Source organism: Phoca vitulina, unplaced genomic scaffold, assembly GCF_004348235.1.
Source record: "Phoca vitulina isolate PV1807 unplaced genomic scaffold, GSC_HSeal_1.0 scaffold7, whole genome shotgun sequence".
Lineage (NCBI taxonomy): Eukaryota > Metazoa > Chordata > Mammalia > Carnivora > Phocidae > Phoca > Phoca vitulina.
The window spans coordinates 40614294-40748973 of record NW_022589710.1 but is presented as its reverse complement, the minus strand read 5'-3'; the positions used below and the strand labels follow the sequence as shown (position 1 = coordinate 40748973).

The following is a 134680-nucleotide window of genomic DNA, read 5'->3' as shown; positions in this document are numbered from 1 at the left end:
CCCCCGGCTCCGGACCCGCGGGCTGCCTGGGGAAGCACAGGCCCTTCCTCCTCGCCCACGGCAGTGATTCAGCCAAGCGGCGGCGCACGACCCGAGCCGCGGGGCCTGTCCCTTCCCTGCGGTGAGTATAGGCAGCCTCGAGGAAGGAGCTCTCTCTTTGCTCTGGCCAAGCTGCGGCTGCCAGTGCCGAGGTCTTCTCCCAGATGTTTGCAGTGGGACAGAGCAAGGTCAACGCACAAAAAGAAGGCAAGAGAAGCAGAGAGAGAACCAACATCCCGGTGGCAGGGTCTCCAGTTCTAAGCCCCGAGGCCCGGTCCCTGTGGCTCATACTTCGATTCAGAGACGTTTCCAGCCTCAGGAGCCAGTATGTTCGTCATGGCAACCAGAAGTGTCCTGATGGGCCCTCCCTCCTTCCAAGTGAATTCTTCTCCTTTGCCTCCCATCCCCCTCTCCGCCCCATCGGAAGAAATTCCTTCCCTTCTCTGTCTTGATTTGCATAGCTCTCAAGTGGAGAGAATGCATCTTGTTCCCAGCCTCTGTTCATCCAGGAAATGTTAGAGGAGCAGGAGGGGACAGTGCAGCTTAAAAGGCCCAGGAACTCAAGAATAGGTTCCAGAACTTAGAAAATGACAGAAATGGTTCACGCTGAAGAGAGGTAGAGAGTCGGAAAGGAGCCGGCCCACAGAGCTGGCCAGAGAGGGGACACGAAGTTGTGTGCTCTGCCAAACTGGCCATATGGGCACCTCCTGGCACCCGCAGCCAGCCCCAGGCTGCTGCCAACGACAAATGCATTCAGTCCCCACTCAGGTGAGAGGCAGCCACGGCCCCGGCTTCCCTCCCTTTCCTGAGCATTTCCCGCTAATATTAGGCCTCAGTCCCTCAGCCCTGACTTAGAGGCTTTACCTTGAATACCAAACCGAACAAGCTCCGTGTGTGTGTGTGTGTGTGTGTGTGTGTGTGTGTGTGTGCGTGCGTGTGTGTGTGTGTGTCTGGAAGGAGCAGAAAGGCTTTCAACCAAGTGGCTTAGAATGTCCCATCAGACAGAGTGAGCGTGAGCAAGACCACCATCGCTCACTCAAGGAGCATTCCCACAGTGCAGACCAGCACGATGTAGTGTTTGTGCGAAGCTTTTACAAATCACGGAGCTCTCCCTTGCAGCTCTCTGGATCCTCTCAACAACACATGAGGTAGTAAAGGCAGGCGCTGCTGCTACATTTACATTTGAGGACTGTACGTTCACAGCGGAGAGATCCGATGCCAGAAATGTTAAGTGATGTGCCCAAGTCACACAGCACGGAAGGGGTGAAACCCGAGCCCCTCCACAGGCCGTCCAATGGCCTCTGCAACAGTGTTCTGTTCTATCTTGGAGGCTGGAGCCCTGCAGGCCGATTCACTAGCACACATTCTACTGAGCAAACAAACCCGTCCCCACCGGCCCCCCTGAGCAGGCAGAGAGGCGGAACTGGCAGTGCTAAGTGATGGAGCTTTACAGGCATTCCTGAAAAATCTCTTCTGCCCCAAAATATCTCAGATAGAAAGTCATGGTTTAGGAGAAGCACCACACAATTCTTTAACCCCATTAGCCCCCATGGGTAACCAGGGCTATCCAAAACTGGTTACCAATGGGGCTAATATTCTGAGTCATGAACATCTTCCTATGCAGTGATGTGCCTGATATTCGGGTCGGCATCCCCAGAGACACAATGGCAGGACAGGCAAGCTGGTGTTTTTGTTTTCTGTGGGGAGGCTCTGGGCTGCTGGGACTCTCCCCCATTCCCACAGTGTTGCTTAGAGTGCACAGAGAGACCACGGGCTGCTCACTAGCGTCTAGTCACCTTTTACCTTGGGTGCTCAGCCTCTCCTGCAGGGGATGAGGCCATGTCACTGAGTTTCTACCAATTAAATGAGGACAGAGGTGCTCTGGGCTACTTCCAGGCACAATGGAAAAGGGAAATTCTTATGGATCGCTGGAGACTATCATCCCAAGGGCAACCTTGGAAGCTTTGAGTTGATGTGTGAAAGGTGGCTGTCAGGGGTGCCTGGGTGGCTCAGTGGGTTAAGCGTCTGCCTTCAGCTGGGGTCATGGTCCCAGGGTCCTGGGATCGAGCCCTGCGTCGGGCTCCCTGCTTAGTGGGAAGCCTGCTTCTCTCTCTCCTTCTGCCGCTGCCCGTGCTTGGGCTCTCTCACTCTCTTTCCCTCTCTCTCAAAGAAAAAAATAAAATCTTAAAAAAAAAAAAGTGGCTGTCCCATAGGTCCCTGACTGACATCTAAAGGACTCTCCAAAGCCAAGCTGAACAAACAACCAGGGTTTTGACTCTTGTTCAGTTGTCTCCCCGGTACCAGGACAGAATTCGGCGCATAGTACATAGTCTCCAATGTAAGACATCACTGAGTATAAGGCATACCATTATTTTATGTACCGCTAAGAAATTAAAAGTGTTGCCAATTAAACTATGACATCATGCTTTCATTCAGAATTTTTATTTTACATTTATTGAGAATTCTTTTGGATTTGATGAGTCACAGATTTTCATCGTAAGTCACTCTTGTGCATAATAAAACGGTGAATAAAAAGTGAAGTAATGGGCGAAGGTATTTCTAGAACTTCTCATTCCAAATTTGATTCCTCTCTCTTTGACTGAGAATCACAATGACCATCTTTTTTTCCCCTGCTGGCATCCTCCGAGGCCTCAAGAGTCTGGACGATGCGGCATTTCTCAAAAGAATCCATAAAAGAACGAAGTGTCCTATGTGCAGGGCTCTGCAGCCAGCTTTATGATTCTGTGGGCCCAGCTGCACCGCAAGCGCCCCCGGACATGTCTGATTCACCACCTCCCCGACGACCACGTGACCCTTATTTATGAAGAGCATGCCCTGTGAGTATTTCGGGATTTTTTTTTACTAAACTGTTGACACACAGTGTACACATTGTGATGCTGGGGTATCTGATGTCTGCAAAAGCAGTGACAACCCCACAGAGATGGCCATGTGAGCAGCAGCAATTTGAAATATATCCCAATTTCAGGGACATCTGGTGGCTCAGTCAGTTAAGCGGTTGACTCTTGTTTTCGGCTCAGGTCATGATCTCAGGGTCCTGGGATCAGCCCCTCGCCTGGCTCTGTGCTCAGCATGGAGCCTGCTAGAGATTCTCTCTCTCCCTCTCCCTCCCCCCCTTCCCCAGCTCATGCTCTCTCTCTCTCTCTCAAATAAATAATCTTTAAAAAATAAAAAAATTTAAAAAATTTAAACTATACCCCGATTTCAGAGAGTTTGAGTTGCAGGGGTGTGTGTCTAGAATTTTCAAAAAATATGCTTGTGGGTTCTCAATAAATATTTGTTGACCGAATGAGTAGATGAATTCTAGTTCCCAGTCTATGACTGAAAATGTTGTGATTTCCTTAGGAAAAAGGCCTCTCCGTCTTTGGGGATCACACAACAACTCTGAAAAAGCTAAGGTGGCTATCAGGCAGCTCTTGTTTGGAAATCACAGAAAAGCCAGTCAAAAAGGCTTAAACAATAAGGAAAGATAAATCAGATCACATAACAAGAAGTCCTGAAAGAGGGCAGACCCAGCACTGGTAAATTCAGTGACCACTCAGTAAGGACCAGTCTCCTTACCGTTTTTCCAGGCCCAGCTGCCGTCATGGTCACAAGCCAGCTGCCTTACTCCTAGGCGTCATATCCAGACATGAAATGTCCAGTGGACAAAAAGGGATCCTACCTTCTCTGTGACTTGAAAGGTGAAAAAACCTATATCAGGGTGCCTGGGTGGCTCAGTTGGTTAAGCGACTGCCTTCGGCTCAGGTCATGATCCTGGAGTCCCAGGATCGAGTCCCGCATCGGGCTCCCTGCTCGGCAGGTGGTCTGCTTCTCCCTCTGACCCTCCTCCCTCTCATGCTCTCTGTCTCTCATTCTCTCTCTCTCAAATAAATAAATAAAATCTTTAAAAAAAAAAAAGAAAAAACCTATATCAGAAGTCCTCCAGCAAACTTCTCATCGGCCATCCTGGTCCCATGCTTACCCCTAAGGCAATCCCCAGCAGAGAAGTGTGACCACCAGAATTACAGAAGGGTTTTGAGAATATCTAATTCCACACCTTCATTGTACCAAGGGGCGATCAAATTGGCTTGCCCCTCTCTCAGGATTAATCACTGGTTCTGTAGGACCACCCAGGCCCTCTAGATCTCCAGCCCAGGGGCTTCCCATTGGCTGTCTCCTCCCAGAGGAGACTGGACTGAGAAGCATGGGGCAGGGCAAAGGAGGGTGAAGGGCAAGAGACTGCCAGCCTAGAAGTGGTTGGAGGCAGCAAGAAAAAGCCTGGTTACTTTACAAAGTTCTTAGGAGGAGAAGCTCCAACCCTCAGAGACTGCTACGTTGGACTAGCAGATCTTCAGAATGAAAGAATTCTCGGGAAACTGTCAGTTACAAAGCAGCTGAGTCAACCCTTAAGAACCCATAATAGAAAAGATCTGAGTGCAGACTCTGGCGCCTAGAACATAGAGGAACTCCATATCTTTATATTTGCTGAAGGAAGAAGGAGATGGAGGAGTGGGGGGAAAGAAAAGAAACCCACTAAAAATAATTTACATGGAATTATTTACATATTTACATATGCTAGAAAGAACACTGGCCATGAACTCAAATACCTGAACCTCCACTTAGGAGCTGTGTGACCTTGGACAAAACTCCCTTAACCTTTGGCTTTCAAGGAGAGGGATGTTGTGAGGACAAAAAGGAGAAATCAATGTGAAAGCACGTGATGTATAACAGACTTAATAAATTATGGCTGAAGCAGAGACTTTTGTTTCGTATCTTAAAGGGGAGAACAACTGGGAGATTCATCAGCAATAATGCAGAACCTGAGCAATGTCCCCAAGCCCTCCCCCTTCTCTGGGAGCCTTAGCTCACTTTGCCCCCAGATTTTGCCGGCCCAGCACAGAGCATGCTGCCATCTGCTGGGAAGAAGGAGGAAGTGAACTCCAAAGCGTCTCTTCATACCAGGCCATTATGAGGAGCAACCTGGAAAAAAAGGGAAGCATAGGGACCAATCTTCCCTTCCCCTCAGCTGTGACTCTCTTATCCTTTAAGACAGGCAGGGCCCTCATCATTGGCCAACAATTTATAGAAAAATAAGATTTCAATCAGTTTTTCTTTTCAAAAGTGGTAGGATATTATTCAACCTTAAAAAGGAAGGACATTCTGACATGTTACAATGTGAACAAATCTTGAGGACGGTTATGCTAAGTGAGACAAGCCAGTTGGTAAAAAGACAAATACTGTGTGATTCCACTTTTATGAAGTATCTTAAGAAGTCAAATTCATAGGAAAAGAAAGTAGAATGGTAGTTGCCAGGGGCTGGGGAGGGGGGAAACTGGGACTTGTTTAATGCATAGAGTTCCAGCCTTGCAAGATGAAAAGTTCTGGAGATAGTTGCACAACTATGTGAATACACTTAGCACTACTGAACTGTACACTTGAAAATGGTCAAAATGGGGGGCGCCTGGGTGGCTCAGTCGGTTAAGCATCTGCTTTTGGCTCGGGTCATGATCTCAGGGTCCTGGGATCGAGCCCCACGCGTTGGACTCCCTGCTCAGTGGGAGTCTGCTTCTCTCCCTCTCAAATAAATAAATAAAATCTTTTTTAAAAATGGTCAAAATGGTAACTTTTATGTTATGTATATTTTACCACAATGAAAAAAATAATAGTAAGTGATAGAGATAATAAGCACATGGTAGGTGCTTGACTTCAGGTGATGGCATCCCGGTAAACATTTGTCGAATGAAGACGGAAAGAAGTGACGCTGAGAGATGGTCTCAGACATCAGGATGAACATGAGAATGGACATCTTTCCTTTCCCAGGATGGCCTTCCAAGTGACTAATTAGTCACCACTGCCTTTTCTTTGGGCTGATAAATTAGTTATCTTTCCTCTTCTCATCTCAACACTAAAATTTTCTGACAATTGCATGGCATCAAGCTTGACATGAGCCAGAACATCCTTCCTCCCTAAGAACTGTATTTCTGTGATCAGCGCTGGTAGGGACAGTCCTATTTCTGTTCATCCCAGAGCTGCAGGTTCCCAGTTTTCCCAGTTCATAGAACTTGAGAACTGCAAAGGCTCTGAGCAGCCTTGTGAGATTTAAGAGACTTATCTCCTACCTAATAAAAATATATACATATAAAAAGCATTTTTTTGTTTTTAAAGATTTTATTTTTATTTATTTTATTTATTTGACAGAGAGAGAGAGAGAGCACAAGCAGGGTGAGCGGCAGGCAGAGGGAGAGGGAGAAGCAGGCTCCTCACTGAGCAGGGAGCCTGACAAGGGGCTCCATCCCAGGACCTTGGGATCATGACCCGAAGGCAGACGCTTAACGGACTGAGCCACTCAGGTGCCCCTACAAAAAGCATTTTAATTAGTGACTTATTAAAACCTACAGAGCTGAGAGCTGACCTTTAACCACCAGAGACACCCCCACCCCACCCCCTCAGCAGCAAGCAGCATGCGGGACAAGTTCTTTCCCTTCTCTTCTTGTGACCGGGTTACTGCTCTGCTAGAGGAAAGGTTCTCCTGTGATCAGTGACACTTCAAGGCCCATCAGCCACAGTTTTTGCCCGGCTAACAGGACAGGCTGAGTCTGTTTATAGCAGGACCCTCAGCCTAGAGGCAGGGATCAGATCCTTCAGGGGAAGCAAGACGAGTGAGGAGAATGAGCCCCCAAATGCACTGGCAGCTGGCTCTGGCTCTGCAATCTACAGCCCCTGAGGTGGAGCCTCCTCCCTTCGAGCAACCCTGTCTCAACCCAGCTTCTCTGCCTGATCATTGAGTCTCGCCCAGAAGCAAAGCCAGAACACTCCTTGCCCCTTGCTCACCAGGAGTGTGTGAGGTAAAAGAAGCAGTAGCTTTCCCCCCAAGAGTCAAAGCCATAAGGTTTCTGACTTTGGGGAGCCTTGGGGTCCAAGCAGCCCCATCCTGGCTCCTCACAGAAGCACAAGATTCCCCAGGAGCTGCTGGGCTTTATCTGAGGGCTTCAGAGCGGCCCCTTTGTCTGGTGGTTTTAATGACTACCTTCCATGGAGACCAAATCTGACACAGGCTGGTTCCCTGAGACTTGAGCAAGTCTCTGGCCCGCCAACATCATTCACCGTGAGCTCCAAATTTTACTCGGATGGTGCCCGATCACCCACAGGCTTCCCAGGTCATGCTGAGCTGGGTGGGATAGGATTGGGGGGGGGGGGGCAACAGTGACATCTCTCCAGAGACAAATACAGGCAGTGGATCCTTCCCAGGAGCTTGGAGCTGGGCAGTGGGTCAGGACCTGAGTGTTTTACAGATCTCTTACCTCACCCATTAACATACTTTTGGGGAACAGCATTACAACCAGGATGACCACATAATTATCACCTAAGCTGGGAGCCATTAATAATTATGCTGGGAAACAATACAAACTGGGACAGTCCTGGGCATGATGATCGATCACCCATCCCCAGGGAGGAAACAAACCGAAAAGGAGGAGAATCCAGTCATTGCCATTTCTTGCTCTCTCTTATAGGATTACAAAACAAAAGCATAAACCTCTCCTCGGCAGAGAAGGCATGCCGTCAATTTCCAGTGGGATACTGAAGCCAGCAAGCCATGAAACTAGGTGTCTTTCACCTCCCCTGGAGCTATTCCCACTTACGTAGTCTGCACCCTTTGGTCAGTGCTCAAATCAGAATAAAAACCAGCTGACAGTCCTCGTTACATGGGGACGGCCGGGACCTCAGGGTGGGAACACAGATTTTTCAGATAATTATTAAGAAGCCACTCCCAGGAGGTGCAGCTTTGCGGAGTATTTCCTCATAGGTAGAGAAACGCGCAGGTTTATTAAGACTACATGCGGCGAATCGCACAATTCCACATCTGGCCTGCAGGGGGCAGCATCTCTCTAGCAATGATCACACCACAAGCACTACTGCGGGAAACCCATTTAATTGGCCAAGGAATACGGGTTTGTTTTTTGTTTTTTGTTTTTTTAATCAGATCAATACATTTCCAATAAATAGTTTCCACTGTGATACATTTTCATATAGAGATGTTGCTCTTTTTCTATTTACAGTGTTAGGTACATAGTGAGCTTTTAACAAATAAATACTTGTGGACTGATCAGTTGGTTGAAGATAACCCAGACTGGCCTGAGGCATAGAAAGTACAGGGTGAAATGGGAGGAAAGCAACTAGGGATTGGTGAATGTGCACAGAAAAACACTTTCTATTCTGGTAAATAGCTTGCGTGGGGGGAAAATGTATTTGGAAATTTCCAAAAGATATTTCTCCAAGAGCAAACCATTATTAATCTAATTCTTTAAAAAAACAAAAATAAAAAACAGCAATCTTGATTGTATACATCTTCCTCCTCATTTCAAAGTCCATCCTCTATTCATGTTAGATAAATGAGTTCCAAGTTTATGCAGGTTTCTACATGTTTAAAGTTTTTACATTTAGACTCATCCCTTTTCGGATGTATCGATTCTAAGTGCCTCTGCCCCTGTCCCCACCCAGAGTCTGCAGAGACTGGCTGAAGCCATCAGAGTCCACCCAGGACTTTAGCTGAGTCCCCTTAGCGTCACAGGGCAGCCGCGAGCACAGAGCAGGGCACCGCGGCCTGGCCTGGGCTGGCCGTCCAGCAGATATGCATGTATTTTGAGGGGGTGGGGGGACAGCACCTCTGCTGGGGCATGCCCTACGGCCATCTGGGGCATCTGTGCACCACTCAGACGGGGCTCCTTGCTCTGTTTGCCAAGCAGCAGAGGATCAGCACCTTTAATACCACCAGTGACCATGAGCACCCTGATCCCTGGTAGACCCCTTTTCTGGAGAGATAATAGACCCAGGCAGCTTTGGAGGGTGTGGCTAGGAAAAGAGGAGAGCAGACTGTCTGCGGCAGAGGGGTGCCCCCCACAGACCACCGGCAGGGTGTTTCAGCTTCACCCGATGACATGGGGCCAACCAACGGCTACTGGCCTTATTACAGGTCCGGGCCCGTCATCTTCCAGGGTCACATTGCTTCACTGGGTAAAGCCTCTGCAGGGAGAGGAGGCAAGGTGCCTAAAGCAGGCGCAGCTCAGAGGGGGACATCTGTGATCCCACAAACCAAGAGAGGCCCCACAGCCAGAGGCAGCTGCCTCCCTATCCAACCAGGAGTAAACAATGCCACCTTGTCCCCCCCCCCCCCAAGCTTACTTCTTGTCCTCTGGGAGAGCCCTCAGAATCGCTGCTGGCCCCAGATCCCAGCCAGGGCCCTGGGCCCTAGGTACCCAGCAGGAGGGATATGGGACGGAAGGGGCAGGGTCACATCACCCTCCAAACCAGCTGCAGCTGCAGGCGGGTGAACTCAGCTGGAGAGAGGAGCGAGCTGGTAGCCCCGCAGGGAGGGCCCAACCTCAGGAAAAGAGACACCATGGCAGGTGTGCTATGCCACAGACCCGAAAGTCACTGCGATAGGTCCCGCCCTGCCCCACGATCTGGTAGAAGTGAGCAGCCTCGGCTGAGACACATCTATGGGTCTCAGAAGCAAAGAAAGGGTTAGGAACCCCTGGGGGAAGCAGGTGTCAAGGTGGGGAGGGGAGGCCAGAGAGGCAGCATCACAGAGATGTAGCGGGCACAAGAACGGGCTGTGGGCCCTGCCTGCCCCACTCCCCAACCCAGAGGTCTCCAAGCGCAGCCAGGCCCCTCCTGGCCTCACCAGCTTGGGCCTGTTTGGGCCTGATGCAAACCCAAGGGTAGGGTCTGGGGCGGGGGTGAGGGAGGGGCCATCGCCGTCCTTTGAGGGGGAGGCTGGCCGCCAGGCGGAGCCCTGGCCCAGAGGGGAGCCGAGAGGTGCCAGGTAGAGTTAGACCTCCCCCTGGCACCCCTTCCCCCACTGAGGAAAGACCTGGGAGGCAGGGAAGGCCCGCTCCTCACTTTCCACCCCGGGGAATCACCGAGGGGGCTCCTGGCTGGTTTGCCATGATGTGGTAGATGGATTCTCGGAAGCGCTGGTCCCGGCTGAGCCTCTTGGCCACCTCCTTTAGCTCCTCCATGTTGTTGGCATCCAGCTGGGAGGTCATGAAAGACTGGGACGGCTTCACTGGGGAGAGGGAGGCCGTGAGCAGCCCTCTCTCCACCGAGGCTTGGCCCGGTCCCCAACCCCAGCCCGCCTCCCCCGCTCCCCATCCCACAGGCTGCCGAGCTCCTCCCAGCCTCTCCGCGCCCACCGGCTCCCGGAATCCCGGGAGAAGCCCGAGGCCGGTGGAGCCAGGTCCAGGCCGAACTGTCCAGCCTCCGAGCTGGATCAGCACTTCCCAGTCCCCACCCTCCCCTCTTCCGGCCGCGTCCCCACCCGCGGCCTCCGACCGTCCCCACGCCAGCAGGGGCACGCGGATAGCCACACTCACTGTCATTCCAGGAGGTGCTGGACCGGCGCCGGTGGAAGCGGCAGCTCTTGATGCGGCGAGTGGCCGCCTTGTGGATGTACACGGAGTTCTTCATGATGACCGGCATCTTGGCCTCCAGCTCCGCGTTCCGGATGCACTCCTCGAAGAACCCTGCGGCCGCAGTGCCGCTGCGACCTTCCCGCCCGGGTCCCGACTCCCGCCCCCCCCCCGCCCCCCGCCCCTCGGCTCCCGGCTCCCGCCCCCCGCCCCCCGCCCCGGCTCCCGCCCCCCGGCTCCGCCCCCCGCCCCCGCCCCGGCTCCCGCCCCTCGGCTCCCGGCTCCCGCCCCCGGCTCCCGGCTCCCGCGGGAAAGGCACGCTGCCGCCCACCCGCCCCCGCAGGGCACCGAACTCCCCGCCGCGCCCCCACCCAGTTGCGAGGGCCTGAGGAAGCCGAGCCCAGGACGCGCCTGCCGCGGGAGTCCGGAGAAGAAACTCCCTCCGTAGCTCGGGACCACCTGATGCACACCAGGCCCCTTGCGGCGCTCCCGGCTCCGCAGGGTCTGGACTCCCGCGGGGGCTGAGCCCGAGGGCTGGGGGCTGGCACCGGGGCGGGGCGGGGCTCACTTTTCAGATGGCTCACGTCAGCCCGCATCCTCTCCTCCTTCGCCTTGTTCCGCACCTTGGAGTTGAGCCCTTGTTCCAGGCTCCGCAAGGCCCCCTCTGCCTCCCGCAGACGCCTCTCCAGGTCCATGCGGACCTTCACCTCCGCCTGAGGGGAGAGGGAAGACAGACGAAAGTGGGGTCCCGGGGAGCAGTTGCCATCTCCCGTGGAAGCCTTCCCTGGTCATCCCCTGGCTCAAGCGGGCTTGCTCGCCTCTGGACTTGGATGGAAGTTACCACATCCTGCTTCGTGTCTCGAGCCCTTGACCAGATGTCCCCGACTCAGCCCCTGCACCGGGCAGGGGTCTACCAATGCTGCCCCACCCCAGCAGCGGGCTCACTGCTCCCCCAAATGGTGGCTCCATCGCCTGCCCCTGGCGGGTCAGACTGGCAGAGATAATTGAGGTAGCTGCCAGGTAGAGATGTGAGAGGGAAGGTCCAGGAACACAGGCCGCTCCCAGCGTCCAGGCCAGCACCTTGAGCTCCCGCTCGGCCTGCTGCTTTTCTGCGGTCAGCTCCTGCAGCGAGTTCTGCAGCGCCTGGGACTGGCTCGAGTAGAACTCCCGCTCCTCCTCCAGGGCCCGTGAGCGCTCCTCGTTCTCCTTCATCCTGCCGGGCGAAGAGGCGCTCAGTGCACGCTCACCCAAGGGGCTTTCCAGTGGGAGGGCAGCCCCTCCTAGAGACCTGGCTGGAGAAGCCCTGACACCCAGGCTTCCTGAGCCCCAGAACTTTCTGGGTTCTGTCACCCAGGGGATGAGAGGAGTGGTGTGGACAGTGAGGGGAGCCCCTGGCTTAGAGTCAGAAGGCTGGAGTCTTGGGTCCTGGTCTTGCTAGTTCTGTGACTTCAGGAAAGCCCTATCAACCCTCTGAGGCTCAGTTTCCTCATTTGTACAAAGGAGCTATGAGGAGAGGACCTGCCCAGCCTGCCACAAAGTACTGTTAGGCGGACCTAATGCCTGTCCGTGTGGTTCACACCAGTGCAAGAGAGAATGATCAAGTCAGCTCTGGGTAGTGACAATTTTCTTCCCCTTTGTCTCATGGGGAAACTGAGTCCTAGGCAAAAGGAAGTAAGTGATCTATCTGGTCAATGCCAGCTAGAACCCAAGAATCTGTGTGTGCAGTTCAAGGAAAGTTATCAAACTGGACTCCGGGCTTGAAGGGGCGCTCACCTCTTCTCAGCCAGGAGTTTCTCCTCCAAGAGCTGCTGCATCTTCTCTTCTATCTGCCTCAGGTTGCTATGGAGACCCCCACTGGGAGGGGGCTGCTCACTCTGATTGGCCAGTGTCTGCAGCTGGTTCTCATTCTCCTCCAGCATTGCCAGGGTTTTCTTCTTCTCTATGGAGAGTTCCTGGCATGGAGGGAGGGAGGGACGGAAGAGAAAGAGCCTAATTTAGGTTCTCCAACATGGCCACCCTCACCTGCCTTTCAATTTCAGGGAGTGATGCCCTCCTCACTCAGTCTTCTAGGAGAGACACCTGAAATATCTTCCTTCTTCCCTGGAGGTAAAAGGCCAACCAAGATCTCCTTCTTCACAAAGAGGCAAAGTTACTCTCCATCGAGGGACTCAGGGAGGAGCCCAATGCAGCTTCCAGGGAAGTTGGCATCTATAGAGCTGGGGCCCAAGGGCACCATGAACTTCAGGGGTCTTTATTCCTCCAGGGATGAGTGAGGGAGTATGTTGGGCTCATGAAAAACACCCAAGAGGGGCCAGGCCTAGAACAGATTTAGACGTCATCCCCATTTATCAGGATGGGGTCTTGTACTACCCCAAAATTTTGGAGTTGAAACATTCCACAAGAACCATCTCTCATGATGTGAAATGGAAAGATAAACAAATAAAAGCACCACAAACAAAGCCCCAGTCACTTGAGAGAGAATAGAAACCTTGCAGCCTTCAAGGCAATTCATGAATTCAGTAAACATTAGCAACGTGCCAGGCTCCTGCTAGGTGCTGGGCTTGTAGAGACCTTAAGGCACGGTCTAGTGAAGTTCACAGTTTGCAAAATACAACCTAGTGTCCCGTAACAGATGTGCAAAGTTCTGCAGGAGCCCAGAGCTCAGAGCAAACCCTTGCTTGGGAGAGTTAGGGAAGCTTGGCTGCGGTGATATTGGAGTTGAGTCTTAGAAGGATGGATGTGTTCTCCAGGCAAAGAAGAGTGAAAGGATGTTCTGTGTAGAAGGAACAGCTTGGGCAAAGGTGTAGAGTCTGAAAGAGCTTGGCTTCCTCAGGACACATGAGCTCTGGTTTGGAGTAGGGGTCAGACTATCTTTGTGCAAGATGTGGAGGGACAACCAAGGGAAAGTTGGGGAGGAGGGGCTGGGAACAGAGTTGGCATTTTGTCCTTGATACATGCCGCCTTCTTCCTCCCCCTCAGTTTCTGTGGTATCAAATGGAGGTAACATGACAGTTGATTTCCCTTCATGATCAGTTTCACCCAGGAGCAGCTAAGTGAATGAGCCACAAGAAGGAAGAAGTGGGTGGTTCTACCACACACTCTAATCAATCCTCCATCTGGCATAAAAATATAAGCACTGAAGAAGGTGGGTTTCCCAAGGCCATAGTCAGAGCAGGACAAATTTGAATTTGCTCCTCTGGGTCCTGCATTAGGCCTCCTGTGCTCACTGGTCCACAGAGAAGAAACCTTTTAGATCTGCACTCCATCATGCTCCGTTCCCCTGGTGGAGAACCTTCTGGGGAAATGCTGTTGGAAAAACTAGTATCATGTAGCCCAACCAACCAGGCTGCCTCCAGGCCAACCAGCTGACCAGTGGCCCCTCACCTCCAGCGTCTGCTGCAAGGACTCTGTAAGGTGCCTCAGCTCCTTCTTCTCTTGCTCCACACCCTTGAGGCATCTTGCAGTCAGTTCTAGCTCCCTGCAGGGACAGAGGGCTGGGTATGGCAGTGCCCACCCCTCCCAATCCCCTCTGCACACAGAAATGCTTCTGCTTCACCTCCCGATATGGCTCAGAGGGGTCCTTGGAAGGCCAGTCCCTCTCTGCATGGTGGGCTCCTGACAGCAGCTGTAGGGACCTGGGCCTGAAAGAAGGAGATCCCAGCCAAATGGGGTTGAAGTCACTTGCTCCAGGTACACAGGCATCTGTCAGGTGGGATAAACCCAGGACCACCCCACAGGCAGAGAGAAGCACTGGAGAAACCTGGCCCTACCTCCTGTCTTCCCGGGACAGACCCTGCTAGAACCCCTATTTACTCTGACTTGGGACATGGCTGAGGCCCTTCTCTGGGGTGATAACCCCTTTGCTGCTTTCTTAACAAGCCTGGGCCCCCTCAGGCATTTACCCCTGGTTTCCCTTCCTCCTGCTTGAAATGCCTTTCCCTTTTCTCCTGCCCAGTCTCCTAAATCCTACCCATCCTTCAAGGCCCAGCTCAATCGAACCTCTCTTCACGCCCAAAGGATCGCATGTATACCTTAATTCCTATGACACAGGGAGTCTGCACTGTGCCCCCTAGTGCCTGATTATATATTACTGTGTTGATCTTTCTTGGGTGTGAGCCTGGTTTTCCCAACCAGATCGTAAGATCCTGCATTGTAAGATAAGAGAACTTATCTTCTATTCTAGTATCTGGCACAATTCTGGAGATAAGCAGGTGCTCCACCATTTACTTGGTAAGATTCTCAGAGCTTCTCCCTTCCCAAAGCACTTGTTTAATTGACTTCCTTTTATAAGGTTGTTGCAAGAAAAGCCTTTCTGGGCTAACACTGATTATCAGTAGTGTTGAGGAGGAGGAGGGTGACAACCACCACCACCAACAGTACCCAGAGCATTAGTCTCCAAATTCCTAGATAGTCTGAATCAGAGTGACCTGGAGAGCTTTTATAAAATATAGATCTCTGGGCCCTACCTTCAAGAGACTCTCATTCTGTTATATGATCGTAATGTGCAACTGGGAACTGGGTTTGCAAACCATACACAGGACTAAAGATCCCAAGGGACGTCATTAGCCAGAATGAGAATGGACTGAGCAGGGGATGTTGAGGGTCTTGGCTAACAGCACCTCCAGGCTGACTTGTTCCCGTCTGCCTCTGGGTAAGCAAGACTTGACAGAGGCACGAGGGGCTCGTTGCTGGAGGGGGGCGGGGGGGGCACCGGTCTGCACCTGCCGGTGCCTCACTTCCAGGTTGTATGGGGTCTACAGCTCCTTCTGGGCTGCCCCGAGGCCTGGAGCAGCACTGGGAAGACAGGCCCAAACCAAGCCATCAAGTAGTGAGGCTCTCCTGGGTGAGACCTCCCTGAGCCTGATGGGAGACGTGGGTTCTAATGCCCTGCCCGAGGCGCACCTTCCTCCTACCCCCTCCTGGGCACCACCACCACCTTTTGATCTGCTCCTGCTCCATTTTCAGCTCCTGCACCACCTCCTCAAACTGCTGCTTCTCGGCTTCCAGCACCTGGTTAAGGCGCTCAAGCTCCTGAAGAGAACCAGAGGGGAAGAGAAGCGTCACAGGCAGCAAAGGGCCCCTGAGGTCAGGAACCGCCACTCTGGTCCAGGGCCCCCCCTGGGATGCAGTGCAGGCCAGGCCGGGTGCGAGCAGACTCGGGGCTAAGTCCCGAGGAGCCCTGGTCCCACTCAGCGACACCCAGTCTCAACAAGCCTTATCAAACATACTGAGCATGCTGCAGCCAGGGTTTAAAAAGGATCCCAATCGTTTCCCTGTGACTGGAGGTGATGATCATTCTAGATGTCTACTCTGCTGGGCAACTCCCGTCGCTAATAGCCTCAGGCGTGCTGGCCGGCTCTCAAGTGCTGGAGGGAACAGGGGGTGAATGTGTATTTCCCTTAAAGATCCCGAGAATGCCATTGGTTAAGGATGGCGAAGGAAAGCCATTCCCAACCCCAAAGTCAGAAAATCAGGACTCTTTCTTCCTCGGGGCATCTAGGAAGTTAACCAGCCCAGGTGGCCGCAGCTTTGCCTGGGCTCGGCCCGAAGGGCACAGGGGAGCCAGAAAGCGCCGGGCAGGCCCCCAGGCAGGGCCAGACTCGCCCGGTCAGGAATGCTGGCCCGCACCGTATTTCCCCAGCAAGTGTGTGCCCTCCACGGGTCCCGTTTTCCTGGGCCTCACTGGCAGGTGGGCCTGCAGGGTGCACTTCGAGGGAAGCTTAGCTGGAAGCAGTTTTGTGACAACTGCTTTGCTCCTCCATAGTTCACAGCGCGGGAGGGTATAATTTCTAGCCCCTCAGATGCCAGCAGGCCCTGGCGATGCCTCAAGGAGCCAGAGTGAAACTGAGGCTCCTGAAGATAACACGGCAAAACAGTCCTTTGGCTTTTCCTAACCCTCCTCCCCACGTTGGCCCCAGGTCTACGTGATATAGTGCGTTTCCCACCTAAGTCCATAACCATGTGCCCAGGCCGCACTGAGTGCTGGGCGACAGTCAGAGAAATGGGCACCCATGAATCAGAGCCTTCTACGGTCAAAGCCACTTGAAAGGCGCGTCGGTCTTCATCACACACTCGAGTCCCGGAATCAGTTTTCCGGCCAAGAGGTGGCCCGGGCTCTTGCTTGAATGGCTCTCATGACAGGGAATTTGCCCCCAATGAAGACAGCCTGTTTCACTCCAGAACAACCCGCTCAAAGCTCTTCCTTCCGGGTTCAACCTCAGCACGGGCCCTCTCTGAAAGTTACAACAAGAAGCACTGAGGAAGGGCCGCAGACTTTGCCGAAAGTTTTGTGGGGCTCAAAGGAGAGGGCTGAATCTCATTTATGGAGCAAAACTGCCCTCCAACGCCCCCATAGCCACGCCTGTCCTTCGACCGAACTCTCTCCCTTCAGCTGCCTCCCTTGCTGGGAACTTGCCGCCTCAGATACCATCTCGTCTTAAGCCCTTCTCCTCAGCCTTGAAGCCTGAAGACCCCAGCCAGCAAAGGAAGAGCCGGGGAACGGCGCTTAGCAAAACAGAAGACTGGCAAAGCCAAACACACAGCCAACTTGTGGACACCCTGAGTCCCTCAGGTACACCCAGGAGAGGGGGCAGCCCGTTTCATCCACCAGCGCCATCTGAGCCCAAATCTGCCTCCTCATAATTTCCATCAGTGGGTCCACCTTCTCCCCTTGGAGCCATAGAACAAGACTCATCTGTTTTCCCTTCAGGTGTTGGGGACAGCTCTTCTGTCCCCAAGTCTCCTCTCCTCCAAGCCAAATAATCCCGGCTTCACTGCATTATTTCTAAATCCCCAATAAAAGTAACTATGCTTTAGAAAAGAATGCAGGCCCCTGATTGGGAAGATTATAGTAAAGGTTCTTCCCAGTTAATTTATAGGCTCAATGCAATTCCAGTAAAAACCCCAATGAGATTTTTTTTTATAGCTTCATTCATTCATGCTACACATGTTTATTGAGTGCTTAATACGTGCCAAGCACCTGCCAGGCTCTGCATTGAGGATGTGAAGATGAGCAAACCCAGACACGTCTCAGTTCTCATGAGCATACAGCTCAGTGCAAGAATCAGAAACTAATAAAATAAATACACACATGAGAGTATGTTTACAAACCAAGGTATGTGATGTGCCCTGCAGGGACACAGTTCTATGGAAAGTTGCCTTGGACAAGAAGGAGGGAATGATTGGTAGGGGGAGCAGGAGATTCTTGAGCCAACAGGTGAAGGTGGATAAGTAATAGAGAAGAGCATTCCAGGAAGAAGGATCAGTATGTACAAAAGCCCTTCGGAAACCTGCTGCCCTGAAAGAAGCAAGACAGGCCCATAGAGCTGGGCCCAGAGTGAGGGTGGGAGGGAGGAGGCTGGACCACACAGGGCCTTGGGCTATGCTGGGGATTTGGGTCTTTTTTCCTGAGCAAGAACAAGCAATGAAGGTTTTGAGCAGGGAGTAGGGGAAGAAGGTGGGCAACAGAATCGACTTCCATTGTAAACCATGACTCTGGCTGCAGCTTGGAGAAAAGAGATGAAGAGGGGCCCGGAGGGATACAGGGAACCCAGGTGGGAGGCCACTGCCTTAGTCTAGCCAGACCTAGTGGTGTGAACCAGAGCAGGGCAGTGAGATGGAGAGAAGTGGCCAGGCAGGTTCTAGAGCTTGTGGGGGCAATGCTATCAGAACTTGGGGATGGAGTGGGGGAGATGGGAAGGACAGGGTGAGGCATGATTCCCGGGTCTCCAGTCTGCACAAACAATGGATGGTGGTGAATTCCCTGAGCTAGGGAACCCTAGAGGAGGACCACCAGCTCTGCGGGGGAAGATCATGAGTGGTCTTGGACATACTGAGTTTGCAGTACTTTTGAGACTTCTGGCTGGAGATGTAATATCAACATTTGGATATTAAGGGGCTGGAACTCAGCAGAGAAAAGGGACTGCATCTGTCAATGGGGAGTCATTTGCATGCACACAGTAAATGAAGCCGGAGGTGTGGTCTAGATTACCATTGGATCTAGTGCAGAGAGAAGAGAGGGTGTGGGGGGTACTCTTTGAGATGGGCAGTACTACCTTGTAGGGTTAATGGGAGGATCACATGAGCTAATCCATGCAAATTGTCTGCAACATAGTCAGTGCTTAATAAATGATAGATGGTATTATAAACTGAAACTGTGTGGTATCTGTTCACAGATAGACAGCAGTTCAAAGTAATGGAAAAGGGAATTCGGAAACAGATCTTGTATATGATAATAATGACAATGACGGATAACATTCTCTGTGAGCTTACTGTTCTAAGTACTTCACATGTATTAACTCATTTAATCCTCATAACAACTCTGAGAGTGGATAATATTTTTACCCTCATTTTACAGATGAGAAAAACAGAGGTACATAAAGGTCAAGTAAACTTGTTCAAAGTCATGAGTGTCTTCATCCCTTTTTCCCACACTGTAGCTAGTAAATGATGAAGGAAGAACTCAAACGTGGGCAGAGGGGTAGAGCAAGATGGAAATGTCCATGCACTGCTGGTGAGAGTGAAAACTGGTACAAATTTTCTGGAAAGCAATCTGTCAGTATGCATCAGGCATCTTAAAAGTTCTTGCCCAGGGGCGCCTGGGTGGCTCAGTCAGTTACACATCTGCCTTCAGCTCAGATCATGATCCCAGGGTCCTGGGATGGAGTCCTGCATCGGGCTCCTTGCTCAGTGGGGAGCCTGCTTCTCCTTCTGCCTGCCACTCCCCCTGCTATGCTCTCTGTCTCTGTCTCTCTCTCTCTCTCTCTGACAAATAAATAAAATCTTGAAAAAAAAAAAAGTTCTGGCCCAGACTCAGGGATTTCCCCCATTGGAATCTCTCCTAAACAATTAGACAGTAGACCAAGATTTATGTGTACAGAGATGTTCACTGTGGCATAATTTATAATAGTGGAAACAGTCTGGATGTCTAAAACTAGAAGAGTCGTTAAATGGAACATCACATAGGATGAATCAGTACCTGGTCATTAAGACTGAGGTTTTCAAGGAACGTTGAATGACATGAAAACTTGCTAAAGGTACAATGTTAATGAAGGTATAATGAAAAAGCAGGCTATAAAACAGAATATCTGCTATGATCCTATTATGTTGAAAATATATATAAGAATTATATATATATTAAAGATTTTATTTATTTATTTATTTATTTATTTATTTATTTATTTATTTATTCATCTATTTATTTATAGAGCGTACACAAGCAGGGGGAAGGGCAGAGGCAGAGGGAGAGAGAGAGAGAATCTCAACTAGACTCCATGCTGAGCGTAGAGCCTGACACGGGGCTCGATCTCACGATCCTGAGATCATGATCTGAGCCCAAACCAAGAGTTGGATGCTTCACCGACTAAGCCACCCAGGTTCCCCTACAATAATATATATTTTTAAAGACTGAAGAAAAATACCAAAATATTGGCAACAGTTGTCTGTCAATTGTGGGATTGAGGATAACGTTTGTTTTCCGGGTATTCTACAAAGAGCACGATTTTTACTGTTAATAAAAAGGTTTCATGTTAACAAGGACAAAGAAAGAGAATCTTCTTCCTGGTTGCTCACTTCTTTTCCACCTTTCATTTTACCTGTGTGACTTTTAACTAAAACTGATGCCTGAGAAGACTGATGACAGCAGAATCTATAAACTCGGAGCATCCAGAACCTTCTGTTCCTGCAGCCAAGATGGTCTGAGCACTTGTAGCAACCCTGCCATTGGTTGAGGTCAGCTAAGACCTGCAGACGCTAACGCCTCTCTCCACGGTCTAGTGCTTGTTTCTCCGACTCCTGGGCCTGACCTAAGTTGCAGGAGTACAGGGTTGGAAAGAAGTCACCCAAAGGCAAATTCCAGCTCAACGAAAGGAAGAGCTTTCAAACAATAGAGCAATAAGGCAAAGAACAACTCCAGAGGTTGTGAGTTACCCATGACAGACTCAGAATATCATCCATCAGGGAGGTGAACAAAGAGCCTCACCTTGAAGTGGGAGGTTCTTTCCAACACCCAGCGTCTGTGTTCTGACCAGGAGCAGCCTGGGTGACAAGATGCCTGCCTAACGGGCCTTGGACATTTCTAATTTCCCATGCGCCTGCTCACATGCAAGGCTGAGCTCTCAAGAGTTCAGCCAGCAAAGGAAAGGTAGGCAGGCTGCCCTCCTCCAGGGGATGAGAGAGATGAGGTCACAGGGGGCCAGGGACATTTGAGGGACCTGCACCCAAGGAAGGGCATGGCCTCCTGGCCCCAGGGCAGATGAGCCCAGGCAGGCTCCCCTGTACTCTCTGCTCATGCATCTAGAGTCCCAGGGCCTTCCTTCCCCATGGAGGATGTCGTGGCCCCACCACTGCTCGGAGCACATCTGCATGGGCCTTGCCCATCCACAAAGCACTCTGTTCCTTCTAGTCATCAAGCCTCACGGCGACCTAGGTGCTAAGTGGGCATAGCCGTTAACTCTTATCAGAGCATCACAGATAGAGAAACTGAGGCCCGGAAAGGTTAGCTTGCCCAAGGCCACACAGTCAGTGATGGAGCTGAGACTCCAATCTGAGTCTCCTGGTTCCAGAGTCCGAGTCTGCCGTTAGGCCAGGCTGCCTCTTAAAGACCAGTATCTTCATCTTCTCACTGGGCCCTACCAGATGCCTTCCTAAAGTGGCCCAAGGCACGCCCAGACCACCTCTGTGTCTCACAGTGGAGATAGGAAAGGCACAGGGGACAGGCAGCCCCATTGCATGGAGGAGCAAGTTAGGGCCCCTGTGAGTTTCGCTCCTCCGAACCTTTCCCTTTCGCCCGCCCACGGCACCCTTGGCCGTGGGAATCGGCTGGGCCCGAGTGAGTCGCATTCCCATCTTGGGCCACAAAACCAGGGCGTTCACAGCTGACAGGCCCCGCTCCTTCAACATGCTAAGGCTTTAAGTGAGGCCTGCGTGCAGTGGGTCTCCACTGTCCTCATTTCCTGCCTAAAGACCTAGATAGAGTGTCTAAATTTTCCTCCGGCTGACAGCTGCCCCAGATTTAGCCTCTCTGATGGATAAGTCTGTCTCTCTCGCTGCCGGCGGCTGTGTCCGTCACTCCATCCCTTCCTCTGGCTTCCTCAATTACCTGTCTTAAGTTGCTGACAACGCACCAGAAGTCTCGCTTCTCAAAATGACAGAACTGTGTGCAGAAAATGCCAGCACTCTCTTGCAGGACCTGGATGACACCAGAGAGACAGGGAGGCCCACACACCACCGGGTGGGAGAAGGCTCAGCGCTGTCATGGTGCCAATCCTCAAATCCACGCAATCCTAATACAAATCCTCAATGGCTTTGGGGTTTTGTTTTTTGTTTGTTTTTTCCTATTGTTGTGAATCGACAAAGTGAGCCTGAAGTCCAGCTGGAAGGGTAAGTGGGCAAGAATATCAGATATAATTTTGGAAGGAGAAAAATGAGGCTGGATTGTCCTACTGGATTAAAATCAAGATGTAATGTGAAATTATAAGAATCAAAAATGCTCACTCACTGAGTCATCCCTCATTTATCAAGCCCTCATCCGGGGCCAGCTGCTGTGCCGGGCCCTGGGAATGTTCGGGCTGCTGCAGGGACACGATGCTTCCTGACCGCAGGGTCCGTCTCAGAGCCCAGTGAAGGGCGGTCGGGAAAGGTGCTTAGCGAGAGAAAAGTCACAGAGGCAGGCACTGAGCCGAGGCTGACGGGCCCAGCCCTATAAGGACAAGGAACAGCAACGGGGCAAAGAGCAGTGGACTGAGTCAGGCTCTCCCGTGTGCGCGCCAGCCACTCTGCAGTTTGAGGCCTCAGGCAGCTCATGTGCAGGATGGGCCCATAATTCATAACAAGCTGATCATGATACTAACAAACACAGATATTCACTCAGCACGTCCTATGTGCCAAGCAATTTATATGTAATATCTCATGTAATCTTCACAGCATCCTAGTAAGATGGGTTCCATCATCTCCATTTTTCACATAAGAATATTGATGTTCAGAGAGGGTAGGTAACTTGTCCAAGGTTACACAGCTAGAAGTGGGGAAGCTCAAACACAGACATAGGCAGCCCGGCTCCAAGTCTGCACTGCTAAGCACTACCTGACTCTGCCCTTCAGGGGTGCTGATGCCCCTTCGGGACAGGCAAGGCCCAACGCTGCATAGAGATTCCAAATGAAGTGGACTTCAGGGGCTCCCTACCCTCAGACGAGGCCAGGGTCTCCTTTTCCCTACAAGCTGCCCCAGGCTAATGCTTGGCCTTTTTGGAACTTACATTGTGTCACTTAGAGAAGGAAGGAAACCCTGAAATCATCCAGCCCACTCACCCTGATGGTGCAGAAGCCCCTCTCTAGATAACAGAGGCCACCCCTGCCTCCCGTGAAGATCACCAGTGACAAGCAGCTCATTGCTTACTGATGTAGCTTATACAATTTGGGGATGGCTTTCTCTAGAACGTGGTCACCTACGTTTTTTACTTTTGTCCCTGGGGATTGGCAAGAAGAAATACAAGTTGGCAAGTCCCAAGCACTGTCACCTCATGGCCTCTCTGCTCTACCTGGCTGACTTTCCAGTGAGTTCTCTGGGTGCTTTGCTCCCTTACATGATTCCTGAATGCCAGAAATACAGGCCACACGCCGTGGCTGCTAAGGGGCGCCCGGAGCGGGAGGTGCTGGGGACGAGCAGCAGTGCTGAGCACCTTGGTGCGCCTACCTCTCTCTGCTCCCTCTGAAGGCAGAGTTCTTCCGTCTCCTCCATCAGTTTGTCTGCAAAGCAAGCACGCACCCTCTCACAGAAAGCTTGCTCCAGCTCCGGCCTGGAGGGGGCAAGTGCCTTCCAGGAACCTCCTTCACGCCCAGGATCTCCCAGGGAAACAGTCAGCCCTGCCATGCCCAGGCCGGCCAGAGGGCTGAGCCAGCTCCTGGGGCTGGAAGCTGCTGTGCCGGCCTCAGCTGCCGCCCTCCTTTCTGCTTGCTTTGTGCATTCACAAGACAAGGATGGCCTCATCTTCAGAAGCTCAGGTAGGTGTCTGCACCCTAGAAGTGCTGTTAATTGTGCTGCTCCCCAGACCACTGCCCCTCTGCACTAGTGTCTGGCGGGTGGGGGAGGGCAGGTCCTGGGGGGACAGGCAGAGCGGAACCAGTGCTGAGGCCCCAAGTGTCTAAGGAGGTGGCAGGGGAGAGGAGCCGAGGTAAAGGATCAAACTCCCAGTCTCACCTTCTTTCCCAACAGAGCATGCTTGCCCGCTAGTCAGGGGCATAGGGTCAGGTGTAAAGCGGGCTGGCAGGTGGGAGTTATTAGGGGCAAATCCAGGACCTGGGGACCCAGGGCAGGATAATATCAACTCCGTTTATGGGGCCCATACTGTGTGCCGACGCAAGGGCTTTCAGGCATGTTCTCATTTCCCCTGACCCCCCTGCCACCTCTAAACGCTAGGGACTATTCTCGTCTCCATTTTAAGGCTGAGGACATCGAGGCTTACCGGGGCTACACTTCCTGGAGACACACAGCTGACAGAGAAGTGGCAAAGCTGTGGCCAGAGCCCAGGCTCCCGGCCACCAGGTCCCCCTGCCTCTGTCATGCCGGCCAAAAGGACACAGCTTACACAGTCAAAGCCTCTAGGCTTCGGGCTGGTCTCTGGCTCCCTGTAGCCCGCCAAGCCCCATCCCAGATTCTCCCCTTCCTGGGCCGTCCGCCAAGCCCCGGCTCTAACCCTTGGCCCCGAAGGGCTTGCTACCTAGGGAACCTCAGCTTCCAGTCCATCCCTCTAGCCAACCTAAATACTCCTGCTTTTCCTTGGCCAACTGCAGCCCCTGGGCCTCCAGGCTTTTGATCATGGCTTCTCCCAGCTGGGCATTCTTCCAAGTCCTGGGGAGGGCGGGCAGATGGGACAGAGAAGAGAAGAAGAAAGAAACACAAAATTGTTACAACAGAAGAGTGGTGGAGAAGGAGACTGCGCATGGTTTGTGCTCGCCCATCCTGTCTCGTCCAGAATCCCAGCCCCATTCACTCCGGCACCCTTGGCTCTGGGCATGCCACCAGCATCGATCGGTTACAATCCCTGGAGGCTGGCCCGGGCTGCAAAGTGGGCCACGGCGGACGGGGCCAGCAGCACTTGTGGAGCAGGGAAGAGATTGCTTCCCAGGCTGCCTTCCACACCACTGTAGGCCACTCCTGGGCACAAGGCCTGGTGGCCGCGCGCTCACTATTATTTGTTGAACTGAAAGCATGACCCAACTTGAACAGGCAGGTGCCAGGACAGGGGTTTACGTATAAACGGACCGTGCTGGGCTGGCGGTTTCCATGAGCTGGACTCTGATTTACAAAGCACCAGCTCCCGTCTGCGCTAGGATTCACTGTGGGCCTGGGGAAGTGAGATGGGTGTCGGGAGGCAGCCGAATCCCCCTAGCAATGCTGGATTTGCTCCCAAGAGTTAGAGACAAGTGGTGTCCACGTCTGCCACCTGTGACTCCAGACAGGCCAAGCTCGCTGTGCTCAAAGCCCACTTAGCAGACCCCTCACAGATGCTCTAAATCTGGCCTGGCCTTTCTTCCCCACCCTAACCAACGTACACAGCGCTGTTTTCAAGGAGGCCCAGCCATTTTTCTCCCCACTCTGCCCTTTCTTGGTGTCCTCAGTGCCCACCAGGATCCAGCAGAGCGGCAAGGAGATCAGGGTGAACCCAGCCCATGACCATTCCCTCTCTGGACCTGCCCCCCCGCCTCTGAGCACTTACACCTTCCCGGATTCCTGCAGCATCTCCAGCCACTGGGTCTGCTCAAACTCGGACTCGGCAGCCAGCAAGATGTTGCCCTGCCAGGAAGAAGAGTCCCAGGTGTTCCTGAGAGGAGGCCACTCCCGGGATGTCAGAGGCCGTCCACAGGGCCCTCCAGGCCCAGCTCTGCTCCTCCATCACACATCCCTAGGACACTGAACCCTCCCAAGCCAGGCCGCTGGAGGGGCTGCCCCCAGGGAGCCTGGAGGTCCCGCAGAGAGGCTGGTCTGCCCTGCCGAGTCCAGGCTGAGGGGAGAGCTTTACTCACATGGAAGTCCTGGTGGGAGATTTTCATGGCATAGGGCATGCTGGGTTCTTCCTTGGCCTCCACCAGGCAGCCTCCCAGGGGGATGACGCCCTGGGAAAAAACCAGAACAGGCAGCCCCCACCCCACCCAGGTCACTCAAGGCCTCTGGGAGCCCTCAGCCAAAGCCAGGTCCTGCCAAGGGCCTCAAGTTGGGAGCCAGACCAGAACCAACTCCCAGAAGGAAGAGGAAGGGCTGGGGCAGGCTCTGGGGCACAGGAGGGTGGGGGCCCAGCCCAGGAGAGGCAGGGAGTCTTGTGTCCCAGGAAAGATTTGTTCTCCAGACTCTCTGCTAGACCAGAGCAAGAAAAGACACGGTCTTCTACCCTTACAGGATACCCTCCCCCATTGTCCCCATGAGGCCCTCCCCACTGTGGCCCTGAGGGGAGGCTGCCTCACCTTAGGATGTATATTGAAGTATTTATTGCTTTCAAAGTTCTTTTTTTCGCTCTCAGAGTAGTAAAGAAGAAAGCTCTCTTTGATGATGAAAAACCTAGAGTGGGTGGTGGGGAAGAAGGGGCAACCAGGAGGGAAGGGGTGAGGTTTCTTGGGACAATAAGAAGGCCTTGGAGGTCCTGCACTCACATGGAGAGCCCATGGGGACACCAGCTCATGACTCATCCTCACCAGCTCACATTCCCCATCTGGGCAAAGACCTCAGCTGGACAGCCACCTGCTGCCTTAGGCAGCCTGACCCTCGTGCTGGTGGGCAGCGGAAGTGGGAAGCCCACGACGGGCCTCCGGGTCTGGCCAACTCCATCCTGCCACACGGGCACCCTCAGCACAGGAGGGCACCTGTAGTCCTTCCCCTCTAGTATCTTCACCCCCTTGAGCCATAGCTCCAGTCCCGTAGGGTCTACCGCAGGAGCGGGGTGGGGCGGGTGGGGGAGGAGGGAAGGAAGAAAGTTTTCCTCATTTCTGCCTCTCAGCCTCTCTGCTCTAGGAGAACACAGAGCCTAGGGAGGACTCCCTCCTCACTAAGAGACTGTGCAAGATTCCAAGATGGATCTTCTGACAAGCAATCATGAAACTGGCAATTGGATGGAATGTGGCTACCAGGCTGGTGAGGCCAGGCCCGCCGCCTACATGTGACACCTGCATTCCCTTTTGTCTGAGAGCTCCATGGCCTCCTTCTGGGACCACATCGAACTCAGGATTCCTGGGAACTTGACGCTTCCTGGTTGTTGTGCAGCCAACCGCCTGGTGCCAACATGCGGAGCCCTTGGACCCACTCCGGGGACTCTCATAGGACTAATGATTGGAGCCGACCAGAATAGGACACCAAGTACCCTCCAGGACAAGATCCAACCAGGCCTCAAAGCCCTGAGGCTCAGGGACACCCAGAATGGCTGGCTTCTCGCTCCCAGGGCCCAGGATCGGGGGAGCTGGAAGCAGTGGGTGCTGGAGCCCGGCTCAGGTAGGCTGGCGACCGTGGGCCGTGTGACTCTCCCCTCTGCTCTGCGTTCGGTAGCATCGTGTTGGTAGCTTGATACAAGTCACAGTGGGAGCACTTACACCCTGAAAACCATCAAATGCTACAAACAGGGCTCCACCCAACACTCCCCCCCCCCCCCCCCCCCCCCCCCCCCCGAGAGAGCCGATTGTTAGCCATTTACCAGCGCACTACTGGTTGGAAGCCCACTCTTGTGAGGGTTTCAAAAAATTGCTGGGGGCACCATGAAGTCAGTGACTCTCTGAAGATCCACCAGCCACATGATCTTTCCTCAGGCCACAGCTGCGGGGGAGGGTCCCCGGGACTGCCCACAACTGCCACCTCACCTCCCCCAGGAAAGAGAAGCTCAGCTTTGTCCTGTGGTGTGAGCCCCAGGCCAACCCTTGTGCTTTATTTGCACCGACCCTCTTGGCCCAGCCGATACCGAATGGAGCTGTGGACATCCTGCTAATGCCCTCCTCCCCCAGGCCTCTCTGCCCCTGAGAGAGGAAAGGACACTTAAATACCACTCTCTGCAGAGATGCAGGGACATTCTGGGCCCTCCAGCACCTGACCCCTGCCCATCTTCTCGGCTTTCCCACCGCTCCTGCCCTGCAGCCTCTCTGTCCGAGCCAACACTGACCTCACCACCCCCCCCCCACTACATTTTGCACAGTCCTGCAAAGGAGGTTGTGCAGTCCTCCCTGAAAAGCCCTGCCTGTTGCATTTCATCTGGCTGCACCCTTCCTTGGTGACCAGCCCAGCCCACAGTGCCATCCGAGCTCCTCCTGCCCTTGCTGACTGGGCCGTGCGCTTGGCACTTAGCACCAATATGCCCATGTGTTCATCTTGTCCTGAGGGGATGCTGGGCTCCTGGGGGGCAGGCCCCTGCCCTCTCTGATCCACAGGCCAAGGGAGATGTCCCCTGCCCGTTTTAAAGAAACTTTGCAGAGTAGTTAAGAACACAGGCTTTGGCCACATGATCACACTGAGCTAGTACCCGGGCCTGGAATCGGGCCGCAACCTGAGCCACACCTGCCGCCTGCCACCGCCTCTGGACCATGGACCCCCGCAAAGTGAGCGAGCTTCGGGCCTTCGTGAAAATATGTAAGCAGGATCCGAGCGTTCTGCACACCGAGGAAATGCGCTTCCTATGGGAGTGGGTGGAGAGCACTGGGGGTAAAATACCACCTGCCACTCATAAAACTAAATCAGAAGACAATATCAAGGAAGAAAAAACAGATAGATAGTAAGAAGGCGGAGGAAAACATAAAGACAGACGAACAATCAAGTGAGGAACGTGATCTAGAAATTGACAATGAAGGTGTGATTGAACCAGATACTGATGCCCCTCAAGAAATGGGAGATGAAAATGTAGAGATAACCAAGGAAATGATGGATCAGGCAAATGATAAAAAAGTGGCTGTCATTGATGCCCTAAATGATGGTGAACTAAAAAGCCCCCTTGACGTGTTCACAGATGCCATCAAACTGAATCCTCGCTTGGCCAGTCTGTCTGCCGAGAGAGCCAGTGTCTTCATCAAATTACAGAAGCCAAATGCTGCCATTCGAGACTGTGACAGAACTATTGAAATAAATCCTGATTCAGCTCAGCCTTATAAGTGGCGAGGGAAAGCACACAGACTTCTGGGCCGTTGGGAAGAAGCAGCACATGATCTTGCCCTTGCTTGTAAACTGGATTACGATGAAGATGTTAGTGCAGTGCTGAAAGAAGTTCAACCGAGGGCCCAGAAACTGAACATCAGAGAAAGTATGAGCGAAAACGTGAAGAGCGAGAGATCAAAGAAAGAATAGAAAGGGTTGGGCGCCTGGGTGGCTCAGTCGGTTACGCGTCTGCCTTCGGCTCAGGTCATGATCCCAGGGTCCTGGGATCGAGCCCCACATCGGGCTCCCTGCTCGGCGGGAAGTCTGCTTCTCCCTTTCCCACTCCCCCTGCTTGTGTTCCCTCTTTCTCTGTTGAAAAATAAATAAAATCTTTAAAAAAAAAAAAAAAGGGTTAAGAAGGCTCGGGAAGAACATGAGAGAGCCCAAAGGGAGGAAGAAGCCAGATGACAATCAGGAGCTCAGTATGGCTCTTTCCCAGGTGGCTTTCCTGGGGGAATGCCTGGTAATTTTCCTGGAGGAATGCCTGGAATGGCAGGGGGGATGCCTGGAATGGCAGGAATGCCTGGGCTCAATGAAATTCTTAGTGATCCAGAGGTTCTCGCAGCCATGCAGGATCCAGAAGTTAGGGTGGCCTTCCAGGATGTGGCCCAGAACCCAGCGAATATGTCAAAATATCAGAGCAACCCAAAGGTTATGAATCTCATCAGTAAATTGTCAGCCAAATTTGGAGGTCAAGCATAATGCCCTTCTGACAAATAAAGCCCTTGCTGAAGGAAAAGCAACGATACCTAATGGATGTCACAATAATACAAACCAGTGTACCTCTGACCTTCTCATGAAGAAAGCTGGGGTGCTGTGAAGAGAATCCCTACCCCTCTGCCCCACATGCAACTGGAACATTCTATAGTGGTTTGCCATTAGGGTATTCATTCAGATAATGTTTTCCTACTAGGAATTACAAACTTTAAACACTTTTTAAACCTTAAAAATATTTAAAAACATATTAAAAGGGTGTGTTAGTCCCTACATTTTTCTTTACTAATCATTTCAGTTTTTTTCCTTTAGATTAATTGGGCAAGGAAGATACTTCAGTGTGGAAGATTTATTGCTCAGTTTGAGTGAAATAAAGGTTTATTAGTGGGAGGCAAATATAGGAAAAAAAAAAAAAACACAGGCTTTGACATCAGATAGACCTGCCATTTTCCAGCTGGGGGACTGTAGCTCACCTCTCTGAGCATCAGTTTATTTACCTGTAGAATGGGGATGATAACACCTACCTCAGAACAGTTGAACAGTTTAAGAGGCTATTTACCCCGTCTCTGGTATTTTGTTATGGGAGCCTAACAAAGACAAATAGCTTCTTGCATTTCTGACACTTCTGGAGTCCCCTCCACACTGAGGGTAAAGCATTGTGCCAGGGACTTAGTTGGGGAGGAGAGGTAACAGGCAGATGATCACTGGACACAATGAGCAGGGAGACAACAGGGGCCCTGGAGTCGAACAATCCCCACCCCTCAAGACATGGTCTCAGGCAAGCTCCCAGCCTTGCTGAGCCTCCCTTTCAAAGCTTCTCTATAAAATGACGGGTGCAAATATCTCTCTCTTGGGGCTGCTGTGAAGATTCATTGCTGAGCTCCTGTTGTGTACCAGGCACTGTTCTCGGTGCTAGGGAGAGAACGGTGGGCAAGAGAGACACATATTCCCGTCCCCATAGAGCTTATACTTGAGTGAGTGTGTGGCATGGCAAGGCGGACAGTAAATAAATAAGATTTATTTATTACCAGATGCTAATAAATGCTAGGGGGAAAATAAAGCAGGATAAGTAAGGGGGTGGGCGGGGGGGGTTGCTATTAAACACGGTGGTCAGGGAGAGCCTGATTATGAAGGTGACATTTGAGAAGATGCTCCCGGCACAGGAGCCCCAGGGGCAAAGGCCCTGAGAAGCGTGCCGGGCTCTGGAAGGAACTGCGAGGCTTGCAGCATCGCTGCAGCAGGACCCGATAATAGGGCACATGAAGGGCCGACACACCATGCATGCCAAGCCCAACCTCGTCCCATTGGTGCTCAGCTGGGTTTGGGGGGGGAGTGAAGGTCAAGGGAGAGGAGCCTGAACCTGGGAGCATGAACCTGGAGGAGGAGGGCGACTCCCCAGCTGGCACGGATGAGTACTGCCCAAAAAAGGGCACATTTGGCCAGCACACTTCCAGGTCCCAAGGAGCCACCTTTACTCATAAACGTGTCTCAGTGACAGCCCCCTGCTCCAGCTGATGATGCTCAGCCTCCTCTCAGCAGGTGGGGGCCCAGGACCTGAGTGCCCCTGCACAGAAGGACACTTCTTCCTGTCCCTTTCTTCAAAATCCCCTTGCTCCCTGACACTCTCATTCTGACTGCAAGCCAGGGGCATCTCCTTCTGTGCCCTGCGGAGTTGGCGGGCTATGCCAGGGCTGGAGACGATCCCCAGTATTTAGCTGTTCTCATGTGTTGGCTCCCCTGCTGAGTGTTGTAAGTGTACCCGAGTATTTGATCGATGTCACAATCCTGGAAGGCAGGACTTTTGTTCCCACTTTACGGATGAGGAAACTGAGGCCTAGAGGTGAAATAACGTGTGCAAAGTCACACAGCTAGGGCAGAGGTGGGGCTGGGATTGGAACCCGCAGACCACAGTCCCTGCTCTTACTTCCCACACCACCCCGCCTTCGGAGCCGCTTCCATTCATGCCAGCATCGGGCAGGGAACCACCAGGCCAGAGGCAGGAGGCACCGAGGCTGGGGAGCCACGGGTCAGAGCTCTGCCACTTACCAGCTGTGTGGCCAGGGCAAGTCACCTGATCTCTCCAGGCCTCAGGTCCAAGTGTGACTGAGGACAATAATAGTAGCTACATCTCTTAGGGTTGTTGGGATGAGTAAATGAGTTTGTTCACATAAAGACGTAGCATATTGTGACACATGGTAAATATTCAATAAACGCTTACTTTTATTACTGCTGTTATTATTTATTATGATCAGGTTCAGTGTCTGCGGCAGCCTGCCCTAGCCTCCGTTCCCATTGGCCCTCCCCTAGCTCCTACTGGCAGCAGGCCTGGGCTCCAGCCCAGCCGGCCAGCCCCTGTCCTCCAAGCACCAGGCACCTCCCTCCTGTCTGAAGCCCACCCTTCCATCCCGGGCCAACTTCAGGCCTGGGAGGAGCTTTGTAGCCCCAGGCCTCTCATCATCAGCCCCACTAGTCACCCCACTAGGCCGGGGAGGGGGCAGCCCAGAGCATGTGGGTGAGGGGAGGGGTCTGTTAAGGCCACGGCCTCCTCTCTCAGGCCTAAAGGATGGTATTCTGCACGTCCAGCTGAAGGAGCATTTGCAAGGTGCCAGGACGCTCACTTTGGTAAGTGTTTCATTGGCATTATCTTTATAAATCTCTCACAGTGACTCTAAGAGATGGAGGTATGTGTGGTTCTGGATCCTGGTGAGTTAACGGAGGCACACGGAGATTAAGAAGCGAGTGAGTGGCGGACTTGGAAGTCGGCTCGGTCCGCTGACACAGCTCACGTTCTCGACTGCTGTGCTCTGTGATGCCCAGTCCTCCTCATCACTACGCCTGACCATCGTGGTCCCTCCTGGTCCCTCCTGCCCTGCAATGACTGTTTGTCTTCCTAGTACTCATCCCGGCAGAGTGACGGCAAGCTCCCGGTCAGCTCAGGTCAGGGAGCATTAAGGAATCACCAGGTATGTCCAAGTCCTCAGTGCGGCTCTGGGGCTTGATGACTCCCTGCCCTCGAGGAGCTTAGAGGCAGATACAGGAGAGATGGGGTAGAAATCAATCCTTTAAAAAATAGTTAATGCTTATCGAGCTTCTCCTTTGTGCCAGGCAACATCATTACGTGCGTTAACTCGCTCCTCACGTGATCAAGGTGAGGTACCTGGAGTGCCGAGAAGTTAAGTAATATGCCCTAGCTCACACAGCTGGTAGGAGGGGAGCCGGGATGATTAGAAAGCACCAGGTGTCCCGTACGTTGCAAACACCGGCGTATCCTGGAACACTGTACAGCACGCGGCTGAAGGCTGACGCTGCAAGTTCTATGAGGTACGAGAAGAGTGAGGACCGGGAGGAGTGATGGTTTAGGTGTCCAGCCAAGGGGATTCTCTGAGAGGAGGTGACAACTGAGCAGGATTTTGAAGGATGAATAATAGTATCTCAGGAATCTGGGAGCAAGCCAAAGGGGAAGATGCGTTCCAGACAGAAGGAATAGCACATGTAAAGAATCATGTGTTCCAGGTTATCAAAACATGTCTGATATTACCGGCAGAGGAGTGGAGAAAAGGGATAGGCAGTGGTGTGGGGGAGGGGCGGTAGGGGGCGAGTGAAGGTCAAAGAGAGAAGCAGGGACCAGAGCAGGGTGAGGCTGCTTCTTGCTGATGAGCGCAGCTGCCGGCTTAGGTGACGGGGTGGACACTGCTGCCATCCAACACGAACAAGGGAACTCGGGAGGGGTTTCCTAAGCTTTGCCTCCACCTTTTACTCCCCTCCTTGGTGCTCTAAATGCAACGAGGGCTCGGCCAGAGCCTGATGGCCAGCACTGGCCTCATGATCAATCCCGCTGGAATCGAGAGAACAGGCAGCATGCTTAGACCCACAGGTACCTTCGAAGTTGGGCAGGTCCTGTTTAAGAAAGGGATCCACTCTGCTGAGCTCCTTACTCTCTGGAGAGGCAAAAGCCAAGTTTGGGAGTCGGGGTCAGAAAGGGCCTTGGAGCATGGAGCGAGAGAAAGTTGGAGTCAGGGGAAATTCGCCGTGGGGAGGAGGGTTGATGGGAGAGTGCAGAGGAGAGAGAAGATGTGCAAGTCTGCGTCCTACAGTGTCAAGAACCAGTGGTGAACAATCCCGCCTCCGGGGACGGCAAGACGGGGTATCTGGAAGGCTTGGGAAAACAGGAGCCAGCATTCAATGAGGCAGTGTTCACACTTCTGTGATTTAAATGCCTCTTCCGCCATTTTCATTGCCAAACCTTCTCTTCAGCATAGCCTACTAGACTCACAAATACCTTGTGTGAGAGGCGGGTGTGTCCCTGTGGCGGTGGGGAAGGGGGACCGGGGAGACGGAGGGATGAGCTGAGTTCTTGCAACGAGGACCACCTACAGCGGACAGCACAGTAATCCATAAACAAGGAAACAAGTTTTCAGAGCCTCTTGAGGATTACCAGAAGCCCTGGTGCAGGTTTGAATTTCCTCAGGACGTGGGATTACACCTTGGGTCAGTTATAACTTACTCTCGAGAGGGCAGCGAGAACCCAGTGGACAGATGAGCTCCCCACGGGTTACACTTCCCAGGAAGGCAGATAGCCAGCCTGGCCACCCCTTCTTCCCCAGGCACAAGCTTCCAGAATAGGACCAGCACCCCTTCTCCCTTCTCCCTGGGCCTCTCAGGCACTGAGAACAGGTGTGTGGGGTTTGGGGCCAGGTAAATCCTAGAGCCGGGGAAGGGCAGCTTGTCAGAAGTGTCCTTTTTTCAGAAGTGACAGAAGGAAGGTAGAAATGACACAGCCCCCAGTGTATGTCCCTTTCTGTTCATGCCGGGTGGCCTGGTAGGCTCAGGGGATGCTCATCCTGGCCTATGTGTGGTGTTAGGTCTGACGTGGGAGGTCAGCAGGAATCCTAGCTGTGAAGGGCACTCCCGATGACAAGCTGGAGTTTATGCAGACATCATCAAGTCCGAGGGACTTTTTACAAATGGTAGTGCAATTCTTCAAGCAACACAGTAAAGACAAGGTTAATATGTAAAACAGAGCAGAGTGCAGAGGCACTGGGTGAAGTGGGTAGAGCCTGAGAGCCCCACTCCGTTGTGGTACAGTCAAGAAACCTCTAGAGTCCTCCATGAGACCCAGCTGAAGAACCACAGTGCGATCCACCTCCATTTTGGCGGCCAGGGAGGTGCGATGCTGCCGGCCTCGGCCTGGCGCACGCAGCTGGTCCCGGCGCTCAGCGCCTGCCTCCGAGCCTAGCTTTGCTTTCCTGCATGGCCAGAGCCACTCTCAAAGGAAGCTGCTCTGTTATTTCCAAGGCCCGAACTGCCTGCTTGTGTCCTGCTTGAGGTCTGACCCCTATTCCTGTGAGACTCATTTTCAAACAGGACGTCAACAGCCATGAGGGCCAGCTCCTGGGCTTGGGGGGGTGAGGGAAGTATGGCTTGTTCGTGTTGTTAACTCACTGCACTTCAGAAGGCTTAGTTGCCCTGAATCATCATATTCCTGCAGTGAAGCCTGAATTAATGAGCGTTATTTCATTGTTTGGCTGTGAGATTATGCCCATCCCCTTAACCTAAGGACTCAGGGCAACCTTGATGCCACCACCTCAAAAGGGGCAGGGGGAACGAACAGAAGGATCTGGGGCGCTCCCTCAGCTGCCACCTGGCCCCTCCCAGCACACTGTCCCGCTGGAAGAAGTCTGAAGAACACAAGTTGATGGTAAGAAGAGTCTGCAGGCACCTTCCAGCTGGGATAAAACAGGCAGTTATGCTCCAGCTGTGCAGAGTTCTGTGTAAGCCAGAAAGTGACACAAATCCCAGGGTCACAAGAGGCTGAGCCTGGTGTGTGGAGGTGACATGCTAGGCTCTTCCCCTCAGCCCTGGGGGACAGCTCGGTGTTGCGATGTCATCTCTGTGAAACAGTACTCGGGGCCACAGATGAAACTCCCAGACCCAAATCCCTGTGGGAAGAAAGTCTCCGAAGATCTTTTTGGTCTGGTGACCACAGATTGATCTTTCCACACCTGGGCAGGATGCCCTGAGATCTGGGAAGTGGGGCTACCATCTCACGGTTCCCCTGGCACTTAGCGGACACTGAATCTTAGCTCCCTGAGGCATGGCCCCACTGGGCAGCTTACATGGGGGGAAGGAGGGCCCAGGAGGAGTGTAGAAGGCTTGGGAAGCAGCAGGAATTGGCTGGGCCCTCCTCATCAGGGGCTCCGGCCTCCGCCTTTGTTCAGAAGGGTCTGGGAGAGGGATTAGAGGCTGGGGAGAGGATTGAACCCTGGGAGAGCTGGCCTGCCTGTGGGACCAGCCCTGCGGCAACTGACCCTGGCTGAGGCTGAGGTGCTCTCGGCGCCTTTCCTCCTTGTCTCTAGGCTGCTGGGTCTTTGCCAACAGCCTCTGCATCTCCACTGCTCACGGACGAGGGAGGACTGAGTCATCAGCCCTACCCTCTAGACACCTCTCCCAGGTTCTCTTCTCTCTTCTAAGTAATGTTTTGATTCCTTTCCCTTTTGGTCGCCCATGGGGAGAAAGTGGATCGTTTCGCTCGAGGGCATCTTCCCACCCCAGGAAGGGCAGGGCTGCTTGGGTGGTATGGTTTGGAGGCACATGCCCTGAGATGGGTCCTGAGCAGAAGAGGTTTTATAGAACCCAGCCGGCCACCGCTGGTTCCATCCTGCCCATCCGTTATTGATGGGGCGTGCGAGCTTTTCCAGCGCCGCCCCCCCCCCCCCCCCCCGCTGCCCCAGCCAGGGCATGGATCGCTCTGCGGAGGCAGGCCTAGGCTGCCCCGTCCCCAAGCCTTCCTGTGGCCGCTAATTAGCTGAAGTCCAGACTCCATTTCACAAATGGGGAACTGGGGCCCAGGGGGCCCTGCCAGGAAGCAAGAGGGGGCTAAGCTTAGCATCATGCCTTCCCCACCCCCAAATGGCGGGTGGGCTGTTAGTTATTTCCTGAACCCCAGGGGAGGGGGACTCTTTGTAAGGTGGCAGCTCCAGAATTCCTATAAAAGAAGGGAACAGAGGTGACAATCTCCTCAGAAGGAGGCTGGAGGACTTGACCTGAAGCTGTATTTGCAGAGCGCACACTGTTCTGAATGAGATTGGATGGTTTTTGGAGTGGCTGTGGGGGCTGCTGATGGAGAGTATGGGGTGGGGGGGGAGCTAAAGCCTCCCAGCCTCTGTTGGCTCCCCCATTGTGCTTTGAGCCGGGAGCCTTTGCCCCTGACACTTCACAGCCCTGAAATCACCTGTGGGTACAGGGCCCGGGGCCCCACCACTGTAGGTAAGGGGCCCTAGGTGATAGACCCTGGGGTTCACAGGCCCCTAGTATTTACTAGGGATGTGGTCAGGTGCAAGTGGCTGGCAAGAAGAGTCCTGGACGACAAGACCCAGACTCAGGCCGAGGACGGCAGGCAGCCAGACCCAGTGGGGCGGGAGCAGTGGCTGCCTGGAGCAGCTGAGGCAGCAGAGAGGGGCGTGGGGGCACTGTGCTAATGGTACTTGAATTTACAAGCAGCCTTCCCCCTCCCCTCCGCCACCAGGGTGCCCTGCTAGAGACCAGGCTCCTCCTGCCCTCAGGAACTGCATCTTAGACAGCCAACCCTGGAAGCCCCTCGCAAGATGCCCTCCACGCTGCCCTAGGCCTCCATTTAGGGGATGAGAGAGAAGTTTAACTTTGGAGGAATGCAAGAAACCTATAGCCCATTCAATCCCAGAGAGAAACCTGGCAGAACCAACAAAGGTAGGTGGAACCAGCTCCGTAAACCGTGAAACACCCTCCATGGATCCTTTTGTTCTATGGTCTTGTAGAAATATTAAATTATTCATCAAAATAGAACATCAGAACCCACCACTGCCACATCTCTGTGATCTGTGGTCCTGGAAGTATCTGAGGCCCTGCTCCAGGACAGACGCAGAGTGGGATGCGAAAGAGCATTTAGACACACTCCTCGTTTCCTGGCAGGGTCACACCTTCAGGGAGAGGCTGGGTCAGGGTCTGAGCTCTATCGACCATTCTAATAGCAAATCTCAGAACTGAGATTGGCTTGAGGGTGGAAACTGTCCAGAAGATGATCCATTGCTCCTGCAGCCAGCACAGGGAGCTTCCTGCAAGCTCAGGGCTGTGAGCCATTCCTCCAATACCTTCCTCCAGTAAGAAGCCCCTTCCTCCAGTACCTTCTGGGCCCCTTTATAAGTGGAAAGTGGCTGCTGCCTGACATCTGGGGAGTCCCCTCTCAGTTGGGGACAGGGAAACTGGCACTGAAAGCCAGGGCTGGGGCTGCTCTGACCCTCTTCAGCACCCCTTCCTACAAATCAACCCCTGGGACAGGACCAATCCATTCCCTCCCCTGCCCCCTCAGCCTCCCCCCATCTCCGCCCCAGCTCAGTCTCTCCTCTCAGGCTTCTGTGCCAGAAGCACTGGAGACTCTTCCCTAAGGCTCAGATTCTTTAAAAATTAGTTCGAGGGACAGTTGGAGGGGTTGCCAACATTATTCCACCAGGGGCGGGCACAGACCCTTCCTGACCCTTCCTCCCTCTCCTGGCCTGAGTCAGAAGCGCCCCGGCGGAGCTAGCACAGGGTGAAGTGGGGGAGACGGGTAGGACACAGGAGACCCCCCCCCCACCTCTAAGCCCGACCCTTGATGCCTGGGAGAGGGGGGCTTGTGGAGATGTTGGAATTGTCCACGGGGCTCCCTCTGCCCGGCAGTCTGGCCCAACCTGACCCAGATGGCGCTTACCACGGCCATGACCTCTTCGGCCCACACCCTACCTCCCCACTCGGACTTAGATGCAATCCATAGAGACTTCCCCACCGCCCCCGGGCCAGTGGTACCACCCCAGCTGGACCAGCGCTCCGACAGAGATAGCCCGGGCCCCGGCTGACATCCACATCTTCCAGGGAGAGCCACGGTAGAGTGAAATAGGGCGAGCCCAAGGTCACAAAGGAAGTCAGAGGCAGGACGGTAAGATAGAGGATGGTACGGGGTTCTTAGGCCCTGGGCTCCCTCCCCAGGCGGTCGTCACCCGGCGCGGGAGGCGCACTCACCGCCGGGACCACTTGGCGGACGGCCTCCCGAAGGGCCGCTTCCACAGCACACCGTAGAGCTGCACTTTGGTGCTGATGTCCAGCGCGTCCGAGTCAGCCTGCTCCAGGGACGGCGAGGGCGACACCGAGTTGGACTTGGACATGAACATCCTGCCTCGGCGGGGCTGCCCCGGGCCGGGCCCACCCACTCCCCGGGGCCGGCACAGACGCGGGGCTCCGGGCGAGGGCGGGCGCGCGGCGGAAGGCTGCGGGGAGACGCCGTCGGGGCGCGTTCCAGCTCGCAGAGACGCGGAGCTGCCCGGGCCGGGACCCGCTGCCCGAAAGCGCGCGGGGCGGGGAGCGCGGCGCCGAGGGGACGCGGGGCGCGCAGCCCGCGGCTGGGACTCGCGGTTGGGGCGGGCCCGGCGGGAACTCCGCGGGGAGGGCGGCTCAGCCTCCAGCCGGCAGCATCTCCCCCAGCTCCCCGCGACAGCCCCAATTCTGGTGGCCCCGATTGGCTGGGAGGGGCAGGTGAGCTAGCTGGAGGCCGACCGCGAGCGCCAATCAGTGCGGGCGCCGGCTCGGAGGGCCGGGCTCCGTGCGCGCGGAAGGTCTCGGCGGGTCGCTCGGCCCGGGAAGCGGCCGCAGCATTTCCCCACCCCCACCCCTGGGGCCCCGCTCTACCCCGCACCCCCGCACCCCCACCCCCGCTTCCCTCTGGCGTGCGGGCAGGGCCTGCCCCGAGACTGGGAACTCGTGTGCTTTGTGAGGGGCTTGGAGTCCCTCCTGCAGACACCGACTCGAGCTGGGTAGAGGAGAGCAAGGAGCGAGGGTTTGGTGTCACACAGGGGCTTGGAACCCCAGCTGAGTCCTCAGGCAGCTCCGAGGAGCTGCGGAGAGCCCTGCTCCTCTCACCTGTAAAGCGGAATGCCAGTGCCTCCTCGGGCTGGGCGCCGGCCAGGAAACACTTCGGTAAGTGCCCGAGGCGCCCGCCCGGAGAGCAGGCTCCCTGCCCTCCCCGCCCCCCTCGGGTGGGCTTCACTCGGCCCCGCCGCCGCCTCGCCCGGATCAGAGTCCTCTTCCCAGAACTTGGCTGTCCGCGCCGGCGCTTGGCACTCAGTGCCCGTCCCCAACGTCAGCGCAGTTGGCGGCCGTGATTGATCTGCGCGCCTGGCGGGTGCCGCGGGGGGCCCGGCGCTCCATCCACTTGGGCTCCTCTCCGCCGCGGCTCCAGGTGACCGGCTCGCCTCCAAGCCCCTGGGGACCGCGGGCGCAAAGGCAGTGTTACCGCGCCGCCCGCCGGCTCCGCTCCGAAGCAGGGGAGTGAGTTTGCGCAGTGAGAGGCAGCCCGCCGGACCACACTGCAGTCACCCTGCCCCGGGCTGAGGAGCCACGTCTGTGCCCTTGAGAAAGCCCCTTTCCCCCCTCAGGGCCTCGGATTCCTCCTGTGTGCGAGAGAGGAGTCGGATTGGAACAAGTTTGCAAATGGGCCGCCTAAGAGCCAAATCGGTTTATAGATATACTGTATTAATTTGCCCAAGTAAAAAATTGAGGTGTAATTATTACAGGATAAAATGCACAGATCTTAAGTATTTATCTGACGAAGTTTGTTAATTGTATACGCAGAGTAACCACCAGCCAAAACAAGATGCAGAACATTTCCATCACCCCAGAAAGATCCCACCTGTCCAGTCAACTGCCACCCCTCTCCCCCTCCCAAGCAACTGCTTTCTCTTACCAACATTTACATACCTTGTAAAATTTTTTCAATTTTACTGCCTAAAATGGCATTCTTTACAGACCCACCACCCTCCATATTGTCCTTTGCTCAGCTTGCTATGCTCATTTATTAACTGCCTGGCTCCTGCCTGTAGGCATTTGAGTTTGTGATCCTCACTAGATGCTCCCCGAGGCCTTCCCAGGTCTAACATTCCAGGAGTCTGGTTAAGAAGGGGTCTCCCAAAGGGCTCCCACACCCTTCCCCTAATGAACTCTGGAGTTCCCAGGCCTAGGCTGCATCCCCTGGTGCTCACTGTCCAAAGGGGCCCATCTGAATTCCCTTGTGCCCCTCCTGGCTCACGCCCCTGCAGAAACACATCAGGTCCAGCCTGAACACAGGGCCCAGGGCCCGGGTCCCCCAGGTGGGAAGAGACAGGACTGGGAAGAGGACGGCAGCCCGTGGATAGAGTGCAAAGTGGACATCTCACGTGCTTCGGGGCTCTTTTGGACACGTGTTCTGAGGCATGGAAAATGTCCCACTTGGGGAGTTCTGCTTTACCCAGATGGAAGCTAGGAAACTTGTGTTAGGAGCCTGTGGTGTGGCGTTCATGGGTCAGGGGATCTAGGACACGTCCTGGACATGCAGGTGACAAACATGAAGAAAAAAGCTTGCATAGGCATCAGTGTGGCCGGCAAAGGTGGTTCCAGGAGCCTGTGACTGGGGGTGAGGTGCGGCTGCAAGATTGGGTCCCCCGGGCAGCAAGCAGTGGCCACAGGGGCTCCGGTGGCCGTCCCGGGCAGGGGACACGCAGACCGCAGCATCAAGTGCTCTGTGGTGACAGCATCTTTGTCGTCAGCGGGCTTCCGCAGCATGATGTTGGGCAGCATTCCTGGAAGCTTTACCTCTGTCAGGCCTAGTTCTCTAGCCCTGCCAATGTCCTTTTAATATATTAATTCCTTTTCTGCTTAATCAGGTCAGGACCAGCTTTGGCTGCTTGTGAAGGACTAGTGCTGAGCTCGTGAGCTGTAGGAGGGAGAAAGGCAGGATACCTGGAATCATTCTTAAGGAAATGCTTCCCAAGGGCAGAACAAGCCCGGATGGTTCCTAGGAAAGGTTTGGTGTCTTTAATGGAAGAAATAGAGCACACGTTTCTTCGGGGGTGAAGAGAAACTAATCTTTGCCCATCCCCTCTACACACAGGACACCTGACCAGCCCTTAGGTAATGGTGGTTGAGGCAGGGTGGAAAGACCAGAGGCAAACAGCATGAGTTTGGTGGACCACTAGATACACAAGTGGCTTCTGCTTCCCTCAACTAAGCAGCCCGGATAATACCAAGTGAGCTTTGGGAGAAGCCGTTTCTGCTTCCATTGTGTTCTCTACCCTCGCTGGTGGGAGTGCCGAATGCCAGGCAGATAGTTCTGAGGAAGACAAAACAAGCTGGGGTCAATCCAGTGCCCTGGACCGAGCGTGGGCTGGTGCTGCTCAATCTTATCAGGACCTGGGTGAGATGAGTCAAGGGCAGACACTCAGGGTCCTGCATGCCCTGCACGCTCAGACCTAGAGCTGATGTTCTAAGTAGCTTGTTTACATCCTATCCATTTCATTGAAGTTTGGAACAGTCTCAGTGAGATACATATTATTTTTCATTCTCCAGGTGAGTAAAATGAAGTTCAAGAAGGTTGCCTACTACTCCCCTAGTCATTTCTGGAGCATGATAGGCCCTCAAATATGTGTAGAATGAGGGAAATGACAGGAATATACATTTTCTTTTTCTTTTGGCTTTTATTTTTTTCCTCAGCTTTAGTGAGGCATGACTGACATAAATATTTAGATTGTACAACATTTATTAAGGTGCACAACATGATTTAATACATGTATATATTGGGAAATGCTTACCATAATCAAGTTAATAGTTACCATTTTGTGTGTGTGCCTGTGTGTGGTGAGAACACTTCAGATCTACTCTCTTAGCAAATTTCGAGGTTACAATACAGTATTATTAACTATAGACACCATGCTGTACACTGGATCTCCAGAACTTCCTCATTTTATAACTGAAAGGTTGTACCTTTTGACCAATATCTCCTCATTTCCCCCACCCCCAGTCCCTGATAACCATCATTCTACTCTCTGATTCTATGAATTTGACTTTTTAAGGTTCTACACATAAGTGAGATCAAAGGGCATTTGCCTTTTATTTCACTTACCATGAGGTCCTCCAAGTTCACCGTGTTGTTGCAAATGGCAGAAAGTCCTTCTTTATACAGTTGACTAATATCCCATTGTGTATATAGGTACCACATTTTCTTCATTTATTCATCCCTCTACAGACACTTACGTGGTTGCTGTACTTGGCTTTTGTGAATAATGCTGCTATGAACATGGGAGTGCAGACATCTCTTCAGGATACTTATTTCCTTTGGTTATTATACCCAGAAGTGATATTGTTGGATCATAGGGTAGTTCTTTTTTTTTTTTTTAAAGGAATTTCCATGCTGTTTTCCATAGTGGCTGCACCAATTTACATTCCCACCAACGGTTCATGAGAGTTCCCTTCCCGCCACGTCCTTGCCAACCCTTATTACCTGCTGTCTTTTTGATAGCAGCTATGCTAACAGGTGTGAAATGGTATCTTACTGTGGTTTTGATTTGCATTTTCCTGATTAGTGATACTTTTCATGTACCTGTTGGCCATTCTTCTTTGGAAAAATATCTGTTCAGTTCCTCTGCCCACTTTTTGATCGGATTATGTTTTTTTTTTTTATACTGAATTGTGTTCTTTGGATATTAGCCCCATATCAGATCAGTGATTTACAGATATCTTCTCCCATTCCATAGGTTGCCTTTTCATTTTGTTGCTGGTTTGCTGTGCAGATTTTTGGTTCAATGTAGTCCCACCTGTTTATTTTGCTTTTGCTTTTGGTGTCTTTTGGTAAATCTTCATTTAGTAACAACACGGTAGTGGTTTGGTCCTCATGAGCCAATACCATCCGTGGCTTAGGCATTTTCCCTGGGGGATTATACCATCTATTTTGCCCCTTAAAATCACCAGAGGGTGTGTTTATATTGTACATAAGCGTCTCAGTTCACACCCATACTAATAGCCCTATCTTGGTACTAATATATCTATTCCATCCTTTGTCCATTTTTTTGATCAGGTTATACTGAGTTATAGGAGTTCCTTATATATTTTGGATATTAACTCTTACCATATATATGGTTTGCAGATATTTTCCCCCATTCCTTAGGTTGCCTTTTCATTTTGATTTCCTTTGCTGTATGAAAGAACATACATTACCATGATGTTGCTTTTATCCAGAGTCTGCGGGCTCATGTGATAGTCACCACTGTTCCATGAAACAGGTATAAGCACGGCCATGACACGTGACTGGCCCATGGTAAGGAAATGTGTGAATACTGACTGGGATCCAGCTCACTGATCTTACACTTCAGCTAGAGTGAGCCAGAGTCTTCCTTAACCCACTCTAGTCAGGAACGGGCAGGAAGACATTCTCAGACAGGGAAGGGGTAACAAGGGTCTCCCTGGAGTCACATCCTGATCGGGCCTCAAAAGCTCCCAGCAACCAGGACAAGAACAGATCTTCCCATAGTGCCGCCTCTTCAGCTCCCAGCCCTCTTTGTCCTGACCCCACTCTCGGGCAGGCGGGCCAGGCTGGTGCCAAGTGAAGGACCCAGGAATGTGCCTCTTTTAGGTTCCCTGGGCTGCCCTGGCACTGGCGTCAGGCTGCTGGCTGGACCCAGCACAAGCATCCCGACGGGGCCAAGAAGCAGAAGCAGCAGAACAGATCTGGGCTGTAGGCCAGGCCCTCCTACAGCATCATCTCTCTCATGGAATCTCTTTCCCTCCTGCGACCCCAATTCCACCATTGGGGTTCCTGTCCTGGGTTCCACAGGGTATGGCACTGATTCGGCTAAAACCACACCACCATCACTCGGGTTATCTTTGCTTGGCTCCCATGGACCTTTGCCCCTCCTCCCGTTCTAGTACAGGTCTGTCTGCCTCGTTTGGAGTTTTCCTCTCTGTGTTTGCATCCCTTCCAGGCTGTGAGCTCCTTGAGGACAGAGTCCAGGGCCTGTAGTATGTGCTCAACAAACGCTTACTGAATCGATTTGTCTTCACTTGGCCCCGTTCAGGTGCTGCAATTTCTTGTTTGCACATCAAATGGACGCCAACCCCTCGGGGCCTCAGCTTTCCCTCATGAGAATAAACCAGGACCTGTGGTGTGGTGGAGAATGTAGGCGAAAGCAATCTGGAGATGGCAGACTTGTCGCCTGCTTTTAGTGTTAAGAGGGGTTTAAATCCAGGCTCTGCTATCAGTTGGGTGAACTGAGGACAATCACCGAGCATCTCTGGGCCTCAGTGTTCTCTCAGCCCCACTGGATCCCATTCCTTCGTCCCACCCTGTTGTCCGCGCTCCCCCTTCTCTCCCCCCACCCCCCAATTCTGCCCCAGCCACGCCGGGTCTGATATTCCGAGGAGCTACCAAACTTTCACAGCCCCTTTTTACTCGCTGTGCCCTCAGTCCAGAGTGCTTCTCCTCTCATCTCCCCAAAAATCCGATGGCAAGATTCAGCTCAGATGACATCACTTTTGTGATGCCATGCCCTCCTCCCCTTCTGAGGTTTAAACCACCTATCTCTTTTTATTGAATTGTGTTCCATTTTGACTGCATTTTCTAAGGCCAAACATGGGTCTTAGGCTCCTTTACCTGCAAGGGCTTGGCTGCCTCCCAGGGGAACCCAGGAGGGAGGGGAAGTGGGGTACAGGGCACCGCATGCACGTTCGAAGCCAGCAGGCCAAGTGAAGGGGCTGAGGGAGCCAAAGGAGAGTCAGTCCTGCATTTGAGATGCCCTGGGCTGGAAGATTCTTGCATTAGATGTGATAGTTCTGTTCTCATCAGCAGGGTCAACCTCTTGCTAGGCTTCTGCCCTCTCTCTGCCTGATGACTGCCCACACCCAAGGTTGCCGAGGTCGACCCAAGGACCTTACTGCCCTGCCAGTCAGCCCGCTGCTTCACGGCACTAAGACAGTCCCGTGGTATCCAAGGCCACGGCTGGGGGCGGCACACTGCTCAGAAACACTGAAGGTATCCAGTGCTCCCCCTCGTGGGTGATGTGTGGATTGAAATGTGTACCTTAATTTGGCTTCTAAGAGCAAGTACATTTCACTGGGGGTGAGGGATGTGTTCAGTCTGGCCCGGAGACCCAAAGCCATTTTTGTTACAATCCCACACACTCTCCCAGAACGTCTGAGGAAGAGCCAGGGGGCCGGTTTTTTATCCGGAACCGAATTAGCAATTCACTGGATCAGGTGCCAGGGGTTCCACCTTTACTTGATTAAAGACCTTGGGCAAGTTTCTTTGAAACCCTCGCAGCTTCATATATCAAAAAGGGGCCCTGCCAACTCGCAGCATCGCACTACCCTTAGAATGTTTTCTCCAGGTCCAAATAGTAGATGTTCTTTCCTGGCTTCCCCAAATACCGAGCAGGGCAAAGTCAGGGACAGAAGAGAACAGGAGGGAGGGTCTACTCTCATGCCTGCCCCTCCCGCTCTCACCGCCACCTTCACACAGAGCCTGGACAGCTCAGAGGTGGAGGGTGGCCATAGAGCTGCCGTGTTCCACGATATGTGCCCTTACGGAAACCGGAGCGCAGGGGGCAGAGGAGTTTTGGAGAGGGAGAACCAAAGGCTAGAAGGAAGACTGAGCTCCCACCTGGCCCTCTGTACATAACCATAACTAACACAGCTGTTTGCAAGTGGGATGAGGAGGGGGTCTTTGGGCCCCAGCCAGGAAGTGGGGGAGACAAGCAGGGATAAGGGAGGAAAAAAGTCCCCAAGCTCCACCTTGAGGGGCCATAGGAGCCCCTGGAGCACAAGGATCTCTGGACTACCACGTCCCCGAATCATCCGAGTGATGACAGGAACTCCAGAGGTCAGCCGGGACTGCACCTGGGAAGGCTGCCGATGAGGCAGGAAGCACGGAGACCCTGGCTAGGCCCAATTATCTGTGCAATTTTAAATCTGGAAGCACAGACGTCACCTAGGGAATGGACACATCTCACACACCATCTGTTGGTGCCTCCCCATCCTTCAGCCAGTCCGTGGCACCTTCTACGCAGAGTCTGCATTCTCTCTCCTGTGCCACCAGGCCTTTGCCATGGAGGTCCTCCTGCTCAGAGAACCATTCCCGACTGCTCCGCCGTTGATTCACGCAGGCCTCCTCTCCCTCTGGATGTTGTCCCTGAAGCCTCGCTCTGGGTTCCTTGCCCCCATGCGTTCCCCGAGCACCCCGTGCCTGCCTCCCGGTGCTACTGGCAACTCTGTCCTTGTTTGAATCCCTCTCGGAACCACAAGCTCTTTACGGCCTGGAAGTGACCCCTACTCCCTTTTGAACACTCATCACCTACAAGTATCTGGTCTGTAGGAAGGGCTCAGTGCTGAGTTAACGCTGCTGAATGAAGAGGTAAGTGGAGAAGAAGTAGGGCTCAGCTTACCTCCCATTCCACCTTCTGGATAAAATAAGTTCTGTGCTCTCATACATTTGACAGCCCTTGAAGAATCTGATGGTGGTCATCAAGTTCTGCCCCCCAAGAACATTCCAGATGAAGGCAAACATTCAGTTCCTTTCACACCTCCTCAAACGCTCTGGCTTCTCATCCTGTCTCCACTGGGCTCCCTCCTCTGATGGCTCTCGTATTTGCCAGGGTCCCTCCATAAAGAAGGCAGTCAGAATGGGACAGGTCTCCCCTCACATTCCTACCCAAGTTTAGAAAACTGGGCAATGGCTAACATTGCAACAGAAATCAGCATTGGAGCCAGAAAAGGGATCCAGATGTTCAGGTCCCTCAATCAGTCACACAGTCCCTTACTAAGGTTAGCTGGTCGTGGATTAGGAACCCAAACCCAGTTAATTTCCCACCTGTACACTCAGCCCTGTGTGCAGACTCCTCACCTCAGTTGGGCGCAGGCGGAGCTGGGCGCAGGCGGAGCTAGACGCACGGCCAGCAGCTCGTCCTGCCGCTGCTTAGGGCAGGGCTAGATTAGTGCCGCGGATCAGGAAGTGCCCCCTCAGGCCACAGCAATTCACTTAGCCACACATAGTAGATTGAGAACCTAGCTTCCCGGAGCTTATGTTTTACTAGGGAAGGACAAAGTAAGGATATATATATATATTATAAAGCAGATTAAAAGGTGACCAGTGCTACAGAAAAAGAAAGAGAACAAGGTAAGGAGCACTGGGGCAAGGTGGGGCAGATTAGTTTTAAATAGGGTGGTCACAGGAGGCCTAACTAAAGGAGACTTTAGATCAAGGCTGGAAGGAGGCAAGGGGGCTGCGGAAGGGCGTTTTAGACACAGCGATGGGACACAAGGTCGCTTATTTCTGACATTATAAAACTACACTGTAGGATGCTGCCCTAACTTACAGGAGTTAGAAACAAATTTACAAACTGCACTTCTATTAAAATCTCTATTTCTAGGGTCAGGTATTCACAGCCTCTATATACTCCTAGAGCAACTCTGCCCTTTGACTGAACCACTGTGATCGGGGTCTATTGCTTGCTTCTCTTTTCTGGAGTACACTACCTTCATAAATATTTCTTAACACCAATGGCAAAGCAAAATAAAAGTCAATGAATTAGTATCTTTTGGGACACGTGGTGTATTGTGTCCTTCATCTCCCTTCCTCCTTTGCTTCCCTCCTTCCCTAAAAGATTTGCATATAGTGAGCACATCTTTCCCCTGCCCTTGAAAGCTTTTCATTACCTTTGCTGATGTTCAAATGTGGGTCAAGTCTAGTCGTCAAACAGAAAAGCAAACTGCCAAGAGATTAAGTAATGAGCCATTCACATAAGGTATCCGCTAATAAAAATTTAATATCATAAAACAAATCAGAAAACAGCAAAAAAAATTGTTTAACCATTCACAATTAACGTGGAAAGAGACAAAATTATAAGGCAGCCATCCATGGAATGATTTCATGTTTACAAAGGATCCAGAAAAGGGGACATTTAAAATCACTGTTTGGACTACTGAACCAGGGGAACTGCAGTTTTATCCCATGAGACTTCCAACTTGCTAGAAGATGCTATCAGAAAAAAGATCAAAGCCAATTTCCTTGCGTTCGGATGAGCATATCTAGAGAATTCCCAATGGTTGTCTAGTCTTTTCCTACAAGTCACAAATTCCCCTCAAGTCTCCTGGGGTTAATCTAGATGTCTCAGGTACAAAGCGGGGGGGGGGTCTCCATCATTGGTTTTATTTTCACAGCATCCCCAACAGTGCTCTTGGGATCATTCTGTTTTGAGTAGAAATTTTCTAATGGAAGGATGGTTCTCCTGTAGATCACCTTCCACTGCAGCAGTTTGGGAAGAATCTGGTCAATATTCTCAGTCTCTCAAGGGGCCCAGAGGCCCTGTAGGCAAGAAATTTTCTGGAGGTCTGGGCTGTTGGTAGACAGCTCCCCTGTTTAGTATCTAGTTACCATGGGTCTGAGGGGCATAATACTCCAATGCTGGTGTGTCCTTCTAGTTCTAATCCTTGAAAAAGAGAAAAACCAGGCAGTGACACTTAGAAGTAGGCTGGTAAAAAACAATTTCATCGTCTCCTCTGTGCAAAGAACTGACCCCTCAAAACGACCACCTCTGTCCTTTCTCTAATGATTCAAAATACAAGAACAGGGCTGACTCAACTGTTTTGAATAGGTGATAGAAAGGTGACAGGGGGAAGAGAGAACACGTAGCCTCTGTTGATGGAACTGTTTCCAACTCTCTACACTCCAGTGCAGAGCCTCTGCCTAAAAAAATCTGGCAACAGCATGCACAGGAAAGCAGCCAGCCCTAGAACAGCGCTGCTTCGGGGAAATGGGGACTGATACGCAACTCGCTGGAAAACAAGGGAGGGGAATGGGCCAGTAGCGTTTTCCACCTTCATTTGCCATTTAAGAGTGCATTCGGAATCTGAAGAAATCTGTCCCTACCAAGGAAATGGAGTCAAATTGCAATGAAGACTAACTTTGGTTATGAGGAAGGAAGGGCTGTACTCTTCATCATCAGGTGCATCTCTTTGGTAGCCAATAATTCCATCTGTGATCACGGCAGCAACTTAAGTATTGCCAATGTTTCCAAATGCATGAGAGCATTAAGGCATCTACATCTAAGGAGGCAGTGAACACAAGAGGAAAACAGAACTGAAATGTGCCAGTAAGTGACCACCGCTGTGGCCCCTTCTGGGACACTGCCCAGCACGAGCAAGTTCCTCCCCAGTGAAGAAAGCGTCTGCCATGCTGCTCGGTCCCCTGCTGCCTAGAGGTGCGTTTGAGCCCTCTAAGGTTAGTATGGCTATTTCTGCCTGCTGACCAGGAGAGAAATGAGTAGCTCCTGAGGCAGCAGCTTTAAAATCTGGGAAAGCCCGCAGCTCCCAAAAGCTGGTAGGCCTTGCAAGGTCTGCTTGTTAACGCAAGGTCCAGAGGGGAACGCAAATTTGGAAGTTTGATGGTTCAGTCCTTGCCAGAGTTCAAGGCCCCCCCTACCAAGCAAGATATTCTAGCCAAACTTTTAATGATGGCAAAGCACTGCTGAAAGAGGCTTTGGCCAGCAGAACGAATTTCTCATCATTGCACGCAACAGTATGATAGAAAGTGCTGCTACCCAAACCAAACCAGACACTAAGATGTACTATTTATTAACAAAGTAAATTTCCAGGGAGAATCAAGGCAACCATGACATCTCGAAGGGCCAGACGAAGCCCCATGACTCCCATAAGTCAGAGTTGTTATCAGGAAAGTCACTCAGACTTTCCAGACTGTGCCTTCTGTTGGTTTTAACATCGTATGCAATGGTTGCCAGCCACTATACAAAACCCTATCCTATTTATGCTACTTTGGTCTACGGCCGGCAGAGGGCTCGCAAGTTCTGTTTCCATAGCTGCTGACCCAGTGACAAATCCAGGAAGGAAATAAAGAAATTACAGGCATGCTGGCATATACGTCATATAAGACATTTTACGAACTCCTAAACCCACTGCCCTGAAGAACATAATCTTGGTTCCCTCTTTATATAATGTGTTTTGAAATGGTACAGAAGATCAAAATAAATTAATAACATACTATTATACACTTAGTTGATAACACAAAGTTTACAGGGATTTGGCAAATACGGAAAAATCATCCCAGTTTGTTAAACACTTTTACTATCTCAACTGTTTAAATGACCAGAATATTAGTGATTGTGTCATCTCACATATGAGGAAGTGATATTTTAAGGGGTTAACAAAGTTGCATTTGACACAAAGGTAACTTCATTGAAGGGAATAAAGAACAGAGACAATGTTATCTTCATCATCACAGTTCAAGAAGTGGTTGTCCTGATGAGAATTCAATTCACACAGATACCAACATCGCCACCCGCAGTAAGCAGCAAATTATAGATAGGGAGGAGGGGCTGGGGGGGGAGGTCAGGAGGAAAGCATGGAAAAGATGAAGAGACAAGAGACATGATTTCAATAAGCTTTAAATCAAGAGGCAAACACTTCCCACTTGTCCTACATCTTGACTCTCTTCACTGCTACAGGTGCTTATGTGACGCTGACCTAGCACTCTCCAAAGGACACCAAGTATTTTGCCAGAGGGACTGCTAGTCTGCTAAGATAAATACGTAAAAAGAAAAAAAGGGACAACACAGGGTTTTGGTTATCTTACTTTTAAAAAGATTATGACAAAAACGTCAGTTACTATCCAAATTTACTTGAAATTAACATCCCTTCATTTCAAAAGACACTTTGGGATCTGACTGTTTTTGAAGGAAAGCCTGAGTGGGCCTGAACCTACCAGAACTTGGCTCCTTTGCATTGGAGGCAGGTATTCTACAAAGGAGAACTTGAGAAGAAATACTAGTGGCCTCCTTCGATGCTAGTCCATCTCTGTTGCTCCACTGATGGAACAGCGGGCTCTCTTTAAAGAGGCAGAGGCAGACGCGAAAGGAGGTGTTGAGTCTCTCTAGACATCCTCTTTTCAACGGACAGCTCTCGAGTAAAAAGTCAGCTTTTCATGTGCCTTGCTGTCATTTTCCTGACTCTTGCCCCAAATAAACTACAATTGTCTTTAGCATCTAAGACAGTGGGCATTATGACCTTTATCAAGGCATGTGGCACAGACGCTAAAGCACCAGTCTTACACGGTGAGAACCATGTTAAAAATCAATGGATAAAGTAAGTGGCAGAGCCTCTAAACTAAGACAGAGATCCAGCTTAATTACAGAACACTATACTTTCATAATTACTTTTTCATTGTGAGTATGAAGTTCTCCACTTTTCCTTAAAATGAAATTCCATCTTCCCTGAGCATAGGGTTAAGAGAAACATCAAAACTCAAAATGCCAAGGGCCTTTTAAAAAAACAACACAACGGAATGTCTCTATCCAGTCGCAGTGTGTTGTTTCTACTCTAAAAGCTTTCCATTACTCCAGCTTTTAATCTCACCTCCCTCCGGACTCTAGGAACACAGGTGGAGATGGGGCAAGGTGAGACAAGAGACTGAGGAAGTGAGCAGCTGTCACGTGCTGGCTGTTCTCACGGGATGGCGAACAGCTGTGGCCTGAGGCCCGAATCCGACCTTTAATGCTGGTGTCCTACTGACAGGATGAGCGGGATGAGGCAACCCAGAACCAGGGCGGCCACCTCCAGGCGGCTGAGGCCCCTCCCGCCAGTGGGGTCGGATCTGTGGCTGTGCCCCATTCCGCCCACCTCAGGGAGGACATGTACTGTGGCAACATAAAGAAATGTCCCGGCAGAGAAAAGCATGGCCACTCCAGTGGCATTGACCTCTGAAAGGGCTTCTTTACTGCTCTGTGAATGAAGAGAGAGAGAGAGAGAGAGAGGGAGAGAGAGAGAGAAAGAAGAAAAATTAAGACAAGTAAAATTCAGGGTCAGGAAGAAGTCCTGATTAAAAAAAAAAAAACAGTGTTCACAACTGGTCCGATATGGGACACTGGGGACATCTTGAGATCAGAGCAATTTTGTTATTGATGAGAAGCTTCCAAATTTAAGACTATTGATGACGTACACAATTGCTTTTTCAAACAAACTTCAAGTCTGGTTGAACAGGTCTGGCATGTATTATTCTTACAATGGAATCAACGGCATTATTAATGCAAGTATTAAATTTCATACATTCATTTATTCTACTAACATTTAACAAACATCCCTATACACCAGGCTCTAGGCTGGTGCTTGAGATACAGTGGGAATCGAGATGCAGTACCTGCCCTCACAGAGGCAGAAACATCTTATAAGCTAATCTTGACACAATTAATTTCAACTTTTTCTATTAAAAAAGTGGACCTATTGGGGCACCTGGGTGGCTCAGTCGGTTAAGCGGCTGCCTTCAGCTCAGGTCATGATCCCAGGGTCCTGGGATCGAGCCCCGCATCGGGCTCCATGCTCAGCGGGAAGCCTGCTTCTCCCTCTCCCACTCCCCCTGCTTGTGTTCCCTCTCTCCTGTCTCTCTGTCAAATAAATAAATAAAATCTTTAAATAAAAAAAAAAAAGTGGACCTATGGACTATGACAATCAATTAAATTTTTAAGAAGAGAACACGCCATAATGCAACATGTAACCCCATGCCTCCAGAATTATACCTTCCTGTCAGAAGTTCTAAAGACTTGCACTGATCAATGAAGTGATAAATAGGGTAATACTTAAAAAGGAACTATATATTGCTTGTTGACTGGAAGAAGAAAAGAGTCTTCGAATGATCAAAGAGGGTTTTTATAATACCTCATTTGTTAGCAATCCAGATCAACAAACCGGATTAACAGGAACTTAATCGTGTTTTAACCACCTCATTTCTCATATGTTCCTTTTAATACAAGTTTTACTGTATCAACTATGAATGGAATGACACTCAGAAGAATCAATGACCCTCAGGGAGAGTATGGGGGAAAGCAGTTCCCATGAACTAGCCCTGAGTCAGTTTGGTTCTAAGATTTTTCTCCGGTGGCCAGTCAGTTGACACTGAAGTACTACAGGGAGGGTTGTTAAGACCTACAGCCCCAGGGGACAGAACTAGACGGCAGGGAAAGGTCCACCTGGAACAACAGGGAAGAATGCCCAGGCTCGGAACTGACAAGGGACACATGTTACTTCAGGTCTGACGTTATGTTCAGTGCAATGATAAAGAACTGGATATTTAGTATTTGGTGATATGAGAATACAGACATCTCTGCTCATCCCCTATTCTCCTCAAAACTGCTGTTTGCTTGTCCCTCACTCTTCATGCGCCTGCTTAAACATTAAATATGTACTGTTGTGACTTATTATATATCTGTCAAACAAAATTAGTGTGTTTGGTTAGGCCTGAGTTATGCTATTTTAAAGATCATATATCTGTGCAAATGTTTTCAGAACTGATGGGGAAGAAATTTTGAAATTGAATGAATAGGAAAATGCTCTAAATTTATGAAGAGAATGCCTTGGAATTAAGATGTTTACCCTGTACTGGCTTTTACTTGTAATTTCATCTTTGTTTGAGGGAGTAACTTAATTGCAAAAATCAACATAAAAGACCACAGGTTCTGGTAAATCACAAAAGAATTAGATACTTGTCTAGATAAGCTAGGAATGATCAGACTTACCTTACTTAGTCCTAAGTATGTCACCATGGACATAACTGGGGCTGCCAGTGCAAAGACCAGTAAGTGTTTTCTGATTCGATTCCGTTCTAGGCCAGCATGCATTAGGAAGGAAACCAGCCCAAAAGCAGCTGGTGCCTGGAAAAGAAAAAGTATTCCTAATTAAAGTATGGATCGCTTCTATATTATGAAGCACATGTCATTTGATTGAATTCTCACACACAAAAAAAAACAGGCATGGTACCAAGACTGAGTTCTGCCTTTTAGGAATTAATGTTCTAAGCTAAGAAAATATCCTACTTGTGTGTGTGTGTGTGTTTCTTAGATAGTAGGAAAAGACAATCAAGAAAAGAGTATAAGAAAAACAAAAACATTTATGAACAAAAATTACTTTAAAATATAGAAATCTGTAGAGAATTTAAGAGTTTGTGTGTATGACCATTAAAAAAGTCCCTTCAAGTGAAAGTTTAAAAAAATAGTAGCAAAAAATCCTAGCTATGAACAGAGCTGGTCAGCTATCTCAAATGAATGTCAATTATAAAAACTAAAAAAATCTTCCCATTCCAAAAAAATACCAATGACCAAAGAGAAATTTTAATTATGAACATATTCAATATTAAATCTTCCACTAAAATTCTGCTTACCTTATGTAGCATTATTGCCACAAACACAATTAACTGGACGCTAGTCTGTGAAGTAGAGGCTGCTGCTCCTAAGGCCACACCATCCGCTAAATTTGGAAAAAATAAAATATAAAATACTATAACAACAACAACAACAACAACAATAGTGTAATAGTTTCGTGTGTGGGCTTTAGAGGCAGGGAGAGCTGCATCTGACTCTGGGAAGGTTCCTTAACTTTTCTGAACCTTAGCCTTCTCATCTCTAAAATGGGGTCAAGGAAATATGTATTCTTAGGATTTTCATGAGGGTTAAATGAGATAACATACGTAAACAGCTTAGCACCTGGCCCCAAATATTCAATATGTCAGCTGTTATAACAGAAATTGCAAAGATTGCAAAGTAAGCATCTCTGTGTCTTGTAGATGAAAAAACACAAAATAAAGACACTCCAACTCTACATAGATGACTTATACACAAGAAGTAAATATTGGCTGAATGGATGAACTTTTGTCAGATAAACATGTTCTACCGAAAGGTCCAGGTGACAGTGTGCCATCTCCCACATGCCTTTGTCAGTCACAGACTCGTACTGCTGGGACTGGTCTTCGGTTAGGACTCTAAGGCATGCCCAGTCAGCGATGCTGCGCCTTTGGCATTCTACAGCCCGCCTCTGCCTCAACGGGCACTTTGGGTTTATACTGAGCAACAGGGCTCTTCAGGACAATGTCAAGGCTCTTTTCCAGATGAGGCTTTAGGGCAGAGGTCAGCACATTTTTTCTTAAAGGGCCAGACACGAAATATTTCAGGCTTTGCAAAGGCAGCCACAGATGATATGTAAATAAGTGGGCATGGCTGTGTTCCAAAAAACTTTATTTACAGGCGCTGGAATTTGAATTGCATGTAACTTTCATGTGCCACAAAATATTTTCCTCCACTAAAAAAATAAAAAATTGTTCTTAGCTTGCAAATCCCTGACACTTGAGTACGCCCGGGCTTGTGCTTGTGTTGGAGGACTTCATGAAGCAACCCTCTCCGCAGTTCATGGGGACAGTCCCTGGGATGTACGCACTAAGCCTCCCACGCTGGGACAGAAGACAAAGGGGTCTCACTGCCATCCAACCCTACCTGCAGCATGGACGACCAGACCCAGTGTGGTGGTGATTTTGGAATTGCTGGGCCTTGCTGTTTCTGGATCTGAAGTAAAAATAAGCAAGTCAGCCACGAAGCAATGTGAAACAGAAACTGCTAGAACACTGACCTGGAGGTGGAAGAATTCTTTGAAAGCTCTTAAAGTAGATTATATTTTCCCCATGACTATCTTTTCTCTTTGGCTTTAAACACTTAGAAGTTTCCCCTGTCCTGAAAGAGGGGGCAGAAAGGAACTCTTCATTTGCTCCAGCCTTCCCTGAACAGACAATATGTAACCCCCAACTGCTTCAACTGCCTCACACCTCTTAACCCTGGAGCTCTCACTGGAAAGTGCTCTGTGGCCTCTCAGCACTTCTCTGCAGACCAATCTCGTCGTCACTGCCTACCTGCCCCTCTTCCCCAGCCTCCTGCAACTTTATCTTTATTTGAGCACCAAAATGTCTGTCATGTTTGCCCTTCTCTATTTTATTGCCACCATCCTAACCTAAATTTGCATCCACCTGAACCTGAATGAGCAATAGGCTCCCAGCTGGTTTCCCCCTGCTCTCACTTCTCCCTAATCTAACTCATCTTACACATCCTTGTCGGATTCATCTCTGAATCACCCCACTCTTCCGAAACGCCAGTTATCTGCTGCTCTTCAGATTCAGTCCAAACTGCTCTATTAAGTGGGTTCTTAAGCTCTTTATCAATTTATCAATCTTAAGCTCTTTATCATCTTATTTCTCACTATTCAATCCAGTTAAACCAGTTTCTTTAACATCTTCTAACAAAACCTTCTCATTGTCCTTTCCCCAAATCTCTCAGCCTTAATTCTCGGCATGAACTTTGTAACTTCTAAGCTCATCAATCTGAAACCTAGCCACTGTTCAAAGTCTAATTCTAGGACCACTTCCCTCAAGAAAGAATCAAAGATTAATTCCAGCTCAAAAGGTTCCCTTGCCTAGAAACCAAGAGCTCTATGTGCACAGACTCCACATGCTACTTCAAAGCTTGTCCTAGATCACACCTGAGATATATACAACTGTTTTCACTCAAATAGGTCTTATATCCCCAGACTGACTGTAAACTACACAAAAGTGAATTTTCCACTTCTTTCCATTTCTTTTTCACGTCTTACAGAATGTAGCACAGCACTAGAAACCCAATAGCTGTTTAAACAATCCTTATTGGAGAGGGGAAAAAAATACTTCTCTGTATTACATGAATGTTTCTGCTATAATAGAAAATATACAAGCAAGTAAATAATGTCCAAACAACATAAAAATTAAAAGATGGGGACATCAAAATGCCAGATGAAATGACAGATGGACATTAGCCAAATAGATTCCAAGGGATTTAATCTTCTGGGGGAAACCAGTGCACAGAAGGAATGATTTATAGTGGAAAAAACATATACAAGTAAAGTAACATGTTATCTTTTTAGTAAAAATAAATAAAATTATCTTCTAATTAAAACACTATAAGGAAGGGAAGCTAAAGTCCCTAACTAGTCAGAGACAACAAATGTTTCAATGTCGCCCCCAACTGTGAAGAATATCATATTATACTGTGTGACAACCTTGTTTTGACTTTTCTTTATAGAGTCTTGTGGTCTAGTTATAAATAGCAACTTAAATAAAAATTAGAGGCTTTAAAATTAAAACACAGTTTTTATAAATCTATAGGAAAAGACTGTACTTCAGCATAAATTTAATAAATCAATTTTTACTGATACTTAATAATATATAAAACCCTGTAGATAATAGGTAAAGCCAGATTAAAAGTGAGCAAAAACAATGACTTCAGAGATGAAACAGGAGGAAGAATAAAGGAACACATGCTATTTTTAATTCTTTGTATAGGATTATAGGGCACTAATGGGCCTTTAAATGCATTTAAAATTGAAACTGATAAGAATCACAAAAATGTCATAAAGGCCACTGTGAGCAACTATGTAATGCAGTTGGAATCAGACACCATCCCACCAGAGGGTGCTTCTCATTTGCTATTTGGTAAAAGCACACAAATAAAACTATTTACTCCTAAATCAATTTCCCAATACATGTAAGACCATTAAAAAAGAAAAAGTGTATGGAAAAATACTGAAAAGAAATAGTATATGCAAGGAGATTAACAAAGCAAAAAGTATCTTTGGACTAAAAAGGCTAATTAAGTTCAATGAATTTTGAAAAAAAAACCTTTTATTTGGAAATAATTTCAAATCTTTCAAATAATTTTTGAAATAATAATTTGAAATAATCTTTCAAATCTTCAGAAAAGTTTTAAGAATGTTCAAAAAACACTCCCTACTCGTTTCTCAGAATGACCTACTGCCTAACATTTTGCCCCATTTGCTTCATTATTTGTGCTCATGTTCTTTCTGTATCCACACCACACACACACACACACACACACACACACACACAATTTTTTTCCCTGTACCATTTCAAAGTAAGTTGCATACATCATAACTCTTTTTCCCCAGATATTTCAAAGGGTATTTCCTAAGAGAAAGGATATTTTCTTACACTGATCAACTTCAGTAAATTTAATATTGATACTTTTTTTCTAATTTCTCTTGCATGTTCTAATTTTGTTAACTGCAGGAAAGTCTTTCAGAGCATTTTTCCCTCCCAGGAAGGGTCCAGTCTGGGATCAAATATGCACTTAGTTGTATCTCTTTAGTCCCTTTTAATCTGGAGCATTTTCTCTGCCTTTGACTTTTAAGACACTGATTTGAAGAATACATGCCCCTTCCTGAGCCCTTCTTGTTTTTTAATAGAATGATCCCTTCCGGTGTGCCTGGGTGGCTCAGGTCATGATCCCAGGGTCCTGGGATGGAGCCCCACGTCGGGCTCCCTGCTCAATGAGGAGCCTGCTTCTCCCTCTCCTGCTCCCCCTGCTTGTGCTGTCAAATAAATAAAATCTTAAAAAAAAAAAAAAGATCCCTTCCTTTTGGGTTTGTCTGATGCGGCCTTAGATTATGCATCCTCAAATGGAATACTACACAGGTGCTGCTTCTCAGGATGTCACGTCGAGAGGCACAGAATGTACGTCTATCTGCTGCTTGCTAGTAGAGTGAATTTTGGATTATATCCTGGACATTGTGAATGTTATCTTGTGGATACTCTGGATTCTATTATATGCCTCCAAAGAGTGTCCATTTTGTGTTTTGCCTGAAGTCACTTGGTTTGGCTTAAACTGCCAAGTCTCTTTTTTGGGCAGCTGCTCAAATCCCAGTTCAGTTCTTTCATCTTTAGCTGAGTCTGCCCACAAAAGAATGGTTCAGGGCTCAGCCAGACTTGGGTCGAGTTTATACATAAAATCTGGGGCTGTGTTTCTCTGTCTCTCTCCTTTCTAAGACTCTCCCCTCACTTTCCAGTGTCTGTAGTTACCGTGACCTCTAGTTCCTTAGGCCAGACAGACCGTGTTTTCTAACAGTTTTAGCTACCCCAACTGGGCACTGACTGCTTTTTAAAAGCAGTAAACACAGAAACTTACCCTATTCCTCCAGAATTTTCCTGCTTTAGGTCCATCTCTTGTGTCTTTAGGTAGTGGTTTTTAAAAATTTGCCCGGAGTTCATAGTTATCTGTGAGGAGGCTGGTCTGATAGGCACTTATTTGCCCACACTGAAAACAGACGCCGATGACACTAAGCTTGATCATCTGGTCAAAGTACTATGGATTTCTTCATTTCATTACTCTTTTTTCCTTGCAACTAATAAACAAATAAAAATTTACCCCCTAGATTTAACATTCGTTGATTCTGGCCTGCGCCAATTTTTACCATGAAGCTTGCAAAAAGATTTTCTCCTGCCTGCACTCTTTCCACCCTTACAAGTCGACATTTAGCAACCCACCGGAAGCAAGTGTTCTCCCTCCTCTTCCTCTTCCTCTTCCTCCTCCTCCTCTCTCACGTGGATGTGCTCAGCGCTTCCCATTTTCTCAATGGTTTTTGCTTCATTACTGTTCATAATTATTTGGTGCTCAAACTGTCTTAGATCTGGCCAGCGGGAACCCCTTCAAGCTGGTTCTATACTCTGTGACAAGTTTCCATTTTCTTCCTTCCTTCCTTCCTACTTTTTTTTTTTTTTGAGCACTAGATGTTCCAAGCTGATTTTGTACTTACCCTGCCCCTGTCCTGGAATCAGCCATTTCTCTGAAGAGCCCTGGTATGCTCATTGCTAGTGGGTGTCTTTACTTCTAGGCCCTCTCTGCAGACAGAGCTAGGACATACATACATGTATACATAAACACACACGTATATATGTACACATATACACACATATACACATATACATTTTAGAAATCATGAGTCCAATAGCTCCAATTCCAGTCCATCCCTATAGAGGTTCTTTCTTGCCTTCCCCCATTCCATATTTGTACGTCCCCTCTTCCACAGTGAGAACTCTGCTTCCACCAACAGCAACACACTTACTCAAATGACAGTAACACCTGCACAATACACCTAAAACAGTTTCAGAATTGTTTTCACCTGTGCCATCACAAAAAGCAAAGCCTACTAAAAAGAGTTTGATAATTGTTTATGCTTCTCCCCCAGCTCCATCCAAAACTAAAAATATATAGTCAAATACTACATTCATATGTCACTTGAGTTTTTAAATCCCCTTCAGTGTGATTGTGTTATTCATTTGAATTACAGTTCATCTGCTGCAGTTAACTTCCCCTATCCTTGTTGATTTCATTTTTTGAATATGGGAAATAGCAGCATGCTTCCAAAAGTCAAAACTATATCAAAGAGGCATGCCCAGGGAAGTGCCATGCCCTCTGAAACTCTTCTACCCCATCCTACCCTGCCCCTACCTCTCATGGGTAATTCTGTTGCCTACGTGAGGTTTCATGTTTCCTTTCTGTAAAAATAAGTACACATATGTGTTTTATTCCCCCAGTTCCTTACACAAAATGTAGTCTATGATAGATATTAATTTACATTTCGGCTTTTCCGGCACCCCCCCCACCAAAAATAGCTCCTAGAAATCTCTCCCTATCAATTCACAGAGATCTGATTCCTCATTCTTTTTCACAGCTACCTAGAACTCCATTAATATGCACACATCACACTTCATTCAACCAATTTCCATGACTGGACATTTAAAAGTGGTTTTACAATGATAAATAATGCTGCACTGAATAATCTTGTGCATGTGTGTTTTCATATTGGAGCTGCATTATCGGAATAAACTCCCAGAAGTGTGACTTTGGGGTTGGAGGATAAATATAAATGTAGTCTTGTTTGATATGGCCAAATTCCCCTCTGCAGGGGCCATACAATTTTGTATTCCCACAGCAATAGATGAGGGTGTGTTTCACTGTAGCTTTGATAACAAAGTATATTGTCAAGCTTTTGAATTTTTGCCTGACAGGTGAGAAATGGCATCTCGGCAGACTTTTGATTTGCATTCCTAAGTGAAATTGAACATCTTTTCATATGTTTAAGGACCATTTTAATTATCTTTTTATGAACTATCTGTTCATGTCTTTTGCCTGCTTTTCCACAGATTTTTTTTGTAGGCCAGGCATTCTTAACCTGGGATCCATGTAGAAGAACACAGGTGGAATGCAGGGGGCGCCTGTGACCCTAACTTGGAAAAAAGCACATTTTAATTTTTACTAACCTCTAAATGAAATCCATCATTTCCTTTGATTATGAATACAGACCATAAACTACAAATATTGGCACTACCTATACTTTATTGCCAGAAGTAATCAGATAATTTCAGGTTATTTTACAGTTGTAGACATCTTCATATCACTGCTTTCACTCATCACTGCTTTAAATTAAGGGTGTATAAACTGCCACCACACTGCAGGATTACAGTCTTCTTGTCTGTAGATGCTCATGTGACGAAGTTGGGCAACTACCAGGCACCTCTGCACCTACCGTCATTCAGCCGCTAACAGCAAAAGTCACGGGATCTCTCACTGGGACCAAGACATCTATGCTGCTCTCCAGCAGCTCCTATCTGCAAAGGTCTCTGTCAGTGTACTTGAAAACAGGTATCTATAAACCCCTCTATCACCAAACCCTAGGAGTTTGATGTAACTCTTCCAAATTTATTCTATCATGGTGGCATTAAAGTTGTATCATGGATCAGAATCTTTTTTTAATATAAACCATATCAAGATGTTGACTCAGCCAAAGATGAATTCATTGATCTTTTTTAAAAAAATTTTTTATTTAAATTCAATTTAGTTAACATATAGTGTATTATTAGTTTCAGGGGTAGAATTTAGTGATTCATCAGTTGTATATAACACCCAGTGCTCATTACATCGCGTGCCTTCCTTAATGCCCATCACCCAATTACCCCAGCCCCCCACCACCTCCCCTCCGGCAAACCTCAGTTTGTTTCGTATAGTTACAGAGTTTCTTATGGTTTGCCTCCCTCTCTGTTTTTATCTTATTTTTTTCTTCCCATCCCCTATGTTCACCTGTCCTGTTTCCTAATGAATTCGTTGATCTTAAGACAAAAAAGTTACTATATCTACTATGGACTCTGAAAAACAAACTGAGAGTTCTAGAGGGGAGGTGGGTGGGAGGATGGGTTAGCCTGGTGCTGGGTATTAAAGAAGGCACGTTCTGCATGGAGCACTGGGTGTTATATGCAAACAATGAATCATGGAACACTACATCAAAAACTAATGATGTAATGTATGGCGATTAACATAACATAAAAAAAAAAAAGTTACTATATCTGGGGGTGCCTGGCTTGGCTTAGTAGACATCACAGATGTCTGTGATTCTTGATCTTGGGGTCATGGGTTCGAGCCCCATGCTGGGGGTAGAGTTTACTTTAAAAAAATAAATAACCAATTTTTAAAAAAATTTTTAAAAAGTTACTATGCCTAGAGTTAAATTTTAAGTCTTGGAGAATTGTAGTTGTAGTTGAAGAAGTGTATTTCTCCTTGGAAAGCAAGCTATGAATGTGTTTAAGTGTATCTGTAAGAAAATATCTTTGTGAAGCAGGAATTTCTATACTAGTAACCATCAAAACAAATAACCAAATCAACTGGATGTTCAACTTGACACTCTGCTGCCTTGTTGAAGCTTGTCTCACAATTTAATGTTTTTAGCCAAGCTAAGCAACAAAAGCTGTCATGCTGCTGTCCTAAAAAATAAAATTTAACTCCACCTTGCATATTATTTAAATATATTATCTGGTTAATTAATGCATCAATAAAGAAGACATATATTACTATATCATATATTTGTTTTTAATGTTTTGGAACTATATTTCAATATAATTGGGTATTCTCTGTAATCCTATGCGTTACGGTTTGCATATTTAAAAACATGATTCCAATAAAAGGTCCACAGGCTTCAGAATGCCTAAGGGCTCCACGGCACAAAAAAGGTTAAGAATTTCTGCCCCAGACTCTCAACCAAATGAGACAGCTTTAAGGTAAGCATGGTAATAACCCAATAAGCACTCTCTTGTGCCACATGTCACAACTCACCAGCTCCCCCAACTGAATAAAATGTTCACTAGAACCCAAGAAAGACAAGAGTTTTTGGCACTAAAGAAGGCTATTGATATATGCTGAATTATTCAATCATCTGTGACTTTCTAAACTGTAAATTTATTGCACTGCCCAGAAAGCCTTGGAGCCACTTACCATCAGTAGAATGCACATGGGAGCTGCCAATCTGGTCTACCAGCAACATGAAAACGAAGCCCAGCACGAGGGAAACACCAATATAGGCGTGCAGCTGTGTGTGGTCATGGTTGTGCTCATGTTCATGGGCAACTGGTATTTCTGCTGCTTTGTCTGATGCAATCACATTCTGTGTTTCACTCACTTGGTGGTGTTTACCTAGAGCAGAATGAACCGTAAAGAGAAAATGTTTTCCTCCTTGAAACATTTTCACATAGATGCTCCCATTCTTCTGTATTTCAAGCTCTGCAAAGACATCTACTTCCTATATTACAATCCAGCCAATCATAAACTCCTTTTGGCATGCAGATTTTTTTTTTTTTTTTTTAAGATTTTACTTATTTGACAGAGAGAGAGCACAAGCAGGGGGAGCAGCAGGCAGAGGGAGGAGAGGAGGGGGAAGCAGTCTCCCCGCTGGGCAGGGAGCCTGATGTGGGGCTCCATCCCAGGACCCTGGGATCATGACCTGAGCTGAAGGCAGACTCTTAATTGACAGTGCCACCCAGGCACCTGGCATGCGGATCTTTTAACTGCCTATTATTCTCAAAACCTGGAAGTGGAAGCAAATCACCAAGCAAGAAAGCGGTCATATTCCCAAGCAGTATCATCCTCAGATCCTCCTTTCTGGCTGAGAAATTCGTGCCAATATCATCAAGAAACTACAGTAAGTTTTACTCTGATGAAGATAGGCAAATGAAGAACAGTAAGTAATGAAAATAATTTTAACCAAATTCATCTAGTTTTAGACCTACGTTGATTTAGAAATTGCAAATAAAGAGCAAACTGAGTGTAAACCTTTTAGCTTAAAAAATATCAGGAGGGGGGCACCTGGGTGGCTCAGATAGTTAAGCGTCTGCCTTCAGCTTAGGTCATGATCTCAGGGTCCTGGGATCGATCCTGAGTCCAGCTCCCAGCTCAGTGGGGAATCTTGCTTCTCCCTCTCCCTCTGCCTCTTCCCCCTGCTCGTGCTCTCTCTCTCTCTCAAATGAATAAATAAAATCTTAAAAAAATATATCAGGAGGCAATCACTAACTAGAAACTAAAAGGGCAGAGCAGTTTAAGAGACACAGCTTTCCATCTAAATTCAGTTCTAAAAATACAATTGCTGGGATATTCTGAATTACAGGAAGTGACACTTGGCCAAGTAATACTTCTAGTTTATATGACACTCAAAGCATAAATGCTTCAAGGCCAGAATCCTGATCTTTGCTGTGTTTAATGAAGAGAGGCCAACATATTAGACATTTCTCATTTATAATTAGATTAAGCATTTTTACCTTTGATCAAAGAAATTACACAAGCTTGTAATATTTTACACCCTGCCTTAATCCTTTAAAAGATATTTTTGAGGGGCACAAATCACATGCCATGTGAAAATTAAAAAAACAAAAAACAAACAAAAAAAACCCTATACATTCTTCTAATTCCTGAAAGATTTTTTTGGTTTGTTTTCATAGCCATTTTCTTTTTCTTAACCTTTTTTTTTAAATGTGATAAAATATACATAAAATTTACTTACCATTTTAACCATTTTTAAGTGTAGAGTTCTATAGCATTAAGTGCATTCACACTGTTCTGCAACCATCACCTTCATCTATCTCCAGAATTTGTTCATCATCCCAAAGGAATTTTTTAATCTGTAGAGTTCTTTTTTTTCTAACAGTGATTTCGTCTACTTGTTTTTAAATTAAATGTCTAAATCTCTTTAAAAAAAAAATCTACTTTATTGAGGTATAATTTACATACAATAAGACACAATGAGTTTTCACAGTGCAAAAATTCTAGTAACTATCACCAAGGACAAGATACAGAACATTTTAAAATCCCAGAAAAGTTCTCTTATGCTCCTCTGAAGTCAATACATCACTCCTGGTCCCAAGCAGGGGCTGATGTGCTTCTTGTCCCCGGAAAGATTCTTTTTTTTTTTTCCTGTTCTAGGATTTTATATAAATGGAATCATATAATATGTAACACTTTTGTGTAAGGATTCTTTTGCTTATAGCAATGTTTTGAGATTTATCTATGCTTTGCATTTATCAGTTGTTTGTTCCTCTTTTTTGCTGACTAATGTTCTATTGCATAGACATATCACAATTTGTTTACCCATTCACCCACTGACGGACATTGGGGTTATTTCCAATTTTGGTCTATTATATATAAAGCTGCTACGAGCATTCAGGTACAAATCTTTCTGTGTAAGGTTTAGCTATAAAAAAAACCTGTTTTCCACAGTGATTGTACCATCTTACACACCCAACAGCAGTGTATGAGAGTACTAGTTGCTCTATACCATTATCAACATTTGATAATATGAGGCTTTAAAATTTTAACCATTTAACATACTCGATCACATTATCTGCAAACAGTTTTACTTCTTTCCGATCTTTATGCCTTTTGTTTCTTTTTCTGGCCTTCCTGCAGGCTAGAAGCTGGCTAGGACCCCAAATACAATGTTAAATACCAGTGGTTGAGAGGAGATGGCCTTGCTTTGTTCTGAATGTTATAGGTGTCTTAGCCATAGGGTTTTTGAATACGCCCTTTCTCAGTAAGGAAGTTCTTTCCTAGTTTGCTGTAATTTTTTTTTAATGAAGGAGAGTTTAATTTTCCCAAATGCTTTTCTGTACCTGTTAAGGATGATCAAAGTTTTTCTACTTTATTCGATTAATATAATGAATTAAACTGGTTTTTTAATATTACTCCAACCCCTACTTTGCATTCCTGGCATAAACTCCAATTGGTCAAGACATGTTATCCTTTGTCTATACTGCTGGATTCAGTTTGCTACATTTGGTAAAGGACTGTTGTGTGTACATTCATGAGAGATACCTGCCTGTAACTCTTTTCCTGTAACATCTCTGAGTCACACTGGCATCTTAAAATGAGATGGAGTGTTCCTCCAAGAGATAGAAAAGACTTCCTTCAGCCAATACATTTCCATTTTATTGATTTAAACAAGGTCTATGACTATCACAGTTAGTCTGACGTTAATGTTAAGTATTTTTAAATTACTGAAACGAGATTTATGATGTTTTTTAAACTTTTAAGACCATGACCTATAGTAAAAAATAAATTTTATATAAATGAAAAACTAAATGCAACGTTTCACAAAACAGTGAAGCTTATAATACTTACAACGCACTCTTCCATTTCTTTCTCTTTCCCTCTTTTTTTGTCCCTCCACCAGGCTCTTTTTAAATATTGGTCACAAGTCCAACTCACTAAATTTATTTGAAGACCCACTGAGTTGCTACCTTCAGTTTGAAAGCATTACTGGAGGTGGAGAGACTCAGAGGAGAAATGGATGATTTTGGAATAAGGGGCATTTTCTGGAAATTAGAAGCCTGGGCTGCAGTGGTCAACGAAAGAGAGCTAAACACTAAACAAGCCTAGGAGAAAAAAGTTGGCAGGTTGTAGGTGCCCACTCGGTTCCTTACACAAAATAAATTGTTAGCAGTAAGGACGTTAAGCCAAAGAACTGACTGAAAGCTCAGAGATGAAAAATAATTAAGTCTGGGGCACCTGGGTGGCTCAGTCGTTAAGCATCTGCCTTCGGCTCAGGTCATGATCCCAGGGTCCTGGGATCGAGCCTTGCATCAGGCTCCCTGCTCCACGGGAAGCCTGCTTCTCCCTCTCCCGCTCCCCCTGCTTGTGTTCCCTCTCTTGCTGTCTCTCTCTGTCAAATGAATAAAAATTAAAAAAAAAAAAAGAAAAATAATTAAGTTTGAAAAGCAGTCCAAGAATCTTGAATTAGTAATGTTGGACAATTAAAATGTAGCCTCGTGGTAACATGACTGTATTTAGTTTGTGAAAATCATTTGTACCCTGCCAATATGTGTATTTTCCTATATGTATACTACTGTATGCAATATTTTGATAAAAATTAATAAATTCAAAATGTAGTACTCTGGTATCCAATACTGAGATGGTTGCACCCATCATTTTTTCAAGTAGGTCTTCTTTGTGAGCTGGGGGACTAGTTTAGCATGGTCTCAAAAATGTGAAATAAATGAACTAAAACATCTTATTTTCTCTAAAGACAAGGCAATTTTGGGTCTGCTTCCATTTTAATATATATAACCATGATTTAATTCTTCATATTTATAGATGTTAAGAAGCTGCCCATGTGGGGCGTCTGGCTGGCTCAGTCAGTGGACTGTGCAACTCTTGATCTCAGGGTTGTAGGTTCAAGCCCCACGTTGGGTGTAGAGGTTACTTAAAAATAAAATCTTAAAAAAAAAAAAAAAGAAAAGAAAAGAAGCTACCCATGTGAAGTAAATCACAGAATTCTGGTAGCTACAATTTCCAATACTACTTAGAAAGATGCTATTGGCGAGGATCTGAATGCTTACATTTTCATAAGGTACCCACTTAACACTTACCTGGGCTCCCATCTCTCCCTCTGCCAATACTTTGCATGAGTTAATGAATCCATGGGCCCTCCATGCTGCTTCTCCTGGATAACACCTTGTCTCTCGAGACTCAGCTTGGAAGTCCCCTCTTCCTTGAGATTTCTGTGTCCTCTTCTCCTATCAAACACACCACACTGGGTGTCTTTCTACCATACGTCTTACACCTCACTATACCATAATTCAGACATCAGCAAATTACAGTACAGGGCTGGTGCCTATTTTTGTAAATAAAAATTGCATTGGAGCATAGCCACGCTCATTTGTTCACAGATTATCTATGGCTGCTTTCATGCTATGACACCAGGGTTGAATAATTGCAAAAGAAACCATATGGCCCACAAAGCCTAAAATATTTGCTATCTGGCCCTTTACAGAAAACGTAAACCAACCCCTGCCGTCACTGATTGTTATTCATTTTCCACTGGCTGTGAATTCTTGAAGGCTGGGGCTATATCTTAGATCTCTGAACTGCTAAAAATCAATAGAAGGCCAGAAATCTAGCTAATACTCAACAAATAAATGTTGAAGGCAAAAAATGTCCTTCACTTCTATAATTTTTTAATGCAGCATTTCATTTCAAAAGTTATGGCAATTAATTATTTTCTAGACAAAAAGTGGGTTTTTTTGAGAGAGTGTGTGTGCGAGTGGGGGGGGAGGGGCGGAGAGAGAGGGAGAGAGACTCTTAAGCAGGCTCCATACCAAGTGCAGAGCGCAACGTGGGGCTCGATCTCAGGACCCTGAGATCACGACCTGAGCCAAAATCAAGAGTCAGACACCTAACCAACTGAGCCACCCAGGCACCCTAACAAAAAGATTTTTTTTTAATGGGAATAAATTATAATCTTTTAGTCTTCTTTTAAGATAATTATATACATGCTTTTTTATAAATTCAATAGGTAACATATATATACTAAATTAGGTGACAGGTTAGGCTAAGAGTTTAGGTAAGAGCATGGGTTAACACACATGAGCTATTAAAGGGTGTTAGTCATGCTATTATTTATGAACAGTGCCATAATAATTTTTAAAGGCAATTACTTTTGGGATGTCCATAGCACTAAAACTAAACATTAAGCCTAATTACAACTTTCAAAGGATGGTCAACATCATTTTACTTTATGAGATATAACTATATCAGAATTTTTTTTTTTTAAAGATTTTATTTATTTGACAGATATAGAAAGAGAGAGAGAGAGCGCGCACACAAGCAGAAGGAGTAGCAGAGGGAGTGGGAGAAGCAGGCTCTCTCTCTCTGCTGAGCAGGGAGCCCAATGCAGGGTTTGATCCCAGGACCCTGGGATCATGACCTGAGCTGAAGGCAGACTCTTAATCGATTGAGCCACCCAGGTGGCTCAGATATCAGAATTTTAAAATGTAGATGAGTATAAGATCCTTCCATATCTTATCCCAACAAAGCTTTTTTAAAAAAGACTGAATATAATTAATATACAATGTTATATTAGTTTCAGATGTATAACATATTGATCCAACAATTTTTTATATTACTTAGTACTGACCGCAGTAAGTATAGTTACCATCTGTCATCATACATTATTAAAATATTATTCACTAAACTCCCTATGCCACACTTTTCATCTCTGTGACTTACTTATTTTATAACTGGAAGCTTGTACCTCTAAACCCCCTTCACCTATTTCACTCATCACCCCAGGCACCTTCCCTCTGGCAACCACCAGTTTGTTCTCTGCATTTAAGAGTCTGGTTTTTTGTTTTGTTTTTTCCCTTAAGATTTATTTCTTTATCTTAAAGAGAGAGAGAGAGAGCAGGGGAAGGGGCAGAGGGAAGGAGAGAATCTCAAGCAGACTCCACGCTGAGCTCGGAGCCGACGAGGGGCTCCGTCTCATGACCCTGAGATCACGACCTGAGCCAAAACCAAGAGTCCAACGCTTAACTGACTGAGCCACCCAGGCGCCTCAAGAGTCTGGTTTTTTTGTTTGTTTTTAGATTCTACATATAAGTGAAATCACATTGTATTTGTCTTTCTCTGTCTGATGTATTTCACTTAGTATAATATCCTTCAGATCCAGCCATGTTGTTGCAAATGGTAAGATCTCATTCTTTTCTATGGCTGAGCGTATATATATACACACACACGCACACACAACATCTTCTTTATCCATTCATCTATCGATAGACCCTTGGGTAGCTTCCATATCTTGGCTATTGTAAATAATGCTGCAATAAACACAGGGGTACATATATCTTTCTGAATTAGCCTTTTGTTTTCTTTAGGTCAATACTCAATAATGGAATTACCAGATCATACAGTATTTCTATTTTTAATTTTTTGAGGAACCTCCATACTGTTTTCCACAGTGGCTGCACCAATTTACATCCCTACCAACAGTGCATGAGGGCTTCCCTTTCTCTGCAACCTTGCCAACACTGTCTTTTGATTGTCTTTTTGATTCTAGCCATTCCGACAGGAGTAAGGTGCCAACAGTGCTTTCTTTAAATAATTTTGGAACTTTTCTTTTGGTACTGCTTAAGAGTCAAGTTTATGAATCATAATAAAATTGTCATTACTTTATAGTATCACCTGCTTTTGATATAAAATAGTATTGAATAAACTGATGAGCTATCTTATTATGCAGACTGGCATCAAACAAATTTTATATTTCCCAAAACCAAGACTACTTTCAAGGAAAATCCTGCTGCTACTGATGATATTCATCTAAATGTGCTGCACACTCTGGAGGTAAATTAAAGAACAATTTCCAACATTTTTTCAGCAATCACTTCTATAAGTACTTAATTTTATGAACTACAATTTTGAAGGGGTTAATACTTATTTTGATGTAAAATTTTGGCAAATAAGTAATATGTCAGCAACATTTAATAAATATTGCTTGAAGTAAGTGTGCTGTTGACTAAGGCTTCTCATAAAAGATCTGAATGCTTATCATTAAGTGGAATTTAACTTTATATAAAAACATGAAATACTTACTGGAATATACACAATGGTAAGCTTTGGTTTTATTTGCAATCATTAACCAAAAAACATAAACCCTTTTTAAAGTGAGCAATCATCACCTTAACAGTACATACACAAATTAGTAATGGAATCCAGATATTGAATATTAATATACACATCTTTCCTTCTACTCTGGACATGAAACTGAAACTAGCAAAAACTGGGATCTCAAAAACCAGCTATAAAATTCAAATATATTAAGCTGTATACATATGTTACTCATTCATGAACAAGCTTTCAGCTTATTATATCTGACTACTCAGGACACTGGTTGGTAATTCATTAGCCAAGACATATTCCACGTCACACTCCCTGCTGCAAAGTACAAAAACCAATGGTGTTATCACTGGATATTGTACATCAGACATATATTTCTCATGCCACTAAGAGAGTGTTCAGCAAATCATATGGGCTTGCTTCTTTGCCTAGATATTTACATAGAAATCTTTCTAGTAAGTTCCATCAGTATGGTAAGTAGCTGTCCTTTGTCACAGACATACATTACATTAAAGGTAAGAGAATCAATTTACCCTTTGAAGACATTTGTTGAAGCTCCTCCTTCAGATTAACATGTGCTTCTATAAAAGAAACAAATTTTCAGGTAATCTGGCTTTTTTTTTTAAGTGATCTCCAGTTTTAATTTTTATATTTTTGGCCTTTGTTGATTGTTTTTAATTTCTTAACTTCTACTCATACCTTACGACTTTTACAGCTCTCTATTAAGTATTTTTTTTTCTGACAAAGACAAATAGTTCATTACACATAACATGTACTTTCAGTAAGAAGGGCAGAATAGCTTCTACTTAATGATGATGCATTCTGTTTCTCATGTAAAAGAGAAAAACCTGATCACAGTCAAATGTATAAAGCTGGCATTTTATTTAAGATTTTTTTTATTTATTTGAGAGAGGGAGGGAGAGAGCACGAGCAGGGGGAGGGGCAGAGGGCCAAGCGGACTTCCCGCTGAGCAGGGAGCCCAACATGGAGCTCCATCCCAGGACCCTGTGATCATGACCTGGGCTGAAGGCAGATGCTTAACTGACTGGGCCACCCAGGCACCCATAAAGCTGACATTTTAAAGGGATGTTAATTAATGAATCTTTGATCAAAGTATACTTTTTAAAATTTTTTTAAAAATTTATTTTTTAAAGATTCATTTATTTATTTGAGAAAGAGAGAGAGAGAATGTGCACAGGCATGTGAGCAGGGGTAGGGGCAAAAGAAGAGAATCTTTAAGCAGACGCCCTACTGAGCCCAGTGGAGGCAGACTCCAGCTCAACTCTGGGCTTGATGCCCTCAACCCATGAGATCGTGACCTGAGCCAATACCAAGAGTCGGACACTTAATGGACGGTGCCCTGTTTTTCTTTTTTTTCAAAGATATATTTAATTATTTGAGAGAGAGAGAGAGTGCGCACGGGCATATGCAGGGGGCGCGGGTGGGGGGAGAAGGGACAGAGAGGGAGGGAGAGAGAGTCTCAAGTAGATTCCCCACTGGGCACAGAATCTGATGCAGGCTTGATCCCACAACCCTGAGATGATGACCTGAGCCGAAATCAAGAGTCCGACCATTAACTGATGGATCCACCCAGGCACCCCTAAGAAGAAAAAAATCTATTATAAGATTTCTTCAGGGGCACTTGGGTGGCTCAGTCAGTTAAGTGCCTGACTCTTGATCTCAGCTCAGGTCTTGCTCTCAGGGTCATGAGTTTAAGCCCTGTGTTGGGCTCCACTACTTAAAAAAAATATATATTTCTTCAGCAGATAAACACTACAATGGTGATTTTAAATTCCTTATGATGTACACCATGCAGCAGACTATGATTAAGAATGCAGGCTTCAGGGGCACCTGGGTGGCTCAGTTGTTGAGCGTCTGCCTTCGGCTCAGGTCATGATGCCAGGGTCCTGGGATCGAGCCCTGCATCGGGCTCCCTGCTCCGCGGGGGGCCTGCTTCTCCCTCTCCCACTCCCCCTGCTTGTGTTCCCTCTCTCGCTGTCTCTGTCAAAAAATAAAAACCTTTAAAAAAAAGAACGTAGGCTTCATTTTTTTTTCCCATGCTGACAGTACTCTCACAAACATGGTGAATGGTCCCAAAACCCACCAGACTTTCTGTAAGAAAGTTTCTGTAAGTACCAACCCCACAAAGTGACACAGTACAAGAAAGGCAAAGATGCTCTTTACACCCAGGGAAAGCAAAGTTATGACAGGAAGAGTGGCTATGGTGGGCAGACTAAGTGGATTTTCTGGAAAAAGGCTAAAACTCCAAAGAAGATTGTGCTGAGGGTTGAATGTGTTGAGCCCAACTGCAGATCTAAGAGAATACTGGCTATTAAGAGATGCAAGCAGTATGAACTGGGAGGAGATACGAAGAGAAAAGGACAAGTGATCCAGTTCTAAGCTTCATATTTTGTTATATTATGAAGACAATAAAATTTTGAGGTATGTTCACTTCATTTGGCTGCAACTGGGCTCTTAAGAGGAAAATAAACTAGTGCTGTCAATAAAATTCTCCTTGTGGGGAAACTTAAGCTTAAAAAAAAAGTATAGGTTTCAGAGTAAGATTGCCTGTGTTCAAATCCTGATTGTGACACTTACTAGCTGAGTATCTTGGACATGTCATTCCACCTCTTTGTGGCTTCATGTCCTCATCTGTAAAACAGTACCCACCTCAGATGGCTGTTGTGATGATTAGACAATAAATGCGAAGGGCTCCACACAATAGCTGGTATATGCTAAGTGCTCACTAAATGTTCAGGAACATAGTTATATATTAAATGGAATTTGGGAGATTCATTTTTAAACATCTTTTGTTATATAATTGATCTGAATATCAGTCAGAAACAATAGTGAGTAATAAACAATGTTGGGGGAAGGGAGGGGAAGGGGCAGGGGAAAAAAGCAGAGATCAGACATTTTAGCAGACAAAATAAGAAGTAGAAGAGATAGATATCATTCCATGATCATCCATATTTCAGAATCCTGAGGATAAAGTGTAAGAGTTTTAAAGAGCTCCATTTTTATTAATGAATGACAGGCCAAGAGTTAGTTAAATATAACAGATTTAACCCTCTCCTTTTATTTAAATGTAGAGCAAAATGACAAAACCATAAGATAACTGTACTTCTCTAAAAAATCTGATATGTGGCATTCATGGAGAAATTTAGTGAAATAATCTATATTGAACCACTCCAAATAACAGTTAGGACTATCCTAACAATTATGAATAATATAGGCTTCAGGTTTCTATTTAGGTCTTTGACCCCATAGCCTGCCTTTCTCAATATACCAATTCTCATGTTCCAAAGAATTATGGTGGTTTCAAATTTAGCCCCACAGTAAACAAGCACTGCAGTCCTCAATAGACTACATTCTTAAAACCTGTTTCTGTAGAGACAGTCTTCTCACACGAATGCTGATCTAATTCCAGTGATTTTAGAGCTATAATTAGAGAAAAGTATGAGAGGTTCCTCTTTACATTAATTAGTATTTAATAATGCTTATTAAAGTGCCAGAGCACTCAGTTAACATGATATATTGAGCTCTGAAAAAATATCTGTTAATTATAATTATAAGGTCCACAGAAGAGCTAAACTATAGGTTGTAGTAAACATGTACACAAACTCCTTTCTTGAAGTTGGGAGAAAAGCTGGTTGGATCTACAATAAAGAAAGAGGGGGTGGAGAAAAAGATAAAGTAGCAGAAATGAAAGCGATGTGACTAAGCTCACCAGTGTGCAGACAGATGTGGAAAATGTGGAGACAGCTTACGGTTACTATGATGGTTAAGCTACCTCAAAAAATTTTTCAGAGTGGGGTATTAATATTTTACTTTTTAAAAAGAATGATGGGGACTTTTGGAGCTGGCTCAGATGGAGTAAACCTAGTGTTGCCTCAATCATACAATGATTACTACAGAAACTCTGGACAAAACAACCAAAGAACTACCTAAGGACTACAAATGTAAACAGTAACAAGAGGAGAGAGGGCAGCAAAAACTGCAAAAGAAACCTTGTCCTTCTGGCCAGAGAACCAGGGAAAGGGGCTGCTGGGGGATGTCCTTATGGAGGGAAACCACCCCCTTTTTTCTTTTCCAGCCTGGCCTTGAAGGCAGTCCCAGTTGGGGAACTGCATGGCAGCAACACAGGCAGTGAAAACCCCCAGAAAAACCCCCAACTTTCTGGCCAGAGTGGTCGGAAGAACACAGGGGGCGGGGGCGGGGGGGAGATATGGTTATTTTGTTTTCTCTTTTCTCCTGCCACTTTGCCCTGAGGGCACCCCGAGTTACCCAGAACTGTGCAATGGCAGCACAGGCAGCTACAACTCCTAGAAAAACCCCATTTTTCTGGTCACAGGGCTAGGTAAAAGGTCCCCTGGGAGCCAGGGAGTGTGAGAAGAATACTGGAGAGGAAACGGCTAAGGAGGGTTCCCCTAACAGTGTGTATAAATGGCACCAGTCCCAGACTTACCCCTGAACTCTGCAGGGATAGGACATACCCAAAGCAGCATTACAAAGGCTTTGAAAACTGAACTAAAATTAAAACCATCACACAAAAAGGCACCACAGAACTGGAAGTCTGAAACCAACCAGGTTAGTGACTGCTAAAACAAAAGAAATAAATATTCTCTAGAGGATTTTGAAAGGACCCAAAGTTCCAAAATATATTATTAAAAATGTACAGGATACAACCCAAACTTGCTTGACATACAAAGAAACAGAAAAATTGGGGCACCTGGGTGGCTCAGTCAGTTAAGCATCTGCCTTGGGCTCAGGTCATGATTCCGGGGTCCTGGGATTGAGTCCCGCATCGGACTCCCTGCTCAATGGGGAATCTCCTTCTCCCTCTGTCCTGCCCCCCTGCTTGTGCTCTCTCTCTCATAAATAAAATCTTAAAAAAAAAAAAAAAAAAAAAGAAGAAAAATTTCACCAATCATGAAGGGAAAAAAGAATCAATCCAATCCCAAAGCAAATCAGATACTGGAATACTCAAGACTTTAAATCAGTTATCATAACTATGTGCTCTCGGGGCACCTGGGTGGCTCAGTTGTTAAGCGTCTGCCTTCGGCTCAGGTCATGATCCCAGGGTCCAGGGATCGAGTCCTGCATCGGGCTCCTTGCTCAGCGGAGAGCCTGCTTCTCGCTCTGCCTACTTGTGCTCTATCTCTCTGTCAAATAAATAAATAAAAATCTTAAAAAAAAAAAAGATTAAAAAAATAACTATGTGCTCTGGGGTAAAGGTAAAAACACTTCAAATGAATAAGTGTCACTTGAAGAAATAGAAACTATACAAAGAAACCAAGTAGAAATTTCAAAATTGAAAAAGATAGTATCTGAAACAGTAAGTTCACTGGATGGCTCACTAGAGGACTGATGATCACAAAGGAAAGAATCAGTACTGTTGGTTATAATGACAGAATTGAACAGTATCAACAGAGTCCACATGGCTCACAAAGTCTGAAATATTTATTGTCTGACCTGTTACAGAAAAACTTTGCTGACCTCCGGTCTAAATATACGAATTAGAAGACAGAGAGATTGTCAAATGGGATTTTAAAAATATGATTCACTATATGCTGTTTATAAGAAATCCAATTTAAATATAGTGAATGACATAGGTTAAAAGTAAAAGGATGAAAAAAGATCTATCAAGTAAACACTAATCAAAAGGAAACTGGAGTGGCTATGTTAATACCAAATAAAATAGACTTGAGAACAAGAAATATTACCAGGAATAAATAGGGACATTACATAATAATGAAAAAGGTCAATTCACCAAAAGACATAGCAACCCTAAATGTGTAGGCACCTGACCAAAAAGCTTTAATATGGATAAAGTCAAATAGAAATCAATAAAATACAAAGCAGAAAAAAAATGAAATCAAACATGGTTCTTTGGGAAAAAAATTTTAAAAGAAGACATTACTGTAGATATTAAAAGGATAATAAAAGATTACCATGAACAACTCTTACTATAAATTCTTCAACTTAGAAGAAACAGGTAACTTGAATAATTTTATATCTATTAAAGAAATTGAATTCATAGCTAAAAACTTTCCAACATAGAAAACTCCAGGCCCAGATGGTTTCACTGGTTCTATACAGTCTCTTCCAGAATGTAGAAGAGGGAACACTTTCCAACCCTAAGAGGTCAGCACTACTCTAACAAAGCCATAAAAAGACATTGTAAGAAAGGAAAACCACAGGCCAATACTCCTCATGAACAGAGATACAAATATCCTCAACAGGATGTTAGCAGACTGAATCCAGTGATGACAATCCCTAACAATCAATGGGGGTGGCATATGCAAATCTAGTTCAATATTTGAATATCACTTTAATTCACCACATTAACAGACTAGATAAAAACTCTCAGCAAACCAGGAATAAAAGGAAACTTCCTTAACCTGAAGAGGGAATCTTTAAAAAATCTACAGCTGGGGCACCTGGGTGGCTCAGATGGTTAAGCGTCTGCCTTCAGCTCAGGTCATAATCCCAGGGTCCTGGGATGGAACCCCGCATCGGGCTCCCTGCTCAGTGGGGAGTCTGCTTCTCCCCCTCCCTCTGCTTCTACCCCTGCTCATGCTCTCTCTCTATCTCGAATGAATAAATTAAAAAAAAAATCTACAGCTAACATTATACTTAATGGTGAAAGACTGAGTGACAATAAGGCAAGGCTGACTATTTTCATTCCTAATCAACCTCATACTAGATGGTCTAACCAGTGCAATAAGGAAAGGAAAAAAATGTTTATTTTATTTTATTTTTTTAAAAGATTTTATTTATTTATTTGAAAAGAGAGAGAGAGAGCACAAGCAGGGGGAGCTCACGCAGAGGCAAAGGGAGAAGCAGACTCCCCGCAGAGCAAGGGGAGCCTGATGTAGGACTCGATCCCAGGACCCCGGGATCATGACCTGAGCCGAAGGCAGACGCTTAATGACTGAGCCACCCAGGCGCCCGGAAAAAAATTTTTAAAGCATATTGGAAAAGAAAACATGAAAGTGTCTCTGGAAAAGAAAGCATTAAACTGTCTATATTCATAGATGATATGACTGTGTAGCAAATCACAAGGAATCTACAAAAAGCTCCTATAACAAGTGAGTTTAGCAAATTTCTATATACTAGAATACTGGAAATTGAAATATTTTTAAAGTATCATTTACAATCACACTAAAAACAGGAAATATTTAGGTATAAATATAACAGAATACCTATAGATCTGTATGCTAAAAACTACAACACTGGGGGTGCCTAGCTGGCTCAGTCAGTGGAGCATAGGACTCTTGATCTTGGAGCTGTGAGTTTGAGCCCCATTGTTGGGCATGGAAGTTACTTAAAAATAAATAAAAATTAAAATCAAAAAAATTTTTAAACTACACCACTGATAAAAGAAATCAAAGACCTAAAAAAATGGAAATATATTATATTCATGGATTGGAAAATACAGTATTTTCAAGATGTCAATTCTCCCCAAATTAATCTATAGATTCAACTCAATCAGAGTCTCAGCATGATTTTTTGTGTAGACATTGACAAGCTGATTCTAAAGTTTTTATAGAAAGGCAAAGGAACTAGTTTAACCAAAATAATTTTGAAAAACAAAAATGAAGTTAGAAGGACTTCACCATCTGATGTCAAGATTTGTTATAAAACTACAGTCATCAAGGCAAGGTTGTACTGGGGGCGCCTGGATGGCTTAGTCAGTTAAGCGTCTGCCTTCAGTTCAGGTCATGATCCCGGAGCCCTGGGATTGAGCCCTTCGTCAGGATCCCTGCTCAGTGGGGAGTCTGCTTCTCCTTCTCCCTCTGCTCCTCCCCGAGCTCGTGCTCTCACTCACTCAACTCTCTCCAATAAATAAATAAAATCTTAAAAAGAAAAAACAAAAAGACAAGGTTGTATTGGCAAAGGACAGACATGTAGATCAACTGAACAGAATAGAGAGTCTAGAAATAGGCCAACACAAATGTGGTCAATTGATTTTTGACAAAGGTGCAAAGGTAATTAATCTTTTCAACAAAGGGTGTTGGAACTATTGGACATCCATCCATATCCCAAAAAAATGAACCTTACATCAGATACAAAATTAACTCAATTTTGTTGAGTTAACACATACTAAGTGTAAAACCTAAAATTACAAAACTTCTAGAGGAAAACAAACAAGAAAACATTTGTGAACTTGGGTTCAGCAAAGGGATTTTAGGTATGACCCCAAAGCACAATTCATGAAAGAAAGAACTGATAAATTGGACTTTATCAAAATTAAAAACTACTCTGTCAATGATACTGTTAAGAGACTGAAAAGATAAGCCAAAGACTAGGAGAAAATATTTGTAGATCACCTATCTGATAAGACTTGTATCCAGGGGTGGCCGGAGTGGCTCAGTCAGATAAGCGGCTGACTCCTGGTTTCAGCTCAGGTCATGATCTCAGGGTCCTGGGATTGAGCCCCATGTCAGGCTCCATGCTCATTGGGGAGTCTGCTTCAGGAGTCTCTATCTCCCTCCCTCTCCCTCTGCCCCTCCCCCTGCTCATGCTCACTCTCTCTGTCTCTCTGTCTCAAATAAATAATCTTAAAAAAAAAAAAAGACTTGTATCCAGGGGGCCCCTGTCTGGCTCAGTTGGTACAGCATGCAACCCTTGATGCTGGGGTCATGAGTTCAAGCCCCATGTTGGGCCTAGAGCTTACTTAAAAACAAAAAGCAAAAAAATAATAACTTGTATCCAGAACATGTAAAGAACCCTCAAAACTCAATAATAAGAAAACTCAAAAAATAGGCGAAAATTTGAATCATCAAAGAACACATAATAATGGCAAACAAGCATATGAAAAGATGTTTAACATCATTAACCGTTAGGGAATTGCAAATTAAAACCACACTGGGATAGCATTACCTACCTATTAGAATGGCTAAAAATAAAAAAACCAAACAAGGGGCACCTGGGTGGCTCAGTCGTTAAGTGTCTGCCTTCAGCTCAGGTCATGATCCCAGGATCTTGGGATTGAGCCCCACATCGGGCTCCCTGCTCCGCGGGAAGCCTGCTTCTCCCTCTCCCACTCCCCCTACTTGTGTTCCCTCTCTCCCTGTGTCTCTCTCTGTCAAATAAATTAAAAAAAAAAAAACTTAAAAAAAAAAAAAAAAAAAATAGCATCAAGTGCTGACAAGAAAGGGAAGCAACTGAACTCTCATCCATTATTGCTGGGAATGCAAAATGGTACAGCTACTTAGAAAAAGAGTTTGGTAATTTCTTAAGTTAAACATACACTTACCATATGATCCAACCATTCTACTTATAAGTAATTACACAAGAAAAATAAAAACTCATGTTCACACAAAAACCTGTATACAAATGTTTATAGTGACTTTATTCATATTTCCACCCAAACTGAAAAAAACCAATGTCTTTTTTTTTATTTTTATTTTTTATTTGACAGAGAGAGACACAGCGAGAGAGGGAACACAAGCAGGGGGAGTGGGAGAGGGAGAAGCAGGCTTCCCGCCGAGCAGGGAGCCCGATGCGGGGCTCGATCCCAGGACCCTGGGATCATGACCTGAGCCGAAGGAAGACACTTAACGACTGAGCCACCCAGGCGCCCCAAAAACCAATATGTCTTTAAAGGAAGGAAAGAAAAAGGAAAGGAAAAGGTGAAGGGAAAAACAAACTACGGTTCATCCAAACAATGGAACACTACTCAGAAATAAAAAGGCACAACAGACCAGCGAGAGATATACAGCACAACATGATGGCTCTCAAATGCATTAGGCTAAGCAAAAGAAGCCAGACCAAAAGGCTGCACAATTTCATTTATATGACGTTCTGAAAAGGCAAAACTCTAGGGAGAGGGAAGAGATCTATGGTTGCCAGAGGTTGGGGGTGGAGGAAGGGTATGATTACAGAAGGGCAGCATGAGGGAATGGTTTTTGGGTGATGGCACTGTTCTGTATTTTGATTACACTGGTGATAACATGACTATGCATCTGTCAAAACTCAAGGACGTGTACACCAAGAAGAGTGAATGTAAAATATATAAATGAAAATACCTTTCTTAATTGAAATGACGGTTTAGGGCTGGAGACTAATCCATGATGAAAGGCTAAAGAGACTAGAATGCTTACTTTTTAGAAAAGCAGGTTTAAAAAGCACATTGTATCTGCTTTCAAATGAATCCACAAAATTATTTTGGGCCCCAAATCAAGAACACTGAAAATAAAGGAATGCAACCCGACAACATGATAGCTAAATTTAAGCTTAAAACTATACCTGAAATCTGTTATGTCAATTATATCTTAATAAAACTGCTATTTAAAAAAACCCAAAAAATATACCTGAAAAACTTTTTTTTTCCTTTACCCAAGTGTTTCCCAAACTTTTCTAGTAAGAATCAGATGAAAACCTGTTAAAAATAGATATTCCCAGGTCCCTTCTCTCGAGATTCTGATTTTGTAGTCTAGGTTAGGGACCAGAAAACTTTTAAACTGCACCCCTAAAAAAGGAACTTTTTAAGGAAAACAGCTGCTACTCATAATTCTTTCTTAGCTACAAGGTCAAGGAAAAAAATTTTTAATTGTCTATTTGGTCATGATCTGAAAGTTTTCTAGTATACCAGAATAGTGATCTCTGCACTGAAATAATCACACATCAGAAAAATTCAAGATGATCCACTGGGATACGAAAGAAAATACAGGTGATGCTTGAAAAACATGGGGGGTTAGGGTGCTGACCCCTTGCGCAGTTGAAAACCCGCATATAGCTTGTGACTCCTCAAAAACTTAACTATTAATAGCCTACCGTTGACCAGATGCCTTACTGATAACATAGTCTTTTAACGCATATTTTGTATGTTCTACATATTACATACTATATTCTTACAATAAAGTAAGCCAGAGAAAAGATTAAGGAAGAGGAAACACATTTATAGTACTGTATCAAAAAAAAAGCCACATATTAAGTGGACCCACATAGTTCAAACCTGTGTTGTTCAAAGGTCAACTGTATTGGTCTTCTATACAAATTTACTTTAAACCTCATACTTCAAAATTTTCTATTTTAGGTTTGTGTTTTATAATGCATACAGTAAATCAGTGCAATAGTGCATACTTATTTTTCCCCCCCAATAGGATGTGTGATCAAAAAGAGCAGAAACCACTGCTCTGGACTCCTGATTTATTATCTCCCCCCTAAATTTGACCAGTCTTCATCCTCTCTCCTATTTTGCAATAAGACCCCCACAATTCTCATATATAACTTCTGCCGCCACTCTTTGCCTACCCAACACCATTCATTATGCCTATATTGACAACATTCATTATGCCTATACTGACACCCCAGGGAGGAGAGCATCATCACTCTGGATAAAGGACACAGCTTTTTTCCTTGACTGAGATCTGAAAAGCTGCTTATTATATTGTATCTAGTATGAAATTTGGAAAGTGCCTACCTTTCTATACTACTCTTAAAGTCCAGTTGAGTACTGGCACTTGAAGATTCCACTCAACAACGTAATAGTTGTGATTTCGATCCTTCACAGGTGTCTTTTTTTTTTTAAAGATTTTATTTATTTATTTGAGAGAGAGAATGAGATAGAGAGAGCATGAGAGGGGGGAGGGTCAGAGGGAGAAGCAGACTCCCTGCTGAGCAGGGAGCCCGATGTGGGACTCGATCCCGGGACTCCAGGATCATGACCTGAGCCGAAGGCAGTCGCTTAACCAACTGAGCCACCCAGGCGCCCCCTTCACAGGTGTCTGAAGTTGCGTGACAAGCAATAATCTGATTTTGCTGAGTCACAAATCTAAATCAAGTATGTTTCCAGGTGTGAGGACCAAACTGTCTAGCAGGTGAGTGACCCAAGCCCCCTGCCCAGTATTTACTCTCACATACCTATACTCTTCGTTCTCTGCTCATTGTTCTTAGGGTCAGGAAAGACTTCTTTCACTTTTTTGGCTCTCCTTTACTGCAGAGATCCCCACCAAATATCTACAAGTTTACTGTAAAGACTCCTTGAATCCAAATGTGTATAATCTGTTTATTTTTTCAATTAAAGAACACTAAAAATACAATTACTATCATGTAGAATTTGGGAAGTTTTTAAGTGGGCTTTAAAAAAGGACTGTCATACTTAGACTGGAATTCATGCATTACTGCAAATAAATCTTAAGTGGTATTCATGAATTGGGGATTCAATTCACAAACTGCTAAGGATGTGTTCAATGTCAAAGATGTCAGAAGATATGTTTTAAGAACTCTTCCCAGGGTAGAATTCCATGGCAAATATGAAGTATGTTCAGGAAAAAAACCCACTAGGCTTCTCCTTTCAACCCTCTATGTCAACAACATATCTCAAAGCAGACCCTCTTCTTTCTCACCCTCAAGAATATCTTCATAAAGTGCGTGTACTCCTTCGGGCACGATGACCGCCAGTGCAGTTCCACAGAGAAGGCCAGCACCCAAAACAGTCACCAGCTTTAGCCGCTCCTGGAAAGGAAACACAAGAAACTGATGAAAAGATTGATGACTGAATGAGAAAAAGTTTCTGAAGTATCTGTAATCAAGACCATGAGCTGCTCATTTGTGAGACCAAAATCTACAATAGCCAATGAACATGAAACAGGGTCAGCTTCATGAAGAATTAATGCCAATTAAAAAAAAAACAGGGAGATGCCACTTACAAATTTGCTAGATTGGCAATGATGTGGGAAAACTTGTCTATTATCCATGATGGGAGAAAAGAGCACACTTGTCCAATGCTGGGAGAAATGTAAATTGCTACAACCTATCTGGACCGCTATTTGGTGATTTCAATTTGAAGCCTCAAAAATGTGAATTCTTTGATCCAGCAATTTCACTTCTAGAAATTCATCCTAAGAAAGAACTATGCAAAGATGATCACCGCACTAAGAGTGCAAACCTGAAAATATCCTAAATGTTCAAACAAGGAGTTTGACTGAGTAAACCATAATACTTCATCACAGTACAACACCCCGCCATTATATGATTCAGGTCTATTCATGGATACAGAAAGTCATGATGCACTGCTATGAGGAAAAAGCTGGTGGCAAACCATATGCACTGATAATTTTATTACAAATCTCATATTTGTAATAAAAAGTATACACATAAGTAGAACAAGTGTAAATCAAACATTAACAAATTTTTGACTTTATAATATATAAACATAATATGTAATATACAACTTATAAAAACATATTTGTAACTGAGCTACAATGAACATGTATTACTCATACAATAAAAAAATGTGCTTAATTAATTCAGTACTAAAATGTTCTATGGACGTCTTTAAAAACTGCTTTACTGAGGTATGACTGAAATACCAAAAACTGTAGATGTTTAATGTATACAACTTGACGTGTATGGAGATAAACATATATCTGTGAAACCATCATCACAATCTATGCCATAAATGATCTACGGTTTTAATCCAACCTAATCTCAATTTTTTTCTTACTACCCAAATTTCTTTGAGAGACTGCCTCCTGACATACAAGATATAAAAGATTACATTTCAAAATTTCTTTTTTTTTTTTTAAGATTTTATTTATTTATTTGACAGAGAGAGACACAGTGAGAGTGGGAACACAAGCAGGGGGAGTGGGAGAGGGAGAAGCAGGCTTCCCGCTGAGCAGGGAGCCCGATGTGGGGCTTGATCCCAGGACCCTGGGATCATGACCTGAGCCGAAGGCAGATGTTTAATGATTGAGCCACCCAGGCACCCCCATTTCAAAATTTCTTGAGGCAGTGGTGTACCCTATACGGCTTCCTGGAGTCTTAGCAGTATGAAAAATGACCTTAAAAACTAAAAGGAGGAAATTATGTATATTACTTAAGAAAAAGTTTCACTAATTAATGGAGTGTCATGTACTTCACTTTTCTGTTTTAGTTTCCTTTATGAGGTCAGCAAAAATAACAGTGGCTGTATTATCTCTGACATACTACTGCACTTGTGACTCTGAGGCTAGGGGAATAAATATATAATATACACATACATACATACATATACACTGTCTCTATAGGAAAATGGGTTCTTAGCTGACAGGCTGGTTGAAGCATTACCACCCCCTCGTTTGGGAGGAAGAAAGGAATCTATATCTCATCGTGTCTCTAGTGAAAATGGAGAAACTACAGTTGCAAAGTCAGCACCAACTAATACTTGCCATATAGCAAGAGGAGAAGCCCCCACTCCCTCGCACACAGGCCAGGTCGGGCCTTCATACATTCAGGATGGCCATTATTAGCTACTTATAAATAGAGCATTCTGAATGCATCCAGCAGTTGGGGGCACTGACTTGGGAGGTAGAACTGGCTCCATGTCCAAACTGGTTAATAATTCAGTACTTTAGCTTTTCTTCTGTAAAATAAATACTTCTACATGTCTTATATAGGAGGCAACGAGAAAGTGATAGAAGCATTTTGGAAAAATTACAACAAACAACTGGTGTTACTATTTTATTTTATTTTTTTGGTGTTACTATTTTAATATTTAATCCTGAGCTATTCTAAGAGCTTTTGTCGTTTACAAGTTACCAAACTCATCAAAGCACTGTTAATCACGGCATTCATTTGAGATGAACTGTCAGAGCATGGAGAACACGAGATGGAAAAACAGCTCTATTCTGTGTAGAAGGGGACATGGTATATGACTTAGTCTTCTCCTCATTTTCTCTAATGAATTCATAAAAGTCACCTTTGCTTTAAAAAAATTCATGAATGTAAAGTTTTACTCCCGAGGAAGGACAAAAATAATGGTAAACTGAACTGGACTGAGCATACCATTTCATTGTAGGGACTTGGTTTCAGAACTCCACAATTCAAACTAATGAATAAATTGCTAGGGAAGAAAATTGTCCTATCAGCATTTTGACTATGACTATGCTCTACTCTGGGAAATGGAAATGAAAGATGCCCCTGCATTGCAAATTAAGGGAAGATGAGAAGTGATGAAAGGGGTGTACTTAAAAGAGAAAAGAGCTGAGCACCCTCAAGAATTACTGGGGTGGCAGCTCACATCATACACATAAATTAATTCTTGATGGATTATACTTCAATATAAAATCTAGAACACAAAAACTTCTAGAAGGAAGAATATTTTTGCAATCTTGATGTTGGCAAAATTTCTTAGCAAGGACACGCACACAAAAAGAATTTAAAACAGGGGCGCCTGAGATGAACCATAAGAGACGATGGACTCAGAAAAACAAACTGAGGATTCTAGAGGGGAGGGGAGTGGGAGGATGGGTTAGCCTGGTGATGGGTATTAAAGAGGGCACGTTCTTGGAGCACCGGGTGTTATACGCAAACAATGAATCATGGAACACTACATCAAAAATTAATGATGTAATGTATGGTGATTAACATAATAAAAAAAAACTGTAAAACAGGGGCGCCTGGGTGGCTCAGATGGTTGGGCGTCTGCCTTCGGCTCGGGTCATGATCTCAGGGTCCTGGGATCGAGTCCCGCATCGGGCTCCTTGCTTAGCGGGGAGCCTGCTTCTCCCTCTGCCTGCCACCCCCCCTGCTTGTACTCTCCCTCTCTCTCTGGCAAATAAATAAATGGAATCTTCGGGAAAAAAAAAAAAGAATTTAAAACATTTGCTGATCCACTAAGAAAATGGACAAGCTACATACTGGAAGAAAATATCCACAACACATATATCTGTAGTGGATGCTGGTAACACTGCCCACGTCCATCTCCTCCAGGTTGGGGACACCTGTTCCCCTAGCTGCTGGGAGTGTTGCCTACTGATGGCTCACAGCTGAGTCTCTCTGAGGACCTGACTTGGGGCCAAAGGATACTGACTAACCTAAGGCTATATTTCCTCTCGCAGGGCAGTTCACATCCCATGACTAGTCCCCTGGGTTGTCTGGAAGGAGGTACAAAGCCAGGTCCTCTTGCCTCAATTCCGGATATCTCTGAAGAGCCATCCAGCTTCCGAGCCAGGTGAGCTGAGGCCTCTACTGTACGAATTACAATTCAACTTCTCCATCTGCTTAATTCTACTCATTCTTTCCCACGTGTTATTCCCAAGAGCACTCCCCAATAAACTTCCTGCATGCAAATCTCCTTCTCAGAGTCTGTTTTCTGGGGAACCCAACCTAAGATACTGATAAAGGGCTTGTGAAATATAAAGAACTTCCACAACTTTCACAACTCAGTAAGAGGCAAAAACAAACAAAAAACCCACACAACAAAAAATGGGTAAAATATTGAATAGGTACTTCACCAAAGATATATGAATGTCCAATACATGAAAAGATGCTCAGCATCTTTACTCACCAGGAAAACGCAAATCTAAACTACAAGATACTTCCTTACACCCACTAGAATGGCTCAGATTAAAGACTGACGACACTAAATGATGGCAAAGATACAGAGCAAGTGGAGCTCTCATGCACTGCTGCTGGGACCATAAAATGGTACAACCACTTTGGAAAACTATTAGTCTCTTATCAAGTTATTCTGCTATCAAGAATAACCTGATAAGTTATTCTCTTATCAGCAATTCCACTTTTGGTATTTTCCAAGAGAAATAAAAATGTATGTTCACAAAAACACTTGTACAAGAATGTTCATAGGAGCTTTATCAATAAGAGGCACAATTTGATCAGATGTCCATCAAGAGGAGAATGTATAAACAAACTGGTATACTCATACAATGGAATACTACTCAGTAACAAAAAGGAATAAACTACTGCTACAGACAGCAACCTGATGAAGTTCAAAAACATTTTTCTGATGTTTAAATGAAAGAAGCCTTACACAAAAGAGTTACTTACTGTCCGAGTCCATTTATATGAAGTTTAAAAGCAGTCCAAACTAACCCTTGGCAAAAGAAATCAGAACAGTGGCTGCCTCCAGCAGAAGGGGTTAGTGTGAGAACATAGTGGCAGGAGAGATTAACATTAACTAGAAAATGGCACCAGGTTATTTTTGTTAGGATGATTGGAATGTTCTAAATCTTGACTGGGACATGACGGACATTTGTATACATCTGTCAAAGTTCATCAAACTGCATTAAGATAGGTGCCTTTTACTCTACAAAATTACATATCTATAAAAAATTGCCTGGGTACTAATTTACTCTGCCAGGAGCCCTGAAAGGATTCATTTTAGAACTATTCAATTGTAACAAAGCTTCTTCATGGCAGCTCTTTGAAACCAAGCTCAGAGTCTATGTATAATACTAAAAGGCACTTCCAAAATTCTTTCTTAAACAATTCATCTGTCATTCAGACATTCCTTTAAAATCATTCCTCACAATTTTGTGTCAATGACTGCATGGAAAAACCAGTAGTATTCACAATTCTGGACCAATCCACAAATTCACTAGGCACTGACCAAGTGCTTTAGAATATTCTACACTGGTGTCACGTGAAGTACTATAGAGACAAGATTTAAAAACCAGGAGCAGAGGTGAGTTCTTGAGGCTTTCATTCTGCAAAATTAAGTTGCAGGTGAAGTAGTACCATGCAAAGTAACTGAGGGATACATGCCATCCAGAATAACTTAGACATCTACGGGCATTAAGAAAAAAACTTTCAAATCCATGAAGTAAAAAAATAATTCTCCTAAAATGCTGCCTGATCCAAATTTCTAGAAAGACACAGTAAAAATTATTTTTATTTTCTTTTGTTTTACTAATCTTCAGATTAATAAGAGGGATACTAGCTACCAAAGTTATCAACACAGAATCCAAGTTTAAGAACTGGAATAAAATGTAAAAAATGATCTTCTTTCAATATACAGATGAAGAATCAAAGGCCAAAGGTGAGAAATAATTTGCTCAAGATCCCATGGGTAGGCTAGTTAGTGGGAGGGACATGATTAGATTGGACAATGTACTCTGTTGCCCTGTACATTCCAAGACAATGTTCATCACATGGCACAATATATACAATTCCTTATACAAAATTTACCTCTGAAGAAAGGTAACATTCAATCACACTGCCTCTTTAAACAGTGTGAGCCAGCAGAATCCCTAAACAACATCAAAAGAAAAACCAAAATTATAATTAGTTATAATTGTTCTCTATTGACAGTTTCTAAAGCTCCATGGCAAAGTAGGAGAAAGATAATGTACCAAGCTTTTCCTACGGTTTTATTTCTTCAATGTAGAAGGCTATTCTTCATTCTGAGATTATGTCCTACCTGTTTTTTCATCTTAAAATGTCCTTTCTTTTAAAAAATGATGGTGACAATAGTTTTCATTTTTAGTTTCCTTACTTGGCAAAATTAAAAGCAATCTTGTGTCAATTTTCCCTAATTTCAAAAATATTACTGATCTGTGAAACGCAAAAGCCTGGAAAACCCTGACCTTCAGTGTAAACATGAGATCCGTATTATAATACCATAAACAAATTTTGAAACAAAGAATTTGAGAAAATATAAGAAAAGATCAAGGTAAACGTGAGTAAATCATCTGGTTTTATAAAACCTCCTTGGAGGAAAGACAATGAGAGCTAAAATTACTGCATTATGTTCTAGTTCCTTTTGAAATTAAGTAAAGCACATTTATTTACCAAATGAGGTTAAACATCCACTGAACACTATGTTTGTCCTTACCCCAAAATTCTGTTCTGTGAGGGAATGAGTTTTCGTTTTTAATTTACCGCTCAAGCTCAGCAGTTTATAGGACAGAAACTGGCATATAACAAATTCTCCCTAAATATTTATTGAAAGAATGAATTAAATGCCTGGTACCATGCAAGGGACTAGGGACTTGGTACCCCCGCCCATTTCACTGGCTCTAATATCAACAGATACACAAATGCAGTGGAACCTCTTTAGGCCTGGGAAATAGGCCTAACATATTCCTTACAAGTGTAACCATATCAAGAATTTTCAGTGGTTAGATGCTTTGAAATTTATGCTTTAGCTCAAGGGGTATTCAAGTACATATAATAAAGAACCATAATGGGATTCCATTATAGTAAATGTGAAGCAATGCTGTCATTTGTCTCATTAATGCAAATATCTTAAATGACATCTATTTTTTTTTTTCCCAAGGAGCTCAGAATCTTGTTCAGTCACTACTTCAATCTTCAACAAAGCAATACAAAGATTGTTCATCCTCCATAACTTTTATGAGCTAGGTAAATGTCTACTAACCTTCTCAGGATGACTAATACTACAGAGGTAACACTTGTAATGACAAAAAGAATCAGTTGTCAAAAAGATAAGCAGCACTGTCACAGCTTGTAGTTTCCATTTTTATTTTCTAAAAATTTCTTAATTACCTAAATTATTTTAGATGCAATCTGATTTATTTCAAGCACTAGAGATGTGGCTCCATGTTATTTGCATAGCTATATTTTTTCACAGTTTCACAACTTGGTATTCAATCTCAAAACTGTGTATATGTCAAAGTTAAAATGCTGACAGGTTCTCTCCTTTGCTTATGGTAAGTCACTATAAGGATGTATTTGAATGAAGAACTACAAATTCCAAGTGTGGTTCAAGATGAAAACGGAGTACCCAGAGCAATAGTTTCTGTTAGAGAAATGACATATTTGCTCAAGAGAGGCATGAACTATGCAATGCCACTGGTTTTACGTTCATTCTATGGTCTCACAGCTGCAACCTGACTGAGCCAAAGGACTGACCAGATGTATTAATTAAAACAGCTTGTATTCAATGCCATTCACTATCAGTGTAAAGCTTTGAAACCAGTTTAATTTTCTTGGCAGACACCAACATAGTTAAATAGTTTTTCTTTCCTTACTCACAGAAATAATCAATAAATTATTTCGTTTGATGAAATATAAGCCAATAATTTAAAAGCTTATAATATTTAAAACAGTTTATTTCAATCCCCCTTGTACCATGTTCATTTTGGTACTGAAAGCATCAACTACAGTTTTCTAAAAAATTAAAGATGGCTCTTTTATTATAAGACTGCTCCCTTCAAAGCTCTAGGCATTAAAGAGATGAAATATCCTAGGGTACAGAGTAACTCCTGTTCAAGCAACAGTGGTCATCTCCATCTTCTTACAAACAAACGTACTTCAAGGAAATACTTCCTACTGCAAATTTAACTGCTGTATTACCTGCTGTTAATTGTCAGGAACAGGTAATAAAGAAAACTCAAATGTGAACTTTGTTCTTCAAGTCCTGACAACTGAGACAAGCTGCCCAGAAGTTTCCTGCCTCTAAGTTGCAGCAGTGACCGTGAGTAAGTTCAGTGTCCTCCTCTGTAAGAAGGGCATACGGCAGACGCTACGATTATCATGCAGGAGCAGAATATCAGCACACTTAGCACAAGGCAAGTCATCATTACTCTCTAACATCATTAGCAGCACGCAGAAGGGGCTTCTAAGCCCCTCCTTCGCAAGAATAACAAATGAAACCCCAGATACTTGGATAAAAATTCAGCAAACAATCTCCAATAATTTGCCATTTTTCCAGTGGCATATAGGCTTCCCCTTTCCTAATTCATTTGACTTAGAGGTAATAACAAGCAATACTATTAATTCCACTTCCTCCAATTTTGGATAAACAAGACTAATTTTTTTTTTTTTTTTGAGTAAGAGTTTTTTCAAACATAAAAGAACTAAGCATAATGGAAATCCCATAGGACTGTTCAGTGTGACTACAAAAACAAACACAAACAAAAACCCACTGGGAGAGAACCTGGAAGAACACTGGCAACACATATTATATTATTAATATGTAAGAAGTTTAATTGACCTGAGAAAATTAAAATAATAAAAATACATTTTCCTCGAGGCTCCTGGGTGGCTCACTCAGTTAAGCGTCCAACTTTTGATTTTGGCTCAAGTCGTGATCTCAGGGGTCGTGAGATCAAGACCCACGTGGGACTCATGCAGCGCATGGAGCCTGCCTAAGATTCTCTTTCTCTCCCGGGGCACCTGGGTGGCTCAGATGGTTAGGCGTCTGCCTTCAGCTCAGGTCATGATCTCCAGGTCCTGGAATCAAGCCCCATGTCAGGCTCCCAGCTCAGCGAGGAGTCTGCTTCTGCCTCCCCCTGCTTTGTGCTCTCTCTCAAATGAATAAATAAAATCCTCAAAAAAGAAAAAAAAAAAATTCTCTCTCCCTCTGCCCCTCCCCCCCAAAATTTTTCCTTTATCAAATTAGCAAAGTTTAAAAACTTAACAATAATAGTATTCAATGTTTGTGAGAATACAGTGTCATGTGCATTTGTTGGAAAAAATGCATTAAAAAAAACCCTCGGGGCGCCTGGGTGGCTCAGTTGTTAAGCGTCTGCCTTCAGCTCAGGTCATGATCCCAGGGTCCTGGATAGAGCCCCATATCGGGCTTCCTGCTCTGCAGGAAGCCTGCTTCTCCCTCTCCCACTCCCTCTGCTTGTGTTCCCTCTCTCGCTGTGTCTCTGTCAAAAAATAAATTAAAAAAATCTTTAAAAAAAACCTTCGTAATACAGATTGAGAACCTTCTGAAGAACATTTATGCCCTTTAATCTTGTCATTCTACTCCTAAGGAAATAATCTGAAATATGTTCATAGCATTAGACACAAGAACATTCATTCAACACTATTACCATGGCAAAAATGTGAGAACAAATTTAAATACATAATAAGAATTTCTATGCATAAAACAACTAAGGGTAATGAAAACATTAAAAAATGCCTAGAACACATTTTTAGCAATAAAATAAAATGCTTATGTTATACTACCAGGTAAAAGAAGGGAGAATGTAAAATTATATATAAACCACATAATTAACCACGTTAAAAATGAAGACAAATAGAAAAAAAAGAATGGAAAGAAATAAAAAATGTTACTAGCAATTGTCACTGGACAGTGGGATAATAGATGATATTATTTTCCTTTTACAAATTATCATATTTTCTAAATTTTCACAAAGAGCCTCTATTATACAGCCAAGCTTTTTTTTTTTTTTTTTAAAGATTTTATTTATTTGACACAGAGAGACACAGCGAGAGAGGGAACACAAGCAGGGAGAGTGGGAGGGGGAGAAGCAGGCCTCCCGCGGAGCAGGGAGCCCCATGCAGGGCTCGATCCCAGGACCCTGGGATCATGACCCGAGCCGAAGGCAGGCGCCCAACGACTGAGCCACCCAAGCGCCCCACAGCCAAGCTTTAAAAAAAAAAAAAAAAATTTGTTCATTTATTTAGAGGCTATATAAATAACGGCTTTGAACTTAGTAAACTCAGTTTGAGCTTAGTTTCCTCATCTATAAACAGGACAAGAATTCTTCCCTCTCAAGGTTACTGTTAAAATCAACACAGAACTTGACACATAAATTACCACTGTAGCTATTATTACTATTAATTATTGTACTGTGGTCAGAGAGCACAATACCCTCAATAATGTATACTTGGAGATGTCTTCCCCTTTATTAAGTGGTTCTAAACAACTGCACTTTGACCTTCTGTAATAATCTGAAATGTTTTCCAGTCTCCCCCTCTTGTCATGTTGTGATGTATTTCCTCTACTTGCTTCCCCCACCCCTTCTAGTTTGCTGTTTCTAGTTTTCAAAGAGCTTAGAAATCAGTCCAGCCCAGAGGTTATAGACTGACAACTCATAAACACGGGTTGCTTGGCCCACAGAGTGATGTAACAATACTTGATTTAATAGCCAAAATGTAAAATTCAAAACATGTCATGTAAAAACCCTGATTTCCAGCTTTTTTTTTTAAAGATTTTATTTATTTATTTGACAGAGAGAGATACAGCGAGAGAGAGAGCACAAGCAGGGGGAGTGGGAGAGGGAGAAGCAGACTCCCCGCTGAGCAGGGAGCCCGATGCGGGGCTCAATCCCAGGACCCTGGGATCATGACCTGAGCCGAAGGCAGACGCTTAACGACTGAGCCACCCAGGCGCCCCTGATTTCCAGCTTCTGAAAAGTAGGATGATTTGGCCACACCAAGACTGAGGTTGTCCAATGACACACGTTCAGATGACCACAGTTCTCACCACTCCCTCATGACTCCCAGGCCCTGACACTCAAGGTCAGCTACCACATATTGTGGCACTTGAACTGTTTTATCTTACTCCAGGCCTGATTCACTGTTCAGCCTTAGCAGTTACTGACTTTTATGACCCATTACCTAGTTGTATTAGTCAGGGTCCAATCAAGAAAGAGAAATCATAATTTGAACAGAGAAAGTTTAAAACAGGGGACAGAATAATGAGAAAATAACTAATAGGACAGAACTCTAAAGAATGTAAGAATAGCAGCAGATGAAAGAAGTGCCTACTATAGGACTGAGGTAAGAGTGGTCAAAGAAGACGTCCCAAGTGGGCGGAGATCCAAACCCTGCTAGAAAGGGCATGGCTGGGGCTCAATGAAGAGCAGTAAAAGATTCTGGGACAAATTCTGATGTGTGTGTGTTGGGGGGGGGGTCCCCACACCAAGCAATGCTGGGACACCAGCTGGGTGTACCACAATCCAACTTAATTCTAACACTATCTGCGTGAAGACATCAGATCCCACAGGTTAAGGGTTCAGTCCTATAAGACTGCGCCCCACCTTCATGAAAGAGAACATCAACTGCCTCCATTTTGACCTCAACCTTTCTAACTGATCAAGTTCTTCTTTCCAGCTTATCTCTTAACTGTGGCAAAAGACCCTGCAGGCAAAGCATCCCCTGACAGAAACCAAAACTACCCCCTCGAACAATAAGGGCTGCCCTGAGACAGCAAGACCCTGTATAACTGACTCCAAGGCCATGACTGTCTACTGCCCACCTGCACACACCCACCGACCTTTGCCCCACATTTTCCTCATATAAACCTGGAAGTATTTGCAGCACTTTGGAGACTGTCTTTGAGACGCTAGTCCGCTGTCTTCCCAGTGTTGGCCTCACTAACATAAACTCCTTTCTCGTTTCACCATCATTCATCTCTCTGCCTTCGGATTTTGTCAGCAGCAAGTGGCCAAACCTGGTGTGTCTGGGACCCCCTGGAGCCGGGTGCTCTCGTGCCCCTGCGCCCCAGCTACATTCAACACCAGTCCAAGTCCAGGTTGTCACCTATGTTTCTGACTGACCTCCTCTCCTCGGGTTTGATTAATCTGCTACAGTGGATCACGGAACTCAAACATTTTACTTATTAGATTAATTGGTTTATTATAAAAAAGATATAATTCAGATACAGCCAGATGGAAGAGACGCACAGGGCCAGGTATGGGGAAAGGGCACAGAGCTTCCAAGCCCTCTCCCGGCGTAAAACTCTCCCAGCATCTCCATGTGTTCATCAACCTAGAAACTCTTTGATCCCTGTCTTTCTGGGTTTTATGAAGGCTTCATTACACAGGCAAGATTGAGTAAATCACTGGCACTGGCAATTGATTTAACCTCCGGCCCCTCTCCCTTCCAGGTTGGGAATGAAGGTTCCAACCTTCCAGTCACATGGTTGGTTCTCCTGGCAACCGGCCTCCAACCTTAGATTACCTAGGGGCATTCTAAAAATCATCTCATTCACATGGCAAAAGACACCTTTATGGCTCTCATCACTTTGGAAATTCCAAGGGTTTTAGGACCTCTGTGGCAGAAATAGGAAGACCAACTCTATACTGATTATAAAGCACAATATTAGAGGCAGAGAAGTTTCTGTGGCGCCACACTGGTGGAACTTGCTGGAAATCTGCACTCTTGGCTGTTGGAGAAAGCTGTTCATGGAGAAGTGTCTTTTTTTTTTTTAAGATTTTATTTATTTATTTGACAGAGACATAGAGAGCACAAGTAGGCAGAGAGGCAGGCAGAGGGGGAGGGAGAAGCAGACTCTCCACTGAGCAGGGAGCCCGATGCGGGGCTTGACCCCAGGACCCTGGGATCATGACCTGAGCCAAAGGCAGCCGCTTAACCGACTGAGCCACCCAGGCGCGCCATGGGAGAGACTCTCCTATCCTATAAAACTACCCAAGGCAGGGTGGTGCCAGTGAGAACTACTGACTGCTGGGTGCTGGAGAAGTATGTGTTCAGCAGGAGTCTACGGCTTGAAAACCTGCCTGCAGTGCCGGAGCTGGGCCCTGGAGAAGCCAAGCTGGAGGCCAGAGAAGCCAAACGTGTATGCTGCAGGAGCCTGCACTGGGGAAGCTGGGCACCGGGGAGGCTGGCTGCCTGTGCCATAAGAATGGCTGCCAGAGTAGTTGCCTAGAAGCAAGCACGGACCAAGAAGGAAAAACCCTTCCTCTTTCTCGCCAGTATCCTCTACTGGGCCAGCTGGCAAAGGAAAAAATTCTTAAAGGGCCCATATCCATTTCTGCAGAGTAGTCAATGAAGAGTAAATTTGGAGCTGAGAGGCAATACATTGATAACTGGCACACTAACCTACTAGAGTTACAAAAAAAGATACACAGAAGCCAAGTGACAGCCAAGAACAGAAGAGAGCAAGTAAAATGCTTGCTCTTTAGGCTACCTATTTAGCTACTCACAGACTTTTCTGGTGCTGTAGATTAATGAAGTTTCTGGATGGACAAGTTCTACACAAAAGAGGTGCTACCAATATTCTCCTTCATCTCTATTATAATAACTAATATTTATTAAGTACTTACTGTGCCAAGCATGTTCTATTATATCACCTCATATATATCAATTCATTTAATCCTCACAACAATCCTATGAGATAGATACTTCTATTATCTTCACTTTACAAAAGTTCAAGTAATTTGTCCAGGTTCACAACAGGCAGGCAAATGGCAGAGCCACAATCTGAATCTACATAATTTAGCTCCAGAATCTATACTCTTCTTTTCTTTGTATTTAAATTCAATTTCGTTAACACATAGTGTATTATTAGTTTCAGGGGTAGAATTTAGTGATTCATCAGCTGCATATAACACCCAGTGCTCATGACATCAAGTGCCCTCCTTAATGCCCATCACCCAATTACCCCTTCCCCCACCTACCTCCCCTCCAGCAACTCTCAGTTTGTTTCCTAGAGTTCAGTGCCTCTTACGGTTTGCCTCCCTATTTTCATCTTATTTTTCCTTCTCTTCCCCTATATTCATGTTTTGTTTCTCAAATTCCACATGAGTGAAATCATACGGTATTTGTCTTTCTCTGACTGACTTATTTTTCTTAGCATAATACCCTCTAGGTCCATCCCAGAATCTATACTCTTAAACACAATGCTAAACTGTTTCACTACAAAATCCATTTCATTGTTTCATTTTTTGCTTTTAGCACCCGTCTTGTTTCCCCAATTTGCCTTTGTCAAATGCAAGAAAAATTATTGAAGGAAACATACAGGTGCAGAAGCCAGGGTATAATTTTTTGGTTACTAAAAAACCGACCCCTAGAGAAATATAGAGCTTGCAATAGATAGTCTGATGTACTTATCTAGTAGTTAACCCCAAGACGTCATCACTTAAAACTCCATACAACGGGGCAGAAGAATTTCCAGAGCAACTGATACCTATTCCTATTTTATTTTATTCTATTTTATTTCAATAAAATTAGACATTCAATACTAGTATTTGAGGAGGATTGAGACTTCTAGAATTCTGTCATAGGTTTTAAGAAATACCTGTACTTACACTTAGCATTACTACTTGTTACCTGGAATTCTAAACTGAGCTATAGAGGATCTTAAACCTTGTTATCATTCAACAAAGTTGCACTTCTTCTACAATTAAAGGAAAGGTTAAGACTGTCACATACAGAAGCATTCCAGAACCCATTTCAGGTCTTCTTCCCTCAAAAAGGATGTGAATTTTTGAATATCACAATTTAGAACTGTCTTGACTAAAAAGACATCAAGTACGAAATTAATTTTGGATAGTTCAAAATAGGAATTGCTTCAGATTCTAACTTGGCAGGTGTCGATTTAAAGGGCATCTAAGACATTCCACTCTTTCTTATAGGTTTCAGTGCTATTTGAAGATGGTTTACCTCTGTAGTTTCAATTCTGCTACACTGACAAAACACAAGGTAGGAGATATACTGTGGAAGGGAGAACGTCAGTGATGTTAAAGATATTTCTAATTTGGAGAGCTAACGGAGATAATGTTAGTGGTGTTAAGACATTCCTAATTTGGGGAGCTAAGGTGCCAATTTAGATCCATGGTATTTTCATTCCTTCTTTACAGTGTTCATCAGAAAAACAAATACCATCTAATGGTCAAGTGCTTTGGATTGGTAATCAAACTGACTTAGTTTCAAATCCCATCTCTACCAGTGTCTACCATACTCTCTGAGCTGGAGTATACACATCTGGAAAGTGAGGTTTAACAGTATCTATCTCACAGTCTCCTCCTGAAGATTTAATAAGACAATGTGCCATCAGTGCCTGGCACTACACAGAAGGAGCTCAGTAAGTTACCTATTATTAATATTATTAAGCAGATAAATTTCAAGAACACTTATCCATAGAATATCCTAGGGAAAAGAAAGTTTTTCAGGAAAATATTCAATCAGATTTTATCTAGATTTTATTTGATCCAAATACTTTTATCAAGCAAAGATACTTATGAAACAATAACCTTACAAGACAATAATCTGAGGAAAGGCAAAATTACTGATTGCTTTCCAGACACAGGTAAATTAGAATGCAAAGTGTAAAATGTTTTATTTTAGAAATGAAATTCCAAACAGACATAACATTAATATCTATTGCATTATCTGAAGAGAATAAAACGTTAACATACCAGACAACGCAAAAGCCCTGAAAAATGCAACTCTGTCACATCTATTTCAAAAAGAACCAATTGTAGGAGAAGAGCATACTGGCTGAACAAATTTGTTCTTCAGACACAAATGTTTGATTTGTTGGTAACTCAAAGCCCCAAAGATATCTATTATTGAATGAGTCAGTTATTACAGTTAGACACAAAACTTTTTAACACATGAAAAACAAAACAAGACTTAAAATGAAAATTAATGAAAAGAAAGAATACTAAGAAATACTAAGAAAATACTAAGAAAAATACTACAAGGCAGGGAGACGAGAGGAGAAGGCTGTTCCAAATGGAACATTCATGGTGAATAGGAATGCCAACCACCAAACTAGACCTTTCAGATCCAAAACAAATTGCTGAGAAGCTTCCAGTAACTGGAGAGGCAGATGGAGGAGTCTACCCATTATTAGAAGTCTGTTCCAAATAAAGGCTTAAAAATTATAATTTTGAACAAAGTTCTAAAAATGAAAACCTTAAAGTTGTTTTCATAATCATTAAGAACAATCCTCAACATTTTCTAAAGTTCTTATTATGTTCTAGAATACAGTCTTGAGCTCATATTAATTCATTACATCCTCACAACAATCCTATGAGGTCATTTAATAGAAGAGATTTTGATGTTAAATAGCTTGCCTCAAATAGTCACGCTGATTTTGAACTACACTACCTGTCCCAGATAGTTCCTGGGAAATTAGTGCATTACTAATATCTTAAATTCTTTATTGAAGTAAGAGCAGCACTACTTTCATCTGCATACCTATGGGTCCATACGATTTTAACACATGAAGAATGTGGCATTATAATCCAAACTGGTCTGCCACAAGGAAAGTATGAAAATGAGACAAAGCCTTCAAAAAATTTTATACAATATGAATATTACAATTATAGGAGTAACAGACATAGAGGAGTATGTCTATTGAATATAATAACACTACATTTGGGCTTATATTTTGTATGTCTTTTTTTCCATTTCATTTTCTTAGTATTTAATTTTTATAAATATATTGGTCTGCAATGGAATGGAAATTAAACAAAAACAAGAAGTGGTCATTTACCAGATAGTTGGAGGAGCAGGCTCACAAAGTACTGGACAGGTGGCCCAAATAAGTGAGGTAGGCTTCACAGTCAAGGAGGACTGTGACAATCTACGGCTAGTCAGCTCTAGCCAACTGTTGCCTTGAGAAAATACAGACAAAAATCAATAACAATAATAAAAATACTCTGCTATCTAACAAAGTAAGTCTGTGGGCTAGTTTTGGTATGACTACCAGTTTGCTCTTTCATGAAGCTACTTCAGGACTGGCAGTGAAACTGGGCCTATTTTACTGCTGAACCCCAAGATACTCATGAAATCCTGTTCCCTCCAAATGTAGTAGTTTTTCTCCCTAAATCTTTTGAGCACTGTGCATGCTGTGAACTCTTTATGAAGAACTTACCTGCATTTTCAGTGAACAATGCTTTCATCTTTCTTCCACTAATGTTTGTTCAAGTAATAACAAATGAACAAATTAACCAAATGTCAAAACATATTAACAAAAAATTCATTTCTAAGCAAAGATTTGAAACAACTTCAAATATCCATTCCAATGCCCTCTTTCTTTAACAGAAAATGTGAGTTAAGAACAATTTAATTTAGTTTTTTTCTTATCTTCATTCTAATACAAAAAATTCAAATCACCAGAAAACTTTTTTGGATTCTAATCCAAAAAACTACCTTTCCCCCCCCAAAAAACTATGCTTCATTTTCTCAAAAAGAGGAGTTATCCTGATTTCTATGCATATTGACAAATAATATTCTCCATTTATGTTTCCTAATAGCAATCTGGAACCTCAATTCCTTGGAACCTCTGGGAATCAAAAGAATGTTATGGTGTTATGGGGATTAACATAACAATTAAAAAATTTAAAAAAAAGAATGTTATGGTGTCTCTTTCCAGGAAAAAGCACAGAGCCCTAAATTTTTGTGTGCCATTTCACAAGGTTCAGAGTACCCCAGGATCTTCGGTGGATCCACCCACCCCAAATTGAGGACTCTAGTGCTTAAAAAGAGGTTCGTTTCTATTATGAAATGCTATACATCTTTTTAAGATAGCCCTCCTTAGTAAGACCTTTAGCTCTGAGATTAATTGGGGAAGCAGCTTCCCTTTACAACTGTCACTACTTCCTAGCAGCCATCCTGACAGCTGACAGAAAATTGAGAATTTCTTACCTCAGAGAAATTAACAGCCAAGGGAACGATTCCAGCCACGTAACATCCCACCAACATAGCCAGAGACAACAGACTAATGGAGATGAAATCATCCATTCTGTCCTCCTTTATTTACCCACCGCCAGCAGACTACAAATTTTCAGTGGCTTCAAAGGGTCCTTAGGTTCTTAAACGCGTGTGGTGTTTCCAAGAGAACAAGTGGACTTTCCAGTTCTTTCGTCCTCCCCACCAGCAGACGTGTTCACGAAACCCTTCTCTGGAACGCACCTGGAAACAGCCCCTTTTTCCTGATATTAACACCAGACAGAACTTTCAGCAATCTCAGGTCCCGGCCCCTGCGTTTTCAGATGCCAGTCACTGGATTCCCTACGGTTAACAGTTAAAGGTATGCGGAAGAGCGATTTCTTCAATGGTCGGAATGGTGGCACAATGGGCCCACTCCCTCCACAGACAACGTCCCAGGGGGCAGCAGGAAAAGGAGGAAAACCCAAGCAAACTTGTTCTTTCTCCCGGCGCCCCTATGTCCCTGGGGCAGTCCCCCCCAGGCTGGGACCAGCCCACCAGTCCCAGCCAACTCTCCTCCGAGTCTAGAATGGGGAAAGAGTCCTGCAGGTCTCTAACGATGGGCTCAGGGGTTCAGCAGCGAAGCTGATACGAAGCTGTCCCTGCCCTATACCCGATGCTGCCCATATTACTCCACTCCGCTGGGCCTTGACCCGGAGCCACCGATACTACAGCTGCCATGGCCGCCAAGTGGCACCTCTTCATTACATCCACTTCCGGATTGCTTCACCGCCCCGTCCTTTAGAAGAATACTTCCGGGTTACAACCGACCTATGGCCCGGGAGTCTTATGCTACCGCCATTTTTGAGTAGGGCTAATGAAAGATGTCTGGTGTCAGAGTCTATATCTTTGTCCACTCTAGCCGTACGTCTAATAACGAGAGTAAGGAAGACAGTGTCTTGAGAAGAAATGATATTTTTCAAGTTCCGCAGCAATTCCCTTTGTATGTCATCGCCCTTATCCAAGATGGCTGAGACAGAGTCAGTATCCGCTCTAGCTGCCGGAAATGTGCGCGCCTCTATGGTCCAAAAGGCGCTTTCGCGGTGCGTTTCTGACGACTTCCGGCGGCTCCTCTCGCGGGGATTGGCTGTTGGCGGCGTTGCGGCTAAGCTCGTGTGCGGCGGCGGTGTCGGCAGCGGCTGCAGCGAGAGAGTTTGGCGCGATGGTGAGAAAGGCCTCAGCGGCTCCCCGGTCCCCCAGCCTCCGGGGCGGTCCCAGCCCTGTACATCTTTTCCCCACCCCATCCAGCGCGAGCGTGCAGCTCCCCGGCCCACCAGCTTGTGGCTGGACCCTTCCCCTTCCCGCCGCGGAGACGCTTGGCCTGGCACTAGGCCCCGGAGCCCGGGTCCGCCCTACGTTTGCGCGCCCGCCTGCGGGCTCCGGCGAGGCGTGCGGTGTGGAGGATGCGCTTTCTCCCAATTGCAGCTCGGTAGAGGCAGGCGTGGGGATGCTGTTTTTTCCCTCCAGACTCTCTGGCCCAATGTAGGAACAATGGCCGAGGGGTGTCTGACAAACCTGTTACCAAAGCTGACAGATTCAGTGTACTGCACCCAGCGTGTGGGCCGGGAGGGGTCGTCTTCGCTTTGTAGTGCGCTTTCTCAACTATTCTCTTTTGTTTTGCTGTGCTCTGTCTTTAAATATACATATAACGTTTTTTCTCTTTTCCAAGACTCCAGATGCCTGATTTGGCGTTTCTCCCAGCTCTCAATCCTGTTCGTACTCATTCTCTTGGGACTGAAAGCTGAAAAGATAGGCTCAGCTGAGGGTTCCTTAGAATCTGATCGGGGTGGTAGTGGAGTGACTGGGTATTTTGTTTGTATTTTTTATTTTATTCCACCAAAAAGGAGATGCTCCACAGGGATTATGAGGAATCATGGTTACTTCCACACTTCAGCTTTCGTTTTCTGATTGCCGCAGTTACTGTTAACAGGTTATGCAGCTGTTGTTGGCAAGGAACTTTTTGAGGTTGTACTTTTCTGAATTGAAATGTTTCAGTGTTTGACCCAACATGGTTTCCCAGAGAGGACTAGGAATTAGAAGGCTGGGTTTCCAGTTCTTGTTTTGTCATAACTAGCAATGTGACTTTGGACAAGTCTTTGATCTCTTAGTTTCCTTCTTTGCCTTTTATGTCACTATTTGGTATTGTGTTATAATGCTTAGATTAAAATCTGAGGAAGTGACAGCAATTAACCCATTCTTGTTGGGCAAATATCAGTGATAATTTCTTCTCAGGCCAAGTAGCATTAAAAATTAGAATTTGTATGTAAAACAATTATTGGTTCAATAGTCTTAAATACCTTTGCTTTATTAAAGATAAAAGCTTTAGGTGTGGGTTGTTTGGTGTTTTGTTTAGTTTTTTTTTTTTTGGTAGTTTGGGAGAAGCATTTGAAGCTAATGTGCAAATCGTATGTATTGTTCTTCTGTAGCAGTACAGTGATTCTTAGAATTCGTGTGTGAGACTTTTAAAAAGTAAGTCAGGATTAACTATTAAAGTGATTGACTTGTGCCTGGTAATCAGAGAGAATAAGAATTTTATTAAGGTAATTCTGCATATCTTTTCCTGATTTAGATTTTGCAATTTTTTTTTCTATTGTGAGAAATTTAAGTATATATGTATTTGCCTATATGTACTTATATTTTGCATATATATTTGTTTTTTAATAAAACCAAACAGGGCGCCTGGGTGGCTCAGTCGTTAAGCGTCTGCCTTCGGCTCAGGTCATGATCCCAGGATCCTGGGATCGAGCCCCGCATCGGACTCCCTGCTCCGCGGGAAGCCTGCTTCTCCGTCTCCCACTCCCCCTGCTTGTATTCCCTCTCTCACTGTGTCTCTCTCTGTCAAATAAATAAATCTTTAAAAAAAGAAAAAAAAAGAAAAAAAGAAAAAAAATAAATAAAACCAAACAGCTTCAAAAATAGCTCCAGTAAGAAGAAAGTGATCAAAACTGATTTGGGAAGTTTTATGATCTTAAAATGTTAATAGGAAAGCACTGCCACTTAAAAATAATACTCGTTTCAATTACAGATTTGTAAATTTAGTCATTTTTTGTTCTTAGTTTTTAATCCTAATCTTTGGGTAGTAAGTATTGAAAATAGTGAGCTTTGTCAGAAGTTCATTCTAAGACTAGATGTAAACAGTAGCATACTGAATAGCCATTTCCATATCTTTACTCTCTTAAGTAAATTAGTCCCTTAATTTGCATTAGAATGAGAACAAAATTAATATAGTAGCAACTGGTGTGGCTAATATACAGAGCGAGCCCTACTGCAGGAATGCTAGTGTGGTTTCTATAAAATTATTTTCTTCTCAACATATGACCCATCGAAACTTTTTTTTTTTGAGTAAGTGACTTAGAAAAAATTCTGTATAACAAATAATCTAATAAAATGCTTTCTCTGGTTTATAATGCCTATTTAACAAAGGCCAATTACCCTTCATCTCTTGTCACCAGCGTCTATTTTTATCTCAAATCCTCTCAAACTTTTCATCAGAATGAGTTAGTTCTTGATGGGGAGGGAGGAATATGAGCAGTTTCTTTGATTTTTATATAGTGTTCAGAGTACTGGGGTTTTTTTGGTGCTTATTCAGAAACTCTAGGCCTCAACTATTCAGTTCCAATATCTTGATGGTTGAAAATTCTGATCATTTCAAAACAGTTTGGGGGACCTGTCATAAAGTATTTTTTGGACCCCAAAATAATAGTACAGTAAAAGAGAAGAATGTGAATAGTTTGAAGACTGGGTGTACAGTGAGGTTGCATCATACTTGCATTTAATTAATTGACTTTACACACTTGGCAAAAGATTGAAGGGGCCATAATTTCGATAGGACCAATAGTTTGGAGACATTTTTGGTTGTCACAGTTTTGCCTAGGAGGAGGCAGGGGGTTCAAGTGCTACTGGTATTTAGTGGGAATAGGCCAGGGATGCTTCTAAACATCCTACAGTGCACAGGACTGCCTCTATAAGGAGGACCCTTCAAGCCCAAATTGTAAAAGTACAGAGATTGAGAAACTGTGAAATAGACCCACTAACAAAAACATGCCTCCTACTGAGCATGATGAGGTGGAAGATGTTAAGTCTATCTGCTGTTCTTCAGGCATATTCACAGTTGTCACAGTTGATCATCTATTTCGTGTGATTCTAGTGTTTAAAAATACGTGATTTTGAGATAGTATAGCCTCTTAAGGTGAGTCGTCTACTGGGTGAATAGCTTAATGGTTTTTCTAGGGTAATGTTAACTATATATTAATTTTATACTGCCTATTTATCTTCTGCCTTCACGTTGGAAAAAACATAAATCGGATCCAGTGCTTACAGTCATTAATAGTGTTTCTCTTTTTCTCCTTTTATCAGCCTACATCTGAGTTTTTATTAAGGGACTTAATAGGGCTAGAGATAGAAAGTGAACGTGGAGATAGAAAACCTAAGTGGGTTTATGATTTAGTTGGGGAGAAAGATAGGAAAGAAAAAAACAGTACAAGGTAGCTTATGCTGAATGCTTACAGGCAATAAGTACAACAGTTGGAGAAAACAGCCTTTAAGGACTGGGAGACCTGGGGCACCTGGGTGGCTCAGTTGGTTGGGTGGCTGTCTTCGGCTTAGGTCATGAGATCGAGCCCCATGTCGGACTCCCTGCTCAGTGGGGAGTCTGCTTCTCCCTCTCCCTCTGCTTGTGCTCTCATAAACCCACTTAGGTTTTCTGTCTCCACTGGTCACTTTCTATCTCCAGCCCTATTAAGTCCCTTAATAAAAACTCAGATGTAGACTGATAAAAGGAGAAAAAGGGAAACACTATTAATGACTGTAAGCACTGGATCCGATTTATGTTTTTTCCAACCTTAGCACAACTGTGGAGTCACATCTACATACATACTTATGTTTCTCACAAAATATAATATCTAGTTGGGGAGAAAGGAAAGAAAAAAAAAACAGTACAAGGTAGCTTATGCTGATTGCTTACAGGCAGTAAGTACAACAGTTGGAGAAAACAGCCCTTAAGGACTGGGAGACCTGGGGTGCCTGGGTGGCTCGGTTGGTTGGGTGGCTGTCTTCGGCTTAGGTCATGAGATCGAGCCCCATGTCGGGCTCCCTGCTCAGTAGGGGGTCTGCTTCTCCCTCTCCCTGTACTGCTCCCCCTGCTTGTGCTCTCGCTCGTGCCCTCTCTCTCAAGTAAATAAAATCTTAAAAAAAAAAAAAAAGGACTGGGAGTCCTTACAGAGAAGCTATCAGTCCACCTTCTGACACCACGCTTACACAAAGGCATAAATGTAGGACAAGCACCCTAATAGTGTTTTAATAACCAATGATCATTGTGTCGTGACTGGGGATTTTATATCATACTATGAATTTCTCAAATATGAGTTAGAAACTTACGTTGAAATCACTTTTCCCCCTGCAGTCTCACACCATTTTGCTGGTACAGCCTACCAAGAGGCCAGAAGGCAGAACTTACGCTGACTATGAATCTGTGAATGAATGCATGGAAGGTGAGTTTAAACACTAATCAAAAGTTTGTATTTTTGTTTTCCTAACCTTCACTATTAGAACATGTCTCATTTAGGAACTGGGCTTGTTTTTCCTCCAGATTTCTTGAATTATTAATTTGAACAGGGAAGGAGGATATTAAGGACCATATTTGTTGAATATTGAAACATTGATTATATATATTATCTTTCTGCTGCATATATTTTTTTTTCCAGCTCATGATTACAATGAATGACTTTCTGAAGCCTCCCTTTGTTATGTTGATACTCCAGTATTTGTTGTGATATGTAAATATCTTAACAGTTATTCCTTATGTATTCTGGTTAAACTCAAGCACTATAGAGTTGTTAAGACAGGCTCTAGGGATACCTTCAGAACCTATTAGTCTGCTCATTGAACAAATAAACATTAAAAGCTGTTGAGGTTTGGTTACATTCCATCAGTGTTAGAAAATAAAAGTTAGCTCAGAGAATAAAGGCAAATTGAACCAAATAAGTATAATTTATTACGCATTTGGTAAGCTGACACCACCCTGAAGGAAACTATTAGCCCTTAATGTTTCTTTACTCAGTAAACCATTAGATGAGAGCACATAGATTGGATCATCACAAATTGGATTCATCCTTACATTTAATCATTATATCAAGTAAACCAGTTGTGCACATTCTGTACCCTTTTTAGCAAATTGTCCATTCTTCACTTCTTCCTATAAAGATTTTATATTCACTGTTTCTGCTGCTGGGCATGTCTCTCAATTTGTTGATTATCCAAAGCTAACTGGGTTAGCCTTAAAATCTGTCCTTGTAAAGCCAACAGTGGGTAGATCTGTGGGAAAAAAACTACTAGTAATAACTAGAGACATCTAGGTTAAGTTGGCACCATGCCTTCCTGATTGCAGATTCTCTTTAATTTTAAAAGAAGAGCAGCTCTTGTTCTTCCCTCATTTCAGGACCCTTCCTCTGCTGACCATTATGGTAGACTTTGCACGTGCTGCCTTATCTGTATTATTATGTTTGGTCTTTGATTCTGCAGGTACTCTGCCAACCTCTGCTGATTTTAGTGAAGCCTAACTTTTTCTTTTTAATTAATACACTTTATTTCTAGAGCAGTTTAAGGTTCCCTTGTACTCCCTTTCCCCACCTCCACAGTTTCCCCCATTAATAACACCTTACATTGGTGTGGTATGTTTGTAGCTGATGAACCCAATATTTTTTTTAAGAATTATTTGAGAGAGAGAGTGCACATAAGCACAAGCCGGGGGGGGGGGGGGGGGGGGGGCAGAGGGAGAAGCGGACTACCTGCTGAGGAGGGAGCTGGACACAGGGCTTGATCCCAGGACCCTGAGATCATGACCTGAGCCGAAGACAGATGCTTAACCAACTGAGCCACCCAGGCACCCCAATGAACCCAGTATTGATACATTATTATTAACTAAAGTCTACTATTAACTGAAGTCTGTTATTATTAACTAAAGCTCATTCTTCGTGTTGTACAGTTCTGTGGGTTTTACCAAATGCATAACATCATATATCCATTGGTACAGTATCATACAGAACAATTTTCACTTACCTAAAAATTCCTGTGCTCCACCTGTCATTCCTCCTCCCCACTTCACCCTTTGCCTCCTGACAACTATTGGTCTTATTGTCCCCTCCATAGTTTGCCTTTTCCAAAATGTCATAGAGTTGGAATCATTACCATATGTCGCCCTTTCAGACTGGCTGGTTTCACTCAGCAGTATGCATTTGAGGTTCTTCCATATCTTTTTAAATTAATAGATTTAGTTTTTTTAGAGTAGTTGCAGGTTTACAGGAAAATTGATTAAAAAGTACAGAGAATTCTATCACACCCCTTCTTCTCTACCCTCTCCTTCTAGTTTCCCCTTCTACTTAACATCCTGTATTAGTGTGATACATTAGTTACCATTGTAGAACCAGTACTGATACATTATTGACTAAAGGCCATAGTTTACATTAGTGTTCAGTCTTTGCTTTGGACATTTTATGGGTTTTGGCTTATATAGCGACAGGTATCTACCATTTACTGCCCTAAAAATCTAGTGCTTCACCTGTTCCTCCCTCCAAACCTCTGGCAACCACTTACCGTTTTAATGTCTCCACAGCATCACCTTTTCCAAAATGTCAGGTAGTTGAAATTACACAGTATATAGCTTTTTCAGGTTGGCTCTTTCACAAAACAGTGGGGTTTTTTGTTTGTTTTTAAAGATTTTACTTATTTATTTGTTAGCATACAAGCAGGGGGAGGGGCAGAGGGAGAGACTCCCCGCTGAGCAGACTCCCCGCTGAGCAGGGATCCCAGGACCCTGAGATCCTTATCTGAGCCGAAGTCAGACGTTTAATGAATTGAGCCACCCAGGCGCCCCCAAAGAGTGTGCTTTTAAGATTCTTCAGTACCTTTTCATGGCCTAATAGCTCATTTCTTTTTATTGCTGAATAATCTGTCATTTGGATATACCACAGTTTGGTTTTCCATTCACCTACTGAAGGACATCATAATTGCTTCCGGGTATTGGCAGTTATGATCCACCTGCTACAAACATTCGAGTGCAGGTTTCTGTGTGTACCTAAGTTTTCAACCCCTTTGGGTAAACTAAGGAATGTGATTGTTGCATCATATGGTAAGATTGTGTTCAGCTTTGTAAAAAGCTGACAAACTATCTTGAGATGTCGCTGCACCATTTTGCATTCTCACCAGCAATGAATGAGAATTCCTACTGCTCCACATCCTTCGCAGCATTTGGTGCTGTCAGTGTTCTGGATTTCTGTCATTCTAATAGGTATATGGCGATATCTTGTTTTAATTTGTAGTTTTCTTTGCATCATGCTTATTTGCCATCTGTATATCTTCCTTGGTGAGGTATCTTTTCAGATCCCTTGCCTACTTTTTAATTGAGGTGTTTACTTTTTTTTTTTTTTTAATATTTTTTTTATTTATTTGAGAGAGAAAGAATGAGACAGAAAGAGCATGAGAGGCGGGAGGGTCAGAGGGAGAAGCAGACTCCCCGCGGAGCAGGGAGTCCGATTTGGGACTCGATCCCAGGACTCCAGGATCATGACCTGAACTGAAGGCAGTCGCTTAACCAACTGAGCCACCCAGGCGCCCGGGTGTTTACTTTTTTTAATTATTGAGTTTTAGGGTGTTCTTTTTTTGGATGCTAGTCCTTTATCAAGATATATGTTTTGCAAAGATTTTCTCCCAGTCTGTGGCTTATCTTTTCACTTTCTTGATAGTGCCCTTTGAAGCACAAAAGTTTTAAATTTTGATGAACTCCAATTTATTTTTTTCCTCTCATGGTTTTGGTGCCATATCTGAGATTCCACTGCCCTGTTCAAAGTCATGAAAATCTGTGCCTGTATTTTCTTCCAAGTGTGTTATAGTTTGGGCTCTTACATTTAGGTCTCTGGGCCATTTATGATGTGAAGTGTGGGCCCAACTTTATTCTTTTGCATGTGACTCTCCAGTTGTCCTACCACCATTTGTTGAAAAGACTGTTCTTTCTTCATCAAGTTTTGTCTTTGTATCCTGGTCAAAAAACAATTGACCATAAATGTGAGGGTTTATTTGTGGACCCTCTTTTCTGTTCCATTGATCTGTATGCCCATACTTATGTATAAGCAGTACCATACGGTCTTTGTTAGTGTAGTTCCATAGTAAGTTTTGGAATTGGTAAGTGTGAGTCTTCCCAGCTTTGTTCTTTTTCTAGATCTTTTGGGTTATCCTGGGCCTCTTGTATTTTCATATCAAATTTAAGATCAGCTTGTCAATTTCTGCAAAATTAGGTTGGATTTTGATAGGGATTACATTGAATTTATAGATCATTTTGGGGGTCATTACCATCTTTTTTTTTTTTTTAAGATTTATCTGAGAGAAAGCATGAGCAGGGGGAGCCTGATGAGGGGCTCAGATCTCAGGACCCTGAGATATGACCTAAGCTGAAATCAAGAGTTGGATGCTTAACTGACTGAGCCATCCGGGTGTTCCTGGGGAGGATTACCATCTTAATATTAAGTCTCCTGATCCATGAACATGAGATCTTCCATTTATTTAAATCTTTAAGTGACATTTTATAGCTTTCAGTGTACATTCTGTGCTTTTTATTATTAAATTTATTCCTAAGGATTTTATTTTTTGATGCTGTTGTACATGGAGCTGTTTACTTAATTTCAGATCGTTTATTGTTGGGGTATAGAAATACAGTTGTATTTTGTATATTAACTCATATCCTGCAGTTCTGCTGTATTCGTTTATTAGTTCTAATGGTTTTGCGCGTGCGCCCACGTGTGTGTGTGGTTTCCTTAGGATGTTGTGTATACAAGATCGTGTCCTCTGTGAAGAGAGAAGTTACACTTCTTTTTTTCCAATCTGAATGCCTGCTGTTTCTTTTTCTTGTCAAGTCACCCGGGCCAGAACCTCCAGTACAGTGTTGACTACAAATGACAGAGTAGATATTCTAGTGTTCTTTCTAATCTGAGTGGGAAAGTATCTAGTCTTTCACCATTAAATATCATGGTAGCAATGGGTCAGTGCCTTTCTAAGATACATGGTGAATTCATTTTCCTGGTTTTTATTTCCTTTCTACTTTGACCTTTCCGTTCAGTAACTCGTGAGTGGTACTCTGTGATCATGGTGTGGTGTACCAGGATCAGTCAAAAACCCTAACTCAGAGAGCTTTTCATAGATCTGTCGTTGAATATTACTTAGTGGTTTTTTGGGTTTTTTTTTTCCTATTGGGAAGTTTACGAAGTCAATTTAGAGGTACATGAAGGACCTGAGTGTAGAGGATAGGACATGTTTTCCCAGATGACATTTATTCGCTTGTTCATTCATCATAGTGGTATTAAAAGCGTTTGATAGTGGGAATGGACAGAAAAGGTTATGTTTCCATTGTGTGGGAACAACAGGAGTATGTCACTGAATAAAAATTAAATGTGCTCTTTAGATAATTATATTAATGTGTGCTTGCTCTCAGTGATTTTGTTCATTGTCTTTGTATGACTTATATTTGAGTACCTACATGCTCTTACATGTGCTAATGCTTTTACATGCATCATTTTGCATAACCTTCACCATAGCTCCATCGAGAATATTGTTGTTCTCACCATTTGACAAGTAGTTCTGGGGATGGAGTCGTTAGTAAAGGACAGAACTAGAATTCAAGTCTCTGAATCCAGAGTCCAGTCTTTTAAAGTACTCATGACAATCTCTTCCTCGGTGCCAGTTTTGTTTTTGTTTGTTTTTTGCATTGTATCAAAATTTGAAAGCAGGATAGAAAAGCCTCTATTTGTCATCCATCATTCCCAAATGCGGTGTTTTTCTTTATTCTGAGGCTTTAGGAATATTGTTTATTGAAAAACCTGATAAGACTCACACTGTCATCACTTGTTTAAACTCTCATATGCCAAGTCTGTAAAGTTCTTTTAGACCTAGTGGCTTGAAGTAATCATTTTATTTTATTTTTAAGGCATAAAATACTTAACATTCTGGCGAATATATAAAATTAAAAGAAATTTGCTAGTGACAAACGTTAAAACAAAAGTGACCAACTTACTCTTCTTTTCCCAGCCCAACTTTATAAAAATAAATATTAAGGGGATGCCTGACTGGCTCAGTCAGTGGAGCTTGCGACTCTTAATCTCAGGGTTGTAGGCTCAAGCCCCACGTTGGGTGTAGAGATTACTTTAAAAAATTAAATCCTTAAAAAAAATTAAAATACTATGGTATTGCTATATATATGTTATATATATGCTATCCATATCTAAAGTTTATACAATTGTAAGATCTTGGTTTTTCTCCTCTCTTAGGTGTTTGTAAAATGTATGAAGAACATCTGAAGAGAATGAATCCCAACAGCCCCTCTATCACATATGATATCAGTCAGTTGTTTGATTTTATTGACGATCTGGCAGACCTCAGCTGCCTTGTGTAAGTATTAGCCACCATATCTCTTAAGGTGTATTTTTCTGTTGTATATCCAGCTGTTTGAGGTGATTTATGGTATTCTGAGCTCACTGTATGCCTCACACTGATCTTTGCATTTTGACTACTATATAGTAATATTTCATCTACATATGGCTCATAAATTAATTTGGCAACATAAAGCTAATGGCACAGGAAAAGCTTGAGAATTTTGCTAATTGATGGAAGTTAGTATGCAGAGAGAATGCTGAGAAGTTCAAAGTCCTGATCTTGGTTTCTTAAACCAAAGTCGTTTGGGGGGGGGGGTGTTTTTTGTTTTGTTTTTTAGGTTTTTTCCCCCTCAAAGTCTTTGTCCTAAAGCAGTTGGCTTTGGGTTAAAACTAAGATGATTCTGTTTTCATGACAAAGGAAAATGAGAATACCTTATAATGAGATGATCTTCAGTAATCAGGTGCTTGAATCTTACATGGCAGATACTGTCATAGAAGTAAATATGTTTTTGAAAAATATATACGTCCTACTCACAGGCACTTCCTGTGACTCCTGGATTATGACTGGGGCCAGGCCAGGACTTGCTGTTTCACCAAAGTGAAAACTTGTATTTTGTTGGAATATTTGAGTTTTACTTAACTAACTCAAAACATCCCAGTGATTTAGGTCTGGTCTTTATTTATTTTTTAAGATTTTTTATTTATTTATTTGACAGAAAGAGAGGGACAGTGAGAGAGGGAACACAAGCAGGGGAGTGGGAGAGGGGGAAGCAGGCTTCCCGCTGAGCAGGGAGCCTGATGCGGGACTTGATCCCAGAACCCTGGGATCATGAACTGAGCTGAAGGGAGACGCTTAACAACGGAACCACCCAGGTACCCCAGGTCTGGTCTTTAATGAAATATATTAATAAGAAGAAGAAAGGTTTTTTGGGGTTTTTTTTTTTTTAAGGGTTTTTTTGTTTTTAAAGATTTTATTTGAGAGAGCGTACGTGAGAGCATGACTGGGGGAGAGGGGCAGAGGGAAAGGGTCAAGCAGACACCCCACTGAGCACGGAGCCCTACATAGGACTCAATCCCAGGATCCTGAGATCACGACCTGAGCCAAAGTCAGATGCTTAACCGACTGAGCCACCCAGGCGCCCCCAATATGAAAGTTTTGTTGGGGCTCCTGGGTGACTTAGTCAGTTAAGCATCTGACTCTTGATTTCGTCTCAGGTCATGATCTCAGGGTCTTGGGATTGAGCCCTGCATTGAGCTCTGTGCTTAGTGTGGAGTCTGCTTGTTCCTCTCCTTCTGCTTCTCCCCCCGACCTTATGCACTTCCCTCGCCCCAAATAAATAAATCTTAAATGAGTCTGTCCCACCCTGATACAGTTCTGAAAAATTGTTCTTTCTTTAGTTTTTCTCCAGTGTTGATATAAATATTGTAGACTATTGAACCATTTCTGAAGCAGACTAGATTAACCCTTATTTAATTAGGAGGCACTAATAGGGCACCTGGGTGGCTCAGTCTTTAAGCTGATCCCAGGGTCCTGGGATCGAGCCCCTCATCAGGCTCCCTGCTTAGCAGGGAGCCTGCTTCTCCCTCTCCCTCTGCCTGCCGCTCGCCCAGCTTGTGTGTTCTCTGTCTCTGACAAATAAATAAAATCTTAAGAAAAAATTAGTATCTACCTGCAGGGTTGTAATAAGGATTAAGTGAGTTGATTCAGATAAGTACTAATTGATAAATTAAATAATTTTGTTTTTCTAAAGTATCCTTTAGGTTGGGTTTTTTTATTATTTTTTTAGGCAAAGTATATCTTTATCTCTCTTGGATGCCATGTAGTGCTGCTTTTTTTTTTTTTTTGCCATGTAGTGCTTCTACCACATGGTGCACATGGCTTTGAAACACTGAAGTGATTTTTATTTGTGCAATCTCTGGTTACTTATTGTCTGCTTTTTTATACTCTAGCCTTAGTTTTTTACCCCAAAAATGATTTTATTGCTTAACCAATGAGATTTCAGTGGTAGGTCACTATTTGAGTCTTCTAAAGATATCTTGAGTGGTTGGCTATTTGGTGATACCTTGGCCTCAGAACGCCTGGAGTCCCACTGGAGTCTCATTGCTAATGCTGCAGGTTTACTTTACTTACTTACTTTACTTACTTACTCTCCTGACCCTCTTCTGATTAGAGCCATTTTGAAGCTTATTATGTCTTCCATTAATTCTCTACCAGCCTCTAGCGTGATTTATTTTAAGAAGCAAATCCTGGGGCACCTGGGTGGCTCAGTCAGTTGAGCAGCTGCCTTCAGCTCAGGTCATGATCCCAGGGTCCTGGCATCGAGTCCCACGTTGGGCTCCGTGCTCAGTGGAGAGTCTGCTTCTCCTCCCTCTGCCCCTCCCCTTGCTCACACACTCGAGCATGCTCACTCGCTCTCTCAAATAAATAAAATCCAAAAAAAAAAGCAAATCTTGAAATATAGGTTAAAAGTTTTCCCTTAACACTTTACAGGGAGGAAATCTTTTGGTAGTAACATGTTTTTTAAAGATTTTTTAGTTAATTCTAAATAAATTTAGCAAATCTCAAGTTTGTACCAGTGTTTGGTTTTTATATTTTAATTACTAAAGAAACCATAAAAGTTGTTAACTAGATAGAAAGAACACACGGTTTCTAGTCATACTTTGTCAAGAAGTAGATGTGTAACACATTGAGCATTTAACTTAAGATTTCTAGATCTTGGTTTCTTTTTCTGCTCTAAGATTGTACTTGGTGGTCTAAAGTTCCTATGGCTTAAAATTCAGTAATGTAAGCAGCTCTTTTATGTTTTCATTAAGTCCATGTATAAACATGCACACCTGTGCCATCATTGGGCAGTTATAATTTAGGGTTTTAAAAACACGACAGTAATTGACCATTATAACTTTGCTTCTGCCTTTCTGTTCCTCAGTTACCGAGCTGATACCCAGACATACCAGCCCTATAACAAAGACTGGATTAAAGAGAAGATCTACGTGCTCCTTCGTCGGCAGGCCCAACAGGCCGGGAAATAGTTGAGTTAGAAGCAGTAGGGGGATGGGGGTGGGCTTGGAACACAGGTGTGTACAGCGTGCTGTAGTGGAAGTTCTGTATTATAGTAATCCTGTTTCCATTTTGGTATACTCTAGCCAGGATTGAATGTATTAGATGAAATGTGAAGATCTTGTTCAATCTGAAACCCCCATTGTCCCCTTCCCCTCCCTTTTTTTTTTACTTAAACATTTTTATGATAATTTAGATGGAAGTTGTTTGTCAGTTAATCTTGGTTCCAGTCCTTCAAACTGTTCATATCTGCTTTATAACATTCACTGTACTAACCCTTCTTCAGGTTGGGGTAGGGGGGTAGTGACAGTTTAGTTACATGCTCAAGATAAAGTCTTAGTGAAAAATGAATAAATGTTCTTTAGTTATATTTTCCCCTTGAGTGATTTTTTTTTCTTGGTCTCCGAACATTGAAGTTTCTTACAAAGCATTATCAGTTTCAAAACCTATAGGCTGCCACACAAAGAAGTTGAAGAAAGCTTATGTATGTGTTGAATACATTTCACTGTGGTTTAGGTGAAGCTAACAAGCTTTTACCTCGTTTTTCCAGCCTTATAAGTAAATCTTGATTGTAGCTCCAAGGTTTGTACTTGCTATTGATGCAAACATGATGAAAGATTTTTCTGGTGACCTAGCTTGTCTGTAGGAGCCAGGTTAGGTCCTTAGTTTTGGTCATGTACTCTTTCTGGGAGGTTCTTGTGCCCTTCTCATAGCCTTCAGCAGTTGAACACTGTTTACCACTTCTGTATGAAAGCTGTAAGGGTAATGGAAAGACCACAGAAAAGGACAAGATCATTTTGCTTTTGATGGAAAGAGTGTTGATCACATGACTCGAACATACACTGTACTGTACTGCCAGTCATCCAAGTGTGCAAACATTCCCTGATTCTGCTTCTCGCACACTTCACCAGCAGCCAGTATCTTTACACACTGTAAGATGGGCAGTTTTTTTGGAGGCTTTGTGACGGGCCTTCCCCATGTCCTCAGCCCTACTTCCACATTAGAGCCTTAACCATTTTTCCTATTTTATACAGAATGAAATTCTGAGTTAGTAGTTATATGTGCTCACTTTTACTGTAGAATAGTTATTCTGTTAATGAAATGTCATCACAGTATCAAAGGATCATTAAAATTAGGGTGCCTTGGGGCGCCTGGGTGGCTCAGTCAGTTAAGTGTGTGCCTTTGCCTCAGATCATGATCCTGGGGTCCTGGGATCAAGCCCTGCATCGGGCTCCCTGTTCAGCTTCTCCCTCTCCCTCTACTCCTCCCCTCTGCTTGTGCTCTCTCTCAAATAAAATCTTTTAAGAAATAAAATTAAGGTGCCTTACTAAGTTACGTATAGCTATGGTTAGTATTTCACTGTGAGTCAGCCAGATTTTAAAGCTAAAATGTTCCCAGTGAAAAAGGAATAGATCCCAAAGTAAGTCAGATTGTCTTGCTTTTCATGTGGTCTGTCCTGCCAATACAGTTTTATTTCTGTAACAGATGTGATCTTGGCTTCATTTTTTGAAAAATACTCAAGCACGTCTGGAGGGAATGGGACCCCTTGATACTCAAATACAGTTTCTAATGTTAGGTTTAGAGAGGAAAATATGATTTTCTAAGGAAAGTGGAAAACACCTGGGTCCTAGATGTTGGGTGATGAGCACAAAGGGAAAGGGAGCAGTATTCAGATCATATTTTATAAGGCTTAAGGAAGAATAGGACTGGAATAAATGTGGACATATATATACATTTATGTCCAGCATCACAAAGAAAAGGAGCAGAAGTAGCCTTTCATCGTGGAGGTGAAGTCTGTGATAAAACCTTCAGTGGTAAAAAAACTAATGATGTATGGTGATTAACATAACATAATAATAAAAAAAGAAAAAACCTTCAGTGGTTTGGCCAAGCTATAACCACCATTCCCCTGTTGTTGAAGAGTTGGTATATTGATTGTGTGGCCTTTCCCCAACCACAAGTAAAACAGGTCTGATTTCTGTTCATACACATATTTTACACTGCTACCTACAAGTGAAACCTACAGACAAATTACAAAATTCTTGATTCTCATCTATCTTATTTATATACCTGAGCATATAAGATATTTCTTGACAATGTTCCTTCTCAGCATTTGATCTAAGAGGTTACAGGAGTATAAAAGGGGGATTTTAACTGTGTCACTTCACTGGCAGTCCTTGGGCTTAAAATATTTGCAGCACCTTGCTAAACACCTTGGGCATTGTTTGGACAAGTTATGTATCTTATTCCTGTTGTTGCGTTGGGAATGCTGGGGGCCTGTTTTCCTTCCAGCAGCAGACCAGACAGGGTTAGAAAGAGGGCAGGGCAGTTCTTAGGATGACATCAGCTTCATATCAGTTTGGCCCTTCCTTTATCAAACTTGTTTTTACTAATTTTTCAAAGATCAGAATGAAAATTGGCAAAAATAAATGAACTGTTTAATAAATTTTACATTTGTACAGATATATTTAGAAGAAAGACGATTAATTTGTGTGTTGGCATAAAGCTCCTAATATTACTACTTAGGCATAGCATTTCCTGCTTAGGAAACATTTACATATATCTTATTTAATCCACACAGCGGCCCTTTGAGGTTGGAAACCATTGTTCCTCTGTTAATGGTGAGGAGATAGGCTCAGATTGTTCAAGTCCCTCACCCAGATCACACAGCATAACCACAAAGATTTTACTAGCTGAAAAAGACATGGTCTTAACCTCAGATCTTGAGAGTAGGTAGCTCCCACAAAATGAATAGCTGTGAGCTAAATAATGGATCTCTGGTGGGTGCCTAACAAAGGAAGCTTTTTAGATCCATAAGACCTGAATAGGTATAGGTCTCATTTGTCACCAGTTTAATCAAAAGCATAGAGGACACAAAACAGCTTGCTAGCCCAGCATTATGGAGTGTTTCTCTTCCATTGGAGTGGTCCTCATGGCAGTTCACACAGTAATCCAAGAAGTATTCTCTGCACACACAGACAGATGATAGCTCAGGTGCAAGAGCTATGCTGACCTAGAAGCCCTGTGTACAACAGGAGCCGCGATCTCTTGTTATAACTCCATAGACTTAGTTTCTAGGTCACCAAGAGACCTTTCCCAGTTATAAGTCATTGCATTCGGAGAAGCACAAAGTTCGACCTTCCCACCAGGAATTTGTAGTTTTCACCTACTCGAAGTATAAATGATCAGAGGTCATTTTACCTCTGATCAACAATCTTGTCTAGTAATATTTTTTCTCAAGAACAGAGCCAGAACGTTAACCCAAGGTCAAATTTGGTCATAGAGCAGTTTTGCTAATCCTTCATCCACAGATACTTAAGGGTGAGATGGCACATCTAGCTTACTTTCATGTGGGAGGTAACATTTGAGCCTTGAAAAGTGGCTAAACTTGGAACATAGGAAAATGGGACAGGAGAATAACAAGGTAGTAAACACTGTAATGTTTGAGGGACAGCAAGGAAGCCATCATGGCCAGAGTAAAGTGAGTATTTAGGGGAGCGGTGGTGTAAAGGCCAGGAAAGCTAGTAGTGGGACGCCTGGAACATGAAGCTACAGTTTAACTTCGTAGGCCGTGAATAACCTTTAAAGATTTTTAAGGCAAACCTGTCAAATCAGCTTTAGGAGGATGAAATTCACTGCTCTGTGTAGATTAGATTGGAAAACTAGAGAATTTAATGTCCCAGAAGCCAAAGCAAGAGAATTTTTCAGTGAGACAGGTAAGATGAGGAACTGTAAAAAAGCTTTGGATCTGGAATTTAGGCAGTTTTTTCAGGAGTGTAACATGAAGACAGAAACCAATTGGCAGGTGAAGAGCTCGCCCAGGAAATAGTGAAGAATAGGCAGGGAAGGCAAAGTTCACTGGGAACTTGAAAGAAGGAAGTGGGAATATGGAATGATGAGTTGGAACGACAGATTTTTTTTTTTTTTAAAGGCAATTTGTCCATGTATATAAGTAATGTAAGTAAAGGAAGGATCTAAGATTTTAAAATTTTATTATAATATATACATAATGATAGGTAACAAGCATGATATAGAAAGGCTAACTTTGAAACTAATGTAACATTGTATGGCCATTATACTTCCAAAAAACAGCCGAGCTCCAGGCTACACACAAAGGCAAGTGAGTGATGGGCTAAGACATAAGAAGGGGCTGAGAGACTGAAATCATGAAGACATTCGGTAGAGAAGTTAGAAGAGGCTAGATGATGATCTGAGGGGAATTTCAGCGATAGAAACCTGAGAGAGGGGATAATTAAGATTCTTAGTGATTCACTTTCCTGTCTCCTGCACTACATAGTTCTCTACTTGGAAACCTGATCTAAGAAAGATATCTTTGAAGACAGTAGTAGTCCTTTCAGCTACATTTAGAGATCCTGTGTCAACTTATCTAGCACACTTCTTTCTTTTTTACAATTACGTGCTTTAACTAGATACTCAATTTGAGGCATGCTGTGAAGAGCTTGGCTTAAAAGCCTCTTCTGTGCCAAAGGTAATTTTCTTTATGCTTTTCAAGAGAGTGGGGAGAAGGCTAATGAGGACTGATGGTATCACTTAACCGAGACAGGCCCTATGTCTTTGTCAACAGATGTTTGAATTTAAGGTCTTCAGACTGTAAGAGAAATGGGATAGATCATGGTTTTATCCTTGGAAGCCTGAGGTTGGATGGGTTGCCATGGTAATGCTAACTCTAACTCACTTACTGGCATTTGTTGTGGATTACCTACTCTGTTCCAGGAACCCCCAGGCTCGGCCAATTATATTGCCCCTCTAGTCTTTGAGAAAAAAGGAGTATGTTTGAGTCTTAGTACCTGCTCCAGGGTGAACAATTTGAGAAGCGTCTAACAATGCTGGGCCACTTCTCCCCAGTGGCCCTGGACATTCCAGAGATTGCTTTGTCTTTGACACTGACAGTGAGCCCAGGTGCATGTTGGAAGCATGGTTACTCACTTCCTTCCACAGGTAATGCAATTCCAGGAAGGATTACCATAAGGCCCTTCCAGTTTTTAAGCAAGTCCCAACAGGAGGCTGCAGTTGTGAGGGAGGGGAGTTAGCCTCATAGTCCCTTCAGAGGAGTGTTATGAAAGGAGCTGAAGGTACAGGTACTGAAAAGCCACTGAGGGCAAATGCTCATTAGTATGAAGTCCTGATGCAGCTCTTAGGGATCTCTCAAGGTAGGAAGTCTTGATTCTCCAGCATTTGGTGACATCTCTGAGCCAGATCCTCTCTGGATCTGTTCAAGTAGTCGGATTGAGAAATTATACAAAACTTTTTATTTCTATAAAATGCTTAGAACTGGGGCATCTGGGTGGCTCAGTCGTTAAGCCTCTGCCTTCGACTCGGGTCATGATCCTAGGGTCCTGGGATCAAGCCCCTCATCGGGTCTCCCTGCTCTGTGGGAAGCCTGCTTCTCCCTCTCCCTCTCCCACTCCTCCTGCTTGTGTTCCCTCTCTTGCTGTGTCTCTTTCTGTCAAATAAATAAAAATAAAATAAAATAAATTAAAAAATTACTCAAGTTGCGGGGCACCTGGTTAGCTCAGTCAGTGGAGTGTGCAACTCTTGATCTAGGGGTTGTGAATTCGAGCCCCACATTGGGCATAGAAATTACTTAAAAAATAAAATAAAATCTTTAAAAATAAAAAAATTATAAATAAATAATTAATTAAAAAAATAAGACGAAAACAGAGGGAGACAAACGATAAGAGACTTAACTGCAGAAAAGAAACAGGGTTGCTGGAGGGGAGGTGGGTGGAGGGATGGGGTAACTGGGTGATGGGCATTAAGGAGGGCACTTGAATCATTGAATTCTACCTCTGAAACTAATACACTGTATGTTCATTAAATTGAATTTAAATTTAAAAAATTTAATAAATAAATAAAACTACTAAAGTTGCGAAGCACATGGGTGATGGTCCTAGTGTGGGCATAATTTTGTCTTGCCTTGATCCTTCGCCTTCTCCTTTTTTTTCCTCATTGTTTTGCCTTTGATCCACTGTTCCTGTTAGAAATAAGGTAAAAAGGAAGGGAGGGGCGCCTGGGTGGCTCAGTCGTTAAGCATCTGCCTTCAGCTCAGGTCATGATCCCAGGGTCCTGGGATAGAGCCCCGCATCGGGCTCCCTGCTTGGTGGGAAGCCTGCTTCTCCCTCTCCCACTCCCCCTGCTTGTGTTCCCTCTCTCGCTGTGTCTCTCTGTCAAATAAATAAATAAAATCTTTAAAAAAAAAAAAAAAAGGAAGGGAGTGCAGAAGCCTCCTCTTCTCACCAGTATGGATTCCATCAGCATTAAGGAATTATTGTCAAGTTTTTTAGGTTTGATAATGGTATTGTTCTTTTTTTAAGGTATCTTTTAGAGCATGTACTGAAATGTTTTCAGATAAAATGACGTAATATCTGTGATTTGTTTTGAAATAATCCAGTAGAAGTATGTAGATGAAACAAGATTAGTCATAAATTGATCATTGTTGAATCTGGGCGGTATTATTAATCCCTTCGCTTTTTTTACATGCTTGAACTTTTCCACAATGAAGAGTGAAAAACAAAAACCATTGAGAATGCAAGGACAATCCTGTCTTGGCTCCTACGCGCAGCTCTCATGCTACGGCCAGTCTGGTGGGTTCTGAGGCTGGCGAGGTGCGCTGGCCCCTCACTCCTGTCCCTCCGCGCCTCCTGTTGAGCCCTCTCCAGCCTGGAACTCTGCCCAGCTCCCTCCCCGCCGCCCGAGCCCGTCCCCCAGGAAATGCCGCATTCTCCAAGCAGGACAGATTGGGGTCACAAATGAAGCCTTCGCTCTACAGCTTGGCCACGCAGGCGGGAGGGACTCAGCGAGCCCAGCGAGGAGTGCAGTGTGGGGCTGGCTGCCTGCAAGCCTTGAGCAGCAGGGGATGTTTGGAGCCACTGAAGCTGCATTTCTGACACATGCTAATGAGTTTCCTTCAGGGATGTAAACAGTCAGCACTTCAAACTAAATTCTGGGGGAATTTAACCACCTCTGCTTAGCCATCGCCCCTGTCTGCTTCTGACCGGCCCCGGAGTGCCAGCAAAGAAGGGGGCGTTCCCACTCCCGATGGCTGTACAACGCCAGGTTTTAAAAAGCTGCCAACTCGGCCGGCCTCAGTGTGGGTAATTGCGTTTGACGCGCCGTTCCCGTTAGAGGAAAGCAAATGTGTTTTCCGCATACCCAATTTCAAGCGGCTCGACCCATCTCCATAATCGTCCTCATTCTGGCTGGGAAGTGAGCCGTCCTTCGGGGAACCAAGGGAACTGTCAGAAGGACTCATTAGGCTGACACTTGACAGCTGATTTTGTCATGTTAACTTCCGTCCCTTCCTAATCAAGGACCAACCAGTCACCAAGGGGATTGTGATCATTGCCTATTTGCAAAATTAGGTCTTTCTCTACTGAGCCAATATGCTTTGAGTGCAGGTAGTTGTGCCATTCAGCTGGTCACGCGGTCAGAGTTAAGGAGGCCAACAACACGAATGTTCCTCAGGTAGGTAGGTTAACTTTTCTGTTTCCTACGAGCAGGCACTCATCTTGAAAACACCTGCCAGCCCTCCTGGCTGACCCCATCCAAAACAGCTCTTCCGTCTTGCATAGGGCAGCCGGCCAACCATGGCTTAGGCAGCAATAGAGGGGGTGTAGTTCATGGGGCCATAGTCCAAACTGCAGGAACGGCCAGAACACAAATGCATCTCAGGGTCAAATAAAACCAGAAATGTGGGCTGTCGGGAATGCCTACCATTTCTGATCTCTGGCCCCCGTTAGGTGTCAGCTCCATTTGTCCCAGACACCAGCTTCTTCCACTTAGTGGGCAACATGGCTGTCCACAGAGTCTCTGAGCTTCATCTTTTGGTTGAGTTCACAAATCCCAAGGAAATGTTCTGGTTGACCCAGCATGGGTCACCTGACTGAAGGAAGAGGTGGGATCTGGGTGGTAGGCAGCCTCTGAATGACCCCCAGGGATCCACACCTCCAGGGAGTTGTGCCCTTGTGTCAACCCTTACTCTTCAGTGAGGGCTGGACTTAGGAATGACTCTCTTCTAAAAAATAGAATACCAGGGGTGCCTGGGTGGCTCAGTCGTTAAGCGTCTGCCTTCAGCTCAGGTCATGATCTCAGGGTCCTGGGACCGAGCCCTGCATCGGGCTCCCTGCTCGGCAGGAAGCCTGCTTCTCCCTCTCCCACTCCCCCTGCTTGTGTTCCCTCTCTTGCTGTGTCTCTGTCAAATAAATAAAATAATAAAAAAATAGAATACCCGTGGCAGTGATGGCATCTCACTTCCAGCGTTCAGTTATAAAAGGACTGTGACATCCATCTTCGTGTTCTCTCACTCTCGTGGACCATTCACTCTGGGGGCAGCCAGCTTGCCATGTTGTGCAAGAGGCCCCTTGTGAGTGGGCTTGGAAGCAGACAGTCTAGCCCTGGGTGAGTGTGGAGAGGATTGCAGCCCTGGCGGACACCCTGATTTCCACCTCCTGAGCATCCCTGAGCAGAACCATCCAGCTAAGCCATTTCTGGATCCTGCCCCACAGAACCTCTGAGAGACTGTCAGTTGTTGTCAGTCGCTAAATGGGGAGGTCATTTGTTACACAGCAATAGATAACTAATAGGGTCTGTAACAAAACAGAAGCTTCTGGTTCACAGCATGAGGGAAGGCACATAATCCAGGAAAGGAAGGGCGGGCCTGCTGCTCCCAGTCTGTCCTCTCTCCTGCTATGGAAGACAGGTTTTTCTATAATGAAAAATCTGATTATGTCACTTCCCTGCTTGAAATTCTTAAAGCTGTCACTCATAAAATAAAATCCAAATCTGTAGCTTGATACCCAAGGTCCCTCATGATTAGCACCTGCCCACTTGTCAGACTTGGCTCCAACCAGTCCCCCTCCCTCCTGCTCCGGCCATACTTTGTACAGCTCCACGAGTATGCCACACGATCTCTTGCATGCCTTTGCACACTCCCTTCCTTTAATGGGCATGTCTACTTCCTCAAGGCCCACATACTTTAACCCCTAATCGTAAGTTAAGGCTCAACTCAAGCATCACCACCTCCAGGAAGCCTTCCGTGATCACCAAATCCTCTACTTATCTAGCTTCTGAGCTCTGGTAGTGTCCTCCGTCATGGCTGCTATCACACTGTGTGGAATTCCTGGTGGGATTTATCTACCTCCCTCAATAATCTCTGCTCTTTGAAGACAGAATTAAATCTTTCATATTGGAATCCTTAGTACCTTCCAAATAATTGGTTCTCAGTATGTGTTTGTTGACTAACTGGTAAATCGTTTAGCTAATCAATTGAGCAATGGCATCAAGGAGCTACTCTCACCTGCACTTGCCTATCAACACTGGTTCCTGTATAAAGGAGTGCGGGGCTTGGGGATCAACTTGTCTTTACTACCTCAGTTCAGGTTCATAGTGAATGAAATCGGCATGACCCTGGTCCATGATACCCTCATGGTGCTTACAGGCCAGACTAGACCCGAACGTGGCTACCACTGTGAAGGAAATCATTAAGGTTTCCCAAGAGAGTGCAATATTTTGAGTTACTTGAGCTTGGATGGGCAGAGGCCCCTCTAAGCCTCGGCATCTAAGCTGCGATCTGAAAGATGAGAAAGAGCAGGGGTGGGGGGGACACATGTCATAGGCAGAGGATCCGAAGTGCAAAGGCTCTAAGCAGGAATGAGGTTAGTGCGTCTGCGGAATTCCAAGGAGACTGCCACACACACCACAGACGGTGAGGAGCACATGAGGAGGGACAGGTAGGTGGGGGACTGTCACGGATGGAGGGGCACGGCTTGAGACCCTCGCTTACCACCAGGAACTCCGATGGGGATGCAGCCACTCCACCCACTCATCCATTCATTCAGGCCAAGGGCCCCGCCCTGCAAAGCCCCGTGCTCCCTACTCCCTCTGCCTCAACGCTCTTCCCCAGAGAATCCTCCCACCGGCTCCCATCACTCAGGTCTTGCATCAAATGCCAACTCTTACCCCATCTAAAGGTAGCCCTTGCCTTCCTAGCAACACAATCACATCGGCCCTGTTTATTTTCTGCATTACACCTATTAGTATCTTGGAATGATCTTGTACGTCTTTCGGATCACTTGTTTTTCTCTCTAGAATATATGCTCCATGGGATGAGGGAACCGACACGTATTGCTTCCTGCTCTATCCGTTGTGCCTAGAACGCTGCGTGGCCTGTAACAGTAGATGAATATTTATTGAATTGGTTCATTCCGTTAGCCAACATGTTTAATGTTTATCATGTGCTAGACCTAATGCCAGGGTCCACCCAGAACCCTGACTCAGGGCCGGCTTCGCAGGCAAACAACCCATGCACTTAAAGTTGTACGGGGCCTGGGGCTTTGAGGGACCCATGCTGCTGGCATCATTTTTGAAATTCTTAATAATTTGTGAATGAGGTGACCCATATTTTCATTTTACACTGAACCCCACAAGTTATGTAGCCAGCCCTACCCCGGTGATAACTCCAGAAAGTTCCCCAGCACAATCAGAGTTGAAAACCGTTCAGGGACAAGCCAGTGGCCCTTGCACACTATCAAACAATTGTAACAGGACTGTCTTATATGTTTAAAGAGATGTAAAGGGTAAGGGATTTACAGGGATCCTTAGTTTGAGAACATAATTCTAAGAGCCAGACATCCTTGGAGTCCAGGTCCTGCCATTTCCTGGCTGTGTGATCTTGAGCGACTCATAAAACATTTCCTGACCTTGGTTTCCTTGTTACAAATGGAGATGGTAATAGTGTGCATCCCCCAGAGTTGGCTTGAGAATTAAACAAAATAATACTTAAAACCCTTAGGTCAAGTTGAGGGCATCCCGAAAAGCGGGTTCGATTGCTCAGCGGCCTGCTCCCTTCTTTGTGCTCCCCTCCTTCGGCTCTTTCAACTCCCCCTGACACTCCTGGGTGGGAAGATCTGGGTCAATGTGAGTGGCTGCTAAGTGAGAAAGAAGAATGTTGAGGAGAAAAACCAAGGAATTATAGCCTTCAGGGAAGCAATAACATTGTACTTAAAAATTGCTTGAGCAAAGACTTTGTTGACGTTAGCAAATTGTATGCAAATAAACTAAAGACTCCCTATCCTGAGCAGAGACCTGGCCCCAGACCAAAGCTTCAGGAAGACCACAGCTTGGTACACAGAGAAGCCTTCATCCTTTCTCTCTGCTGCCAACTAAAACCTTAGATGATCCCAAAGCTGCAGTTTTCACTGCCTTAGCCTTTGACGTGTTCATTAGTAGGTAAAGCACTTTTCTCTGCAGGTCGGGGCACCCCCATCTGAATTTGCTGCATCATCTCTGCTGTTCCCCTTGTCCTCACACGCATGGTTCAATCAGGCACTGATCTGGCATTAACTTGCAAATGCTGGGTCTCCTGTGCCTGATGAAAAGGAATGTTCACTGGTCAGACCTCACTGATTCTTTAAAAACCCAAATCAACAGCCAGATTAGAAGAGAAAGCTGAGCACAAACTGATACGCATCCCAAACCTTGTGTTCCAAGACCAGAGCTTCCCAGCACTCAAGGAGAATAGCAGTTTTATTAGACTCCTTATTCGTTCCACACACAGTTACTGAGCACCTGGCAGGTGCTGGCGCTGTACCAGGCTCCGCGGACACGTCTTTTTCTGCACGCAGTGTGCAAGCTAGCGGGACTATAGGAAAACACAAGCCCCTCGGACACAACCCTGATTCACCACCAAAGGCCAAAGCGTGGCTACTCAGGGAACCTCTAGGAAGGCCCCTGCCCCAGGGGCAAGGGGTGGGGTAGAGAATCTCAGGGACGTTCTCAGGCATGCTTGCCCAAAAATGACATCCGTTTGTCCATCTCTCAGTTCCATGTCTGCCAGGACTCCTCGGTCGGCAAAGTTAACCTGTCTAACATGTATCTATCTTGAATACATTCCCCCTTTTGGAGTCCTGGGGACACTGGGCGAGGGCTGGGGCTAAGCTTGGACTCAAGGCCTTCCCAGGGAGACGCATTTGCCTCACACACAGAGCTTCATTCATTCATTCATTCGTTGACTCATTCATTCATTCACACTTATTGACCATATTCTGTGTGGGGGTCTGGTGGTCCAGCTGTGCAAAGGCAAATGCCCCCTCAAGGAGGGTGGGCACTTCTCTGGCCACCGTGTCCCCCTTTCTTTCTTTATTCCAACCCCTCCATGACTGTCAGCCCGTTCAAACTCCCTAAGAAGTGGGTGGTGTTATCCCGGTTTTCCCAGTGAGAGGACTGAGGTTTAGACAGGGAAAGTAACTTGCCACGTGTGGTCCAGCTACTAGGAGAAACAGCCAGGCTTCAGCTCTGGTTTGGCTCCACAGCCCCTGCTCTTTCTGTCCTGCCAGGCAGAGTGAACCCTGGGCCAGAAAGGGGGCTCCCAACCATGGCTTTCTCTGTGTCGTTGATAAGGATCTGTGGTATAAGGTCTCCACAATGTGGCTTGGTCATCCTCCCTGAGGCCTTCTGAGAGAGGCCAGGCCGCATCCTGTGTGTCCTCCACAGACAGAGGCGCCTGGGCTAGGACAGTCATCCCAGGCCCCAGCTCCTCTGCTCCATGGGGCAGGCCCAGTGAGCCCTACTCCATGTCAGGTGGGGGATGCGGGTGAGAGAGGGGCAGCTCTGAAGACCCCAGACAGAGCCACTTTTCCGGCCTCAACCTCCCTCCTGGCTCCCATCCTGGCTTACCCCACTAGTCTGAAGGTTTTCAAGGCCTTCTTGTAACATTGAGTCCCCTGCTGGATCTACTTGTCTTGCTTCTCAAAGGTAAAAGCAAGTGCCACCAAAAAAGTTTTCATAGGCTGATCAGCAACCTCAGGAACAAGGTGGACTGCTGGACTCCTCACCTCATCTTTCCTAGTCAGCTTCCCACCCCCTCTGGCCCCCATGACTGAGCCCTGATGGCTGGTGCATGTCCTTAGCATTCGGAAAATCCACAGCCTGCCCCAGGGTCGGAGAAACACTCCCTCGTAGCTCCCAGACTGCTGCACGCGCTTTCCAGTTTACAAGGCCTGAGCACAGACATTTTCTCATCTCATCTTCCCCCACGTCAGCCCCGTTTTTCAGTTGAGGACACTGAGGCTCAGAAAACTTAAGTGGCTCGCTGGAGGTCACTGAGCTCATGGATGGTTGGGCCAGAGCTGGAGCGAGTGTTCTCCTACTGCAAGGCTAGAACTCTCCTCTCCACCCCTGCTGGCACCCTGCTGGCACCCGCTCAATCAGCCAAAAGTAACTGGGATGGATACATTTGCTTATAGTAAATTAAAAATCAGCCCAGCTGCTGGATGAGCATACAAAGGCCCAGGTTCCTGGTGCAAACTGTGGGTGAGCCCTTAGGCACCACGAAGCACCCTCAACTCCCCACCACCACCCTCAACTCCCCAAGAGCCAAAGTGGCAGGCCTGCAGAAGGAGAATCCACCCGAACAAGCACAAGGCTAGTGTCCGAGGAGAAAATGCGTTTGGAAAGCAATAGCCCTGGCCCGCGAGCAGGGAGAGAGCAGACAATGCGGCAAAGCGGCCCTGAGCCCTTGGGGGCCGGGTCATGCCGACGGTCTCACCCCCCTGAGCTCCAGAGGACACCTGGCGCCAGGGAGAGCCGGCAGCAATAGCTTCTGTCGCTGTGAGAGGGACCGTCACATTCTCCGGTCGACGGCATCCCGGTGCTCCCGATTCCTGCCTTTTGACGTAGGGCCCATCGGCCTCTCAGCCTTTTCTACATCTGTGGGTGATGAGTCAGCCCTGGCCACCGTAGCTTTCAGGCTTCTACGAATCAGCTGTGAAAGGGTGTGGGGTGGTGGGGGACATATCTTGGGCTCTTGACCTCATTGCTCGCAGTGAGGTCAATGCTTTTACCTAAGAGCTTTGCAAAGGGCCAGTCTCCTGAAGAGTAAAATGGGGACAGAACAGTACACAAGTGTCGGTGTTGGCACGAGGCTGTGAACTCATGTGAAAGGCGATAAAGCCAGTGCAGGGCATGGGGCCTGGGCCAGACTTCGTGATCTCAAAGCCTGGCTCAACCTCTACCGGCTTGGGTAATCGTGGGCAGGTGTGTTAGCCTCTTGGGCTTCAATTTCCCAGCTCGTAAATGGGGTGATAATGAGAATACTTACCTGGCAGAGCTGCTGTGAGGATTAAAGAAGTGAAAATGTGGGAGGCTCAGCGCCTGGTGAGTATGTGATGTGAGTGGCCCTGAACGTCATCCGTCAGATGGTCCCTAGAAAGGACTGAGCCACATAACTCATGGGAAAATGTCTGCCCATCCTGCAGGCCAGGGCGTGCACCGCTGATGCCTTGATTAAGGAATCTTCTGGGGTGGGAGCTCTTTTATAAGCACGTCAGCCGTCTGTGGCTGCTGTTGGGGCAGAAGCTCATAAATCACACGAAGCACGGCTGGCATGTGGCATGTGGCTCAGTGGCAAGCCTTGGCCAGTCTCATCCCCACCCACCCTCGGCCCCAGAGAGATCCATCACAGCCCAGGGCTCAATGGGAGGCAGCCTGCTCAGCAGAGCAAGGCCGGCTATGCCAGGTGGTGACCCATGCCCTCCAGTCAGGGGACCAGGACCCATCCTAGTCACCAAACCAGTGACTCTCAAACTCCAGGAGCATCAGAAGCCTCTGGGGGCTGGTTAAACCCAGGTAGCTGGGCCCCGCCGCCAGAGTTTCTGATTCAGTAGGTCTGAGTGGGGCCCAAGAGTTGGCATTGCTAGTAGGTTCCCAGATGCCGCTGATGCTGCTGGTCTGTGGGACCACACAACGCTCACTTCTCGGGAACCAAGTTTAAACCTCGATATTTGGGCGCCTGGGTGGCTCAGTTGGTTAAGCGACTGCCTTCGGCTCAGGTCATGATCCTGGAGTCCCTGGATCGAGTCCCGCATCGGGCTCCCTGCTCGGCAGGGAGCCTGCTTCTCCCTCTGACCCTCCCCCCTCTCATGTGCTCTCTCTCTCTCTCTCATTCTCTCTGTCTCAAATAAATAAATAAAATCTAAAAAAAAATAAATAAATAAAAAAAATAATAAACCTCGATATTTGTCCTTGGGCAAGTCTCTTCTCCTGACTGAGCCCCCGCTTCCTCACCCGGGAAGTGGGCACACCAGAACCCACCTCCCAGGGGGCGTTGGGGACCGACACCTGTAGCGGTATCAGGTGCTGGGTACCCAGGAAATGCTCAATCCGTGGCAGCCCTTGGCATCGCTAGCGCCTCGCTGTTGAGGGCTTGGAGACAACTAATAAGTAGGAAGGGTGGGGTTGTGAAGATATCAAGCTTACAGGGAGAAGTGACAGGAAAAATGAACAAATATGGACTGAGGGCTTTCTGTATGCATTGTCCTAATTCCTAAATGTAAAAATGCCTTGTCACTAGAACAAGATGGAACAAAATAAAACTAAAACACAGCCCAGTGAGAATCTGTGAGTTCATTCATTTGGCAAGCCAGCATTTACTGTGATTCCGAGAGCCAGGCTCCGAGCGGCGGCTGTGGGGAGCAGACATGGGTCCTGGTATCCACGAGATCCAGCCTGGCCGCAAAGAGGACAAATAAGGACTAGAGAAGACAAGTCCTCATCACAGCATATGGAAGAAGGTGACCACTGTGGCTGGAGAGGAACATTCAAGACATTGAAGAAACAAGCTGGAGGGATGCCCTCAGACAAGTGGGAGACTGGGAATGTTTCCTTGTGGAAGCAGCCATCTGTCTGGAAAAATGGGTAGCATCGACCCATGGAGACGACAAGGTAGAGAGTGGAAGGAACAGCAAGCACAGGCAAGAGAAGGCAGAAAGCAACTTCCAGAAATGCCACAGGTGAGTGTGGCTGGAGGATGGGAGCTGAGGTTGGCCTGGCTGTCTGGTGTCTGGCAGTGGACAGCCTTGACCACTGGGGGTTTACAGGACTCCTTGAGCCCATTGTATATCCTCTGCGGTAGGTGCTCAGCACATCATCGTGGGCTCGGTGATGTTCGTGGTGAAGATGCCACAGGGGTAAGAGACTATGTGATCCACAAGAGGCATCCCTGAGAAGCTCAGACCGCGGCCCAGAGCCTGCTCACCTGCCCGGCATCCACTGGAACGCAAGAGACGATCAGTCTCCACCCGACAGCTACAGGATGTGAGCGCAGGGCTGAGGTCACACTGCATACCCAGGAGAAAGCCCCTGGATCCACCTGCTGCTCCCACTGTGACCTGATCTAACCTTAACAAGCCCCCACTGTCCTACTGCCCCTCCCCCCGGAGAACAAGGCTCTGGAGATCAGTCATCCCGGGCTGAGGGACGCCCTTGCCAACGTCAGTGGCTGTGTCTGAGAGCGCTATGGGGCCTATGGGCCACCCACACTTCAGCAAGCTGCCTCTAACCCAGCTGGGGGCTTCAGCTGGGGGCTGCCTCTGACTCAGGTGGTGGGGAGAGGCCCCAGAGACCTAAGCAACCACGTCTGGAGACACTTCTCTCCTGGTCCTGGACCCAGAACCCCAGACTCTCCTGCCAGCCCTGGTTTCTTGTTCAAATGAGGGTGTCCTAGCTGGGGGCATCTGTCTGTCACTGCTCTCCTTGGGAGCCAGTTCTGGCTCAGACATCCAGCTCCTACATCCTTCTGCTGGTAAGGAGCACAGGGGTGGCCTTCTTTCCCCTTGGCTTCTCCTGCTCGCAGTGAGGTCAAGTACTGGAGTACTCGGTGCAGAGCTGGGGCTCATCCTGAGTATCCCCTGCGTGGCTTCTCCTCCCTGGGCCTCCAGGTCTGCCTCATGCTTCAGAGGGTCGCAGACTCCAGGTGAATCTGTATCACCTAGGCCACGGGACACACATGGAAATTCGGAGTCAGCAGATCTGGGTGGGAGCCTGGGGACAAACGTGCCTACGAGTGCCTCCACCTGATTGCCCCAGCTTATCTGGGGGCTGAAACTTGAGAGACACTTATTTGAAAGACAAATTGTTGGGAGACAGGCTTTGCTTTCAGATGGCTTGAATGGATCAGAGATAACCTGAACCAAGGAGGAAGGAGAAAACAAGTCTTTCTGGAACACCACCTGGTCATTTGTATTCATTGTCTCCAGATAAGAATCATCCAGTTCTCCCCGCCACCTATTTCCCCATCCTTTCCTCTGCCCTCACCAAAGAAGACTGAGCCCTGGAGTAATGGTCATTAGCTCAAGAAGGAAAGGGTTTATCTGTTTGGGTTTAAACGGCTGCCATACCTTCCTTCTAGAATCCTTCTACGATTACAGGCTGGTCTACATCCCCATGATGCTGTGTGCACCGAGGTGACAAGCCCAGGCCATTCCACGGTACCTGCTGAGCCACCAGCCCGGCTAGCATTCTAGCTCCCACCAGGCCTCATCCAGCCCACCCTCCACCCAGCCGAGGCAGGCGTTGCCCCGAGGGTCATGAGCAGCTGTCCTGGAAGCATCAGGACTCCTGGCCCCCCAGCCCACAGCAAGAGGCCCCTCCTTGCTGCTCCCATAGTTCCTGCCTTCCCTGTGGCTTTTATCATGTGGTATCACAGAGGCCTCTTTCTTTGTCCATGTCCCCTGCTAGAATGTTCTTAAGGGCAGAGACAATTTCTGTTTTAAATGTGTGTCACCACCCCTGGTAAAGCGCCTAGTACGTAGCAGGCCCTCCAAAAATGTTTATTAATAGTGGCACGAATGCATGTTCACTAGGCTTTTAGAGAGATGCTTTGCACACGAGAAATAAATCATTCCTCACAAAACCCCTCCAGGGCTCGAAGTGACCCCTTCCTCCAGGTGAGGAACCCAAGGCTGAGAGACTCAAGACCACACGGCCAGTAAGTGGCAGAGTGAGGACAGACTGGCTGACGAGGGCCCTGGGATCCACACTCTGTCTACCCACTTCCTCGCACTTCATGGGGTCGAGTCCCGAGGCAGAGGGCTGTCCTCAGATGGCTCGGGAGCCTCCACCCTCCTGCTGACCCACACAGCCTGGCTGCAGGCCCAGGAGAGGGCGGCCCCCACCTGCCTCACCTGAGCTCTTTGCCCAGCCATGAAGACCTTTTAAGATGAGAAGCTGCCTGGACCCCTCCCTCCCTCTGGAGGAAACTGACCCAACCATGGCAGGGACACACCAAGGACGGTGGGAGCACTGTCGGGAATGAAGCTGTGGGTGTCACGAACTGTAGCTTTTCTTTTCCAGCTTTCCTATTCTGTTCCCTTGGTGGGAGAGGACCACACCCCACCCGGTGATGGAAGATTCTCCGCAGGCCTGGGGGTGCCGGACCCCTTGGAAGACAGGTGTTGCCCATGTTATTTCTCCCAACTGCAGATGGAGAGCCCTCTCCTGAGGGGTGTGGGGCCGAGCCACTGGAAAAACTGAAGGCAAGTCACAGAGGCCCAGGGATGGAGGCACTCCTCCCTGCTGGATAAACGGGAGGCGGGCCTCATGCCCCTGTCCCTCCTGCCCTCCCCACCCATGCACTCTTCGAGACTTTTCTGCTGTGTTCTGTAAGTCCCTAAGGGCCAGCCTGAGAGTTTTTGCCGACCCCTCCAGGAGCTGGCTAAAGGCTCACAGTCTTATTTTCCAGAAAAAAAAAAGGGGGAGGTGGAAGAGAAAAATGGGCCTCCAGAGAGGTAGGTTTGGAGGAGGGCAAAAGAGCACGACTCAGGAGAAGCAGCACCAGAGCCCTTGGAGGCTGGGAAGGAAAAAAGGGGGAATGTGGAGAGCTGGCCCAGCTTGGCCAGAACCCTAAGAAGGAGGTGGGCAGTGGGATGTGCTCCTTGAGAGGATGGACAGAGACTACAGCCAGAGTCTTTTGCAGTAAATTGTTCCCTGTGCCCAGTTAGCCCAAGCTGGGCTGTGCAGCCACACTGTGTGCTTGGAACTGTCACCAGCCAGGGGCATGGTGGCCAGAAGTTCTGGGAACCCCTGAGATGAAGTGGGGGGTGGGGCAGAAATGGCTGCGTGCAGGAAAGGTGCGCACTGGCCTGCCCACCACTGTTCATATGTGCACCGAAGCAGCGTTTATTTTTACCTGGGTAGGTTCAGCTTCTGATCATAGGAGTGGTGGGGGCTTTCCATTGGTTTCCATGGAAACGTTACGCACAGCATCTGCTACCCGATCAACAAGGCTAGGCTGATAGGACTCTTTCTGGAATTAGTTTGCTGTTTCTACCCGGGAAGATGTCCCACCTGCATTTTCCCACTGCCTTCTTGTGTGGTGGAGGCGGGGAAGGGCAGTTCTGGGGGGTCAGGTCTATCACCCAGGGAAGGAGAGAGGGTTGGCAAAAGGCAAGTATTTGGAAAAGCCCCGTGGTTTCCACTTCAAAGCCCCAAGTAGGGTCCCACGAGGAGGCCACGGAGCCGGAGCGGGGCTCTGGTCCCAGCCCGCCCCAGCAGCAGGGACACCTGCTAGTCCCCCAGAGCTGCCAGCCTGTCATCCGGGACACCCTGGGGTATCGTGGGGTATGTAGGCCGAGGAGCAAGCTGTCAGGTACAGGAGGGGGTGAGACCCGAGCGCGTTCAGTTTCAGTTTTACAGCATCGAGGCCCCAACTTGCCCACGCGGCAGGGGAGGGTGGCTCTGGGGTTAGAAAGGCGCGGGTGCACGTGTATGGGTGAGAAGTGGTTTTATTCCAAGTGCATGTTTCATAAAGACGAGGCCCCTCAGGGACGGCGAGTGGCACATGCTTTGGTCAAGAAGAGGAAAAGCAAGAGCAGAGCAGGGCTGAGGCCCACGAAGGACGGCGGACAGGTGTAGTCGGCCCACGGGGAAGGGAGGGGCGTCTGACAGGTGCAGGGGGCCCACGGGGAAGGGAGGGGCGGTGGACAGGTG

General features: G+C 45.7%; 3 protein-coding genes and 2 pseudogenes across 6 annotated transcripts; 3 read left to right on the top strand and 2 right to left on the bottom strand.

The window, feature by feature from the left end:
• Positions 1–7953: 7953 nt before the first annotated feature.
• On the bottom strand, positions 7954–38556 carry PLEKHD1 (pleckstrin homology and coiled-coil domain containing D1). Of its 2 annotated transcripts, XM_032405410.1 has the most exons (13): positions 38346–38556; positions 25904–25997; positions 25469–25558; positions 25162–25238; positions 24202–24293; positions 23139–23191; positions 15385–15479; positions 13833–13926; positions 12222–12400; positions 11529–11661; positions 11017–11161; positions 10413–10562; positions 7954–10105 (listed from the first exon to the last, which is right to left on the bottom strand). In XM_032405410.1, exons 1-13 carry the CDS (start codon positions 38492–38494, stop codon positions 9936–9938), a joined length of 1521 nt encoding a protein of 506 aa, XP_032261301.1. In that variant the 5' UTR covers positions 38495–38556; the 3' UTR covers positions 7954–9935. The 2 variants fall into 2 exon arrangements, with proteins under 2 accessions (XP_032261301.1, XP_032261302.1); XM_032405411.1 differs by lacking the exons at positions 13833–13926; positions 15385–15479.
• On the top strand, positions 27998–29629 carry LOC116633103 (annotated as a pseudogene).
• Positions 38557–47903: 9347 nt separating the features above from the next.
• SLC39A9 (solute carrier family 39 member 9) lies at positions 47904–101124 on the bottom strand. Of its 3 annotated transcripts, none has more exons than XM_032405407.1 (8): positions 100364–101124; positions 82885–82993; positions 71059–71106; positions 63086–63283; positions 55442–55510; positions 54337–54422; positions 53696–53830; positions 47904–51908 (listed from the first exon to the last, which is right to left on the bottom strand). In XM_032405407.1, the coding sequence occupies exons 1-8, from the start codon at positions 100457–100459 to the stop codon at positions 51678–51680; spliced, it is 972 nt and encodes a 323-aa protein (XP_032261298.1). In that variant the 5' UTR covers positions 100460–101124; the 3' UTR covers positions 47904–51677. The 3 variants fall into 3 exon arrangements, with proteins under 3 accessions (XP_032261298.1, XP_032261300.1, XP_032261299.1); XM_032405409.1 differs by lacking the exon at positions 100364–101124 and adding an exon at positions 99210–99704; XM_032405408.1 differs by lacking the exon at positions 71059–71106.
• On the top strand, positions 72531–74630 carry LOC116633101 (annotated as a pseudogene).
• Positions 101125–101498: 374 nt separating the features above from the next.
• Positions 101499–115268, top strand: ERH (ERH mRNA splicing and mitosis factor). The gene is made up of 4 exons (XM_032405406.1): positions 101499–101591; positions 105828–105915; positions 111736–111856; positions 114768–115268. The coding sequence occupies exons 1-4, from the start codon at positions 101589–101591 to the stop codon at positions 114868–114870; spliced, it is 315 nt and encodes a 104-aa protein (XP_032261297.1). The 5' UTR covers positions 101499–101588; the 3' UTR covers positions 114871–115268.
• The last annotated feature ends 19412 nt before the right edge of the window (positions 115269–134680 follow it).

Coding starts and splice junctions, on each gene's coding strand:
- ERH (XM_032405406.1), top strand. Junction 105,916..111,735: donor TGTGAATGAATGCATGGAAG/GTGAGTTTAAAC, acceptor CTCCTCTCTTAG/GTGTTTGTAAAATGTATGAA. Junction 111,857..114,767: donor GCAGACCTCAGCTGCCTTGT/GTAAGTATTAGC, acceptor TCTGTTCCTCAG/TTACCGAGCTGATACCCAGA.
- SLC39A9 (XM_032405407.1), bottom strand. CDS start 100,459: ATGGATGATTTCATCTCCATTAGTCTGTTGTCTCTGGCTATGTTGGTG. Junction 63,284..71,058: donor TCAACAAATGTCTTCAAAGG/GTAAATTGATTC, acceptor ATTCTGCTCTAG/GTAAACACCACCAAGTGAGT. Junction 51,909..53,695: donor CATACTTAGGACTAAGTAAG/GTAAGTCTGATC, acceptor CTTCATTCACAG/AGCAGTAAAGAAGCCCTTTC.
- PLEKHD1 (XM_032405410.1), bottom strand. CDS start 38,494: ATGTTCATGTCCAAGTCCAACTCGGTGTCGCCCTCGCCGTCCCTGGAG. Junction 24,294..25,161: donor CTGCAGGAATCCGGGAAGGT/GTAAGTGCTCAG, acceptor CGCCCTCCCCAG/GACTTGGAAGAATGCCCAGC. Junction 10,106..10,412: donor CAGCACCTCCTGGAATGACA/GTGAGTGTGGCT, acceptor CCCTCTCCCCAG/TGAAGCCGTCCCAGTCTTTC.